Below are 144,179 nucleotides of genomic sequence, written 5' to 3' on the forward strand. Positions count from 1 at the left end.
CTATTTTTAAATTACTTTTTAATTTGGTTCATGCATCTCCTCACATAGAAAGGTACTTGCTATTATTTAAAGTGAGCTAGCTAGACAGAGCATTAAACACACACACACACACATACACACACACACCGTTCAACTCAATCAAATAGGTATTTTCTTGTATGTCTCCAGACAATTAGTTATTTTATACAAATTTGACAGATTTGATACTTTGCTAGCCCACAAAAATGTAAGATAAACAGCCTAATAGCAAATATCCAATAAATCTATTAACTATGCCATGGACATGTTTTTTATCCTGTGAATGAGACCATCTGCCAGAAACTTTAGAGCAAGAGGAAAGGTCATGCATTGCCTTTCAGCTCAAGAAGCAAAAGTCACTGTAAAGTTTTGGGTGATTCTGTGGCAGGAATAATAGTCTAGGGAGGCAGAGCCCAGGCACTGACCAGAGTAAAACTAAGGGAAAATGTTGACCTATGAAATCTTTTGAAAAATTCCTCTGTGTGTGTGTGTGTGTGTGTGTGTGTGTGCATCACTATGTGACTCTAGTGCTTTCCTAGTAGCTCAGCTGGCTAAGAATCTGCCTGGAATGCAGGAGACCCTGGTTCAATTCCTATCCCCGGAGAAGGGATAGGTTTCCCATTCCAGTGTTCTTGGGCTTCCCTGGTAGCTCAGATGGTAAAGAATTCGCCTGCAGTTTGGGAGACCTGAGTTCTATCCCTCGGTTGGGAAAATCCCCTGAAGGAGGGCATGGCAACCCACTCCAGTATTCTGCCTAGATAATTCCCATGGACAGAGAGGCCTGGTGGGCTATAGTTCATGGGGTCGCAAATAGTCGGACATGACTAAGTGACTAAGCACAGCACAGGACATGTGACCCTAGGTTTGAATAAAACAAATAAATTGCAACCCCCAACTTGAATGAGTGAGGAAGACAGATACTATTTGAGTACTCTCTTCACAGTACAGATGTCGATATCTTTTTCAGTCTAAAACTTAAGTTGTAGCATATTACATAAGTATTGCAATAATTTTTTTAAAGTGCTATTTAAAAAAAAAAAGCTTTTTTTTTTTTAAAAAGAATCAGGGCTATTTTCTGAAATGATTCAGAAACTATAGTTAGTCACACAGTTATGTCCAACTCTTTGTGATCCCATGGACTGTATCCTGCCCAGCTCCTCTGTTTATGGAATTCTTCAGGCAAGAGAGTACTGGAGTGGGTTGCCATTTCTTTTTCCAGGGGATTTTCCTGACCCAGGGATTGAACCTGGGTCTCCTGCATTACAGGCAGATTCTTTACCAACGGAGCCACCAGGGAAGATTCAGACACTATATCATTCTGTAATTACAACCCAACTGGTGAATCATCTGTCTTAATCTTGATATTTCTGTCAATACTGCCCAGTTTCAGTCATGACTGAAACTGGTGGCCATAGTCAGCATTAACAGGTTCTTGAACCTCTGTCAAATCAATCCCTAGGAATCAATTTTGCTTATTTTTTAAGAAAATAGAATATTTTTTGGCTAAGATATTTAAATAATTTATAATAAACAAATAAAAAAGGCAAGGAAAATGCAAAAAAATCTAGATTTACATCTTTTGGATTTCATAGAAAACAATTTAGTAAATGCTATTTGTTCTGTCATATTTATAGCTATATGATAGTTAGTTGCAACATCAGGTTATATTTTTTACAAATGGATAGCACTAAGTAAATCTAGACAGCATATTAAAAAACAGAGACATTATTTTGCCAACAAAGGTCTGTCTAGTCAAGGCTATGGTTTTTCCAGTAGTCATGTATGGATGTGAGAATTGGACTGTGAAGAAAGCTGAGCGCCAAAGAATTGATGCTTTTGAACTGTGGTGTTGGAGAAGACTCTTGAGAGTCCCTTGGACTGCAAGGAGATCCAACCAGTCCATCCTAAAGGAGACCAGTCCTGGGTGTTCATTGGAAGGACTGATGTTGAAGTTGAAATTCTGATACTTTGGCCACCTGGTACAAAGAGCTGATTCATTTGAAAAGACCCTGATGGGCTGGAAAAAGATTTCCCATGCAAATAGGGACCAAAAGAAAGCAGGAGTAGCAATACTCATATCAGATAAAATAGACTTTAAAACAAAGGCTGTGAAAAGAGACAAAGAAGGTCACTACATAATGATCAAAGGATCAATCCAGGAAGAAGATATAACAATTATAAATATATATGCACCCAACACGGGAGCACCGCAGTATGTAAGACAAATGCTAACAAGTATGAAAGGAGAAATTAACAATAACACAATAATAGTGGGAGACTTTAATACCCCACTCACACCTTTGGATAGATCAACTAAACAGAAAATTAACAAGAAAACACAAACTTTAAATGATACAATAGACCAGTTAGACCTAATTGATATCTATAGGACATTTCATCCCAAAACAATGAATTTCACCTTTTTCTCAAGCGTACATGGAACCTTCTCCAGGATAGATCACATCCTGGGCCATAAAGCTAGCCTTGGTAAATTCAAAAAACCTGAAATCATTCCAAGCATCTTTTCTGACCACAATGCAGTAAGATTAGCTCTCAATTACAGGAGAAAAACTATTAAGAGTTCCAACATATGGAGGCTGAACAACATGCTACCGAATAACCAACAAATCACAGAGGAAATCAAAAAAGAAATCAAAATTTGCATAGAAACAAATGAAAATGAAAACACAACAACCCAAAACCTGTGGGACACGGTAAAAGCAGTCCTAAAGGGAAAGTTCATAGCAATACAGGCACACCTCAAGAAACAAGAAAAAAGTCAAATAAATAACCTAACTCTACACCTAAAGCAACTAGAAAAGGAAGAAATGAAGAACCCCAGGGTTAGTAGAAGGAAAGAAATCTTAAAAATTAGAGCAGAAATAAATGCAAAAGAAACAAAAGAGACCATAGCAAAAATCAACAAAACCAAAAGCTGGTTCTTTGAAAGGATAAATAAAATTGACAAACCATTAGCCAGACTCATCAAGAAACAAAGGGAGAAAAATCAAATCAATAAAATTAGAAATGAAAATGGAGATCACAACAGACAACACAGAAATACAAAGGATCATAAGAGACTACTATCAACAATTATATGCCAATAAAATGGACAACGTGGAAGAAATGGACAAATCCTTAGAAAAGTACAACTTTCCAAAACTCAACCAGGAAGAAATAGAAAATTTAACAGACCCATCACAAACATGGAAATTGAAACTGTAATCAAAAATCTTCCAGCAAACAAAAACCCAGGTCCAGACGGCTTCACAGCTGAATTCTACCAAAAATTTAGAGAAGAGCTATCACCTATCCTGCTCAAACTCTTCCAGAAAATTGCAGAGGAAGGTAAACTTCCAAACTCATTCTATGAGGCCACCATCACCCTAATACCAAAACCTGACAAAGATCCCACAAAAAAAGAAAACTACAGGCCAATATCACTGATGAACATAGACGCAAAAATCCTTAACAAAATTCTAGCAATCAGAATCCAACAACACATTAAAAAGATCATACACCATGACCAAGTGGGCTTTATCCCAGGGATGCAAGGATTCTTCAATATCCACAAATCAATCAATGTAATACACCACATTAACAAATTGAAAAATAAAAACCATATGATTATCTCAATAGATGCAGAGAAAGCCTTTGACAAAATTCAACATCCATTTATGATAAAAACTCTCCAGAAAGCAGGAATAGAAGGAACATACCTCAACATAATAAAAGCTATATATGACAAACCCACAGCAAACATTATCCTCAATGGTGAAAAATTGAAAGCATTTCCTCTAAAGTCAGGAACAAGACAAGGGTGCTCACTTTCACCATTACTATTCAACATAGTTTTGGAAGTTTTGGCCACAGCAATCAGAGCAGAAAAAGAAATAAAAGGAATCCAAATTGGAAAAGAAGAAGTAAAACTCTCACTGTTTGCAGATGACATGATCCTCTACATAGAAAACCCTAAAGACTCCACCAGAAAATTACTAGAACTAATCAATGAATATAGTAAAGTTGCAGGATATAAAATCAACACACAGAAATCCCTTGCATTCCTATACACTAATAATGAGAAAACAGAAAGAGAAATTAAGGAAACAATTCCATTCACCATTGCAACGGAAAGAATAAAATACTTAGGAATATATCTACCTAAAGAAACTAAAGACCTATACATAGAAAACTATAAAACACTAGTGAAAGAAATCAAAGAGGACACTAATAGATGGAGAAATATACCATGTTCATGGATTGGAAGAATCAATATAGTGAAAATGAGTATACTACCCAAAGCAATTTATAGATTCAATGCAATCCCTATCAAGCTACCAACGGTATTCTTCACAGAGCTAGAACAAATAATTTCACAATTTGTATGGAAATACAAAAACCTCGAATAGCCAAAGCGATCTTGAGAAAGAAGAATGGAACTGGAGGAATCAACCTACCTGACTTCAGGCTCTACTACAAAGCCACAGTTATCAAGACAGTATGGTACTGGCACAAAGACAGAAATATAGATCAATGGAACAAAATAGAAAGCCCAGAGATAAATCCATGCACATATGGACACCTTACCTTTGACAAAGGAGGCAAGAATATACAATAGATTAAAGACAATCTCTTTAACAAGTGGTGCTGGGAAATCTGGTCAACCACTTATAAAAGAATGAAACTAGAACACTTTCTAACACCATACACAAAAATAAACTCAAAATGGATTAAAGATCTCAACGTAAGACCAGAAACTATAAAACTCCTAGAGGAGAACATAGGCAAAACACTCTCTGACATACATCACAGCAGGATCCTCTATGACCCACCTCCCAGAATATTGGAAATAAAAGCAAAAATAAACAAATGGGACCTAAATAACCTTAAAGCTTCTGCACATCAAAGGAAACTATTAGCAAAGTGAAAAGACAGCCTTCAGAATGGGAGAAAATAATAGCAAATGAAGCAACTGACAAACAACTAATCTCAAAAATATACAAGCAACTCCTACAGCTCAACTCCAGAAAAATAAATGACCCAATCAAAAAATGGGCCAGTCCAGCTTCGATGCACGATACTGGATGCTTGGGGCTAGTGCACTGGGACGACCCAGAGCGGTGGTATGGGGAGGGAGGAGGGAGGAGGGTTCAGGATGGGGAACACATGTATACCTGTGGCGGATTCATTTCAGTATTTGGCAAAACTAATACAATTATGTAAAGTTTAAAAATAAAATAAAATTAGAAAAAAAAAAATGGGCCAAAGAACTAGATAGACATTTCTCCAAAGAAGACATACAGATGGCTAACAAACACATGAAAAGATCCTCAACATCACTCATTATCAGAGAAATGCAAATCAAAACCACTATGAGGTACCATTTCACACCAGTCAGAATGGCTGCGATTCAAAAGTCTACAAATAATAAATGCTGGAGAGGGTGTGGAGAAAAGGGAACCCTCTTACACTGTTGGTGGGAATGCAAACTAGTACAGCCACTATGGAGAACAGTGTGGAGATTCCTTAAAAAACTGGAAATAGAACTGCCTTATGATCCAGCAATCCCACTGCTGAGCATACACACTGAGGAAACCGGAAGGGAAAGAGACACGTGTACCCCAATGTTCATCGCAGCAATGTTTATAATAGCCAGGACTTGGAAGCAACCTAGATGTCCATCAGCAGATGAATGGATAAGAAAGCCACGGTACATATACACAATGGAGTATTACTCAGCCATTAAAAAGAATAGATTTGAATCAGTTCTAATGAGGTGGATGAAACTGGAGCCTATTATACAGAGTGAAGTAAGCCAGAAAGAAAAACACCAATACAGTATACTAATGCATATATATGGAATTTAGAAAGATGGTAACAATAACCCTGTGTATGAGACAGCAAAAGAGACACTGATGTATAGAACAGAACAGTCTTATGGACTCTGTGGGAGAGCGAGAGGGTGGGAAGACTTGTGAGAATGGCATTGAAACATGTAAAATATCATGTATGAAACGAGTTGCTGGTCCAGGTTCGATGCACGATACTGGATGCTTGGGGTTAGTGCACTGGGACGACCCAGAGGGATGGTATGGGGAGGGAGGAGGGAGGAGGGTTCAGGATGGGGAACACATGTATACCTGTGGTGGATTCATTTTGATATTTGGCAAAACTAATACAAATATGTAAAGTTTAAAAATAAAATAAAATTAAAAAAAAAAGACCCTGATGCTGGGAAAGATTAGGGCAGGAGGAGAAGGGGACGACAGAGGATGAGATGGTTAGATGGCCTCACCAACTCAATGGAGATGAGATTGTGTAAACTCCAGGAGTTAGTGATGGACAGGGAGGCATGGCGTGCTGCAGTCCATGGGGTCACAAAGAATCAAACATGACTGTGCAACTGAACTGAACTGATCTGAAATAAACCTACTATTGCATTTTTCCTTGCATATAAAGTTATAGCACTAAAGTATATCATCAGTTTTTCTAAAGAAACTGTAAATAAACTTCTCCATGCAAGGTGCAAGACAAGGCTTTTAAGGGCAGAGGAGCATAATATGCAGGAATTAAAAAAATCATGCCTTGGTCTTACCCTCAGTTATTCTACATGAAAAAAATGTTCATCACACAGAGTTACAGAAGTGCAATAGAAACAAAATGAGAAGATTGGGTCCTGTTAACACAGGAGGTGCTTTATAATAATGATTTGGTAATGATGTATATAATAAAGTTAATTGTACTCAAAGGTAACTGTTTTAACACTGACAGAATTTTTGTACCAATGCCACCAAAATCCTTTAATAACTTTTTAGAAAGTGAATCACTTTTACAAAAATGTAATAGTCATGAAGAAGCAAATAGGGAATGGTTCTCAAATTTTAATTTTAAATAATGTGAAACAGCCATGCTATCAAATTCCTTTGACACTTCAAACATCCCTGCTTAGATTAAGTTCAAGGTTAGCCTACCTTGTACTGAAATTCTTAGCTAAAAACAATAGCCACAGTAGCTAAAAATTTGAGGACAAAACAATTTAAATTTTAAAAGACCAGGTCTCTGTTTATGTCTGATTGCATGTATTTAGTAATTATGCTAAAAAATCCTATGGATTTTTAGTATATAATAACAACATGATTTTGAAGTTAAGAGGAGGATAATAAAAACACAAAAACGGATTTTTTTCAAAATAAATCAATTTCGTAAAACTGTTCACATGTGAAGACTGAGCTTCACAGAAGTTAGCAACCTGCCTTTAATCACATTATTAGGAAACGATTAACCAGGATTTTGACCCATGTCTGTCTGATTCCATTTTCATGCTCCTAACCACCTTGCTGTATTGTTCTAAATATAAGAAAACAAGCTAAAGCAAAACTTTTCTGTGATATTTCATGGCATTTGTTCATTGGAGAGGTCCCACATTGTGGCTGCTTATTGTGCCAAATTGTGCCCAGGGTATATTCTATTTGGCTGGCAAATTACCCCTTTCCCACTTCATTCATCCCTGAGTCTGAAGGTATTTGAGTTGCAACCTCTGAGATAGTGTGGGCTTTCTTGATGGCTCAGTGGTAAAGAAATCCCCTACAATGTGGGAGACGTAGGAGCCTGGATTTAATTTCTGGTTCTGAAAGTTTCCCTGGAAGAGGAAATGGCAACCCACTCCAGTATTCTCTCCTGGAAAATCCTATCGACAGAGGAGCCTAGAGGGCTACAGTCTATAAATTTTCAGAGTTGGACACGACTGAGTGCACATGCATACTCTGAAATAGTGTGGTCTATATTTCAAATTATTTTTGAAGTATTTCGCCTATTGTACTTGCTACTCAGCATAAACCAAAAAGGTTAACAGGACATGCAGTGCTATGCCCTGCATATAGCACAGAAACACAGAAAATTTAAATAACTCACCAAGGAACACATGTGAAATAGTTGAAAGAGCACTAGCTCTGACATGGATTCTCATTCAACTTTGGAAAGGTTTCTGAAATGGTCTGTGCCTTCGTTTCATCACCTATAGAATGGAGTCTGTATTACCTTTCTCACAGCATGTGGTGAGACTTAAATGAGATTTCACAGATAAACCCTCCAACAGAATGTCTATCATCTAAAAGACTCTCAATAAAAACTTTTTCTGCTGTTAATGATTTAGGACCAAGTTAAAATGTGTGAAGAAATGAGGTCAGTAGATAAGATAATAAAGCTCCCTTCTGCTCTCTCTCCTGGGTATGATCCTACTCACCACTGTGAATACAGATTAGAAGCTTAATTAAAATGGAAGAGTAAGATCAATATATTCTTGGACTAAATGAAAAGAGAATCAATGTTTAACTAGATTTTTAATTATAAAAATGAATATATGCTTATGGCAAAATGAAATCCAAAGATTAATAGGAATAAATCTACAAGTCATCTGACTCAAATCTCCAACAACACACCATAAATAATTACTGCTGATAACATTTGTACTCCTGTACTTTCCATGTTCTTTCTAAGCATTTTTGTAAAGTAACAATAATGTATGCTAGCATTTATATGAAGCTATTTACATAAAACAGATTATAAATACATAATTACATATATATACACATACATATTTAGACAATTGCTTTATGTTAGATAAAGTAATTCTTTATACCACCTGTGTACTACTCCATAATTCAGAATTATTTGGCCATCTTTAAACCATTTGAGGTATTATAAACAATACTGCAATAAACACAAATCTTTGCATATGTCTAAAGCTCAATCTGCAGAATACATTCTAAAGGTAAGTCTCAGACATGTCATTCTTAACTTTGACAGGTTTTGCCAACTGTACTCAAAAATTGGCTTAGCCCCCCAACAGTGTATGAGTGCCTATTCATTCACACCTCTCCATTATTGTTTAATATTGCACAGTATGAAAAAAAAATATTATCTTGTTGCATTGCCTCAATCATTTGTGAGGCTGAAAATACTTTTTTGGCCTGTGTAAATCTTTTTCTGTGAACCACGATTAACTCATTTTCATATATTTTCTTAATTTGTGAGAAATTTTGTAAATAAAGAAAATAACCTTTCTAAAGCATGGCTAATAAAATTAATCTTTTAAAGCACTGCAATATTTTCTTATATTGTTCTTTGTCCTTTGATTGTGTTTCCTTAACAATTCCTAAGTACTTTTAAACTAATTTTATTTGTCATTTTACTCATGATTCGCTTGCTCCTTGGAAGAAAACCTACGACCAACCTAGAGAGCATATTAAAAAGCAGAGACATTACTTTGCTGACAAAGATCCATCTAGTCAAATCTGTGGTTTTTCCAGTAGTCATGTATGGATGTGAGAGTTGGATGATAAAGAAACCTGAGCGCTGAAGAATTGATGCTTTCGTACTGTGGTGTTGGAGAAGACTCTTGAAAGTACCTTAGACACCCAGGAGATCAAACTAGTCAATCCTAAACAAAATCAGTTCTGAATATTCATTGGAAAGACTGATGCTGAAGCTGAAACTCCAGTACTTTGGCCACCTGATGCAAAGAACACTCATTTGAAAAGACCCTGATGCTGGGAAAGATTGAAGGCGGGAGGAGAAGGGGACAACAGAGAATGAGATGGTTGGATTGCATCACCGACTCAATGGACATGAGTTTGGGTAAACTCTGGGAGTTGGTGATGGACAGGGAGGCCTGGCGTGCTGTGGTTCATGGGGTCGCAAAGAGTCAGACACGACAGAGCAATTGAACGGAACTGAACTTACTCATGATTTGAGATACTGGTTCATTTGCAGAAAGACCTTTCCCACTCAAGATTAGTTTTTAATCCATTCATATATATATATATATGAACTCCATCTGCGATTTCATTTTGGAGAATCTAATGATACAGAAACGCAGTAGTTTAATTTTTTCCCACATGATATACAGTTCTCTCAACACAAATTGAAGATTTTCCCATTGATTTGCAATTGTTCATGTTCTAAACTCTTATACACAATGTGCTTATTTTTGAACTCTATTCTGTTCATTAATTTTCCTTTGTGTTTTTGGACCTTTATTATATATGTTAGCTTTAAATGTATCAAATGCACTTAATTACTCCTATTTCATGAAATTTTCTTAGCTAATCTCATATTCTATCATATTCTAAAGGAATTTTGTTGAATGCAAATAAAGTTTGATTGATAATTTTGAGAGACTGTGTGGCATATTTAGGTTCCCTGGGTTGTAATTAGCTGTGTGAATATGAGAAAGTTATTTAAATGCCCTGTGCTGCAGTTTCCTCATCATACGATGGCCATAATGCTTAGATTTTTTTATAACATTTTTATGAAGATCATGGGGAAACAAAAGTAAAACACTTAATATTATGCCTAGCATATGGTAAACATTATAAATTTTGGTGATTCTATCATTGTTTATAATTCATAGAATGGTTTAAGGAAATTGGCATATCTACAATATTAGGCTTTCTACAATTGAATGGGTTTTAGCTTTCCATTAATTCAAAGCAGGTTTCTTTTAAATCATTTTCTAGGGCTTTAAATTTTTATTTAAAACTACTTTCTTATTTAATCCATCACTGAGTTTTCTGTCCCTCTCAGACAAGTTTAAAGCTAACTATTTCAAGACCACAATTATGCCATAATACTAATACATTTATAAGCATTTGATTTTTATTATAGAATTTAAAAAAATATTATTTTAAAAATAAAAAATTTTCATTTAAATAGGATCTCAAAGGTTATGTTCAGCTCATTTTGAAAGTTTTTCTCTTCTATTAGACATTATATTTTCTAATATATTAATTTTATTGATCGCTGCTTAAATTTTCTTACAATGTACAACAATCCCTGGGTTTATTCTTCTGTGTGTCCTAGATATAATCATGTCATTAAGAGTAATGATAAATTATTGATAAAATAACAATTAGCTTATATTTAAAGTTTTTATACTTATATATTTCTTCTAATTACTTGACTAAAATTTAAACATATCATTTATCATTAAAGACACCTTCTCTTTTCTAGTACTCATATTTATATTCTGACTAGTCTAATTACATTCACTAGTTTTTTAGGAAAGAATCAGAAACTTTTATACTTTCATAGATTTTATATTGCAAGTATGATAACTGAAATCCTTCTATAGAGATTGTCTTTAATGGCATTGCTTTCAATATTTCACCATTTAACACAATAGGAATTTTTATATGTATTTCACCATTTAACACAATAGGATTTGTAATGTAATATGTATTTTATAATATTTAGCATATATCTATTATAAACTAATGAATTTTTCTTCTAAATAAACACCAAAATTTATTCAGTTCAGTTCAGTTCAATCACTCAGTCGTGTCCGACTCTTTGCGACCCCTTGAATCGCAGCACGCCAGGCCTCCCTGTCCATCACCAACTCCCGGAGTTCACTCAGACTCACGTCCATCGAGTCCATGATGCCATCCAGTCATCTCATCCTCTGTCGTCCCCTTCTCCTCCTGCCCCCAGTCCCTCCCAGCATCAGAGTCTTTTCCAGTGAATCAACTCTTTGCATGATGTGGCCAAAGTACTGGAGTTTTAGCTTTAGTATCATTCGTTCCAAAGAACACCCAGGGCTGATCTCCTTCAGAATGGACTGGTTGGATCTCCTTGCAGTCCAAGGGACTCTCAAGAGTCTTCTCCAACACCACAGTTCAAAAGCATCAATTCTTTGGCACTCAGCTTTCTTCACAGTCCAACTCTCACATCCATAAATGACCACAGGAAAAACCATAGCCTTGACTAGACAGACCTTGTTGGCAAAGTAATGTCTCTGCTTTTAACCTATCTAGGTTGGTCATAACTTTCCTTCCAAGGAGTAAGCGTCTTTTAATTTCATGGCTGCAGTCACCATCTGCAGTGATTTTGGAGCCCAGAAAAATAAAGTCTGACACTGTTTCCACTGTTTCCCCATCTATTTCCCATGAAGTGATGGGACCGGATGCCATGGTCTTCATTTTCTGAATGTTGAGCTTTATGCCAACTTTTTCACTCTCCACTTTCACTTTCATCAAGAGGCTTTTGAGTTCCTCTTCACTTTCTGCCATAAGGGTGGTGTCATCTGCATATCTGAGGTTATTGATATTTCTCCCAGTAATCTCGATTCCAGCTTGTGTTTCTTCCAGTCCAGCATTTCTCATGATGTACTCTGCATATAAGTTAAATAAGCAGGGTGACAATATACAGCCTTGACATACTCCTTTTCCTATTTGGAACCAGTCTGTTGTTCCATGTCCAGTTCTAACTGTTGCTTCCTGACCTGCATACAGATTTCTCAAGAGGCAGGTCAGGTGGCCCAGTATTCCCATCTCTTTCAGAATTTTCCACAGTTTATTGTGATCCACACAGTCAAAGGCATTGGCATAGTCAAGAAAGCAGAAATAGATGTTTTTATGGAACTCTCTTGCTTTTTCCATGATCCAGCAAATGTTGGCAATGAGATCTCTGGTTCCTCTGCTTTTTCTAAAACCAGCTTGAACATCAGGAAGTTCACGGTTCACATATTGCTAAAGTCTGGCTTAGAGAATTTTGAGCATTACTTTACTAGCGTGTGAGATGAGTGCAATTGTGCGGTAGTTTAAGCATGCTTTGGCATTGCCTTTCTTTGGGATTAGAATGAAAACTGCCCTTTTCCAGTCCTGTGGCCACTGCTGCGTTTTCCAAATTTGCTGGCATATTGAGTGCATCATCTTCACTTCACTTCACTTTCACAGCATCATCTTTCAGGATTTGAAATAGCTTAACTGGAATTTCATCACCTCCACTAGCTTTGTTCGTAGCGATGCTTTCTAAGGCCCACTTGACTTCACATTCCAGGATGTCTGGCTCTAGGTCAGTGATCACACCATCGTGATTAACTGGGTTGTGAAGATCTTTTTGTACAGTTCTTCTCTGTATTCTTGCCACCGTTTCTTAATATCTTCTGCTTCTCTTAGGTCCATACCATTTCTGTCCTTTATCGAGCCCATCTTTGCATGAAATGTTCCCTTGGTATCTCTAATTTTCTTGAAGAGATCTCTAATCTTTCCCATTCTGTTGTTTTCCTCTATTTCTTTGCATTGATCGCTGAGGAAGGCTTTCTTATCTCTTCTTGCTATTCTTTGGAACTCTGCATTCAGGTGCTTATATCTTTCCTTTTCTCCTTTGCTTTTCGCTTCTCTTCTTTTCACAGCTATTTGTAAGGCCTCCCCAGGCAGCCATTTTGCTTTTTGGCATTTCTTTTCCATGGGGATGGTCTTGATCCCTGTCTCCTGTACAATGTCACGAACCTCATTCCGTAGTTTATCAGGCACTCTGTCTATCAGATCTAGTCCCTTAAATCTATTTCTCACTTCCACTGTATAATCATAAGGAATTTGATTTAGGTCATACCTGAATGGTCTAGTGGTTTTCCCTACTTTCTTCAATTTAAGTCTGAATTTGGTAATAAGGAGTTCATGATCTGAGCCACAGTCAGCTCCTGGTCTTGTTTTTGTTGACTGTATAGAGCTTCTCCATTTTAGCTGCAAAGAATATAATCAGTCTGATTTTGGTGTTGACCATCTGGTGATGTCCATGTGTAGAGTCTTCTCTTGTGTTGTTGGAAGAGGCTGTTTGCTATGACCAGTGCATTTCCTGACAAAACTCTATTAGTCTTTACCCTGCTTCATTCCGTATTCCAAGGCAAAATTTGCCTGTTACTCCAGGTGTTTCTTGACTTCCTGCTTTTGCATAGCCCCAAAATTTATTAAGTATGCTTATATAGATTGTTGTATAAATTTTAATATTTTCTCCTCCTCTGATCTGTCAGATCTATATGTCAGATTTTTAAATATTAAACATTTATAACTCCTTTTTATGTAATTCTACCTTCTTTAGTGAGAGAAACAAAAAGGAAAGTGAAAAAGAGAGACAAAGAGCATGATTAGGAGGAAGAAATATTTTATACATGACTATCCTTCTATTAGGACTTCCCTGGTGGCTCAGATGGTAAAGCATCTGCGTACAATGCGGGAGACCCAAGTTTGATCCCTGGGTTGGAAAGATCCTCTGGAGAAGGAAATGGCAACCCACTCCAGTATTCTTGCCTGGAAAATCCCATGGATGGAGGAGCACTGTAGGCTACAGTCCATGGGTTCGCAAAGAGTCAGACGTGACTGAGCAACTTCACTTTCATCCTTCTATTAAACACATCTGGTCACTAATCTAGATTGCTGGGAGAAATATCAATAACCTAAGATATGCAGGGGAGAAGGAAATGGCTACCCACTCCAGTTCTTGCCTGGAGAATCACTTGGACAGAGGATCCTGGCGGGCTGCTGTCCATGGGGTTGCACAGAGTCAGACATGACTGAAGCAACTTAGCAAAAACAACAACAACATGTATGCAGATGACACCACCCTTATGGCAAAGTGAAGAAGAACTAAAGAGCCTCTTGATGAAAGTGAAAGAGGAGAGTGAAAAAGTTGGCCTAAAACTCATCATTCAGAAAACTAAGATCATGACATCTGGTCCCATCACTTCATGGAAAATAGATGGGGAAACAGTGACAGACTTTATTTTGGGGGGCTCCAAAATCACTGCAGATGGTGACTGCAGCCATGAAATTAAAAGACACTTGCTCCTTGGAAGAAAAGTTATGACCAACCTAGACAGCATATTAAAAAGCAGAGACATTACTTTGCCAACAAAAGTCCCTCTAATCAACGTTATGGTTTTTCCAGTAGTCATGTATGGATGTGAGAATTGGACTATAAAGGAAACTGAGAGCTGAAAAATTGATGCTTTTGAACTGTGGTGTTGGAGAAGACTCTTGAGAGTCCTCTGGACTGAAAGGAGATCCAACCAGTCCATCCTAAAGGAAATCAGTCCTGAATATTCATTGGAAGGACAGATGCTGAAGCTGAAGCTCCAATATTTTGGCCACCTGATGTGAAGAACTGACTCATTGGAAAAGACCCTGATGTTGGGAATTATTGAAGGAAGGAGGAGAAGGGGATGACAAAGGATGAGATTTTTGGATGGTATCTCTGACTTGATGGACATCAGTTTGAGTAAGCTCCGGGAGTTGGTGATGGACAGGGAAGCCTGGTGTGCTGCAGTCCGTGTGGTTGCAAAGAGTCGGACGTGACTGAGTGACTAAACTGAACTGAGTCACTAATCTGTGCAACATGGTAATGCAATTAAGTTGGAATTTTAAAATCTATATATTTTTTCTAATGACTCCAAAATATACTATGAATGCTCATCATTATATTTAGTAATAGGTATTACAAAAAATATTAAATCAATATATTTTTCACCTAGAAATTTTTATTTAAGATTAGTCAAAGGAGAAAATTACAACAATTTATAGAGCAGCCAACAGTGAAAATCACTCGAATCTAATAGAAAAGATCTTCTGCAACAAAGATAAAAATGAGAAACCACAAGACAGGTAGGAGGGGCAAAGTTACAGTATAGTGAAGACCACAGGTGGGTGACCCATAAGTGGACAAATTAGTACAATTGCAGAAGTTCTCCCCAAGGAGAGTTCTGAAGTTCACACCTGGATCCCCAGTCTAGCAGGCAGGGGAGCCCTGTGCTGGGAAGATGAACTTTGGCTTTAAATGTTTGGCTTTGAAGGCCAGTGAGGGTCACTTTCAGGAGACCCAGAGTTCTGTGGGAAATACAGACTTCTTTTTTTTTTTTTTTTAAGAGCACACCCATATCTCACATGCTCTGGGACGCAGGGCAAAAGCTGTAATTTTAAAGAAGCTTGGAACAGATGGGGAAACCCCAGCCCTGGAATATCCTGGACCCTGACTCCACCCCCAGACCCAGCACTAAACCCAGGACCCACCAGGGTTCTACAGTCAGCCACCTTGTGACCTGACCCTCAAATCAGCGGCCAGCAGCCTTCACACAAGATAAGGTCTGGCAATCAACCAGACAGGCTTAGCCAAGAATACCAGATTGCCCACAGTAGTCATCCCACCATAGCAGAAGGACCCACACAGCCCACATAGGGGGCATCCCAATAGCACAGAGCTCTAATGATGAGAAGAGAGTGTGCTGCTAAGATGTTTGGTACACAAAGCCACTTCTTCATGGTTATGAAACATAAGCAAAGTACCAGACACATAGAAATAAAAACAACAAGCTAGGCAAAATTAGGTGATGGAAGAACATATTCCAAATGAAGGAATAATATAAAACTCCAGAAGAAGAATTAAGTGAAAAGGAGATAGGCAATCTACTTGAGAAAGATTTCAAGGCAATGATGGTAAAGATAATCAAAGAACTTAAGAGAAAAGCAGGTGCACAGAGCAACAAAAGCAAATACAAGCAAATGGGGCTATGATAAAATTTAAAAGTTTGTACACAGCAAAAGAAAACATAAACAAAAAAGCAGCCTACTGAATGAGAGAAAAATATTTGCAAATTATATATCTGAAAAGGATCTAATATCCAACATCTATAAAGAACTCATACAATTCAACAACAACAACAAAAATCTGATTTTTAAATGGGCAAAACTTGAACAGACAGTTTTTCAAAGAAGAGATACAGATGGCCAATGGGTACATTAAAATATGTACAAAATTATTAATCCACAGAGAAATGCAAATCAAAACCACAATGAGATATCACCTCATACCTGTTTGAATGATTATTATCCAAAAAAAAAAAAAAACCCCAAGAGATGAGTATCGGGGAAGTTGTGAATAAAAGAGAATCCTTGTGCACTATTAGTGGGAATTAAATCATGCAGCTATTACAGAAAACAATATAAAGTTTCCTCTAAGAAAAATACAATCTGATATTAGAAAAAGACAAACACTAGAAATAATAAATCAACAGGAAATGAAATGCAAATATGAAAAGATGCTCAACTTCATTAACAGTTCAGAAATGCAAATTTGAACAATAGGGAAGTATGAATTGTTACCATTTTAGTAAAATGTAACAAATAGCCTGTATTGGTGATGATGCAAGGAAACAGGTACTCGCATAAATTCTTGGTAGTAATGTGATCAGCATATTGGCAATTTCAGTGTTTCAATCTCAATGGGAAGAACCAATAAAAATTTTTTGTTTTTACTTGGGCATTAAGTTTCATTTCCTGGATTTGACCCTACAAAAACACTGGCACATATGTATAAAAGTATATTATTTATAATGGTAAAAATCTAGAGCAAATTTAAATACTTATTAATAAATCAGGACATGAGCTTATCATGAAATACTTTGTCAAAGAGAATGATGTAGTAATATCTATTGAGACATGTGAGAGAGATGTGAAGTAATATCCAAGACGTTATTTTAAAATCAAAGAGCAAGTTGTAGAAGAATAGCTTGCTATGATGCCATTTATGATATTAAAAAAGATCCCTAAGTTTAAATGTGTGTGTCCCTATTAAAAATAACTGGATAAATACATACCAAACTATTAGCAGTAATTACTTTTGAGGAACTAGGCTAAGAGAAGCAGCAGAAGTTAGCAATAACTCGATTTTAAATTTATTTGACTTGTTTATATCTATCTGGTATTTCATATATTAATTTATAATTTTAAAAACTACTTACAGTTAGAAAAGTATAATTTATCAATGATTAATAATAGAAAAGAATGCTAACATGCCAAGTTTGGTTGACCACAGCTTTGGTAACATCTATAGTCTTTGAAAAATGGAACAGGCAACATTTTTGAGACATTCTTCATCATGTATATCTTAAAAATACGCTGATCTGAAGGGAACAAGAGGTGGAAGTGAATAAGAGGCTGAGAGTAAGTGGAAGTAGGGGACATGAGGTCTTTTTTAAACCCCTTGTAGCTAATGAAAGACCAAGAAAGGTAAGAGCAAAGAGAATGCATCTATACCTAGAAAATCAGGCGCTTTTGACAGGAGGAGGAAAGGTTCCACATGCATAGTCTACCAAATACAGGAATTTGGATCCCCAGCTCCAAGCCATACAGAAGCCATTTATGGAGTAGTTACAAACCGACTTCAGGTACTAAAGTCCCAGATTTACTTTATCACCACACCTCTCCCCTGCCTCTTTTCTCCTGCAGTTAGAACTCCCTAACTGTAAGCATCTCCTTCACTTTGCACACTTTTGCCCACTAGTAGCAAAAGAGTTCGGAGAAGGCAATGGCACCTCACTCCAGTACTCTTGCCTGGAAAATCCCGTGGATGGAGGACCCTGGTGGGCTGCAGTCTGTGGGGTCGCTAAGAGTCGGACACGACTCAGTGACTTCACTTTCACTTTTCACTTTCATGCCTTGGAGAAGGAAATGGCAACCCTCTCCAGTGTTCTTGCCTGGAGAATCCCAGGGATGGGGGAGCCTGGTGAACTGCCGTCTGTGGGGTCGCACAGAGCTGGACACGACTGACCCAACTTAGCAGCAGCAGCAAATGAGTTGGCAAGAGAATGTACTGGTACAAAACAACAAGAACAGAAGAAAGGTGGCGTACATTTCTAGCTAAGCACTGCTTAAATCTCATAGTCTCTGTCCCCAGTGTGATGTTCTTACAATGAAAAATCCAGTGAGCCAAGTCTCAAATAATGGCAGGCTGGCCATAATTGAAAACTATCAATTATCCTAACAACATTTACAAGAATTCCCTGTGACATCCCCAAGAAGTCTTCCTAGATGCTTGCTATGGTAAACAGTAAATAGTAAACTGAGCTGAAAAGCAAAACAGCCTATTCTTCAAGCTATTTCTGACATTTAACAATTAATTAGAAATATAAAAAAGATGAAATTTAATTTCAAATATTATATAAATCAAGAATCTAAAAAATTTATTTTATTACATATACACATTATATTTGACCAATAGCCATGACATTTGATTGTTCCCCAGTTGAGACAACTAAATGAAAAATTCACCTTCCTGTGACCATCTTTGAAAACCAGCAACAGCTAATGTAATCCTCCATGTGATATCTTCATGAGCAAGGCCATTTTAATTCCCAAATTTGATCCTGAGTAACATATATTTCTGCACCAACCACGACTCCTCAGATACTTTTTAATTATCATAGTTAATTATAATCACTATGACCATCATCAATATCACCTGCAGTTCACAGCATTACATCAGTAGATGAGAAATCCAAGCTATCATGGAGGCCATTCTTCAGACTTTAGTAAGTAAGAAGTATGGGCTTTCCCAGTGGCTTAGTGGTAAAGAATCCACCTGCAATGCAGGAGACTTAAAGAGACCTGGGTTCGATCCCTGGGTTGGGAAGATCCCCTGGAAATGGTAACCTACTCTAGTATTCTTGCCTGGAGAATCCCATGGACAGAGGAGCCCGGTGGGCTACAATCCATAGGGTCTCAAAGAGTAGGACAGGACTGAAGCAACTGAGCACTCAAATAAGAAGAATAAGGTAAACAGTATTATATAGGAGACAATTTAATTAAAACCATAAAGACAACTCTAGGGAAAGGATAAAGAAGCAGCCCTTAATTTTTACCTAGTACCATTTAAATCTGTTATTTTTACCTCATATAATCTAATCTCCTTCTTTTTTTTTTTTTAATTTGTTCAGTCTTTGTGTCTCTACAATTTAAACTGCATTTAGAACCAAAGCAAAGAAAACTGTCTAAGAGGTAGATACTATATACAGTAGGTCAGAGTTTGGGCACTAAAATCAAAATGCCTATTTTTTAAAACATTTTATTGGAGTATAGTTGATTTACAATGTGGTATTAGTTGCAGGTGTACAGCAAAAGAATAAGTTATATTTATATGTGTGTGTGTGTGTGTCAGTTGCTCAGTTGTATCTGACTCTTTGAGACCCAATGGATTGGGACTCTCCAGGCTCTTCCATCTGTAGGATTTTCCAGGCAACAATACTGGAGTGGGTTGCCATTGCCTTCTCCAGGATATATATATATATATTCTCCACTCTTTTTTGTTTTAGATTCTTTTCCCATATAAGCCATTACAGAGTATTGAATAGAGTTCCCTGTGCTATACAGCATGTTCTTATTAGTCAAACTCCCTATTTTTGATCTCAGCTCTACCACTTGCTAGTGCAGAATCTTAAGAAAAGTACTAAAATTCTAAACAGCATCTAGAATACAGGGTTAATTCTGGAATTAAGAGAGCTGACTTGCAGTGAGAATTCAGTTTAATGCCTGGCATTAGATTATTACTCCATGGGAATAGAAGTTCCGTCTGGCTCAGCACAATATTTTCAGTATTTAACATATCTTACAAGAGCAGTTACTCAGAAAGTATATCACAGGTTGGAATGTTTCTATGGAAACCCAGTTTGCCACATGTGCAGATTACTACATGTGGACTACGGTTTACTTGCATCAGGAGTGGAAAATCAGCTTTCAAAACCAAATTCTAGATCTCAATAACTGGGCCTTTTGAAACAATCACGTGAATAAACAAGGTCTTCCATCCCTAGATGCCCACACTCTAGTTTAATTAGCCTAAGGCTCCTAAATAACCCTGTCTCTCTGATTTATAGTTACATTTTGGGGCTGTAAGTCTAAGTAGGGGAACAAACTTGGCTTGGAGAAGTACCTTTTTCAAACTTGATCAAATATCTCAAATCAATATTCCAGTTGAAAATCTCACATACATTTCATCAAAGCACTGCTATCGTGTGTTCTCAAACAGATATCAGGAAAATAATACCAGTCATAGATTTCAATATTTCATATAATTAAAATTTGTGTCTGGGCCACTATGAGATAATCAGGATTATTCTGGATCCCAGTGACCTTTCAAAATTAGGTGCAAAGAGGAATATCCAACCTCAGGACAGTGTGCTATGCTCTACTCTGAAAATCCAGGTGGGCCTTCTTGGGAAGCATGAGAGCATGTTTCAAAGAGAAGGCCCAGCACGTCCGTGTTCTGGTTGAGGACAAATGAACAATCCCTTGAGTAGAAGATACTATGGTATTACATTGGGATGCTTGCTAATGTGATTCTTGAAGTTTTCAATTAGTCCCTTTGAAGAATTACTTCTGACCAACTTGTGAGTACCACTGTTGTTCACCCATCTCAGATATTTGTTAGCCAGACTACTCCAGCCACATAGCACTCTTCCTGTAAATCATAAAGGTGGAATCTCAAGTGCCAGCTAGTGGCCTAAACAGTTGCCAGGATGCTGCGTCCCCGGCCTTGCTGAGTTTCAGCTGACCTGGATCCTGAACTGAGCTCTGATGTGTCATCACCTCTGCCCCTCTCCACTCAATGTGGCATTCATCAGTACTCTCCTCAGGCACCCGGAGCATACTCTGCAGCTAACCACTCTTTCTCCTGGGTTGTGCTCTAAGGTAGAGACCCAAATCCATGGAATGAAACCCTTCCCCTCAAGGCAAACAAGCCAAAACGTGATCCTACATAAAAAGAGGAAACATTTTCAAAGCAGAATATTTCAAACTTGAGCACTAAATGTACCCTATTAAAGGAAAATATTTATTTTTTTGAATCAGTTCAGTTCAGTTCAGTCACTCAGTCGTGTCCGACTCTTTGCGACACCTTGAATCACAGCACGCCAGGCCTCCCTGTCCATCACCAACTCCCAGAGTTCACTCAGACTCACGTCCATCGAGTCAGTGATGCCATCCAGCCATCCCATCCTCTGTCGTCCCCTTCTCCTCCTGCCCCCAATCCTCCCAGCATCAGAGTCTTTTCCAATGAGTCAACTCTTCGCATGAGGTGGCCAAAGTACTGGAGTTTCAGCTTTAGCATCATTCCTTCCAAAGAAATCCCAAGGCTGATCTCCTTCAGAATGGACTGGTTGGATCTCCTTGCAGTCCAAGGACTCGCAAGAGTCTTCTCCAACACCACAGTTCAAAAGCATCAATTCTTCGGCGCTCAGCCTTCTTCACAGTCCAACTCTCACATCCATACCTGACCACAGGAAAAACCATAGCCTTGACTAGATGGACCTTTGTTGGCAAAGTAATGTCTCTGCTTTTGAACATGCTATCTAGGTTGGTCATAACTTTCCTTCCAAGGAGTAAGCGTCTTTTAATTTCATGGCTGCAGTCACCATCTGCAGTGATTTTGGAGCCCCAAAAAATAAAGTCTAGTAACAAATTATTTTTAGATAGAATGTGGCTTTAAAAAGTACAGATGTGAAATTCAGTAATGCTTTTTTTATACTTTTTTGTGACTTTTCTTCCCCATGAGTGCATGCTCAGTTGTGCCTGACTCTGTGACTGTAACTATGCTTAAATATCTATAAAACCAAATTAAGTAGAAACTATGAAACAAATACAATTCAGATTAACAAAATTGATATGACCATTAATACTGTTTCTCTAAAAATAAATTGTTGCTTTTGGTGTGAATATAACACTGCTTCGAGAATGTTTCACTTGGGATCTTTCACAATTCTAATGCCATGTGATGATTCATTTCTACCATCCCCTCTTCAGATTAAGTTATTGTGAAACCTTGTGCATAGAGCACCATATGACATTTGGCCTTTATTTCATACAAATGTATCATTTACCTTTAAGTTTTCATATATTCTTTTTATGTTAATCCATAGCATTTAAAGTAGTTTGGGAATAATAGGTTAGTATTAAAGGCATCATCTAGATAATTTCATAGAACAATCAGTTCAGTTGCTCAGTTGTGTCCGACTCTTTGCGACCCCATTAACCACAGCACACCAGGCCTCCCTGTCCATCACCAACTCCCAGAGTTCACCCAAACCCATGTCCATAGAGTCAGTAATGCCATCCAACCATCTCATCATCTGTCGTCCCCTTCTCCTCCTGCCCTCAATCTTTCCCAGCATCAGGGTCTTTTCAAATGAGTCAGCTCTTCGCATCAGGTGGCCAAAATATTGGAGTTTCAGCTTCAACATCAGACCTGCCAGTGAACACCCAGGACTGATCTCTTTTAGGATGAACTGGTTGGATCTCCTTGCAGATAGAACAATAGCTCAATTGATAAATAATCACTGAACTAAAAGAAAATAAATTAAGCTCCTGCCACAGGTTGAATGTTTGTATCCTCCAAAATTTATATGTTGAAACCTTACTTCCAATGTGAAGATACTGAGAGGTGGGGCCTTTGGGAGGTGATTAGGTCATGAGGGCAGAAGCCTCACGAATGGGATTAGTGATCCAAGAAAGATTCCTTGCTTCTTATGAGGATACAGTGAGACAATGGCTGTCAATGAAAATGCAAGCCAGACATTGAATCTGTTGGTGCCTTGAACTTGAACTTCCCAAGGCTCTAGGACTGTGAAAAATAGGCTTTTTTTTTTTTTGTCACTCAGTTTTTAGTATTCTGATATACTATATGCTCTGCCTGAAGAGACTAAAACAGTTCCCATCATCAATTCATATACCACTGAGAAAAAATCCAAGGGCACTAAATGGGTCTACAGACTCCCATTTGAGATCCTGTGAACTCCCCTTTAGAGACAGAGTTTTGGTAAGAGTCCTACACAGACTGGAATACTTAAAGAAATCGGAAATATAACACAAGTATAATTAGCTCAGAAGTCATCCTAAGGGATGTGTGCTCTATCACAAACTACAGAGACAAAGACTTGCCTAAAGAAGAAATTTCCACTCACTACCAGAACATGGTGGTCATGTAAGAACCACCATGCCATCTTTAATTTTGCATGGATTTCAATATTTTTAAGGAGAAATGGAAATTAAGATTTTTATGTGAAACCTTCTACTTCTAAATCTTGTAATTTTAAAATGTTAAGCACTCTATGGGCCAAGCAAATTTATATTTGTAGGCCAAATGTTCCTTGAGAGCCACAGTTTCTAATTCAGTTAATGGGCTTCCCCAGTGGCTCAGCAGTAAAGACTCTGCCTGCAATGCAGGAGATGCAGGAGATTTGACTTTTATCTCTGGGTTGGAAAGATTCCCTTAGAGGAGGAAATGGCCACCCATTCCAGTATTGTTGCCTGGAGAATACCATGGACAGAGGAGCCTGGTGGGTTACAGTCCAAAGGGTCATAAAGGGTTGGACACAACTGGGTAACTGGGCACACACATTGATAGTTAGGATTAGTGCCAACTTTATATCACTACTGTATAGCTTTGTTCCCTCTCCCATCTGTGTTGTGGTCACACAGTTTACATCTTTATAAACCCATCCACATATATTTGCGCACTATGCAGAACTGTTTTGCAGGTCAAAAACATGGCCTTGTAGGAGTCATAAAGGAAAGATTTTAAGATGCAGCTACTTTAGAGACACACAACTGATGCTAGCCAGCAGGAGAGACCACTGGGACCTGTGGCATTACACTGCTAAGAACCTGGAGAAGAGTTTCTGGAAGCCATTGGTTCAGAGTGAGCCTCCTGGACAGAGAATAGCTAGTCAGTGCTGCCAAGAAAGAAGATCTGCTCTTGGGAGTAGCAGATAAGAGGGTTAAGTGGGGGGACCACATTCCAAGTATTGAGAGTCTTACAACAACCCTCTCATGTGCTATTCCGAAAACTATCTCCAGTTTCTCAGATGAGTTACCACTGATAGCTAAAGGCTGTAAGCTTTGCCATTTTTCCAATATACAACTCACTGTAGAGATGAAAGAACTCTTTTAATGAGAAAACAAGTAGAATAAGATCCTGTGGAAGTATGGAGAAGCCTTAAAAGATACAGACTTTCATTGTGGTTGATGTGGCCCAAGAGAAAAGGGTTATATATAAAATGAGCAAATTCACTTTATTAGAATTTCTACCCAGGTAGTAATAGAAATGAAACACTCTCACTTAGGTACAATGTGACCAATGACAATTAAAAACTCTAAGCAGCCTCTGAGGTTTTTAAACAGAGAATCTGTGGTTTTAAAATAGCTTGTTTTATTCAGATCTGAATTTAGGGATTAGGTTTGTGCCCTTGCAACGCACATTCTGTGCTATGAATGAAGTATCACTTCCTCTGTCTTTACCACAGCTTATTTTACTAATATCTATTAATTCTTGAAAATATCAAAGCATGCATTTGTGTTGTATTGAAATTGATTAAAAAAAAAAACAGGTGCTGAAGTTGGAATGAAAGGTTAATATTATTCTGACATTTTTCCTGAGTATTGACAAGGGTCAGTGCATGTTTTAGCATTTCTTTTTCCAGCAGTTGAAAACCACCACTCAGCACAATGGAAAACATCAATAGCTGGGCATATGCAAACAGGGGAAGAGATCTTTTCTAAAAGTCAGGTCCTCGAAGATCACAAGTACAGCTGCTGAAACCAATCTAATTTAACCCTTTACTAATCATTCCCTTGCTAGCGGGACCTCTGCATAAAGAAGAGGTAAATTGTCTTGTCTTCCTCATCAAGGAAAACTATGTGTTGTTTTGAAGTTCAGGACAATAATATCCAGAAATAAAATTTGCTGTGTCTATATTTCTAAATAATCCTTTATGAACTATTTCTTTGTGATTCCTTCAGTACGAGAAAAATTCTGAAAAAAATAATAGAAGTAATAGCTGAGAGTTTATGTGTTTGTATCATTTATTTCATAGGATAAAGGAACTCTGTTTGGGCAACTGAAAAATATCTACCCTATTTTTAGTGTATATGTTTAGGCTACAGTCTTAGCAGTGTACTCTGATGTTTCTTTTTAAAAATTTATATAAATTCTACGATTAAGCTGTTCTGTTTTCCTCTCATGAATAAGATGCATATGCCATACAGAATCTTAAAAGAACATGACTTAATGGCTGAGTTAATATTCTGTTGTGCACACTGCGGGGGAAGGAGATATGGATGAATTGAGAGAGTAGCATTGACAATATATACACTACCACATATATATTGTACCTATCTGTACAAATAGGTAGCAGGAAGCTGCTTTAAAACACAGGGACCTCAGCTTGGTGTCTGTGATGACCTAGAGGGGTGGAATGGGAGGGTAGGAGGGAGGTTCAAGAAGGAGGGGATGTATGTATACATATGGTTGATTCATGATGCTATACAGCAGAAACTAACAGAGCACTGTAAAACAGTTATATTCCAATTAAAAAATTAGAAAATAAATTAAAAAGGAGGGGACTTCACCATGTCCAAATGAGAACCCTATTCCATACTAACAGCACTATCACATCAATTTGCCATCTGCAAACTCTTCTCTGAAAAGGAGATGTGAAAAACCAAGGAAGATGTGAACTCTCTATGCCCTAGAGCCAATATCCTCTATTTTTTTAACTGAGTTCAAATTTCAAAATTCTCATTTAAAACCTTCAGAGGATTGGTTTGGAGTGGGAGAAGAAACCTAATGCGTCTGCTGGCACTGTTCCAGCCTCTGTATCATCAGCCTCCATTCCTGGGAGTGTCTCCATTAGCTGGAGGTGAAAAAGCTAAAGTGCAGTTTAAACCAAAGACAGATATTGGAGAAGAAGGAAAATGCCTAACATGCAAAGCAGTGGAAGAACATTCATCAATCTCTCCAGCCAGCCACAGGTTAGGACGATCAAGAAAAGCATCAAGAATTTCTATGCCCAGATCTAAAAGAAATCTGAATGAGCCTAAAGGAAATCAGACAAGAAGATTTTACAAGCTAAGGCTTTCCTTAGATAATTTAATAAGGTTTCTAGTTTATCGTGTAGATTTCTTGGTAATGTATATATGGGAAAACTCTCCCAATCCAATTCCTGGAAATTGGATGCCTGTGTTCTTGCTTTCTAAGTCTAGAATCAAAGAAGAAAATTGAAGAGGGTAGTGAAGAGGATGTGAGCGTGGCCTGCCACCTCGCTAGCGGGAAGATGGATGTGGATTCTTAATTTTGAAAATATTCCAAGATGTGTTTGCATCTGTCTAAATCATAAGTTGTAATCATTCTAGGAGAAGGTTTCTTTACTGCAGTCCTGAGTATCAGACTGGCCTCTACCAGCCACTGTGAGGAACAGAAAAGAAGTTAGTTATGACATTGCAATGAATTATTTGGCTTTGTCTGTATCACAGCTAATAAGATTGTGGCTTTGTGCCATTATTAAGTCAACTTCAGCTTCAGGCAGAGGCTGATTTAAGGCAGCAAGATATATCTTCATCACAAGAGGAGTTGCTTTAAAATGGTATAGAGTGCAGGAAGATATTCATCATTGTTGTATGGAAAGGTAAAATTTTTCTCTAAGTCATAATAGTTTTATATTTCTGAGCATGTCAGATTGATTAACTTAAAAGAAAGTCATATGCAAGCTTCTTTATTCACTCACAAGGAAATTTTTAAAAGAGTCATAATAAGAGCCATCCTTCCCCAAATTCCTCTAAAGACCTTGATTAATCTCTAGCCTCAAAATTACATTAATCTTTCAGTTCAGTCACTCTTTAGCACAAAGAAATGAATTATCAGGCCTGACAATTTACTGTTTAAGTCTATCCCTCCCACCCCCCATAACCACCCAGCATGTACTCTGAGGCTTCTAGAGAAGAACTTATGAATTTATTTGATCAGATATTTAATTCCTCTATCAAATTTCTTGAGTAGAGAGTCCACAGCTTTCTAATATCATCAAACACCTGGAATATACTTTAATGGGTATTTGGGTACCAAGGAACTGAGTGTGTGTGTGTGTGTGTGTGTGTGTGTGTGTGTGTGTGTATCAGTGAAACTCCATTAAGGAAAGAGTTTAGCCAGTGTTCGCTGCTCCCTTACCATTTAAGACTGGCTTCTTCTTCTGCTATGCTATAAAACTGCTATAGTACATTCCTCCATCAAACACCATGGCAACTTGTGAAATAGAGAAGAGATTTAAAGACTTCCCAAGGAATTTAATTGCCAACTATTTTCTAGACAGATAGAAATGTGGATGTATTCTTTCCTGACTGACCATTTACTGAACGCATGCTTTGTAGACTGCTATCAACTCATCAGAAGAAAGCATATTTACCAGTCTAGAAATACTATTCATACTTGTAATAAAAGGAACAACTAAAAATGAGTGATGAAATTAAGCATATCCTGTATGGACCCAGTCAACCAAAGATTGTTTTCAGGAAATAGAATTGGTTTTGCTTGAAAAATGATAGATGATTTCTGCAGATTAGTCTGCAATTTACTTGCATTTTACAAAAGGCTGCTGATTAACCACTACATAAAGAATTCACCCAGAAGGTTAATAAATATGGACTCAAGAATAAGATCCTTTGGCATGATAGGAGGCAGCCTGGCTAAGGTACAGAGGGTAAGGAAGAAGTTTAGCCTAGAGATAAGTGACCAGCCAAATGTCACAAGCTTTAGTATTAGAACCAGTTTGCTTATTTACTTGAAAGATTAAAGTCTTGAAGAAGAAAGGTGAGGGAGTGATGACATTTCTGATATAAAACTGGAGAACTCTCAAACTTCCTTTCATGGAGAAGATGAAGAAGGAAGAAAAAGCTGTGCTTTAAAGTGCATGCACCATTCACGCCGGAGAACTAGATCTGGTAGAAAAAGCAAGACCAGAAAGAACCATACCCTTGCAGAATGTACTCAGAGAAAGCAGTGGGTAGAATGAAAAATAAACAAAACAAAATGTCAGTTCACACTCATCTCAGAGAGTCTTTGGAGCCCAGTTCCCTGTTTTTTAGTGAAAACAAAGTTGGCAAAGTAGTTTTCTGCCTCAGACCACTGGATTTGTATACAAGGTAATTAATTACCAGTCATTTCTACATTCTTACCATGCATCCTTACAATACCAGCTGGAATCAAGATTGCCAGGAGAAATATCACAACCTCAGACATGCAGATGATACCAATCTAATGGCAGAAAGTGAAGAGGAACTAAAAATCCTCTTGATGAGGGTGAAAAAGAAGAGTAAAAAAGCTGGCATAAAACTCAACATTCAAAGGACTAAGATCATGGCATCTGGTCCCATCACTTCATGGCAAATAGAAAGGGAAACAGTAGAAGCAGTGATGGATTTTATTTTCTTGGGCTCCAAAATCACTGTGAATGGTGAGTTCAGTCATGAAATTAAAAGATGTTTGCTTCTTGGAAGGAAAACTATGACAAACCTAGACAGTGTGTTAAAAAGCAGAGATAATCACCTTGGTGACAAAGGTCTATATAGTCAAAGCTATGGCTTTTCCAGTAGTCATTTGGATGTGAGAGTTGGACCACAAAGAAAGCTGAGCCTTGAAGAACTGATGCTTTTGAATTGTGGTGCTGCAGAAGACTCTTCAGAGTCCTTGGACAACAAAGAGCTCAAACCAGTCAATCCTAAAGGAAATCAACCTTAAATATTCATTGGAAGGACTGATGCTGAAGCTCCAATATTTTGGCTGTCTAATGCGAAGAGCCAACTCATTGGAAAGACTCTGATGCTGGGAAAGATTGAAAGCAAATGGAGAAGGGGTGGCAGAGGATGCGATGATTAGATAGCATCACCAACTCAATGAACATGATTTTGAGAAAACTCCAGGAGATAGTGGAGGACAGAAGAGCCTAGCGTGCTGCAGTCCGTGGGTTCACAAAGAGTTGGACACAACTTTAGCAACTGAACAATAAAAACAACCGTCTCCTACTGAGAAGTTCCTGGTACTGATCAAAGAATTTAATTTTTCTGCCTAAACTCAGAGAACTTAGAGATGGAATAAAATAAGTGTAAGTTTATGTTAGAATTGAAAGATCATAAAAATGAATGTAATTGTGTTTTATCTATATCCTGGTATTATCTCCATTCATGGAGATACTGAAAATAATTAAATGCAGGCATTTTCAATATTAAAAAAAAAACTAATCTATTCCCCTGACATAGGAGAGTAATAGAATTTCAAAATTAGAAAAGATCTAAGATATCTTTTTGATCCTCTCATTTTATAAATCATATAACTATAGTCCTACAGTGTCACTTACTCAGGACCAGGCAGGATTTTAATAACCAGAGCACAGAATTCAGAATTTATGACCCTTATCCTAGATATACATCAACCACACATGTGCTTCAATTGGGTTTTCTTTTTGCTTTGTGTCCTTCAACAACTCTAGGTACAGAATCTTAAAATTCAGTATTCTGTGTTTCATTACTGAGAGCTTTGTTAGGTATTATACCAACTCACATCCAGGTCCAATTGGTAAGAAACAGAGCAACTTGAGTCTGTCAAAAACTTTGCCATTCTGACAGCTGCCCTTAATTATGCTTAAACTGTGAATAGAAATAATGAATTTTAAATTTCTCAGACTCTGAATTTACTCCACATTAGCCAAAAGAATGTGCATATTTACTCTAGGATTCACTAGTAATTTCATCAAAGCATCATTTGTAGGAAAATGGATCATCCAGCAATTTTTCATTATCTTGTTTCAGCTAAAATCCCCACAAAGTCAGGACTATCTTTTGAAGATAGTCAAAATCCTTTGAATCCTATTGGATTCCTAGAAAAACTAGAATATGAGTACACCATCTAAAGAGGCAGCCAACTATATATTAAGTTATGAGAAGAAGTTAAAGGCTTTGAAGTACAGATTTAGTTATTGTATTTAAGTAGGGTTGGAGAAACTTAAACTTTTAAAAATAGTGATGGAATTAAACCACATCAGCTTTTACCCGTGCATGTGTGCTCAGTCGCTCAGTCGTGTCTGACCTTTGCAACCGAATGGGCTATAGACCTGGAGAAGGCAATGGCACCCCACTCCAGTACCCTTGCCTGGAAAATCCCATGGACGGAGGAGCCTGGTAGGCTGCAGTCCATGGGGTCACTGAGGGTCGGACACGACTGAGCGACTTCACTTTCACTTTTCACTTTCATGCATTGGAGAAGGAAATGGCAACCCACTCCAATGTTCTTGCCTGGAGAATCCCAGGGACGGGGAAGCCTGGTGGGCTGCCGTCTATGGGGTCGCACAGAGTCAGACACGACTGAAGTGACTTAGCAGCATAGCAGCAGGGCTATAGCCCACCAGACTCCTCTGTCCATTGAATTTTCCAGGTAAGAATACTGGAGTAGGTTGCCATTTCCTACTCCAGGGAATCTTTCTGACCCAGGGATCAAACCCACATCTCCTGCATCTCCTTCATTGACAAGCAGATTCTTTACACTGAACCATTTGGAAACTCATCAACTTTCACCCACATTAATATAATTTTATGTCAACTCCTGACATCACCATAGGCAGTGACAGCAATCATGTGATCGATTCATTCAAGCCCTATGGTTCTTTTACCTCATCAACTCTAATAATGGTCTTCATTCCCACTCCAACTACAATGACTGATCATCTAAAAAATTCTGTCACAAGCAATCTCACCATCCTTACCCTCTCTCCTCCTACTGCATTGGCCCTAAAAATTCCCATCCTATTCTCCTGCTCTGTACACATATTCATCTACCTGGGTGTCCTAGAAAATACCAAACAATCACTTGAGTCAATGCTATGACAGATTTGAAAATTATAATTTTAGCGACCCACTCAAATCCCTTTTGTCCTCACCTGGCAAATTTCATTCTCATTCCTTTGGTGTCTTTTCTAAAACTTTATCAGTTTATTCAGTTATCTTTCTCATCAAATGATATGATCTCCTACTTTACAAAGACAGTATAGATGAATGAGGGTAATCAGGCTTGAACTGTTCCCATGCCCCTCCTTAAGAAAGAAGGCAGACTTATATCGGTGCTGGTAGGGTCCTCCAGTTTCAGTGGATGAAGTAGCCATATTCCTGCTCAAAACCAGCCCCAGTCCCAAGATTTTTTATTCTCCCCCTTCCTCATTCTCTTCTGGGACCTTCCTACATGAGTTATCTCTTGCTCTCCTATGTCTTCAGCCACTCCCAGTCAACTGATCCTTTCCTTCAGTTTATAAAACTGCCTATATTCTCTTGTACTTTTTAAAAACAAAGCCATTCTTTGACTCTGTGTCATTTAAGCTTCTCTTGTCTCTTCTTCCCATAAAGGACAGACCTCTTAAGCTTGTCTTCACTTACTGTCTTCATTTCCTTCATCTCTTTATACCCATTCCCTTAACTAGCTTCTGGTTCTGCTCCCTCTGCGCTTGAAGACAAATGTCACAAACCACTTCTTTAATGCTGTCACCTGAAACTGCCCTTTTTGAGGTTACCAAAGACATAATATCCAAATCCAATGGGTATTTTTCAATCTTAATCTTATTAGCCTCCCCTACTCTGAACTTCTATTATTGACAATCAACTTGTTCTCAAAATTCCCTCTTCTCTTGATTTCTATATGGAGGCATCTGTTTTCCCTTAATCTCTCAGACCATTTACTTAGTCTTCATAATAGACCCTACCAGTTTAAATGTCTTTCCTTCTTTCATTTTTTATTGTGATAAAATATATGTAATATAAAATTTACCATCTTAATCATTTTAAGGGCTTCCCTGGTGGCTCAGATGATAGAGAATCTGCCTGCAATGCAGAAGACCTGGATTTGATCCCCAGGTTGGGGGCATCCCCTGGAGGAGGGTATGGCAACCCACTCCAGTATTCTTGCCTGGCGAATCCTCATGGACAGAGGAGCCTAGCAGGCTATAGTCCATGGGGTCGCAAAGAGTTGGACATGACTGAGCAACAAAGTACACAGAACAATCATTTTAAAAATACAGTCAATGGTATTGAGTACATTCATATTGCTGTGTAAACATCACCACATCTCCCTGAACTCTTCTCATCTTGAAAAGGCTAAAAGTCTGTATCCATTAAACGATATACGTTCCATTTCTTCCCTTTTTCCAACTCCTGGCAAACACCATTCTACTTTCTTTCTCTATGGTTTTGATTATTCTAGATACCTGTACAATCATATAGTATCTGTCTTTTTGTGACTGGCTTATTTCACTTAGCATAATGTTCTCAAAGCTTATCTATGTTGTAGCTTATGCCATAATTCCCTTCCTTTTTAAGGCTGAATAATATTCCATTATATTTATATACCATATTTTGCTTATTTATTCATCTGTCAATAGGCACTTGGGTTGCTTCCTCATTTATCTACTGTGAATAATGCTGCTAACAACATGGGTGTATCAATAGCTCTTTAAGGCCTTGCTTTTAATTCTTTTGGATATATAGTCAGAAGTGGAATTTCTGGATCATATGATAAGTCTATATTTTATTTTTTGAGAAGCCATCATACTGTTTTCCATAGCAGCTTGACCATTTTACATTCCCATGAATGGTGCATAAGGGTTTCAGATTGTCTTCATCCATACCAACACTTGTTTTGTTTTTATGGTTGTTGTTTTTGATAGCAGTGATCCTATTGGGTGTGAGGTGGTAGGTCACGATTTTGACTTGCATTTCCCTAATGAGTAGTGATATTGAGCATCTTTGCATGTGTTTATTGACCATTTGTAGATCTTCTTTGGAGAATTAGCTATTCAAATCCTTTGCCAATTTTTAAAAAAAATTGTATTGGAGTGTAGTTGATTTATAGTGTTCTATTAGTTTTAGGTGTACAGCAAACTGAATAAGTTATCCATATACATACATTTACTGTTTTTTAGATTCTTTTCCCATATAGGCCTTTACAGAGAATTCAGTGGGCTTCCCTGTGCTACACAGTAGGTCCTTGTTGATTATCTATTTTATATATAGTAGTGTATATATCAATCCCAACCTCCCAATTTATCCCTCCATGATCCCATAGCTTTCCCCACTGGTAACCGTAAGTTTGTTTCTATATCTGTGACTCTATTTCTATTTTGTAAATAAGTTTATTTATACCACATTTTTAGATTCCACATAAAAGCAATATCATATAGCATTTGTTTTCCTCTGTCTGACTTACTTCACTCCATTCATGCAAATGACATTATTTCACTCTTTTTTGTGGCTGAGTAATTATTCCATTGTATATATACCACATCTTCCTTATTCATTCCTCTGTCAATGGACATTTTGGTTGCTTCCATGTCCTGGTTGTCGTAATAGGCACTTTTTAATCTGTTTCTTCTTTATATGTTGCTCCTCCCCTGGAGCCTGTCATCTCTCCACTCATTTTCTCATTGTGCCTTTATCCCCAAAGGCTCATGACTTTTCTGTGCTTTACATGCCTATGACTGCTACTCCTCACTTAGATTTCCTGTCTACCTGTGTCTTTCCGTTTCCCTAAAGTGAAAGCTTAGGTTATTAATTTTAAGTCTTTCTTCTAGCATACCTATTTAATACTATAAATTTCACTCAGAGCTCTGCTTTCATGGTATGTCACAAATTTTGATAAGTTTTATATTTACTTAAATTTAGTTTTTAATTTTTTTAATTTAAGAAAATATTTTTTAATTTGAGAACTCTTTTTTGATCCATGTGTTCTTAAAAATGTTTTGGTTAACTTCCAGAGATCTGGGGATTTTCCAGCTTTCTTAATATTATTGATTTCCAGTTTAATTCTCTTAAGGTTTTCTATGATTTCTATTCTTTTAGGTTTTTATGGTGTATATGGTATAATTTATGCTCAGAATGTGTTATATACTGGTGAATATTCTGTGTGAATCTGAAAAGAATTTGTATTGTTATTGTTAGGTTGAATATTCTTTACTGTCAATTAGGTAAAGTTGATTGATAGTGAAGTTCAGGTCTTCCATATCCTTGCTGCTGCTAAGTTGCTTCAGTCGTGTCCAACTCTGTGCGACCCCATAGACGGCAGCCCACCAGGCTCCCCCGTTCCTGAGATTCTCCAGGCAAGAACACTGGAGTGGGTTGCCATTTCCTTCTCCAATGCGTGAAAGTGAAAGTGAAGTTGCGCATTCATGTCCGAATCTTCGTGACCCCATGGACTGCAGCCTACCAGGCTCCTCCATCCATGGGATTTTCCAGGCATAATATCTATAATGTTTGTTAATGTTTTTCATTTATCCTTTTTTCCCTCCCTCATTTGTTTTAAATTGTTTCCTTCTCTATTGCATCTCTTCTTTTAGCCTATCAAGAATGTGTGTGCGTGTATGCATGCTAAGTCACTTCAGTGTCTGACTCTTTGTGACCTCATGGCCTGTATCTTGACAGACCCCTCTGTCCATGGGACTCTCCATGCAAGAATACTGGAGTGGGTTGCCAGGCTCTCCAGGGGATCTTCCCCATTCAGGGACTGAACCTGCATATCTTCCATCTCCTGTGTTGGCAGGCAGGTTCTTTACCACTACCACATCCTGGGAAGACCCCTATCAGGTACATGTCTCTTTAAAATTACCTTATAGTCATTATCCTAGAGTTAAAAATATACATTTTAAACTAGTCTGGTTCACTGTCAAATAATGTTATACTGCCTCATGTAGCTCAGGTACCTTACAATAGGATATTCCCAATTTCTCCCTTTGATCTCTTATGACATAACTGACATTGCTTTCTCTTATTCAATTGTAAACTCACCAATACACTACCATCAATGTTGCTTTAAATAGTTATTTTTTACCTTAAGAATGAAAAAAAATTATTTAATAGTCACTCATTACTTCTCTAATGCAAACTTTTTTCTATGTATATTCATGTTTCTGACCCATATTATTTTCCTTATGCCCGAAGAATTTCTTTTAACATTTCTTATAGGAAAAATCTGCTGTTGACAAGTTCCCTAATTTTTCATTTGTCTGAGAAAGCCTTTATTTCTACTTTGCTTCTGAAGAATAATTTCACTGGATGTTGAATGCTAGGATAGTGATCTTTCTCTTTTAACACTTAACATATTTCACTCCTCTGCCTTCTTACTTCCATGAGTTCTGATTAGAAGTCTGCTTTAAGGGTATAAAGTCAATATACAGAAATTCCTTGAATTCTTATATACTAATAATGAAAAAATCAGAAAGAGAAATTAAGGAAACAGTCTCATTCACCATTGCAACAAAAAAAGAAAATACCAAGGAATCAGATCAGATCAGATCAGATCAGTCGTTCAGTCGTGTCCGACTCTTTGCGACCCCATGAATCGCAGCACGCCAGGCCTCCCTGTCCATCACCAACTCCCGGAGTTCACTCAGACTCACGTCCATCGAGTCAGTGATGCCATCCAGCCATCTCATCCTCTGTCATCCCCTTCTCCTCCTGCCCCCAATCCCTCCCAGCATCACAGTCTTTTCCAGTGAGTCAACTCTTCGCATGAGGTGGCCAAAGTACTGGAGTTTCAGCTTTAGCATCATTCCTTCCAAAGAAATCCCAGGGCTGATCTCCTTTAGAATGGACTGGTTGGATCTCCTTGCAGTCCAAGGGATTCTCAAGAGTCTTCTCCAACACCACAGTTTAAAAGCATCAATTCTTTGGTGCTCAGCCTTCTTCACAGTCCAACTCTCGCATCCATACATGATGCTGATAAAAGAAATCAAAGATGACATATGCAGATGGAAAAATATACCATGTTCCTGGCTTGGAAGAATCAATATTGTAAAATGACTATTCTACCCAAAGCAATCTACAGATTTATTGCAATCTCTATCAAACTACCAAGAGTATTTTTCACAAAAGAAGAAAAATTTTTTCATAATTTGTGTGGAAACACAAAAGTCCCTGAACAACCAAAGCAATCTTGAGAAAGAGGAATGGAGCTAGAGGGATCAACCTACTTGCATTCAGACTATATACAAAACAACAGTCATCAAGACAGTATGGTGCTGGGACAAAAACAGAAATATAGACCAATGGAACAAGATAGAAAGCTGAGAGATAACCTTGCGCATATATGGGAAAACCTTATCTTTGACAAAGGAGGCAAGAATATACAATGGAGAGAGACAGTCTCTTCAATAAGTGGTGCTGGGAAAACTGGACAGCTATGTGTAAAAGAATGAAATTAGAACACTTCTTAACACCATACACAAAATAAACTCAAAATAGATTAAAGTCCTAAATGTAAGACAAGAAACTATAAAACTCTTAGAGGAAAACATAGGCAGAACACTTTCTGACATAAATCACATCAAGATCCTCTATGACACACCTCCTGGAGTAATGAAAATAAAAACAAAAAATAAACCAAATGGGACCTAATTAAACTTAAAAGCTTTTGCACAGCAGAGGAAACTATAAACAAGGTTAAAAGACAATTCTTTGATTGGGAGAAATAATAGCAAACAAAGTAACTGACAAAAGATTAATCTCCAAAATATATAATATACAATATAGTATATTGTATACAATATAGTATACAATATATACTATATACAATATAGCTAATTCAGCTCAATATCAGATAAACAAACAACCCAATCAAAAAGTGGTCAGAAGTCCTAAACAGACTTTTCTCCAAAGAAGACGTACAGATGGCTAATAAATACATGAAAAGATACTCAACATCACTCATTATTAGAGGAATACAAATCAAAACTACAATAACATATCACTGCACACCAGTCAGAATGGCCATCATCAAAAAATCTACAAACAATAAATGCTGGAGAGGGTATGGAGAAAAGGGAAACCTCTTGCATTGTTCATAGGAATGCAAATTGATACAACTTCAAGGGAGAATAGTATGGAAATTCAACTAGGAATAAAACTACCAGAAGATCCAACAATCCTACTACCGTGAGTATACCCTGAAGAAACCATAATGGAAAAAGACACATGCACCACAATGTTTATTGCAACACTGCTTGCAATAGCTAGGACGTGGAAGCGACCTAGATGTCCACTGACAGAGAAATGCATAAGGAAGTTGTGGTACATATATATAATAGAGTATTATTCAGCCATAAAAAAAATACATTTGACTCAATTCTAATAAGGTGGATGAAACTAGAGCCTGTTATATACAAAGTGAAGTAAATCAGAAAGAGAAAAAAAATATTGTATATTAATGCATATATATGGAATTTAGATGGAAGGCAATCGCACCCCACTCCAGTACTTTTGCCTAGAAAATCCCATGGAGGGAGGAGCCCGGCAGGCTGCAGTCCATGGGGTCGCTAGAGTCGGACACGACTGAGTGACTTCACTTTCACTTTTCACTTTTCACTTTCCTTCATTGGAGAAGGAAATGGCAACCCACTCCAGTGTTCTTGCCTGGAGAATCCCAGGGATGGGAATCCTGGTGGGCTGCCGTCTATGGGGTTGCACAGAGTAGGACATGACTGAAGCGACTTAGCAGCAGCAGCAGCATGGAATTTAGAAAGATGGTACTGAGGAATCTATTTCCAGAGCAGCAGTGGAGATGCAGACATAGAGAACAGACTGTGGATGCAAGGTGGGAAGGAGAGGGTGGGATGAATTGAGAGAGTAGCACTGAAACATACATATTACCATATGTCAAATTAGATAGCAGGTGGAAATTTGCTACATGACACAGGGAACTCAAATCTGGAGCTCTGTGACAACACAGAGGTGTGGGATGGGGTGGGAGGTGGGAGGGGTTGAATTGGGAGTGGGCATACGTGTACCTATAGCAGAATCATGCTGATACACGCCAGAAACCAAGACAGTATTATAAAGCAATTGTTCTCCAATTAAAAATAAATAAATTTAAGTTAAAGAAAGAAGTCTGCTTTAATTCTTATTCTTGCGCCTCTATAAATAAAATATATTTCCCCCTCTCCCCTCTGCCTTCTTTCAAGGTTTTTATTTTGTCTTTAGTTTTCTACAGTTTGAACATGAGATAGCTAGGTGTATTTGATTTGGTTTGGTATTTGTCATGCTTGGAGTTCTCTGATCTCCTTGAATCTATGGTTTTCTGTCTCATTAATTTTGGAAACCTCTAATCTATTATTACTTCAAATATTTCTTCTTCTATTTCTGGTTTTCCAATTACACATATGTTACAACTTTTGATACTGTCTCTGAATTCGTAGATGTTCTGTTTGTTTTTATTCTTTTTTCTCTTTGCATTTAAGTTTGGGAAGTTCCTATTGCCACATCTTCAGACTGACTGAAGATGAGTTATAAGACTGCATCTTATAACTCTTCCAGCTGTAATCCACTCTTTCTATATTAGGGCTTTGTTGGTACAGTGGTAAGGTGTGGGGGAAGTGAGCATTCTATAATCTTTGTATTAAATTTCAGTATTGACTCAGCCCTGTAGCTCTGGGCTATGAATTTCACATGAGTTTCCCCAGTGCCAGCACCCTACTCCCTTCCCTGGTAGTGGTGTTCACAATCCATTTCCTTTTTAAAAAAAATTTATTGAAATATTGAAGTACAGTTGATTTGGGCTTCCCAAGTGGCTCAATGGTAAACAATTCACCTGCAGAGCAGGAGACATGGGCTCAGTCCCTGGGTCAGAAAGATTCCCTGGAGAAGGAAATGGAAACCCACTTCAGTATTCTTGCCTGGGAAATCACATGGACAGAGGTGTTAGAGGGCTACAGTCCAGGGGGTCGCAAAATAATCGGATATGACTTAGCAACTAAATAACAACACACCATGGTTGATTTAAAATGTTTTGTTAATACAATATATATCCTTGAAGACCTAACCCATGTTGACTATTTTCTTCCCTTAGATAAGAGAGGAAAGCTGGAAGGGTCTGGCATTGGAAAAAACTCCTTTCCTCAAGCTGGGTTAAAACTGGCCATCTTTCATTTAGAGCAGATCTTGTTATGGAGAATGCTCTAGATGGGTAGCATATCTACTCATTAGCTCCCCTTGCCAGAGTCATGAAGGGATAATTCTTAAATCTTCACCATGAATTCCTGATGGTAGAACCCAGAAATGTGTGAGAAGTTCCTTAAAACTGTGCCCCAGGAGTTTAAACTGTCTCCCAAAGTAGTTGAAAATGTCTTATAAGATAATGTACCTAAACCACTGAACTTAACTACTGAAACATAATACTCAATAAAGTCAGGTTTTACTGTTATAGTAATTACAGCCTTAGGTTATACACTATATTTGAGGAATATAAGAATAATTAAACTTCCCTCAAGGAGTTAACTACCCAGAAGGAAATTCTAGACATAGATGATTAATATATATTACAATAATTACTAAAAGGTGCTCTAGTTGCATGCGTGCATGCTGAGTCTCTTCAGTCATGTCCAACTCTTAGCAATCCTATGGGCTGAGTTCCTCTGTCCATAGGAACTCTGCCCATCAAGTTCCTCTGTCTATGAGATTCTCCAGGCAAGAATACTGGAGTGGGTTCCTGTGCCCTTCTCCAGGGGATCTTCCCAACACAGGGATTGAATCCATCTTCTTTTGTCTCCTGCATTGGCAGGTGGGTTCTTTACCACTGGCGCCACCTGGGAAGCCATCTAATGGCCTGGGGAGAGCAAGAAAAGGTATATTGGGGATGTATTATATCCTATTTCCTAATAAAGTTACTAATATACTAGCCAACCAATTTTTGTTTAGCACCTACTAAGTGCTAACCTTAAGGATTAATTAATTAATCCTTAATCCTTGGTAGGATTTCTTAATACTCAACAAAATTCCTAATTTGATTTTTGATCTTTAAAAGCAGAAAGACCATGTATTATTTTCATTCAAAAACTGGAAATCAAAGAAGACAAGTGACTTCCCCAAGTTTTCACAATAAGCTTTTGTTATAATAAAGACATGATTTCAGGGCACATAAACTTTAGAGCAGATCCTATCAATTATACCAGAATAAATACATTTACTCCTGTATAAAAGAAATGAGTCATTCTGTATTTTTTTTCCTCTCAGATTAAGCACTCAGTTTAGAGCACTTTCAAAAAGAAAAGGGTGAAATTTTTCCATATCAATATATAGTTTGAAACAGATTTGTTATCTAGTGCTTTCTACATCAGCTAAAAAGTTTCAGTTAAAAATGATCATATTGCAATAACTGGTTGTTCTAGTATATTTTTCCCAGTCTTCAACTGAATCATACCTAAAGTAGATACTAGACTGTACACTGTAAAATGAATGGGAAACTTGATCTCACTGGAGTCAAAATACCAAAACAGTATAAAGTGGGCATAAAATTGGAAAATTGGTACTCACTTAGCTCAGCACTTAAATCACCTACAGTGCAGAAAGGCAGCTCTAAAATCCTTGAGACAGCTGCTCTGCTGAGAAACAATTAAATCACCTGTTGGTTTCTTTATACTGAAGATAATAATACCCTAAATATTACACAACAGAGAAATGGCTTATAGATCTGCCATGAAGTGAGTAAGAAAAATAGTTTGGACTTCAAAATGGACGTTTCCCGTTTTCTGCCATTGAACCAGAGCATATTCAGCTCACAGAGAGATTACCAAAAACATTTTCTTCAAACTTATTTTATAAGTTTCCATTTGTGCTCAGTAATAACAATTGCTATCATCTCAGAGCCCTAGCTTCCTGCTGGTTTCTTGAAGAAGATTCAGAGGTAATGACTGAATGAGTAAATGATAAATTCTTTATTGGATTGGATGCTTTGGGACACAGTCTATTAATTATCCTATTAGGTGGTCATCCTAGAAGGAGACTCTGAGATTAAATCTGATTGAAAGTGCAACAATTCTGTGGTATGTACACATAAGCTAAAATTAAGGCATGTTTCTGCTTGGAATGTAGAGAACTGTAAAGAAGCCACTTTCTTCCTCTTACAGCAACAGCAACAAACACAAAAGCCAAAGAAACTGCACATTTTTTGCTTTTTTGAACCTATCAGAGAGTTCAACCCATCTAGTCCAAAATCTAAGGAGATAAAATACAGAACGCCAGCCCTTTTTTACCAGGAGCGGATGTTGCTGGAAAACTGTGAGAATAATTTGGTCAGAATTGTTAACATGTTGGTAGAAGTCAAGTGTGGATTGGGCAAAGTGTGGGATCTCTGGACACTGGAGATACAGATTCCACATATACTTGTAAGCTCTTCTCCATGGACCTCACAGAATAAAAGGGAAAAAAAGAAGAAGAAAACTTGGTGATTCCAAAGAGGGCATCCCTTGTGGTACAGCCTTGAAGAGGGGAACATCAGCCACCATGGGAAGAGAATGAAGCCCCACTCAGATCCTTCTTCCTGGCTTTCCTTATCACCACTAAGGAACCAGAGTCTTGGGATGGGAGGGAGGACCCATTGCCCTTAGCATACTGGTGAAAACCTTTTCTGTCTGGGGAAGAAAATAGGGAAAAGTTCTTAAGAGAGAAGGTCTTAAATGTTATTACTACGCAAAAAGGAGATAATTACATGAGAGGATGGTGTTGTTAACTATCTTTATTGTGTTAATCATTTTTTAATATATGCATGTATCTAACCATCAGGTTCTGTATGTTATATGTCAATAACAATAAAACTGGGGAAGGAAATAATAGGAAATTCTGCTCAATATTCTATAACAACTTCATTGGGAAAGGAATTTGAAAAAGAATAGATTAATTGTATATGCATAACTGAATCATTTTGTTGTATACCTGAAACTAACACAATATTGTTAATTAACTGTTCAGTATAGTTCAGTCGCTCAGTCGTGTCCAACTCTTTGTGACCCCATGAATCGCAGCATGCCAGGCCTCCCTGTCTATCACCAACTCCTGGAGTTCACTCAGACTCACGTCCATCGAGTCAGTGATGCCATCCAGCCATCTCATCCTCTGTCGCCCCCTTCTCCTCCTGCCCCCAGTCCCTCCCAGCATCACAGTCTTTTCCAATGAGTCAACTCTTTGCATGAGGTGGCCAAAGTACTGGAGTTTCAGCTTCAGCATCATTCCCTCCAAAGAAATCCCAGGGCTGATCTCCTTCAGAATGGACTGGTTGGAGCTCCTTGCAGTCCAAGGGACTCTCAAGAGTCTTCTCCAACACCACAGTTCAAAAGCATCAATTCTTCGGCGCTCAGCCTTCTTCACAGTCCAACTCTCACATCCATACATGACTACTGGAAAAACCATAGCCTTGACTAGATGGACCTTTGTTGGCAAAGTACTGTCTCTGCTTTTGAATATGCTATCTAGGTTGGACATAACTTTCCTTCCAAGGAGTAAGTGTCTTTTAATTTCATGGCTGCAGTCACCATCTGCAGTGATTTTGGAGCCCCCAAAAATAAAGTCTGACACTATTTCCACTGTTTCCCCATCTATTTCCCATGAAGTGATGGGACCGGATGCCATGACCTTCGTTTTCTGAATGTTGAGCTTTAAGCCAACTTTTTCACTCTCCACTTTCACTTTCATCAAGAGGCTTTTGAGTTCCTCTTCACTTTCTGCCATAAGGGTGGTGTCATCTGCATATCTGAGTTTATTGATATTTCTCCCAGCAATCTTGATTCCAGCTTGTGTTTCTTCCAGTCCAGCGTTTCTCATGATGTACTCTACATATAATAACTGTAGGCCAACATAAATTTAAAAGTTTAAAAGAATTAAGTCTTCATCATTGATACATACACACTACTATATATAATATAGATAACTAATAAGGACCTACTGTAAAGCATAGGGAATTCTACTCAACAGTCTGTAATGGCCCACAAGGGAAAAGAATCCAAAAAAAGAGTGAATATATGTATACGTATAACTGCTTCACTTTGCTGTACACTGGAAACTAACACAATATTGTAAGTCACCTATATCCCAATAAAATTTTGTAATAATTTTAAAAAAGGAATAAAATAATAACATTATTGAATTAGAATTGCAGAAAAAAATAAATGGATCAATGAAACAGAACAGATTTAAGAATATATCTACATGGCAACTTATATAGTGGCAAATAACCCACACAGGAGATGCAAGAGATGCAGGTCAATCCCTGGGTTGGGAAGATCCAGTGGAGGATGTCATGGCAAGTCACTCCAGTATTCTTGCCTGGAGAATCTCATGCACAGAGGAGCCTGGTGGGCTATAGTCCATGCGGTCGCTGAGCATCAGACATGACTGAAGCAACTTAACACACATGCATGCATGGATCTGAGTCAAAAGTACAGAAAGTAGTTGGATGGATAAAGACAGTCTTTTCAACAAATGATGTTGAACAATTTGATATTTATATGCAAAATATTTTAAAAATTTGAGCCTTCTTCACTTTATATACAAAAATTAACTAAAATTATATATTTAAATGTAAAGCCTAAAACTATAAGATGTCTGTAAGAAAAGATAACAGAGTAATTATTGTGACAGTGGACCAGGCAAAATTTATTTTGATATTTCATCAAAATATTACTCCTAGAAGAAAACATTAAACTATATAAAAATGAAAGGCTTTCATATATAAAAAAAGCCATAGACTAGTAAAAAATATTTACAAATCACTAGCCTGACTAGAGATTTGTATCTAGGAATCTATATATAGAAAACTACCTCTGTCTATATATGGAGAACTCTAAAGCACAACAATTAGGCAACATTCCAATATAAAAATGGTTAAACTAGGACACTTTCTAACACCATACACAAAAATAAACTCAAAATGGATTAAAGATCTAAACATAAGACCAGAAACCCATGGTAGATTCATGTTGATGTATGGCAAAACCAATACAATATTGTAAAGTAATTCAGTTCAGTTCAGTTCAGTTGCTCAGTCGTGTCTGACTCTTTGCGACCCCAAGAATCGCAGCACACCAGGCCTCCCTGTCCATCACCAACTCCCGGAGTTCGCTCAGACTCATGTCCATCGAGTCAGTGATGCCATCCAGCGATCTCATCCTCTGGCGTCCCCTTCTCCTCCTGCCCCCAATCCCTCCCAGCATCAGAGTCTTTTCCAATGAGTCAACTCTTCCCATGAGGTGGCCAAAGTACTTGAGTTTCAGCTTCAGCATCATACCTTCCAAACAACACCCAGGGCTGATCTCCTTCAGAATGGACTGGTTGAATCTCCTTGCAGTCCAAGGGACTCTCAAGAGTCTTCTCCAACACCACAGTTCAAAACCATCAATTCTTTGGTGCTCAGCCTTCTTCACAGTCCAACTCTCACATCCATACATGACCACTGGAAAAACCATAGCCTTGACTAGATGGACCTTTGTTGGCAAAGTACTGTCTCTGCTTTTGAATATGCTATCTAGGTTGGTCATAACTTTCCTTCCAAGGAGTAAGCATCTTTTAATTTCATGGCTGCAGTCACCATCTGCAGTGATTTTGGAGCCCCCCAAAATAAAGTCTGACACTGTTTCCCCTGTTTCCCCATCTATTTGCCATGAAGTGATGGGACCAGATGCCATGATCTTCATTTTCTGAATGTTGAGCTTTAAGCCAACTTTTTCACTCTCCACTGTCAATTTCATCAAGAGGCTTTTGAGTTCCTCTTCAGTTTCTGCCATAAGGGTGGTGTCATCTGCATTTCTGAGGTTATTGATATTGATATTTAAAGTAACTAGCCTCCAATTAAAATAAATAAATTTTTTTAAAAAAGAAAAAATCTCCTAGAGGAGAACATAGGCAAAATACTCTTCGACATAAATCACAGCAGGATCCTCTATGACACACCTCCCAGAATATTGGAAATAAAAACAAAAATAAACAAAGGGGACCTAATTAACCTTAAAAGCTTCTGTACAACAAAGGAAACTATAAGCAAGGTGAAAAGACAGCCTTCAGAATGGGAGAAAATAATAGCAAATGAAGCAACAGATAAATAATTAATCTAAAAAATATACAAGCAACTCCTGCAGCTCAATTCCAGAAAAATAAGTGACCCAATCAAAAAATGGGCCAAAGAACTAAACAGACATTTCTCCAAAGAAGACATACAGATGGCTAACAAACACATGAAAAGATGTTCAACATCACTCATTATCAGAGAAATGCAAATCAAAATCACAATGAGGTACCATTCCACGTCAGTCAGAATGGCTGCGATCCAAAAGTCTACAAGCAATAAATGCTGGAGAGGGTGTGGAGAACAGGGAACCCTCTTACACTGTTGGTGGGAATGCAAACTAGTACAGCCACTATGGAGAACAGTGTGGAGATTCCTTAAAAAAATGGAAATAGAACTGCCTTATGACCCAGCAATCCCACTGCTGGGCATACACACCGAGGAAACCAGAACTGAAAGAGACACGTGTACCCCAATGTTCATCGCAGCACTGTTTATAATAGCCAGGACATGGAAGCAATCTATATGTCCATCAGCAGATGAATGGATAAGAAAGCTGTGGTACATATACACAATGGAGTATTACTCAGCCATTAAAAAGAATAGATTTGGAAGTTTACCTTCCTCTGCAATTTTCTGGAAGAGTTTGAGCAGGATAGGTGTTAGCTCTTCTCTAAATTTTTGGTAGAATTCAGCTGTGAAGCCGTCTGGACCTGGGCTTTTGTTTGCTGGAAGATTTCTGACTCCAGTTTCAATTTCCGTGCTTGTGATGGGTCTGTTAAGGTTTTCTATTTCTTCCTGGTCGAGTTTTGGAAAGTTGTACTTTTCTAAGAATTTGTCCATTTCTTCCTCGTTGTCCATTTTATTGGAATATAATTGTTGATAATAGTCTCTTATGATCCTTTGTATTTCTGTGTTGTCTGTTGTGATCTCTCCATTTTTGTTTCTAATTTTATTGATTTGATTTTTCTCCCTTTGTTTCTTGATGAGTCTGGCTAATGGTTTATCAATTTTATTTATCCTTTCAAAGAACCAGCTTTTGGCTTTGTTGATTTTTGCTATGGTCTCTTTTGTTTCTTTTGCATTTATTTCTGCTCTAATTTTTAAGATTTCTTTCCTTCTACTAACCCTGGGGTTCTTCATTTCTTCCTTTTCTAGTTGCTTTAGGTGTAGAGTTAGGTTATTTATTTGACTTTTTTCTTGTTTCTTGAGGTGTGCCTGTATTGCTATGAACTTTCCCCTTAGGACTGCTTTTACTGTGTCCCACAGGTTTTGGGTTGTTGTGTTTTCATTTTCATTCGTTTCTATGCAAATTTTGATTTCTTTTTTGATTTCTTCTGTGATTTGTTGGTTATTCAGCACGGTGTTGTTCATCCTGCCCATCACCCTAATACCAAAACCTGACAAAGATCCCACAAAAAAAGAAAACTACAGGCCAATATCACTGATGAACATAGATGCAAAAATCCTAAACAAAATTCTAGCAATCAGAATCCAACAACATATTAAAAAGATCATACACCATGACCAAGTGGGCTTTATCCCAGGGATGCAAGGATTCTTCAATATCCACAAATCAATCAATGTAATACACCACATTAACAAATTGAAAAACAAAAACCATATGATTATCTCAATAGATGCAGAGAAAGCCTTTGACAAAATTCAACATCCATTTATGATAAAAACTCTCCAGAAAGCAGGAATAGAAGGAACATACCTCAACATAATAAAAGCTATATATGACAAACCCACAGCAAACATTATCCTCAATGGTGAAAAATTGAAAGCATTTCCTCTAAAGTCAGGAACAAGACAAGGGTGCTCACTTTCACCATTACTATTCAACATAGTTTTGGAAGTTTTGGCCACAGCAATCAGAGCAGAAAAAGAAATAAAAGGAATCCAAATTGGAAAAGAAGAAGTAAAACTCTCACTGTTTGCAGATGACATGATCCTCTACATAGAAAACCCTAAAGATTCCACCAGAAAATTACTAGAACTAATCAATGACTATAGTAAAGTTGCAGGATATAAAATCAACACACAGAAATCCCTTGCATTCCTATACACTAATAATGAGAAAACAGAAAGAGAAATTAAGGAAACAATTCCATTCACCATTGCAATGAAAAGAATAAAATACTTAGGAATATATCTACCTAAAGAAACTAAAGACCTATATATAGAAAACTATAAAACACTGGTGAAAGAAATCAAAGAGGACACTAATAGATGGAGAAATATACCATGTTCATGGATTGGAAGAATCAATATAGTGAAAATGAGTATACTACCCAAAGCAATTTATAGATTCAATGCAATCCCTATCAAGCTACCAACAGTATTCTTCACAGAGCTAGAACAAATAATTTCACAATTTGTATGGAAATACAAAAAACCTCGAATAGCCAAAGCGATCTTGAGAAAGAAAAATGGAACTGGAGGAATCAACCTACCTGACTTCAGGCTCTACTACAAAGCCACAGTTATCAAGACAGTATGGTACTGGCACAAAGACAGAAATATAGATCAATGGAACAAAATAGAAAGCCCAGAGAGAATTCCACACACATATGGACACCTTATCTTTGACAAAGGAGGCAAGAATATACAATGGATTAAAGACAATCTCTTTAACAAGTGGTGCTGGGAAATCTGGTCAACCACTTGTAAAAGAATGAAACTAGAACACTTTCTAACACCATACACAAAAATAAACTCAAAATGGATTAAAGATCTAAATGTAACACCAGAAACTATAAAACTCCTAGAGGAGAACATAGGCAAAACACTCTCTGACATACATCACAGCAGGATCCTCTATGACCCACCTCCCAGAATATTGGAAATAAAAGCAAAAATAAACAAATGGGACCTAATTAAACTTAAAAGCTTCTGCACATCAAAGGAAACTATTAGCAAGGTGAAAAGACAGCCTTCAGAATGGGAGAAAATAATAGCAAATGAAGCAACCGACAAACAACTAATCTCAAAAATATACAAGCAACTCCTCCAGCTCAACTCCAGAAAAATAAATGACCCAATCAAAAAATGGGCCAAAGATCTAAATAGACATTTCTCCAAAGAAGACATACAGATGGCTAACAAACACATGAAAAGATGCTCAACATCACTCATTATCAGAGAAATGCAAATCAAAACCACTATGAGGTACCATTTCACACCAGTCAGAATGGCTGCGATCCAAAAGTTACAAATAATAAATGCTGGAGAGGGTGTGGAGAAAAGGGAACCCTCTTACACTGTTGGTGGGAATGCAAACTAGTACAGCCACTATGGAGAACAGTGTGGAGATTCCTTAAAAAACTGGAAATAGAACTGCCTTATGATCCAGCAATCCCACTGCTGGGCATACACACCGAGGAAACCAGAACTGAAAGAGACACGTGTACCCCAATGTTCATCGCAGCACTGTTTATAATAGCCAGGACATGGAAGCAACCTAGATGTCCATCAGCAGATGAATGGATAAGAAAGCTGTGGTACATATACACAATGGAGTATTACTCAGCCATTAAAAAGAATACATTTGAATCAGTTCTAATGAGGTGGATGAAACTGGAGCCTATTATACAGAGTGAAGTAAGCCAGAAGGACAAACACCAATACAGTATACTAACGCATATATATGGAATTTAGAAAGATGGTAACGATAACCCTGTATACGAGACAGCAAAAGAGACACTGATGTATAGAACAGGCTTATGGACTCTGTGGGAGAGGGAGAGGGTGGGAAGATTTGGGAGAATGGCATTGAAACATGTGAAATGTCATGTATGAAACGAGATGCCAGTCCAGGTTCAATGTACGATGCTGGATGCTTGGGACTGGTGCACTGGGACGACCCAGAGGGATGGTATGGGGAGGGAGGAGGGAGGAGGGTTCAGGATGGATTTTCTTTTAAAAATTTAGAAAAAAATAATTAAAAAAAAAAAAAGAATAGATTTGAATCAGTTCTAATGAGGTGGATGAAATTGGAGCCTATTATACAGAGTAAGCCAGAAAGAAAAACACCAATACAGTATACTAATGCATATATATGGAATTTAGAAAGATGGTAATGATAACCCTGTATATGAGACAACAAAAGAGACACAGATGTATAGAACAGTCTTTTGGACTCTGTGGGAGAGGGAGAGGGTGAGATGATTTGGGAGAATGGCCCTGAAACATTTATAATATCATATAAGAAACGAATCGCCAGTCCAGATTCGATGCATGATACTGGATGCTTGGGGCTGGTGCACTGGGATGACCCAGAGGGATGGTATGGGGAGGGAGGTGGGAGGGGGTTCAGGATGGGGAACACGTGTATACCTGTAGCGGATTCATGTTGATGTATGGCAAAACCAATACAATATTGTAAAGTAATTAACTGCCAATTAAAATAAATAAATTTATATTAAAAACAAAACAAAATAAATTATACACTAATTTAAACTGAAAAAAAAATGGTTAAACAATTGGACATTTCAATGAAGACATTATACAGATGCTAGAAAAGCACATGAAGAAAATGTTCAACTTCATTAGTAATTAGGGAAATGTAAATTTAAAACACAATGAAATACTACTACACAACTGTTAGAATGGGTAAAGTTTTAAATTAAAAAAAAAAGACAATACCACACACTGATGAGAATACAGAGTAACTGTAGATGTTATATGCAATGATTAGGAATATAAAATGGTATGACTGCTTTGGCAAACAGTTTGAAAGTTTCTTACCAAGGAAGATAAAAACCTACTCTATGACCTAGCAATCTCACTGCTATAGATTTATCCATGAGAAATAAAAATGATGCTCTCACACACACAAAAAAACCCCATATATAAATGTTTATAGCAGCTTTATCCATAGTCACTAAAAACTGATACAACTGGTGAATGGATCAACAAACTGAGGAACATTGATATAATGGAATGTTACTCATCAGCTAAAAAGGAATGAAATACTGATACATGAAATAATATGGGTGAATCTCAATGCAATTTACTAATTGTAAAAAGCCTAGCCAAAACACAGAGTGTACAATCTTATTTATGATGCTCTGGAAAAGGTAGAACACAATGGATGGAAAATATCAGTGGTTGCCAGGGGTTGGGGTAGAAGGAAGTGCTTACTTCAAGGGAGAAGCCTGAAGAAATTTTAAAGGTTGATGGAACTGTTTTGTATCATGATTATTATATAAATACCAATCTCAAAGTATTTATAAAACTCTATGGAATGGAATACCACATACCGTGAGTTCTACTTTTATATACATTTTTAAAAATTTTAAACTATACTGAAATCAAATTAGATAAAGCATGTTTTAAAGGACCAGTGGGCGGAAAAAATGCAGAAAAGACTTATTTCGAATTTTCAGTCTAATGGAAAAACAGGATGTATGACCTTCCCACTGGCTCAGCAGTAAAGAATCTGACTTCAATATGGGAGACACAGGAGAAGCAGGTTTGATTCCTGGGTTGAGAAGATCCCCTGGAGGAGAGCATGGCAACCCACTCCAGTATTCTTGCCTGTATTCTTGCCTGGAGAATCCCACAGAGAGAGGAACCTGGCAGGCTACAGTCTATAGGGTCGCAAAGAATCAGACTCAATGGGAGCAACTAAGCACCAAATAATACTTAAACACATACCAACAGAAAATTAAATGTCAATAAAAACAGACTGAAAGTGTAGTAGAAATAACATTAGAGAAAGCATCAGAAGATCCAGTCTAAAGCCTCAACTTGTACCACCTTCCTCTATGTCCTGGGAAAGGTCACTCACCATCTCAGTTTTATCCATGGTAAAATGTTAATATTTTATAGGGGAACTACATGGACTTTTCTTTTAAACAAACAGGACTCATTTCAAATCCTACTACTTTCAATTTTATGTTACGCAATGTTGAATAAGTTATGAAACTTTATGGAGTTACAGTTTCATCTATAAAATGGCAATAAAATACTAATGAGTAAATTGATTCACATTTAATAAGGTGCTGTATTTGGTGAGGCTGTGTGGAAATAAGTACCTTCTGCATTTGATTGCATTTTTTTTTTTTTAAATCTCCGAGATTTTTACAGTGACTACTTCTGTGGGAGGGTGGAACAATGGGAATCTGGTGAAAAGGAGCAAAGAGCAGGAGGGAGAATTTTCAGAAAACTTTGGTAATAAATCATACAAATGAATTCATTATCCAAAATACAAATATAAAAAATTAAATAGATGAGATGTAAAGAACCTATCTTGAGACTGGGCACACAGAAGACATTTATAAGATATTCCAAAAACAGTGGCGGCAAGAATGGCCATGATAAAACTAGCCTAGAAAGGATTCAGGAGGATGGTGTTCATTCTAACATGTAAACACTTTCACAAAATATAAGCATAGTCTTATTGGTAGATGTTATTTGGGGATTCAATATCATTTAGGTAATTTTCAAGGGTATTTACAAATCACACCTTCTCTAATAAAACATCCTTATTAGTGAAACACTTTACTTTCACTTTTCTAGTATCTCATTTTTCAAATCTAGCAGGCAGATTATCTACTTTAATTGAATGCTTTTCACAAATCAACTAAGTCTTATTCTTAAATGAGCAAACTATGTTATTCTAAATATTAAAATACTAGCCTTCCTTATTGAAAGTTTTGAGAAAATGTTTGAAGTTGCATTTACTTCATATAGTAGCTATTAAATGAGAACATTTCAGCATGGTGGCCTGTCATATAACACAGTACATGGCAGTTTAATGTCACGTGCTGTAATTCCTTGTGACAACGTGCTTCCGTGTGTCTACAGTATACCATCTGCTTTTCATAACAGTTGATTTCACAAAAAGTGGGTAAATTTATGCAATAGGAATTATGATGGTGGAATATCTAGTTTCTTATTGTGCTATGCTCAGTCACTTCAGTCGTGTCTGACCCTGTGCAGTCCCATGGACTACAGCCCACCAGGCTTCTATGTCAGTGGGATTTCCCAGGCAAGAATACTGTAGTGGGTTGTCATTTCCTTCTCCAGGAGATCTTCCTGGAGAAGACCAAACCCAAAGATCGAATCTGAGTCTCTAGTGTCTCTTGCATTGCCGGTAGATTCTTTACCACTGTGCCACTTGAGAAGCCCAAAAGTGGATTGCCATTTCCCTCTCCAGGGCCTGTCAAACTCTCCTTTTCCCATTTCAAGCTGTGACTGAGTCATCATAAAAGTACTCCCATACAGAAGAGCTGCATAGGATGCTGTCTTTCATCAGCTACTGTCATCTTCTTAACAAGGCAGATGTCTCTCTGGTTTAGCTTTGTCAACATAGAATTCATCATTGAAGTCTACTATTGCCCAAGAGTCGAACATTCATGAGTACGATATGCTGTGTATCATTCCACTATCCAGGGCCCTATTCAACATCTTACAGGATTCTTAATCTCTATTTAGGACAAACCCACACTATTTCAAAAAACTTTTACCTGATAGCAATTTTGCATCATGAGACTGAGGATGAACTGTGTTATGTCCAGCATAAGGGCTTATCTTCTTCTCTTTTCATTTATATGGAAAGTACTACTGCTTTTAATGAATACTAGCTCTCACTCCAGTACTCTTGCCTAGAAAATCCCATGGACGGAGGAGCCTGGTGGGCTGCAGTCCATGGGGTCGCTAAGAGTTGTACATGACTGGGCGGCCTCACTTTCACTTTTCACTTTCACGCATTGGAGAAGAAAATGGTAACCCACTCCAGTGTTCTTGTCTTGAGAATCCCAGGGACAGGGGAGCCTGGTGGGCGGCCATCTATGGGGTTGCACAGAGTCGGACACGACTGAAGCGACTTAGCAGAAGCAGCAGTTCTCATTAGCATCTCAGTACTTTCACTGTTGGCCAATAATTGCTCCACAGTTCACTGCAATTTATTTCATTTCATCCTCAAAGAAAGGCCAGAGAATAGATATTGTGTCCATTTTACAGATGAGAAAACTGAGGCTCAGAGAACTAAATAAAACTGACTAAATATCACACAGCTGTAAATAGAAGAAATTGGATTGGAACCTCCATTTGTGTGATCTTCCAAATAACCTCTTTCTAGTATAGTATGTTTTCTTCCCTCAAGACCCATTACCATCATTGGTATCTTCTTCCTTCTCTCATACTGCTTACTGCATCTAGTGTAATAAGTACATAATGCTGAGAGGAAATTCTTCATGGCATTTCTGCACATCTTTAGACAAGCTTTCTAATGACATTCATATAGCAAACAGCCTTGGAAGATAGGGATATGTCTCCTTCTGAGGCAAAGGAAGATTTGTTTCCTCTCAGGGATAATAAAGATCGTAGCTCTCTGTGGGGAAAAAGCAGATTTTGCTAACAAGTCTCTTACAAGAATGAGGGAAGCAGTGTTTCAAAGCTCAGTGTCATTAACTGGGACACAAACCCACTGTGTGTACTTTATCTATCTGGGCCTCTTTCTACACCCCCTGAAAAAATGTGGTCAACTGGAGAGCAGAATGGCTAACCACTTTAGCATTCTTGCCTTGAGAACCCATGAACAGTATGAAAAGGCAAAAAGATAGGACACTGAAAGATGAACCCTCCAGGTCAGTAGGTGTCCTACATGCTGCTGGAGAAGAGCGGAGAAATAGCTCCAGAGGAATGAAAAGACTGAGCCAAAGCAGAAATGACATTCAGTTGTGGATGTGTCTGGTGATGGAAGTAAAGTCCAATGCTGTAAAGAGCAATATTGCATAGGAACCTGGAGTGTTAGGTCCATGAATCAAGGTAAATTGAAAGTGGTCAAACAGGAGATGGCAAGAGTGAACACTGACATTTTAGGAATCAGTGAACTAAAATGGACAGGAATGGACAAATTTAATTCAGATAATCATTGTGTCTACTACTGTGGGCAAGAATCCCTTAGAAGAAGTGAAGTAGTCCTCACAGTCAACAAAAGAGTCCAGAATTCAGTACTTGGGTACAATCTCAAAAACAACAGAACGATCTTCGTTTCCAAGACAAACCATTCAAAATAATAATAATCCAAGTCTAATGCCAAAGAAGATGAAGTTGAACGATTCTATGAAGACCTACAAGACCTTCTAGAACTAACACCAGAAAAGATGCCCCTTTCATCACAGAGGACTGGAAAGCAAAAATAGGAAGTCAAGAGATACCTGGAATAACAGGCAAGTTTTGCCTTGGAGTACAAAATGAAGCAGACCAAACAGCTTTGCCAAGAGAATGCAATGATCATAGCAAACACCCTTTTCCAACAATACAAGAGATGACTCTACACATGGACATCCCAGATGGTCAATGCTGAAATCAGATTGATATTCTTTGCAGCTGAAAATAGAGATGCTCTATACAGTCAGAAAAAAAAACAAGACTGGGAGCTGACTGTGGCTCAGATCATGAGCTCTTTATTGCAAAATTCACACTTAAATTGAAGAAAGTAGGGAACACCACTAGGCAATTCAGGTAAGACCTAAATAAAACCTTTATGATCATACAGTAGAAATGACAAATAGAGTCAAGGGAGTGCCAGAGGAACTATGGACTGCGGTTTGTAACATTGTACAGGAGGCAGTGACCAAAACCATCACCAAGAAAAAGTAATGCAAAAAGGCAAAATGGGTGTCTGCGAAAGCCTCGCAAATAGTTGACAAAAGAAGAGAAGCAAAAGGCAAAGGAGAAAAGGAAAGATACACCCATTTGAATGCGGAGTTCTAAGGAAGAGCAAGGAGAGGTACAAAAGCCTTCTTAAGTGAACAATGGAAAGAAATAGAGGAAAACACTGGAATGGAAAGACTTGTCTTCAAGAAAATAAGATATACCAAGGGAACATTTCATGCAAAGATGAGTACAATAAAGGGCAGAAAAAGTATAGACCTAATAGAAGCAGAAGACATTAAGAAGAGGTGGCAAGAATACACAGAAAACTATACAAAAGGTCTTAATGACCAGTTAACCATGATGGTGTGGTCACTCACCTAGAGCCAGACATCCTGGAGTGCGAAGTCAAGTGGGCATTAGGAAGCACTACTACGAACAAAGCTAGTGGAGGTGATGGAATCCCAGCTGAGTAATTTCAAATCCTAAGAGATAAGCTGTTAAAGTGCTGCACTCAATATGCCAGCAAATTTGGAAAACTCAGCAGTGGCCACACGACTGGAAAAGGTCCGTTTTCATTTCAATCCCAAAGAAGGACAATGCCAAAGAATGTTCAAACTATCACACAATTGCACTCATTTCACATGCTAGCAAGGTAATGCACAAAATCTTTCAAACTATGCTTTAACAGTCCGTGAACCGAGAACTTTCAGATGTACAAGCTAGATTTAGAAAAGACAGAGGAACCAGAGATCAAATTGACAACATCTCTTGGATCAGAGAAAAAGCAAGGGAATTCCAGAAACACATCTATTTCTGCCTCATTGCAGAGAAGGCAATGGCACCCCACTCCAGTACTCTTGCCTGGAAAATCCCATGGATGGAGGAGCTTGTTGGGCTACAGTCCATGGGGTCACTAAGAGTCGGACATGACTGAGCAATTTCACTTTCACTTTCACTTTTTACTTTCATGCATTGGAGAAGGAAATGGCAACCCACTCCAGTGTTCTTACCTTGAGAATTCCAGGGATGGGGGAGCCTGGTGGGCTGGCATCTATGGTCGCACAGAGTCGGACACAACTGAAGCGACATAGCAGCAGCAGCAGCAGCATCTGCTTCACTGACTACGCTAAAGCCTTTGATTGTGTGGATCACAAAAAATGTGGAAAATTCTTAAAGAGATGGGAATACCAAACCACCATACCTGCCTCCTGAGAAACCTGTATGGAGGTCACGAAGCAACAGTTAGAACTGGATATATAACAATGGACAGGTTCTAAATTGGTAAAGGAGTATGTCAAAACTGTATATCGTCATCTACTCCGTTTAACTTACATGCAGAGTACATCATGCGAAATGCCTGGCTGGATGAAGCACAAGCTGGAATCAAGATTACCAGGAGAAATATCAATAACATCAGATATACAGATGACATGTCCTTAATGGCAGAAAGAAATGAGGAACTAAAGTGCCTCTTGATGAAGATGAAAGAGGAGAGTGAAAAGCTGGCTTAAAACTCAACATTCTAAAACTAAGATCATGGCATCTGGTCCCATCTCTTCATGGTAAATGGATGGGGGGAAAACAGAAACAATGACAGACTATTTTCTTGGGCTCCAAAATCACTGCAGGCGGTAACTACAGCCATGAAATTAAAAGACACCTGCTGCTTGGCAGAAAAGGTATGGTAAACCTAGACAGCATATTATAAAACAGAGACATCGCTTTGCTGACAGAGGTCTGTACAGTCAAAGCTATGGTTTTTCCAGTAGTCATGTATGGATGTGAAATTTGGACAATAAAGAAGGCTGAGTGCCAAAATATTGATGTTTTCTAACTGTGAAGCTGGAGAAAACTGAGTCCCTTGTACAGCAAGGTAACCAAACCAGCCAATCCTAAAGGAAATCAACTCTGAATATTCATTGGAAGCACTGATGCTGAAGCTAAAGCTCCAATAATTGGCCACCTGATGCAAAGAGTAGACTCATTGGAAAAGACCCTCATGCTGGGAATGATTGAGGGCTGGAAGAGAAGGGGACGACGGAGGATAAGATGGTTGGATGGCATCACTAACTCAATGGACATGAATTTGAGCAAGTTCTGGGAGAGAGTAAAGAATAGGGAAGTCTGACCTGCTGCTGTATATGGGGTAGCAAAGAGTTGGACATGACTGAGCAGCTGAACAATAACAACTACACCCTCCACTATGGGACTTGTGGCATATGGGACAGAATGGAACCAATGAAAATATGACCTATGGAAACAAACCAATTATAGAAGTTCAGCCTTCCTGATGTGCTAATAATGATGTCCTGGTTGTCTTATGTGGCTGGCTAACTTGTTAGCTTGCAAGCAGGGCAGAATCATTGTCCCCTTACAGTTCTTGACAACTGCAGGTACTCTATGTACACCTGCTGAATTTTTAAAGTATATAAGGCAGTATTCAAATATTTTTCAATTTAGTGAATCATGGATATATAAAAAATCTCCTATGAGTAATGTTTCACTAAAGAATATTTTGCTTAGGCAGATAATTTATTTTCTGATACATAGTAACAGAACTTGATATAACCAACTGAACAATCTTATGATCACCTTACCTCTTTTATAATACTAAAGAATAATTTCTGTAGGAATAAATAAAGCCAATATTTTATTCTGAGCAGCCAGACTGTACTGTAATCTAGTTAAGATTATCAGATTAATACTTATAATAATAAATAAAAAGAATCTTTGAGTCCCACTGTCCAAAGCCAATGAGATTAGGTTCAGATTCTATTTTGCATTATTATGAAAAGACAGAATATAATATTTAACTCTAAAAACAAGTGTTTTTTTTTTTTTTCCTAGCATCGTTTCAAGTGTATTTTTTGCCTAGTGAAGATTCTCACTTCAGCTGAGTCATGAGTTACCTACCATTGTTTTTAGGCATTTTAAACTGCAAATACCAGCAAGAATTATTCAACCTCTATTTCTTTTGTTCTCAGATTATCTTCCTAAATCAGAGGCTTCTGATCTTTAAACTCCTTCGACTTAATTTATGAGCATAATAACACAATGTGCACAATGAGTTGAGCACACTGTTTTTTAGAAGATAATACAGAGTAATAAAAAATAAAATAAAGGGGAATTTGAGAAGGGGGGAAATAAATCAAGAAGGTAGTATTAAAAGATTTTTGTATGATAAATGTTTTCCTTTCTAGGTTAGTTTTGAGCTATTAATATATTTGTAAATTCTACTAGACTGGGCTTCCCTGGTGGCTCAGTGGTAAAGAATCCACCTGGCAATGCAGGAAACTTGGGTTCAATCCCTGGGTCAGGAAGATCCCCTGGAGAAGGAAATGGCAACTCACTCCAGAATTTTTGCCTGGGAAATCCCATGGACAGAGGAGCCTGATGGGTTACAGTCCATAGGGTCTCAAAAGTTGGACACAACTTAGCAACTAAGCAACAACAAATTTTACTAGGCTATTAATTTGAAGAGGATTGGAGAAGGAAGGGCACCTAGAAAGAAAGAAGGTCTATTAAACGCTGGCAAGTTTTTGAATATTCTTAGGCATTTAACAGTTGAATATGCTGGCTGTTAGAAAAAATACAAGATAGGCACAACACCAGATTCCTGAGTATCTAGTTTTGAAACAAATTTCTCTATTCCCTCTGTAAACTCTTATTTTTTTCTCTCAGGGTCACTTTCCACAGATAGCATACATGGGGAAAGCAAGAGAGGCGATATTCTTGAGCGTGTTACCTACTGCGAGTTACCTGTGCCTTTTTCTGTGGTTCAGACTGCAGCTGACAGCACAGTGTATTTTAAATCAATAAAGGGGGACCAACCCTCTTCTTAATGCACATTGTTTAACTCTTACTGATTTCAATCATCTCATACTCTGCCAATCATCTGCTCAGCCAGTGCTCCCAAGCTCTAGTAAACCTCAGAATCATGTGGAAAGCCTGTTAAACCTCAGACACTTGCCCCTGTCCCTTGATTTCGTATGCAAGGTGGGGACATGGATTTGCTTCAGGAACAGCTCCAAGCGATGTTGATGCTGCTGACTCTGCAAGCATCACTGTGGCACACCCCGTCATCAAGAGCACAGAGCAGCAAATGGACCAGACTTTGAGGCTTTTAGCCTCTACATTTTTCTCCTTATGAAGATTAATGTTAAGACTGGGTGAGAGGGGAAACTATGGCTTTTATGCTACCTTATCACTATGATAGCCATGGAGGAAAATGCCACATTAGGGAAGCCTGGCCTGCTACAGTCCATGAGTTGCAGAGTCAGACAAGACTTAACAACAACAAAAAGAATTTTTGTTTGAATTCCAAGGGCTATAGTCAAGCTATCTTTTTAGCTTTAAAATTCCATCAAAGCCAAAATGATTGTATGGTAAATTGCCACATATTGGAGTACTATAAATGTGTCTGGTCTCTGATATGTTCTATGTATAACCATTTTCTGCATAGCCTAAGGTTGAAACTGTGGTAGCTACTAATAGCTCATTGAATTAATAAAAATAATAACAATTAATATTATTATCAGTACCTAAGATCATGGCATCTGGTCCCATCACTCCATGAGAAATAGATGTGGAAACAGTGACTGACTTTATTTTTTTGGGCTCCAAAATCACTGCAGATGATGACTGCAGCCATGAAATTAAAAGACGCTTACTCCTTGGAAGAAAAGTTATGACCAACCTAGATAGCATATTAAAAAGCAGAGACACACAAAAAAAGAAAAAACAAAAAGCAGAGACATTATTTTGCCAACAAAGGTCTGTCTAGTCAAGGCTATGGTTTTTCCTGTGGTCATGTATGGATGTGAGAGTTGGACTGTGAAGAAGGCTGAGCGCCGAAGAATTGATGCTTTTGAACTGTGGTGTTGGAGAAGACTCTTGAGAGTCCCTTGGACTGCAAGGAGATCCAACCAGTCCATTCTGAAGAGATCAGTCCTGGGATTTCTTTGGAAGGAATGATGCTAAAGCTGAAACTCCAGTACTTTGGCCACCTCATGCGAAGAGTTGACTCATTGGAAAAGACTGTGATGCTGGGAGGGATTGGGGGCAGGAGGAGAAGGGGACGACAGAGGATGAGATGGCTGGATGGCATCACCGACTCGATGGATGTGAGTTTGAGTGAACTCCGGGAGATAGTGATGGACAGGGAGGCCTGGCGTGCTGTGATTCATGGGGTCGCAAAGAGTCGGACATGACTGAGCGACTGAAATAAACTGAACTGAACTGAACTGAATATTATTACTGATATTATTATCAGTACCTAATATTTATTAAGACTCTACTAAGGATCAAGGGCAGAATGCTTGAGAATTGCTTTCTCAAATATTATGTAATGTCACTAAATAACACCACAGTAGAAATAGAAGGTCCGATTTTTACTTTGGTCATATGATATGGTATGGTTCTCTGAAAAATGAAAGTGTTACTTGCTCAGTGGTGTCCGACTCCTGTGACTCCCATGGACTGTAACCCACCAGGCTCCTCTGTCCATGAAACTCTCCAGGCAAGAATACGGGAGTTGGGTAGTCATTCCTTTTCCAGGGGATCTTCCTGACCCAGGGACTAAATCCAGGCCTCCTTCATTACAAGCAGTCTCTTTACCCTCTGAGCCACCAGAGAAGCCCATGACTCTCACCATATATAAATTTGCCTATGAAACTTATAGAACCCCATTTAATTGTGTGTAGACATAGCCTTTGAAAAATAATTACACTCCCAACCCATTTTTTTATGTATTCATTATCCTAATACAAAAACTAGACAAAGACTTCACCACAGAAAGATTATAGACTTTGTTCCTGAGCACGGACACAAAAATCCTTAACTAAAATACTTCTGGAAAACAATCATAGAAAAAAAATTTCATAACTCAACACACAAAAAAAATACCACTACAAACCTAAGTTCAGTTCAGTTCAGTCACTCAGTTGTGTCCGACTCTTTGCGACCCCATGAATCGCAGAACGCCAGGCCTCCCTGTCCATCACCAACTCCCGGAGTTCACTCAGACTCACGTCCATAGAGTCAGCGATGCCATCCAGCCATCTCATCCTCTGTTGTCCCCTTCTCCTCCTGTCCCCAATCCCTTCCAAGCATCAGAGTCTTTTCCAATGAGTCAACTCTTTGCATGAGGTGCCCAAAGTACTGGAGTTTCAGCTTCAGCATCAGTTCTTCCAATGAATACCCAGGGCTGATCTCCTTCAGAATGGACTGGTTGGAGCTCCTTGCAGTCCAAGGGACTCTCAAGAGTCTTCTCCAACACCACAGTTCAAAAGCATCAATTCTTCAGTGCTCAGCCTTCTTCACAGTCCAACTCTCACATCCATACATGACCACAGGAAAAACCATAGCCTTGACTAGATGGACCTTTGTTGGCAAAGTAATGTCTCTGCTTTTTAATATGCTATCTAGGTTGGTCATCACTTTCCTTCCAAGGAGTAAGCATCTTTTAATTTCATGGCTGCAGTCACCATCTGCGGTGATTTTGGAGCCCAAAAATCAAGTCTGACACTGTTTCCACTGTTTCCACATCTATTTCCTATGAAGTGATGGGACCGGATGCCATGATCTTTGCTTTCTGAATGTTGAACTTTAAGCCAACTTTTTCACTCTCCACTTTCACTTTCATCAAGAGGCTTTTGAGTTCCTCTTCACTTTCTGCCATAAGGGTGGTGTCATCTGCATATCTGAGGTTATTGATATTTCTCTCAGCAATCTTGATTCTAGCTTGAGTTTCTTCCAGTCCAGCATTTCTCATGATGTACTCTGCATAGAAGTTAAATAAGCAGGGTGACAATATACAGCCTTGATGTACTCCTTTTCCTATTTGGAACCAGTCTGCTGTTCATGTCCAGTTCTAACTGTTGCTTCCTGACCTGCATACAGATTTCTCAAGAGGCAGGTCAGGTGGTCTGGTATTCCCATCTCTTTCAGAATTTTCCACAGTTTCTTGTGATCCACACAGTCAAAGGCTTTGGCATAGTCAATAAAGCAGAAATAGATGTTTTTCTGGAACTCTCTTGCTTTTTCCAAGATCCAGCGGATTTTGGCAATTTGATTTCTGGCTCCTCTGCCTTTTCTAAAACCAGCTGGAACATCTGGAAGTTCACGGTTCACAAATTGCTGAAGCCTGGCTTGGAGAATTTTGAGCATTACTTTACTAGCGTGTGAGATGAGTGCAATTGTGCAGTAGTTTGAGCATTCTTTGGCATTGCCTTTCTTTGAGATCAGAATGAAAACTGACCTTTTCCAGTCCTGTGACCACTGCTGAGTTTTCCAAATTTGCTGGCATGTTGAGTGCACCACTTTCACAGCATCATCTTTCAGGATTTGAAAGAGCTCAACTGGAATTCCATCACCTCCACTAGCTTTGTTCGTAGTGATGCTTTCTAAGGCCCACTTGACTTCACATTCCAGGATGTCTGGCTCTAGGTCAGTGATGACACCATCATGATTATCTGGGTCGTGAAGATCTTTTTGTACAGTTCTTCTGTGTATTCCTGCCACCTCTTCTTGACATCTTCTGCTTCTGTTAGGTCCATACCATTTCTGTCCTTTTTCGAGCCCATCTTTGCATGAAATGTTCCCTTGGTATCTCTAATTTTCTTGAAGAGATCTCTAGTCTTTCCCATTCTGTTGTTTTCCTCTATTTCTTTGCATTGATCGCTGAGGAAGGCTTTCTTATCTCTTCTTGCTATTCTTTGGAACTCTGCATTCAGATGCTTATATCTTTCCTTTTCTCCTTTGCTTTTCGCTTCTCTTCTTTTCACTATAACCTAAACAAGTAATTAAAAAAATTTAAAAGACTATACCAAGTGCTGGCAAGAAGGCAAAGCATAGACCCTTCATATATTTCTGAGGGAAATGCTAAAAAGTACAACCCCTTTGGAAAACAGTTTGACAGATACTTTAAAAATAAATATACATTTATACAACCCACTAATTTCACTCTTAGATATGTACTCAAGAGAAATGAACATTAATTCTCACATAAAGACTCATTCAAATGTTTAGAACAGCTTTATTTATTGTCACCAAAAACTGGGATCTGGTAAAATGCTCACCAGTTAGATAAAGAAGGTACACTGCAATGGAATCTCACTCGGTGGTAAAACAATCTACTGATACATGCAACATCCTGAATGAATCTAAAACACATTATGCTAGGTAAAACGATCCAGACATGAGGGGTGACAAGAATATTCTGCTTCCATATATATATTTTATTTAGATGACCTTTTGGAAAAGACAAAACTGTAGGCACAGAATTTAGATAAGTGGTTGCCATGGACTGGGAATATGAACAAGTAATTGATTGTAAATGAGTATGGGAAAACTTATTAAGACAATGGAAATATTTTATATTTTTTTAGTGCAGTTATTATACAACTCTGTACGATTATTACCGTCATTGACATATACATTAAAATATGTGCTAAATGAAACTTGTCACATTTTTATTATTTTTTCTTTTGGAGGGAAAAAGTTTGTATTAAGAAGTGTTTGTGGGTGGGATAGGGTGGGAGGTGGGATGGCTGCTCAAGAGTGAGGGGACATATGTATACCTATGGCTGATCCACGTTGGGGCTTCCCTGGCTAATCCATGTTGATGTATGACAGAAACCAATACAATATTTTAATCATTATTCAATTAGAAATACATTTAAAGAAAAAAAAAAGAAGTGTTTTTGGGCAGCCCAGATGTTAGGAGCTGGGAAAATCTCCCCATCTCTTCTGATCCTCTGAGAAATCCACATTTTAGTTGTCAAGAGCCTAGTCATGGTCAAATGATGCATTAACTTTAGTCACAAAAATCTAGTATCGCAAAGAAATTGTTATGGTCTAAAATTTAACAACAAAGGATTAATTTTCCTCAACCTAGCCTCAAGTATTTTTAGATTACAGGGAGAAAGTATTTTCTCTAGCAGGATTATATAACTGCACTGTTATCTTCCTTATGCCTTTTCATCAGGGAAATCTAGAACAAAATGATCTCCTTGGGGATTGTATGTTTCCTAAAGCTCTAAAGAATAATCAGCACAGGGTGCTATCCTCCCATTTTGCTAACACAGCCCACAGAACTTTACCCTCTCCTGGTTTGGCTTTGTCACTGCTGACTTCTCAGTCACAATTGGCTTCTTAATCAGGCCTGGCTTAATCCATTCAGCCAGTTCCACGGACTGTCTGTGATTTGCAAACGCACCTTTAGTTATTAATTTATTTTCCAGTTGTATAAACATCCAAGGCTCACAGAGTCTAGCTCATGTAAGTGAGAAGGCCAGGAATTGTAATTTTTAAAATCTTTTCGTTTTCTTTTTTCACACCCTTAACTCATTTCTCCCACCCTGCAACTCTACCTCTGGCACGCACCAATCTGTTCTTTGTATCTGAGCTCGGTTTGTTTGTTTGCATTTTGGATTCCACATATAAAAGAGACCATGGGGAATTTATCTGTCTCTGTCTGATACGTTTCACATAGCATAATGTCCTAGAGGACCATGCGTGTTGTTACAAGTGGGAAGATTTTATTCTTTTTTAAAGCTAAATATTATTCCATTGTGTGTGTGTGTATATATCAAAATTTTCTTATGTTTTTCTTCTTTTAGCCACACCAGGCAGCTTGTGGGATCTCAGTTTCCCAACCAGGGATTGAACCTGGACTACAGCAGTGAAACCTTGGAATCCTAACCACTGTATTACAAGGGAACTCTCAATATACATTAAAATTTCTTTATCCATTTACCCATCAATGGTCACTTAAGCTGTTTCTATGTCTTGTCTTGAAAGAGGAGAGTGAAAAACTCACTTAAAACTCAACATTCAAAAAGCTAAGATCATGGCATCCAGTCACTCAGTTCAGTTCAGTCACTCAGTCGAGTCCAGCTCTTTGTGAACCCATGAACTGCAGCACACCAGGCCTCCCTGTCTATCACCAACTCACGGAGTTTAATCAAACTCATGTCCATTGAGTCAGTGATGCCATCCAACCATCTCATTCTCTGTCATCCCCTTCTCCTCCCACCTTCAATCTTTCCCAAAATCAGGGTCTTTTCAAATGAGTCAGTTCTTCACATTAGGTGGCCAAAGTACTGGAGTTTCAGCTTCAACATCAGTCTTTCCAGTTTACACTCAGGACTGATCTCCTTTAGGATGGACTGGTTGGATCTCCTTGCATTCCAAGGGACTCTCACGAGTCTTTTCCAACACCACAGTTTAAAAGCATCAATTCTTCGGTGCTCAGCTTTTTTTTTTTTTTTTTTAACTTTACAATATTGTTTTGGTTTTGCCATATACCAACATGAATCCACCACAGGTATACATGTGTTCCCCATCCTGAACCCTCCTCCCTCCTCCCTCCCCATACAATCCCTCTGGGTCGTCTATTTAGTTCTTTGGCCCATTTTTTGATTGGGTCATTTATTTTTCTGGAGTTGAGCTGTAGGAGTTGCTTGTATATATTTGAGATTAGTTGTTTGTCAGTTGCTTCATTTGCTATTATTTTCTCCCATTCTGAAGGCTGTCTTTTCACCTTGCTTATAATTTCCTTTGGTGTGCAGAAGCTTTTAAGTTTAATTAGCTCCCATTTGTTTATTTTTGCTTTTATTTCCAATATTCTGGGGATCCTGCTGTGATGTATGTCGGAGACTGTTTTGCCTATGTTCTCCTCTAGGAGTTTTATAGTTTCTGGTCTTACGTTGAGATCTTTAATCCATTTTGAGTTTGTGTATGGTGTTAGAAAGTGCTCTAGTTTCATTCTTTTACAAGTGGTTGACCAGTTTTCCCAGCACCACTTGTTAAAGAGATTGTCTTTAATCCATTGTATATTTTTGCCTCCTTTGTCAAAGATAAGGTGTCCATATGTGTGTGGATTTATCTATAGGCTTTCTATTTTGTTCCATTGATCTATATTTCTGTCTTTGTGCCAGTACCATACTGTCTTGATAACTGTGGCTTTGTAGTAGAGCCTGACGTCAGGCAGGTTGATTCCTCCAGTTCCATTCTTCTTTCTCAAGATCGCTTTGGCTATACGAGGTTTTTTGTATTTCCATACAAATTGTGAAATTATTTGTTCTAGCTCTGTGAAGAATACTGTTGGTAGCTTGATAGGGATTGCATTGAATCTATAAATTGCTTTGGGTAGTACACTCATTTTCACTATAATGATTCTTTCAATCCATGAACATGGTATATTTCTCCATCTATTAGTGTCCTCTTTGATTTCTTTCACCAGTGTTTTATAGTTTTCTATATATAGGTCTTTAGTTTCGTTAGGTAGATATATTCCTAAGTATTTTATTCTTTCCGTTGCAATAGTGAATGGAATTGTTTCCTTAATTTCTCTTTCTATTTTGTCATTATTAGTGTATAGGAATGCAAGGGATTTCTGTGTGTTGATTTTATATCCTGCGACTTTACTATATTCATTGATTAGTTCTAGTAATTTTCTGGTGGAGTCTTTAGGGTTTTCTATGTAGAGGATCATGTCATCTGCAAACAGTGAGAGTTTTACTTCTTCTTTTCCAATTTGGATTCCTTTTATTTCTTTTTCTGCTCTGATTGCTGTGGCCAAAACTTCCAAAACTATGTTGAATAGTAATGGTGAAAGTGGGCACCCTTGTCTTGTTCCTGACTTTAGAGGATATGCTTTCAATTTTTCACCATCGAGGATAATGTTTGCTGTGGGTTTGTCATATATAGCTTTTATTATGTTGAGGTATGTTCCTTCTATTCCTGCTTTCTGGAGAGTTTTTATCATAAATGGATGTTGAATTTTGTCAAAGGCTTTCTCTGCATCTATTGAGATAATCATATGGTTTTTATTTTTCAATTTGTTAATGTGGTGTGTTACATTGATTGATTTGCGGATATTGAAGAATCCTTGCATCCCTGGGATAAAGCCCACTTGGTCATGGTGTATGATCTTTTTAATGTGTTGTTGGATTCTGGTTGCTAGAATTTTGTTAAGGATTTTTGCATCTATGTTCATCAGTGATATTGGCCTGTAGTTTTCTTTTTTTGTGGGATCTTTGTCAGGTTTTGGTATTAGGGTGATGGTGGCCTCATAGAATGAGTTTGGAAGTTTACCTTCCTCTGCAATTTTCTGGATTGAGTTTGAGTAGGATAGGTGTTAGCTCTTCTCTAAATTTTTGGTAGAATTCAGCTGTGAAGCCATCTGGACCTGGGCTTTTGTTTGCTGGAAGATTTCTGACTCCAGTTTCAATGTCTGTGCTTGTGATGCGTCTGTTAAGATTTTCTATTTCTTCCTGGTCGAGTTTTGGAAAGTTGTACTTTTCTAAGAATTTGTCCATTTCTTCCACGTTGTCCATTTTATTGCCATATAATTGTTGATAGTAGTCTCTTATGATCCTTTGTATTTCTGTGTTGTCTGTTGTGATCTCTCCAGTTTCATTTTATTGATTTGATTTTTATCCCTTTGTTTCTTGATGAGTCTGGCTAATGGTTTGTCAATTTTATTTATCCTTTCAAAGAACCAGCTTTTGGTTTTGTTGATTTTTGCTATGGTCTCTTTTGTTTCTTTTGCATTTATTTCTGCCCTAATTTTTAAGATTTCTTTCCTTCTACTAACCCTGGGGTTCTTCATTTCTTTCTTTTCTAGTTGCTTTAGGTATAGAGTTAGGTTATTTATTTGACTTTTTTCTTGTTTCTTGAGGTATGCCTGTATTGCTATGAACTTTCCCCTTAGCACTGCTTCTACAGTGTCCCACAGGTTTTGGGTTGTTGTGTTTTCATTTTCATTCGTTTCTATCCAAATTTTGATTTCTTTTTTTATATCTTCTGTGATTTGTTGGTTATTCAGCAGCGTGTTGTTCAGCCTCCATATGTTGGAATTTTTAATAGTTTTTCTCCTGTAATTGAGATCTAATCTTACTGCATTGTGGTCAGAAAAGATGCTTGGAATGATTTCAGGTTTTTTGAATTTACCAAGGCTAGATTTATGGCCCAGGATGTGATCCATCCTGGAGAAGGTTCCATGTGCGCTTGAGAAAAAGATGAAATTCACTGTTTTGGGATGAAATGTCCTATAGATATGAATTAGGTCTAACTGGTCTATTGTATCATTTAAAGTCTGTGTTTCCTTGTTAATTTTCTGTTTAGTTGATCTATCCATAGGTGTGAGTGGGTATTAAAGTCTCCCACTATTATTGTGTTATTGTTAATTTCTCCTTTCATACTTGTTAGCATTTGTCTTACATATTGCGGTGCTCCTATGTTGGGTTCAAATATGTTTATAATTGTTATATCTTCTTGGATTGATCCTTTGATCATTATGTAGTGACCTTCTTTGTCTCTTTTCACAGCCTTTGTTTTAAAGTCTATTTTATCTGATATGAGTATTGCTACTCCTGCCTTCTTTTGGTCCCTATTTGCATGGAAAATCTTTTTCCAGCCCTTCACTTTCCGTCTGTATGTGTCCCCTGTTTTGAGGTGGGTCTCTTGTAGACAACATATGTAGGGATCTTGTTTTTGTATCCATTCAGCCAGTCTTTGTCTTTTGGTTGGGGCATTCAACCCATTTACGTTTAAGGTAATTATGATAAGTATGATCCCGTTGCCATTTGCTTTATTGTTTTGGGTTCGAATTTATACACCCTTTTTGTGTTTCCTGTCTAGAGAATATCCTTTAGTATTTGTTGGAGAGCTGATTTGGTGGTGCTGAATTCTCTCAGCTTTTGCTTGTCTGTAAAGCTTTTGATTTCTCCTTCATATTTGAATGAGATCCTTGCTGGGTACAATAATCTGGGCTGTAGGTTATTTTCTTTCATCACTTTAAGTGTGTCTTGCCATTCCCTTCCAGTTTGAAGAGTTTCTTTTGAAAGATCAGCTGTTATCCTTATGGGAATTCCCGTGTGTGTTATTTGTTGTTTTTCCCTTGCTGCTTTTAATATTTGTTCTTTGTGTTTGATCTTTGTTAATTTGATTAATATGTGTCTTAGGGTGTTTCGCCTTGGGTTTATCCTGTTTGGGACTCTCTGGGTTTCTTGGACTTGGGTGATTATTTCCTTCTCCATTTTAGGGAAGTTTTCAACTATTATCTTTTCAAGTATTTTCTCATGGTCTTTCTTTTTGTCTTCTTCTTCTGGGACTCCTATGATTCAAATGCTGTAGCGTTTAATATTGTCCTGGAGGTCTCTGAGATTGTCCTCATTTCTTTTAACTCGTTTTTCTTTTTTCCTCTCTGATTCATTTATGTATACCATTCTATCTTCTAATTCACTAATCCTATCTTCTGCCTCTGTTATTCTACTATTTGTTGCCTCCAGAGTGTTTTTGATCTCATTTATTGCATTATTCATTATATATTGACTCTTTTTTATTTCTTCTAGGCCCTTGTTAAACCATTCTTGCATCTTCTAAATCCTTGTCTCCAGGCTATTTATCTGTGATTCCATTTTGATTTCAAGATTTTGGATCAATTTCACTATCATTATTCGGAATTCTTTATCAGGTAGATTCCCTATCTCTTCCTCTTTTGTTTGGTTTGCTGGGCATTTATCCTGTTCCTTTACCTGCTGGGTATTCCTCTGTCTCTTCATCTTGTTTAAATTGCTGAGTTTGGGGTGTCCTTTCTGTATTCTGGCAGTTTGTGGAGTTCTCTTTATTGTGGCGTTTCCTCGCTGTGTGTGGGTTTGTACAGGTGGCTTGTCAAGGTTTCTTGGTTAGGGAAGCTTGTGTCGGTGTTCTGGTGGGTGGAGCTGTATTTCTTCTCTCTGGAGTGCAATGAAGTGTCCAGTAATGAGTTATGAGATGTCTATGGTTTTGGAGTGACTTTGGGCAGCATGTATATTGGAGCTCAGGGCTGTGTTCCTGTGTTGCTGGAGAATTTGCTTGGTATGTCTTTCCCTGGAACTTGTTGGCCCTTGTGTGGTGCTTGGTTTCAGTGTCGGTATGGAGGCATTTGATGAGCTCCTGTCAATTAGTGTTCCCTGGAGTCAGGAGTTCCCTGGAGGCAGGGTTTGGACTTAAGCCTCCTGCTTCCAGTTATCGGTCTTATTTTTACAGTAGTCCCAAAACTTCTCCTTCTATACAGCACCATTGATAAAACATCTAGGTTAAAGATGAAAAGTTTCTCCAGTGTGAGGGTCACCCAGAGAGGTTCACAGCATTACATGGAGAAGAGAAGAGAGAGGAAGGAGTTAGAGGTGACCCAAATGAGATGAGGTGGAATCAATAGAGGAGAGAGCGGGCTAGCCAGTAATCACTTCTTTATGTGCACTCCACAACTGGACCGCTCAGAGATGTTCACGGAGTTATACAGAGAAGAGAAGAGGGAGGAAGGAGACAGAGGTGGCCAGAAGGATAAAAGGGGAGAATGAAAAGGAGGGAGACAGATCCAGCCAGTAATCAGTTCCCTAAGTGTTCTCCACCATCTGGAACACACAGAAATTCACAGAGTTGGGTAGAGTAGAGAGGCATTAGGGAGTAGACATAGGCGACCTGGTGGAGAAAAAGGAGAGTCCAAAGGGAGAGACAGCAGTCAAGCCAGTAATCTCATGCTATAGTAAAAAATGGGTACTGATGATTGGGTTCTTAAAGGTACAAAATTGGTAACAAATATCTAGAAGCAAAAATTAAAAATCTACAGTAGAGTTTGGAATTTCAAAAATACAATGTTAAAGAAAAGAAGAAGGAAAAAAAAGTGCGAAAAAAAGAGTCACAAAAATTATAAAGAAAATGTAGGTACAAAATTGATAACAAATACCTAAAAGCTAAAATTAAAAATCTAGAGTAGAGTTTGGAGTTTCAGAAATATAATGTTAAAGAAAAGAAGAAAAAGAAAGAAAGAAAGAAAAAAAAGAAAGAGGAAAAAAAAAACAAGGTCACAAAAATTATAAAAAATACATATATAGAGTTTGTTTTTTAAAAAAATAAGGTCTTTTTTTTTGTTTGCAAAGTAATAGTAGGTTATAAAAGTGAAAATTAAAGGAGTATTAGAGGACTTAAAATTTTTTTTTAATTTAAAAAAAAAAAGAAAGAAAGAATGGTCATAAAAATATATCTAGGACTTTCTCTGGTGTTGTGGGTATTGTGGGGTCAGTTCATTTTCGGCTAGTTCCTTGGTCCGGCTTATATTTTTCAAGATCTATAGGCCCCTTCCTACGAAGTCGGTAGTAACCACAGGGTTTTAATCTATTGCCTGTAGGTTCCACGGCAGTTCCCTCTGTTATAGCTTCTTCTGTTTGCTGGTCTCTTCAGTGTCTGGTTTCCGCCCTGGCACAAAGGGGACGGTGGTGGACACTTTTTTCTTTTTTTTTTAGGCTCACTTGTTCAGTCGCGCTGTGGGGAGGGAGGGACGCTGCAAACAAATAACACTGGCGTGTGCTCGCAGTGCCTCAGCCACACTGGGCCTGCTCCCACTCATAGCGCGTGTAGCCTCCCTGCCCACACTGCTCAGGCTCTAGGTTGCTCTGCTGGGAACCATCCACGGCCAGCCCTGGGCTGCTTGCACCTCCGAGGTCTAAGCTGCTCAGGTTCAGGCACTTGGGTAGTCCTCAGAGGTGCAGACTCGGTTGGGCCTGCGTTTTGTGCCCTTCCTAGGTCCAAACAGCTCAGGTGATAAGGTGTTTGGCGAGCACGGTTGCTGCGACTTATCGCCTCCCTGCCACTCAGTTATCTGGGTGTACAACCGGCACACGTCTCAGGCGGATGTTGACTGTCCAGAACCCCAAGAAGTCTTAGTTAGCAAAGAAGCCTGCTTACAGTTTTGTAGATAATGTCTCTCTGGGGCTGCGATTGCCCCCTTCCAGCTCTGGCTGCCTGTCACCAGAAGGGAATGGTGTGCAGCCGGCTATCTCTGTTCAGGTCTTTGTTTCGTGCGCGGGCCTGGCAGTGTCTTAGGTTAGGGCTGGCTTTTCGCGTGGTAGATATCCCACAGTCTGGTTTGCTATCCCAAATTAGGTCGCTCAGATAGCCCTCGGGGCACTCAGGCCAGATCCTTACTCTAAGCGATGCAGCCCGCGCTGCGCCTCCCTGCCCAGCCCCCGCTTGCTAGTGGCGGGTGCAGGCGTCTGTGCTGCTTCTCCGCTGGGGGAATTACCGTAGGGCTCGTAATCTGTGGGTTTTAATTGTTTATTTATTTTTCCTCCCTGTTATGTTGCCCTCTGTGCTTCCAAGGCTCATCACAGACTCGGCAGTGAGAATGTTTCCTGGTGTTTGGAAACTTCTCTCTTTTTAAGACTTCCTTCCCAGGATGGAGCTCCGCCCCTCCCTCTTTTGTCTCTTTTTTTGTCTTTTATATTTTTTCCTACCTCCTTTCAAAGACAATGGGTTGCTTTTCTGGGTGCCTGGTGTCCTCTGCTGGCATTCGGAAGTTGTTTTGTGGAATTTACTCGGCGTTTAAATGTTCTTTTGATGAATTTGTGGGGGAGAAAGTGTTCTCCCCATCCTATTCCTCCACCATCTTAGGTCCTCCCTCAGCTTTCTTTATAGTTGAACTCTCACATCCATACATGAATACACGAAAAACAATAGCCTTGACTAGATGGACTTTTGTTGGCAAAGTAATGTCTCTGCTTTTTAATATACTGTCTAGGTTGATCATAACTTTCTTTCCAAGGAGTAAGCCTCTTTTAATTTCATGGCTGAAGTCACCACCTGCAGAGACTTTGGAGCCCCCAAAAATAAAGTCTGTCACTGTTTCCACTGTTTCCCCATCTACTTCCCATGAAGTGATGGGACTGGATGCCATGATCTTTGTTTTCTGAATGTTGAGCTTTAAGCCAACTTGTTCACTCTCCTCTTTCACTTTCATCAAGAGGTTCTTTAGTTCTTCTTCACTTTCTACCATAAGGGTGGTGTCATCTGCATGTCTGAGGTTATTGATATTTGTCCCGGCAATCTTGATTCCAGCTTGTGCTTCCTCCAGCCCAGCATGTCTCATGATGTACTCTGCATATAAGTTAAATAAGCAGGGTGACAATATACAGCCTTGACGTACTCCTTTTCCTATTTGGAACAAGTCTGTTGTTCCATGGCCAGTTCTAACTGTTGCTTCCTGACCTGCACACAGATTTCTCAAGAGGCAGATCAGGTGGTCTGGTATTCCCATCTCTTAAAGAATTTTCCACAGTTTATTGTGATCCACATAGTCAAAGGCTTTGGCATAGTCAATAAAGCAGAAATAGATATTTTTCTAGAATTCTCTTTCTTTTTTGATGATCCATCGGATATTGGCAATATGATCTCTGGTTCCTCTGCCTTTTCTAAAACCATCTTGAACGTCTAGAAGTTCACAGTTCACATATTGTTGAAGACTGGTTTGGAGAATTTTGAACATTACTAGTGTGTGAGATGGAGAAGGCAATGGCACCCCACTCCAGTCCTCTAGCCTGAAAAATCCCATGGACGGAGGAGCCTGGTAGGCTGCAGTCCGTGGGGTCGCTAAGAGTCGGATATGACTGAGCGACTTCACTTTCACTTTTCACTTTCATGCATTGGAGAAGGAAATGGCAACTCACTCCAGTGTTCTTGCCTGGAGAATCCCAGGGACGGGAGAGCCTGATGGGCTGCCCTCTATGGGGTCGCACAGAGTCGGACATGACTGAAGCAACTTAGCAGCAGCAGCAGCATGTGAGATGAGTGCAATTGTGTGGTAGTTTGAGCATTCTTTGGCATTGCCTTTCTTTGGGATTGAAATCAAAACTTACCTTTTCCAGTCCTGTGGCCACTGCTGAGTTTTCCAAATTTGTTGGCATATTGAGTGCAGCACTTTCATAGCATCATCTTTTAGGATTTGAAATAGCTCAAATGGAATCACTTCATGGCAAACAGATGGGGAAACAATGGAAAGAGTGACAGATTTTATTTTCTTGGGCTCCAAAATTACTGTGGATGGTGACTGTAGCCATGAAATTAAAAGACACTTGCTCCTTGGAAGAAAAGCTATGACAAACCTAAACAGCATATTGAAAAGCAGGGACATTACTTTGTCAATGTCTCTAGGTCTATTTAGTCAAAGCTATGGTTTTTCTAGTTGTCATGTATGGATGTAAGAGTTGTACCATAAAGAAAGCTGAGTGCCAAAGAATTGATATTTTTGAACTGTGTTGTTGGAGAAGACTCTTGAGAGTCCCTTGGACTGCAAGGAGATCAAACCAATCAATCCTAAAGGAAATCAATCCTGAATATTGTTTGGAAGGACTGATGCTGAAGCTGAAGCTCCAATACTTTAGTCACCTGATGCAAAGAACTGACTTATTGGGAAAGACCCTGTTGCTGGGAAAGATTGAAGGCAGGAGGAGAGGGGGACGACAGAGGATGAGATGTTTTGGATGACACCATCAACTCAATGGACATAAGTTTGAACAAGCTTCAGGAGTTGGTGATGGATAAGGAAGCCTGGTGTGCTGCAGTCCACGGGGTTGCAAAGAGTCAGACATGACTGAGTGACTGAAGTGAACTGAACTGAATGTCTTTTCTACTGTAAATAATGCTGCAATAAACATGAGAGTGCTTTTGAAAGGAATTGAAAACAATTTTTTTAAAACAATTTTCTTTTTTATTTGCCTGCAGCCTTTATAATTCAGGAAAAGTTGTAGGTATTCCTTCGTTGAGAGGATGTGCTTGCTTAGTGTTTTAGTCATTTGATAGAAGCAAAACATTCTCCAGAGTTTTAACAGGAGCATGAATTTTGAGGGAGGAGGAGAGTTGTGCATTTTCTTATCTAAGATATACAAGTTGTACACAATCCTTGCTTAATAATTAATATTTATTGCTGCCAAATACCTGAATGATGCATCAAAAGATAATAAAGGTAACATTCAGAACAAATTTTTATTTTAACATCATTAAGGATAATAATGCTAATTAATAATACATCTCAAAAATTAAATTAGTGTTTATAATAATACAAATAATCAATCACCATGGGAGGATACCTATAAACCAAATCATCATTTTTAACTGAGTAAATAAATAAAACGTATTCTGTTTTTCCTATATGAACAGTACCACTGGATAATTCAAAGGTAGATGAGAGGAACTTTCTCTTAACAGAACACTACAGTTGATAAATCAAGAGGAAATGATAGAATTAAAGTATCACTACTTAGAAATAGGTTATGAATCCAGAGATTAATCATCAATGGCTGTTAAGATCACAAAGAAAGTTAGACAATCAGACATTATGTGTTCTGAAGGAAGAAAGAAACGTATATTAAAAATAAACACACATACACAATCGGAAGATGATTCAAATGCTTTAGTCATGACAAGAGACAGAGGAGTATGTAAAACATAGCATGGAACAGCAGTCATCACTATCCAGGTTGTGGGAAATAATTTTCAGAACAAAGGTATTCCATTTCTTTGACAAATTAGTCATAATGGAAAAAAGGGAGTAAGAATGGTCTACAGATTGAGAAAGCCTTAAGAAGCATATCATTCATGTTCAATGTGAAAAGCTTATCTGGTTCATGCTTCAAACTATAAGTGAAATATGACATCTGTGAAAGAATAATGTAAAGAGTAGCTACTAAGTATTCTTAATAATGTCTGACAATTATACTGAATTCATGATTATGAGAAGAGTCTTAGTCTTCTAAAGATGCATACCAAAATGTATAAGAAGTGAAGGAAAGAGTTAAGAGCTGGGACTACAGATAAAATAGGATTGGTCATCAGTCTGTAATTATTGAATCTGGACAACGGGTACAATGGAGGTTCATTAAAATTTTGATTAAACTTTTAAGTTAATTAAACTTAAGTTTTTTTAAGTGCTTATAATTTTCCATAATAAAAAAATTAAGGAGATACAGAAATAAATATAAATACAGAACACAAAAATAAAATGTATCCTGAGCTTATTTTAGGTGGCTCTAACAATCATATCACAATTCCAAACCTTAATACAGTCAGTACTTCAAGGTACGAAGAGGCTTGATCTTTATTATTTTCTCCTTTAAGATATAAATTTCATTTGCCCTTTCTAATCTTGTAACTAATGAGCTCTTCAGTTATACTTCTCATTCAATATTTTAAAACTGGAGTTCCTTTCAAGATGACCCTTCAAAATGCCCTTTATCATCATCCATTTGTTTCTCAGCCTTACACTAGCATTGCTAGTATAGAGAATTAAACAGTCTTATACAACTGTTTGCAAAAATGTCTTATACAATTCCTTGTAAAAATGTAAAAAGTGGATGGAAACTTAACTCTGTTTATGAGAACAACTCTTCAAATTCCTTTATAAATTATTCCAAATGTTGTCTTCTTATTATGATAGCATGTTCTATACTTTTGGCTCTGCTCACTGAAAGCAATACTAGTTTCTATGAATGAAGAGTCTACTGTACTTTCTTTTGTCCTTTCCTTAGTCAATAGCATTTCCATGAGAATACATATTTTTTTCCATCCCTTTATTCAGCAAGTATTAAGGACCTACTAAGGGTTCTGAGGAGGATATGAAGAGGAAGGCAATCATTGCTTTAAATTTGATCAGATAGCAGAATAGAAAAATATTTTTAAAACTAGGAAAGACAAGTAAGTTAATAATAATTCAGTCTGAAGTATATGTAAATTTATTAGTCCTAAAAGTTCTGGGTGAGGATGAAAGGAGAAAGTGAAAAAGCTGGCTTAAAACTCAACATTCAAAAAACTAAGATCATGGCATCCAGTCCTATCATGTCATGGCAAATAGATGGGGGGAAAAGTGGAAACAGTGACAGATTTTATTTTCTTGGGCTCTAAAATCACTGTGGATGGTGACTGCTGTCACAAAATTACAAGACACTTGATTCTTGGAAGGAAAGTTATGACAAACCTAAACAGCATATTAAAAAGCAGAGACATCACTTTGCCACCAAAGGTCCATATAGTCAAAGCAATGGTTTTTCCAGTTGTCATATATGAATGTGAGAGTTGAACCATAAAGAAACCTGAGTACTGAAGAATTGATGCTTTTAAATTGTGGTATTGGAGAAGACTCTTGAGAGTCCTTTGGACAGCAAAGAGATCAAACCAGTCAATCCTAAAGGAAATCAACCCTGACTATTCATTGGAAGGACTGATGCTAAAGCTGACACTCCAATACGTGGGCCACCTGATGCAAAGAACTGACTTATTGTTGCTGAGAAAGATTGAGAGCAGGAGGAGAAGGGGGTGACAGAGGATGAGATAGTTGGATGGCATCACGGACTCAATGGATGTGAATTTGAGCAAAGTCAGGGATATAGTGAAGGACAGAGAAGCCCGGTGTGCTGCAATTCATGTTGTCACAAAGAGTCACATGTGACTGAACAACTGAACAACAAAGGTTCTGGACAACTTTTGGAAGAAAACCAGTCCTCCTTGGAGTTTTAAAATTAAATTATTTCAATTGGTGAAGATGAAGCAGAACAACTTTCAAAGTGAAACAGTACTAGATTTAAAAGATCAATAAAGTGTATGAATTAACTCTGGTTGTGCAAAAGTGCTGGATAAGCCTTATTGGAATGAAATAGAATGAAAAAGTCTTTACTGCATTGGATCCATTGGATTGATTGGATTGACTGGGTTGCTGGAGTTGAATTGATTATGTTTAATTAAAAAAGAGATGAGCCGTTTCTGGGTTGCCATTTCCTTCTTCAGGGGCTCTTCCTGACCCAGGGATCAAACCCTGGTCTCCTGCACTGCAGGTAGATTCTTTACTGACTGAGCTACCAGGAAAATCTTAATTAAAAAAGAGAAGAGCCATTTCTGGGAAATAATAACAGGATAGGTAGATACAAGAACAAGGAGCTTGAGTCTGACTGGTTAGATCATTGGAAAGAGCTGTGCTTTCTTAAACTATGATTCACACAATTAAAACTCTAATTCAAATTTAAATTAAACAAATAGTTATTGAACACATTCTAGCAGATACTATTCACTTTATAACTCTAACTAAGAAAAATATTATCTCAAAAATTATCCACTTTTTAGGATGAACTTGAAGAGGAATAGATTGAAGTGACAGAGTTCAACAAGAATGTCATTGAGTCTCTCTGGGATAAGAAAGATGTGATCAAGCAGTGAAAAGCAGACTGCCAGGATTTCAGTAACTTGACTCCCTTGGTTGAGAACCAAGTACAGCTAAATTTATATCAAATTCTGTTGGACTTCTCAGGTGGCACAGTGGTAAAGAATACACCTGCCAATGCAGGAGACTCGAGTTCAATCTCTGGGTCGGGAAGATTCCCTACAGTAGGAAATGGCAACTCATTCCAAAATTCTCATCTGGAAAATTCCATGGGCAGAGGAGCCTGGCAGGCTACAGTCCACAGAGTCACAAAGACTCAGACATGACTAAGCGACTGAGCATGCATCAAGAAGTTATAGTAAATGTCTAATGCATTAATATTAATCTTTTGTCAGTTTGCTTGGTAAGTATTTTATACTTCACCCTTTATCATGAGCTATCAATAGTATAAAATAAAATAAATCACCCATGTTTTCCCTTACTGGTCAACAAGCAATATTACTCAGTAGAGAACATTTTTCAATAGTGTAGTGAGTTCCCAAATGGATCATATCCCAGAATGCCTAGACCATTGATTTTCCTGCTTCAGACACCCTTCCTATTTGCATCCATTAATCTACAAAGGGTACTGAAGCCTTCAAAGAAAAGAACTCAACATAGTTAGCATTTGTAGTTAAAGTATAAAGAAGAAGGAAGATCTAAGAGTCCTAACAAGGAGTGCTCTAAAGTTCCTGGGAGACAATTCATTTTGGAAGAAAAAGGCCTTAGGCATAGCAAGTTGGACTGAAGCCTATGTGAAGACATTTATAGTGCAGCCTGGTAGTTGTTACTGACCTTAACTCAAAACCAGCCATCCTTGGGTATATGTATTAGAAAAATCAGCACACAGGACCAAAAGAGTATTTGGCTAAGTTCTGCAATACTGTGGTGTCCAGCATCTCTCCTTAGAATCAGTGGTGGGGACTGACTTCCTCGACTTTAAAATACTTAAAATCGAGGAAGTTAAGGCAGGCACCCCTGTGGAGGAAAGAGAAAACAGCAACCAAAGGAGGCATCAAGCACTGATCCAGGGTTAAGGGACAATAAAGCCAACAGCGGTTTCAGGGAGCCTCAAGTATTTGCCAGATAATCTTGGGGATCTCCTCAAGTTAAAAGTTAGGGAAGGAAACCTCCAATAGAAATCTGAGGGTGTATAGTTATGCATATCAACATCAAGGACTGTCAAAGAGCAAGGTTGATTGACACAGAGCTGTCAATAAAGGGAACACCTGGTAAATAAATTGCAGTTGTACCATAGAATCCTTCATCTCTGAGGGAAGACAAAGCCCTGGGCAGCAAAATCGCGGTTCTCCACCCCAGCAGGAGACAAACACCTTCCTCTCTGGTTGCTCCAGGACGAAGTACTACTTTGCAGCCAAGCAGGTGCTCTATCACCCGGCCAGTTGAGAGTCCCAGAGGGTGGTTGCATGGAGCTGCTAGAGGTGTGTTCTAGGAACCAGGATGGAAACCTGAACCAAGGCATGGAGCAGTTCAAAGGTAAGATGGAGATTGAGAATGTGGAATAGGACCTAAGTCTGGTAAGCACAGGTCCATGCAAATAGCAGGTATCTCTCTTTAACTGGATAGGTTAATGCTCTGTGTGCTGATGTAACCCTTATGAGTGATATCCAAGACGGTGGCAGGGTGACTGCCCAACCATGTGTGCACGTTTTATAAGTGAGAGCATCATCAACACTTCAGAATGCTGAATATGAAAAAATCTGTTGCATTCACAATCTGTTCACATTATCCTAAGAAATTTCCATATTTCACTTGCTAATAAAAGAAAGAGTTCTAACTTTGTTTAAAAATAATTCCAAATCTTGTGCATTCTTGCATAGTTGTGAAAAAATTTTTTATCACTGTCTGTTGGAACAGTCTAGATGATGGGGAAAATTTTAATTACTTTACTCAACACATATTTACTGAACATCTATTATACTCCAAGCACTGCTCTGGGTGCTGGGAATTCAGTAGTGAAGAAAAGAAACAAAAGTTTATGTTTTCTTGGGATAGGTCAGTAACGAACAATTATGGTCTATATGTTTTGCATAATGAATACTGCTAAATGAGAAAAACAAACCAGGAAAGTTGATGGGCTTTTCACTTTAAAGTGGGATTACCAGGCAAGGCGTTACAAATCCAAACCTGGGTCCAGATCTAATAAAAAATGTCAGGCCTTCTTCAAATGTTAAAAAATTATTTAATTTAAAAAGCTATTTTCAAGTAAACAAGCTCAAGTTTTTACTTTTGAGGAAAGATCTTATTAGAAAACGTTATACCAGTGCTGCATTTAATATCTTTCCTAAATCTTTGGTTGTTCTTATAATAATATCATATAAGGAAACTCAAAAGACATACTGGCAAATGTCCTCTAAGACTGAGTTTCCACAGTGAAGTAGAGAACACAGATATCACCTGGATATTTCTAACTGCTGCCATTCTTTGATTATAAAGATGCTTGTTTTATTTTTTTGCTTTTTTAAAAGATTTTTTTGAGGTGGACCATTTTTAAAGTCTTTATTGAATTTGTTACAATATTGCTTCTGTTTTATGTGTTGGGTTTTTGGCCACTAAGCATGTGAGATCTTGGCTCCCTGACCAGGAATGGAACATGCATCCCCTGCATTGGAAGGCAAAGCCCTAACCACTTAACTGCCAGGGAAGTCCCTAAAGAAGCTTATTTTTATAAGACTGTCATGATTTATGTTTTTTTTAATTTTTAATCAAAGGATAATTGCTTTACAATATTGTGTTGGTTTCCGCCATATATGAACATGAATTGGCCACAAGTGTATGCATGTCCCCTCCCTCCTGGACCTTCTTCCCACCTCCCACTCCATCCCACCCCTCTAGGTTGTTATAGAGCACTGGATTTAAGCTCCCTGCATCATAAGGCAAATTTCCACAGGCTATCTAATTTTACACATGGTAATGTATATATTTCACTGCTACTCTCTCAATTTTAAAAAGTGATTTTCATTTGTTTTGTAGCCCAAATTTCTCCTGTAACTATTATTGTCTGCTGTTATCCCTGGAATCAGAAAGGACTGAGTTCACAGAATCATATAATATAGCTCTTTTCTCTGCTGAACTGCCCACTCCTTAAGGGCAGATGTTGTGTCTTATATTTGTCTTTATGTTCCCACACCTGGCCACCTCTTACATGTGGGAGCCATTAATCAGAATTTATCTATGAGTTAACTGTTTTAAATATTCTCCCCTTCTTCTAAAAGTAATGCATGTTCATTGTAGGCGTCCACAGAAAAACTTAAAGAAGGAAAATTGCCCACTAGTGACATTCAGCAGAGGAAGGCCCAGGACACCAGCTGTAGGTCAAATGCCAGGCGGAATCCCTCTGGAGCAGAGCAAGCACAAATATCTCCCATTCCAGCCTCCAGAAAAGAAAACTCAGCCAAAGAAAAGAAGAAAGAGAAGTCTGCCTGTTCCATTGCCTGTCCCTCCAGTTTATGCCTCAAGGTTCCCTGTAGCCTGCTCTCTGTGGACACAGCTCTATGCAGCCATCCACCCATCGTTGCAGACCAACCCCATCTTTGCAGGTCTCCTTTCCAAGCTGTAGCTGATTCAATGAGACCAAAGTGCCCCCTCCTGGGATTTCTCTGGTGGTCCCGTGGCTAGGACTCCATGCTCCCAGTACAGGGGGCAGAGGTTCAATCCCTGACTAGGGAACTAGATCCCAAGTGCCATAACTAAGAGTTTGCATGCTGCCACAGCTAAAAGATCCTGCCTGCTGCAATGAAGATCAAAGATTCTATGTGCCACAGTTAAGACCCTCTGCAGCCAAATAAATTATTTTTTAAATACTATGTTTAAACACACACACACACCAAAAAAAACAAAGTACCCACTTTGTCCAAGTCCGTAAGTTAAGCCCCCAAGCCCTCCATCTCATTCCTTCCTCCCTGGGCATATCATTAAATATAAAATTATTCCTGTCTTCTATCTACTCACAGTACTCTCATCACACACAGACAGCCCTGCACTTGCTCTCCCCTGGCCCAGCTTCCTGCCCATCTCTTCTCGTTCAGACATTGCTTAGACAAGGAACAGCATGGTAATAGACATACTCTTCTGTATCTTCTACCTTGACTGAGTGTTGTCTGGCCTCCTGAAACCTGAATCTCCCCTGAGGACAAGCCTCTCAACATATAGCCAATCATGCCAATCATACCATGTACCACAGAGACTCGAAAAGGAGTCTCACCTATTTAATTCTCCAGTGTCACTTTCAAACAATTACACTGTCCCACTCCCCATATATCCGTCTCTTTATTGCTGTCGCCCAACATTCACAGGTCTCTCAACCATTTATGAAAAATTGGATTACTAGACTCATGGTCTTCCTTTCCAATCCAAGGCTGCCACTATCCTGACTGAATCCAATGCTCAGTATGAGGGGAATTCAGCCAGTATTCCAGCCTCTCATCTCCTTGACCATGTTATCTTTAATGACCTTCAGTTCTACTCCATTGGTTTCATTACTTTCCCTATTCCCACAGATATGCTGTTGAAATGTGTCATAACTAGAAAATAAAACTGCTAATTCAGATGTCCCAGTCATTTATCCAATCGCCTATCCTTCCAGTGAGCTTGCCAATGACTCTCATAATTGATCTACACCATAAGTAGAGCCAGTCCAGAATTTCAACATTCTCTTTCAATATCTGGAACTCTTTTGTCCCATGCTCCTTTCATCCCTCCCATCTGGCAAAACCTCAGCCTAGAACTAATCCATCCTTCCCTAATCCTGCACCCAATGAAGCACAAATATTGGACTGACCAAAAAATATTTACAGGAGACTGATGAGGCAAGTTTGTAGAGTACAGGTACAGGGTTATTCATAGGACAGTGGCATTACAGGAGAGAATGGGGAATAAATAAGCTTCAAAGCTTTTCCTAATGAATTTATTGGCTAAAGAATAAAATTAAAAAGGACTCATTCAGTCCCTCCACATTCATTACAGAATTTGGATAATTGTAACTAATACCAGCTAAAATTTCACTTTGCTCCATCCAAAACAGCTGATTAGGAAATTTTTAAAAGTGATTAGCCTGATTAAAGTTGAAGGCCAAAAAATTCTTTTCAGATAATTATAAAACCACTTTATGAGTAAAAACTGCTAAACATGAATAAGATAATTACCAAAAATACATTTATACAATTTTAAAGACATAACCTACTTCTCCCTTTCCTGCCCCTATCAGCAATGTATTAGAGGCACTTAAAAATAATAAAACTGCATTTTTAAAATTAATGTTCTAAGTCAACTTGTCACTAGAGCGGATAACACTTTCTCCCAATTAGGATAATGTAGCCTTGTTTTACTGCATTTAAAAGGAGTTTTAGAGATTCCACACTTCATTTGTTTTTCTTTTATGCAGGCTTGTTGTTGTTGTTCTGTCCCTAAGCCATGTCCAGCTCTTTGGGACCCCATGGACTGCAGCACACCAGGCTTCCCTGTCCTTCACTATCTCCCAGAGTCTGCTCAAACTCATGTTCATTGAGTTGGTGATGCAATCCAATCATCTAATTCTCTGTCATCCCCTTCTCTTTTCCTCAGTCTTTCCCAATATCAGGGTCTTTTCCAATGAGTCTACTCTTCATATCAGGTGGCCAAAGTATGGTAGGTTCAGCTTCAGCATCAATCCTCCCAATGAATATTCAGGGTTGATTTTCTTTAGGATTGATTGGTTTGATCTCTTTGCTGTCCAAGGGACTCTCAAGAGTCCATCACCACAATTCAAGAGCATCAATTATTTAGCACTCAGCCTTCATTATGATCCAACTCTCACACCCATACATGACTACTGGAAAAACCATAGCTTTGACTATAGAGACCTTTGTCAGCAAAGTGATATCTCTGCTTTTTAATATGCTGTCTAGGTTTGTCATAGCTTTCCATCCAAGGAGCAAGCATCTTTTAATTTTGTGGCTGCAGTCACCATCCACAGTGATTTTGGAGCCAAAAAGAGTCAACCACAATGAATTTAGATTTTAAAAGTTAGGGAGAAGACTACTCATTTGAGTAAACCTAAACATTAGAAAATAAGTTAAAAATTCTTCAGTTTCATTGTTCTTAAGTGAAATTGTAATTCTAAAGTTAGGAAGCTGAAATTTGTTTTTACCCAGATGTAGAATAATGTCTTGTCAACAAGATATTTGCAACCACTGTTGTATGAAATCTTATCTGAAATACCCTGTTGGAAAAAAAAACCTCTAGCTTTTCCAGTTTCTGAGCCATTCAAAAAAAATAAAAAATCCATCCATAGTACTTTTAATGTAACCAAAAACAGTATTCTTGATTTTATTCTCCAGCCTTGACTACTAAAGAAAATTGACTATTTCTACAAAAAAAAAAAAAAGAAAGAAAAGAAAAGAAATCCCTTTCAAAGGATATAACTTATAATTATTAAAAATATTCAAGAGTATGCTCTGAGGAATACTTCTAACAGATGCTTCAAATGTATTTTGAACAATGAGTATCATTTAAATAAATATGTGTCATCCCAGTGAAGCTGCCTAAGGAAATAATACCCACCCAGAGGTCGAAGTTCTAATGTATTTATTAAAAGATGATATTGCTGGATAGTCACATTTTTTATTTGGTCAACAAATACTTACTGAGAACCTATTTTATTCCAGCACTGTGTGAGGTGCTAAGTACACAGTGGTAAACTGAGATAGTTTCTACACTCCTGGAGCTTACAGAGTAGTGGGGCAAACAGAGATAGGTCAGTAAGTAAAAAAATATAGAATATAAAAGGTATGTGCCACAAAGCGAAGGAACAGAATCAAGGGGTAGAAGACTTCAATGAAGTTGTCTCAAGGCAGATTGGTCAAGGAGGTCTTCTTAAAGGGGGTTCCATGTGAGCTGAGATCTAAAGGCTAAGATGGAGCCAGTCATTTGGTGAAGGGGAAGCTTAGTCCAGCCTGAGTGAAGACCCAAATGAAGGAAAGAGTGGTTGATTCCAAGGAACTGAGAAATCATGACTGTGGCTACAGTATAGACAGACAAGAGGACAGAGGAGAGATATGGGCCAGTGAAGCAGGGGTGGCCAGCAGTGCAGAGAGGACCTGCTGAGACCTGGTCTAGAAGTCACTGCCACCGTGATGCAGGCTAGTTAAAAACAAGGAATAGGCAAAACACTCTCCAACATAAATCACAGCAGGATCCTCTGTGACCCACCTCCCAAAATATTGGAAATAAAAGCAAAAATAGACAAATGGGACCTGATTAAACTTAAAAGCTTTTGCACAACAAAGGAAACTAGAACCAAGGTGAAAAGAGAGCTTTCAGAATGGGAGAAAATAATAGCAAATGAAGCAACTGACAAACAACTCATCTCAAAAATGTACAAGCAACTCCTGCAGCTCAATTCCAGAAAAATAAACGACTCAATCAAAAAATGGGCCAAAGAACTAAACAGACATTTCTCCAAAGAAGACATACAGATGGCTAACAAACACATGAAAAGATGTTCAACATCACTCATTATCAGAGAAATGCAAATCAAAACCACTATGAGGTACCATTCCACACCAGTCAGAATGGCTGCTATCCAAAAGTCTACAAGCAATAAATGCTGGAGAGGGTGTGGAGAACAGGGAACCCTCTTACACTGTTGGTGGGAATGCAAACTAGTACAGCCACCACTATGGAGAACAGTGTGGAGATTCCTTAAAAAACTGGAAATAGAACTGCCTTATGACCCAGCAATCCCACTGCTGGGCATACACACCGAGGAAACCAGAATTGAAAGAGACACGTGTACCCCAGTGTTCATCACAGCACTGTTTATAATAGCTAGGACATGGAAGCAACCTTGATGTCCATCCACAGACGAATGGATAAGAAATCTGTGGTACATATACACAATGGAATATTCAGTACAGTCCAGTTCAGTTGCTCAGTTGTGTCCGACTCTTTGCGACCCCATGAATCGCGGCACACCAGGCCTCCCTGTCCATCACCAACTCCGGGAGTTCACTCAGACTCATGTCCATCGAGTCAGTGATGCCATCCAGCCATCTTATCCTCTGGCGTCCCCTTCTCCTCCTGTCCCCAATCCCTCCCAGCATCACAGTCTTTTCCAATGAGTCAACTCTTCGCATGAGGTGGCCAAAGTACTGGAGTTTCAGCTTCAGCATCATTCCTTCCAAAGAAATCCCAGGGCTGATCTCCTTCAGAATGGACTGGTTGGATCTCCTTGCAGTCCAAGGGACTCTCAAGAGTCTTCTCCAACACCACAGTTCAAAAGCATTAATTCTTCAGTGCTCAGCCTTCTTCACAGTCCAACTCTCACATCCATACATGACCACAGGAAAAACCATAGCCTTGACTAGATGGACCTTTGTTGGCAAAGTAATGTCTCTGCTTTTTAATATGCTATCTAGGTTGGTCATAACTTTTCTTCCAAGGAGAAAGCATCTTTTAATTTTATGGCTGCAGTCACCATCTGCAGTGATTTTGGAGCCCCCAAAAATAAAGTCTGACACTGTTTCCACTGTTTCCCCATCTATTTCCCATGAAGTGATGGGACCAGATGCCATGATCTTCGTTTTCTGAATGTTGAGCTTTAAGCCAACTTTTTCACTCTCTTCTTTCACCTGCATCAAGAGGCTCTTTAGTTCCTCTTCACTTTCTGCCGTAAGGGTGGTGTCATCTGCATATCTGAGGTTATTGACATTTCTCCAGGCAAATACTCAGCCATTAAAAAGAATACATTTGAATCAGTTCTAATGAGGTGGATGAAACTGGAGCCTCTTACACAGAGTGAAGTAAGCCAGAAAGAAAAACACCAATACAGTATACTAACGCATATATGTGCAATTTAGAAAGATGGTAATGATAACCCTGTATGCGAGACAGCAAAAGAGACACAGATGTACAGAACAGTCTTTTGGACTCTGTGGGAGAAGGCAAGGATGGGATGATCTGAGAGAATAGCATTGAAACATGTGTATTATCATATATGAAACAGATCACTAGTCTAGGTTCAATGCATGAGACAGATGCTCAGGGCTGGTGCACTGGAATGACCCAGAAGGATGGGATGGGGAGGGAGGGGAGAAGGGGGTTCAGGATGGGGAACACATGTACACCCATGGCTGATTCATGTCAATGTATGGCAAAAACCATTACAATATTGTAATTAGCCTCCAATTAAAATAAATAAATTAAAAAAAATAAAAACAAGGACTATAAAATGGTCTGTGCACATTGATTAAAGATATGTAAAATGTTGTGCAGTGATAAAGAGATCACAGAAATATTCAAACCATTTGTGTTTGAAGATGAAATTTTGTAGAATTTTCTTTTGGAATTGGTTAACCAAATAATAATATGATTACGTTTAGTAAAGCAATGGTTTGCTGTAATGTACTTGAAAAGCTCTTTCTCTTAACTAGAGATTCACTTTAAAATCTTGGCTGCACTGATTTCTAGCTGTAGTAAATCCTGTTGGCATTTCACTTAGATTCTATCAATCCCTCATACCAGCACTGGGCGTCAAGCTCCCTGCCTCTGCATACTTTGCTGCTAACTGCTCACTATGGAAACCTTAGGATTGCCCTTGGACTTTGGAGCAACCTACAGATGAGAGCCGGAGGTACCCAGGAGTGTGTTGTCCTTCACAACTTATGCTGAGTAGAAACATCTAATTATTTTCCCTGGAAAGACAACTCTGTGATGTGCAATGAGTACTTCGGGGCCTCAGGGGCATTAAGCTGAGACCAGGACTTTACTGGAAAGCAAACCTTTGTTTGGCTTCTTCCCCTAGTTCTTTCCTGGATTCTCTTGGGGATATTCCAGTGCATCAACTGAACTCAAATTCTCAGTTCAAAATCTTTTAAGGAATAACTAGATATAACCATTTCTTAATTTATATATACAAGCTTTTACTTATTCACCTACACATTCTTTCACCTATCTAATTGAGCCCTTAACATGTAGCGTGCACTATACAGGGGAGTTAGTGTATAACGAAAAAATATATGTTAGTCTACCAATACATCTAAGGATAATACATCCTAATAAAGTTAAATATTTTATTAATCAAATAATTTATTTTTATATAGTTAATCAAGTTAATTAAATAAAGTTATTTGTACTTGATTATAGCTTCCCTGGGAGAAGGAAATAGCAACCCACTCCAGTATTCTTGCTTGGAGAATCCTGTGGACAGAGGAGCCTGGAGAGTTGCTGTCCATGGGGTCGAACAGAGTTGGACATGACTGAAATGACTTAGCATGTATGCATGCAATGGAGAAGGAAATGGCAACCCATTCCAGTATTCTTGCCTGAAGAATTTCAGGGACGGAGGAGCCTATGGGCTGCCATCTATGGGGTTGCACAGAGTCCAACATGACTAAAGCGACTTAGCAGCAGCAGCATAGCTTCCCTGGTGACTCAGATGGTCAAGAATCTGCCTGCAATGTGGAAGACCTGGGTTCGATCCCTGGGTTGGGAAGATCCTCTGGAGAAGGGCATGGCAACCCAGTCCAGTATTCTTGCCTGGAGAATCCCAGGGACAGGGGAACCTTGCAGGCTACAGTCCACAGGGTCACAAAGAGTCGGACACGACTGATTGACTAAGTACACATGTATTTAATCAACTAACCAAATGAAGAAAGTACAGCTAAAGATGTAATACTTCCAGAAATATCCATACTCTAAATTGTTCCTGAAATAGATGTATTTTGAACTAAAGCAAAATATATGTGGTATATTTAAAGCTTTTACAGACATAAAATCACTACATAAGTTTAAAATAAAAATGGACCATGTGTGAGCATATATTACTCATAATTATCATGTGTTTTACAAGTAGCTATACTTAAAAGTACATTTATTACATTTGTCTCTGCATGTGGTTTGCAGAACACATTTCCCCACATTAGTTCTAGGTTAACTACAGTGTTACGTGAGCTGTTTCACCAGTGATGTGCCTGAACTATTACACATTTTCTTTGGAAAAATACTAAATGTGCAGGTAAGGGCAGTATTGTTATTTGATAAAGCAAGTAAGCAAACAAAACCCAACAGAAATAGGAAGAAAGTTGCTTTTACTCTTTGCTCAGTCCTAGCACAGTACTTGGAGAAGGCAATGGCACCCCACTCCAGTACTCTTGCCTGGAGAATCCCAGGGACGGGGGAGCCTGGTGGGCTGCTGTCTATGGGGTCACAGAGTCGGACATGACTGAAGTGACTTAGCAGCAGCACAGTACTGCATGACCTTCTCATGGGAATATCATTTCTTCTCCTGGCCCATGTCAGCCTGACACGTTTGTTCTTCTGATTCTACCACCCCACCTTCAACACAATCACCTCTTGTTCAGTATCTGTCGTTCCCACACAAGACTGCAGCAATACTTCACTTGAGCCCCTCAAATTCCAGTAATAGGAATAATCCTATTCCTATAATAAATCCCCCTCGACCAATGCCCTTTTGGAAAGAAACTCATTAAGAGACCTAATTTACCTGTGTCTTCCCTGGAGAGGATGGGTCACACATGATCCTTCTATTCTGAGATGAAGAGCCTAAAGTGCACAGCAGCAGCTGACAAGAATCCTGACAGGTGAGGATCACAGTGGTAAGTAATCTTCCTACTGCTAACTACACACAGTTCACTGTCATTAACTCCATTTTTAATTAATTATATAATTTTTAAATGTAAGTGTTTTATGCAGCTTTTTCTTGTGACTACGTATTGAATGAGTGGGAGTCTCTTTCTCATGGGTTGTGTGTTGTATTTTAAAGTTAGGAAAATGAGACATGTCAACTCAAATAAATACATGAGCATCTTTCTGATAAAGTAGTCTCTGATTTTCCCAACCTGTTGGGAAATTCTCATTTTTTGAATGATCATAGGAATATATTTTGGTGTGTATCCTGGTCAGTCCCCTAGAATATTTGCCTCTGTAGTTGTTTGTGTTGCAGTGGGGCTTCTTGGGTGGCTCAGTGGTAAAGAATCCATCTGCCAATGCAGGAAATGCAGGAGATGCAGGTCAACCCCAGGGTCAGGAAGATCCCTTAGAGAAGGAAATGGCAAGCACTCCAGTATTCTTTCCTAGAAAATTCCATGGACAGAGGAGCCTGACAGGCTACAGTCCACGCGGTCAAAAAGAGCTGGACACAACTGAGCAACTGAGGGCACACACACACTGTTCCAATATAGGGGAAATCTCCTTCCTCACTAACTTCATAGGCCCTAAAAGCACTGCATCATAAAAATAATAGGCACCAGAAAAGTCTGCTGGAGATATAAAAGGGATGGATGTTTTTTATCAAAACAAAATGTTCTTTGCTCACTAGAATTTGATCTGGGTCTTATTTTTAAAGTTGGGTTGTGTGCTCAGTTGCTCAGTTGTGTCTGACTCTGCAATCCCCTGGTCTGTAGCCTGCCAGGCTCCTCTGTCCATGGAATTTTCCAGACAAGAATACTGGAGTGGGTTTCCAGTTCCTCCTCCAGAGGATCTTCCTGACCCAGGGATCAAACTCATGTCTCCTGCATTGGCAGGTGGTTTCTTTACCACTGCGCCACCTGGGAAGTCCCAAAAGTTGGGTTAGTTTAGGACAAATAAGTGGAGATCTGTTGCTCTTCTATGTACTTGGAACTGAAACAATGACAGAGATGAGTCTCATATTTGGGAATTCTGGGCTTCTGTTCCACCATTTGTAGCATAGATGCAGCCATTCAAGTTCATCATACTCCTTTGAGATGCACTTAATATTAGTTCAAATTGTTGCAAGTTTAATACCCTCCCTGGAGACAATCACAAATTCCATCAGTGTACTTGGACACTGATGATTACCCCTGGATTTCCTTTCTTAACTGAATTTCTATTCTCTACTCTGGGTCTTAAAGTATTTATTTCCATATGGACATCAGTCCAAATGTGGAAAGTAATTATTACCCATTGATTCCCACCCAAAACAATTCTATATAAAACATAATTGTATGTAGTAGCAGAACTATTATTGAAGATCTGTAAACCTCAGAGAAGTTAAAGACATTACATCACTCAATAAACAAAATAGCCTTTTAGATAGATAATCCTGTTTTTTATTGTATTTATTAAATATAAAAATATGTCATGCTCTTATAAAAGATTTATACCATACACAAAGATATATAGTAAGAACTAAAATTCATACCACATATCTTCATACTTTCTTGCTTATCTTTCCCAAAAGGTGTCCTGAATATTGTGGCACATTCTATTCATTGCCAACCCAAAAGCCATGCCCTCCCTCTACAAAACATCTTTGGCTCAGGGCAGCTCTACTCTCAACTCCAGGGTGCAATCATGATGCATTTCAGCTACTCATGTCAATTGCTTTTTTCTGTGTTAGATATTCATTTTCTGGACATCCTTTACAGTGAGTGGTGAACTATTTGACATCAATCAGAGCAATGAATCAGCTATGGTGTGTAATAGCATGCTGTGCAGGGCATAGGACTGGCCTCTAACCCAGGAAAATGCATGTGCCTAATTAGTGAACATACATACACATTCACACAAAGATTCATTCACATTTATATACTCTTCCATTCACACTTGTTCTCAATCTTTTTCTCACCCTCTCAGGTTCACAATATATCAAACCCTTCCTTCCACATTCCCTCTCTCTGCTTCTCTCTCTCTCTCCCCTTCCATATTCTCTGGTGTATCCACGCTTTATCTCTCACACATACTCTTTGTTGAACACTCACCTATACTTTCTCCCTTTTGCACTCTTTCTTATATATCCTTTCTCTGCGTGCACCCTCTTCCTCTTACACTCTCACACTCTACAAACATATTTTCACAAAGTCTCACACCCACTCTCATACACTTAACACTCTCTTAAGTACTGTTTTACACACCCAACTCTCATATACAATCTTTTACTGTCTTATACTTTTCCCATATACACAGGTGCTACATATCGTGGTCGATTTTCCTACTTTTACATAAATGTTTTGTGAAATAGTTAAACAGAAAAAAGGAAATCACGAGAGTAACATGTCTGGAAGTGGATTTGACCAGGTTTAAATTACATTCTGATTCTAAAACATACATAAACTACATTCTGATTTTAAAACATAACCAGGAGTTAAGTGATACTGAGTGTTACAGAAATTTTCTAGAAGGAATGTAATCTCCAATCTCTCATACAATTATGAAACAGAAAGAGCCTAAAAAAAATCACCACTTTGACAAATCCTCTTACAATAAATGAAGAATCTGAGAAACAGCCAGGTTAAGTGATTTCTCATGATTTAAATGGTTAGTTAAACAAGGCACTATGGAAATTGGTCTTGGGCCACTGTTCAAGTTGATTATATATCACAGTGATTAAGAGTTTGGCTCATGGAATCAAACTGCATTGGAACCCCTGCCCTGTCACCCATAAACCTATTGCCTATAGGCAAAATCACTTTCCTAAACTTTAATTTGTCCATCTCTAAGAATAGTATAAGTATCTATACGTAAGTTTGCTGTAAAGAAGAAACTAGGTAATCCATGGAATGTCCTTAGTCTAGTTCTTGGTTCATAAAAAATGTTCAGGAAATATTAACTATTTGCCTACAAAATTTGTGTACCTATTTTCAGAATGCTGCTTTAAATTATATCACTCTTAGTTTATAACAGTCAGGAAAGTAAGGGGGAAGGGAATGTATTCTATCTAAAGTTTCTGTTCCCAGAAATTGCACAAGACTAATAAAACCTATCCTTCCAGGAAAAAAAAAAATACAAATCTCTCTGGGCGGGGAATGAGAGCCACTGGGACCATTTCAGGTTCTTCAAGGTACCATCTATAGTAATCTACACTATAAATACTGAACATTCTAGAAATGAATACATGACCCCACCTTCTTGAAGACAGACATGTAACATCCTTCCTGACTTTTGAATCAGACTCAGAAGGTCTGATTTAGGAGGGTGCACCAAAAGGCATGTCAGATCAGATTTTTGGAGAACTTGGAAGAAATGAGGAGGTAAGAGAAGAGGGAGGTCAATATTGGCCCACTAAGTTAAAGCAATAGAAAATAAAATTCTTGATTGTGAGATAAAAGCAAGTAGAGAAAGGATAATATATATACCTTAGAATTTCATTATAGGACTTCCCTGGTGGCTCAGACGGTTAAGTGTCTGTTTACAATGTGGGAGATCGGGGTTCGATCCCTGGGTCAGGAAGTTCCCTGGAGAAGGAAATGGCAATCCACTCCAGTACTATTGCCGGAAAATCCCACGGACAGAGGAACCTGGTACGCTACAGTCCATGGGGTCGCAAAGAGTCAGACACGACTGAGTGATCTTCACCGTAATCACCATAAATTGCTAAATAGAAGTCTCTTGATAATATGCATCTTTCACTTTGAATGAACAATTAGAAAACAAAAAATAGAAAGTTTTTTAAAAAAATCTTGTCATTCCCTCCACTCTGACTAAAGTAATCCTCATAAAGAAAGTAGGCAGAGAAAAGGTCACCCCATGGAATCCCAATATTTGTAATGACTTGTCTGTTTTGAGTGATGTGAAGAAAATGGAGACTTAGGCCTGAAGATTCAGCTACTTCTATCTTGTGAGCCACGAACTGCATCCCAATAGGAAGAGTCATTCAGTAAATGGGTGATGTCACAGCAGTCTTAGTAGGGCAAGAACATGATGGTGACCAGAGCCCATCTTGTGCAGAGTACACTATTCTGTGAAATCACATAGAAATAATGGGCTACATTTCACTGTGCAATTTAGAATAAAACCTCACATTTTGTGTTTTAAAATAAATTGAGTCCATGTAGATGGACTAAAAGAGAGTTGGTTCAAGATAAAGGGCTACAGAGTCAGCATGTGCCTTGCCTGCCATGTAAAGTCACCTTTGAAAAACAAAAGAATATCCTAAAAAGTGTCCTCAAAAAGTCTTTGCTTAGAAGCCTCTACTAAATCAACCTAAAAGCCCAACCAGTATCTGTGTACTCAGTTGCTCAGTTGTATCCAACTCTTTGTGACCCCATGAACCGAACTGTAGCCCATCAGGCTCCTCTGTCCACAGGATTAGCCCAGCAGGAATATTGGAGCGGGTTGCCATTTCCTCCTCCAGGGGATCTTCCCACCCAAAGACTGAACCTGCGTCTCCTGCAGCTCCTGCATTGGCAGGCGGATTCTTTATCCCTGAGCCACCTGGGAAGCCCATAACCAATATAATCCCACCCATAATTACCAACAGTAAAGAAGTAGGTGTGTGTGGAGGAAAGATATTAGGATACAGGTAAATTTACTTTTCAGCCTTCCTTTCCCTGCAGTTCTGTCTTTCAGACACATTGTCAGAATAGACAAGCAGCCACCCTTCCACCTCCATTCCATAGGAAATAAGTACTTAAGATAATTCAAACTGACAACAGATCCACCAAGCTGCACAATCCAAGGTGAGGTCTCCTGTGCCACAGCACCAGCCATAGCAAGCTCTTCAGAGAGCAAGATTATTCCCACTTCAGGGACACATATGGGGACAGGCAGATGCAGGACCAGATGGAGTTGTGCGATTCTGTCTTAACAGAATTAGGAAAACAGGGGAATTTCAGGGGAAATTACTAATGAGAAAAGATCTGTTCAGTCTCCAGCAGGAACATAAGGAAGACTATAATGGAAAGTTGTAATTAACTTTTGCGTCTTGAGCCACGAAAAGAAATGTGATCTCACTAACAGTATGATCACCCCCCAGTAAGCCTCTGGATTCAATTCTGTTTTTGTGGAGATGGGTCCTCTCAGAATAAATAAAATCCTATCCCAACTTCCCTACAAGACCGCTCCTTGTGCTGATCTGTCTCCTTTATGACCCTACAATCCAATCTGACTACATCTACTAACATTTATTTTTACAATTAAATGGAAGGAAACATTCTCGTGAAAACGTAAAACAACTTTGCTAAATCTGGCATCTGAGTTTTTCCAGTCCTCAAAATTATAAAACTTTGTCCTTTGAATGTTTTTATTGCCATTAAACAAGCATTTCCAGAGCTTTTGCTGTATTTTAGGAGATAGATTCTGAAATTCCAATGATAAATAAGTTAGTTTCTGCCTTCAAGAAGAACACAGTCTTAATTTCCATGTTCAGTTGATTGATAATGGTTTTTCTAAGGTACCACTTCTCCACTGTACTTGTTCCCTATTTAAAGGGGTTTCCATAGAGCATAATAGCCACTAATGGTCTATGCTGAACTGTGCAAATTCATCACATTGCCCCAGCCTATTTCCAATTCTCCTGACCACTAACTTTATTATTAGTTCTTACATTCCAAGCCCTACCTCCATCAGGTCTTTGAACAAACTGCTGTGATTATGGTATTATTCTTCTCAATTACAAGTATTGTCCTCCACGCTGGCATCACTGCATTCTCAGCTTGTCTTAGGTATGCCCTTGCTAGTTCAGAATAGAACTGGCAGAGTTCTAATATACCTGACTTCAACCTCAAGGATACAACCCAGAGACTAGGAAATCAACCATCAACTCCAAAGTCGTCTTTGTTTTTCTCAGTCCAGGCTGTCTCTAGAGTATGTGAGTCCTCCTATTTATGCTAAGCAATTTTAAACAGATTATAAAATCCTTGAGTCCATGTGAAGTATGATATTTATCAAAAAAATATTTTGAAACATGGGTAAAGAAATCCTTAAATATTTGTTTATTGCCCAGAGATGATTCTTCTGGCAACATCTATTCTTATTCAGGTCTAGGAACCACCTTGTCATGTTCTTTACTATCAAATGTGTCATTCCTGTCCAATTTCACATCTCCCACTGTGAGACAAAGGTAATAGTGCTGTCATTACCTACAAGACTATGGTCTTCAGAACATGTTTGGAAACAACATAGATCTTGTTGCCTCTACGGTGCGCTGATAACTATTTATTTAGTTCTTAGGAACCCATTCCAGACCAGAGGACCCTTGGGATAATGCTGGAGGATCAAATCCAAGAACATTTCTGAGCATCTGGTCTATAGTCTATATAACCTTAAAGGAGGACTGAGAGTGTCCCAAAGAGGAAAAATAGGGACCAGGACTGGGCATCTTATCTGGAAAATGCTCATTGGCAGCCTTGTTCAGAGGCTCTGAAAGAGAACTTAGAAAATTTTATATAAAGGTTCTACTCAAAGTCTAGGGTCTCTGGTCTATTCCTAAGGGATAGAGACCATACTTGCTTAAAAGGCAGTACTGTTCAATGGGATCAGAGCACGCAAATAAAATTATTAATGATTTACTTCATCATCCCAAGGTTTCTGAGGGAGGCAAAATCTACAATCACTATAGCCTCACTTTATTACCCTCAATCTAGCAAAGAACAATGGGCCTGAGGAACTAAAAAGTTAAGAAGGCAAAAAGGGGAGCCAGGTAATGGGAACTTGATAATAAGCTGTGAATCTATGAACAAACAATGGAAAAGGAAGAGATCAGTAACTTTTTTTTTAATTTATTTATTTTAATTAGAGGCTACTTTACAATATTGTGTTGGTTTTGCCATACATCAACATGCATCCACCACAGGTGTACACGTGTTCTTCATCTTGAACCCCCCTCCCACCTCCCTCCCTATACCATCCCTCTGGGTCATCCCAGTGCACCAGCCCCAAGCATCCTGTATCTTGCATCAAACCTGGACTGGCGATTCATTTCTTATATGATATTATACATGTTTCAATGCCATTCTCCCAAATCATCCCCCTCCTCCCTCTCCCACAGAGTCCAAAAGACTGTTCTATACATCTGTGTCTCTTTTGCTGTCTCGTATACAGGGTTGTCGTTACCATCTTTCTAAATTCCATATATATGCATTAGTATACTGTGTCGGTGTTTTTCTTTCTGGTTTACTTCACTCTGTATAATCGGCTCCAGTTTCATCTACCTCATTAGAACTGATTCAAATGTATTCTTTTTAATGGCTGAGTAATACTCCATTGTGTATATGTACCACAGCTTTCTTATGAGATCAGTAACTTATAAACATGATAGAGATAACAAATACTACACTAGAAAAAGATATCCCCCCCATAACCCAATATCTTTTTTCATTGTTCCAGTTCCTTTCCACTTCCTAAGCAAATTTATTATTTTAAAAGTATTATGTCGAATTTTGAGAGACACAAACATTCATTCCCTAACAAACCATAAGTTGTAAAAGACATTTACAAAAATACTGGGATGACCCTGAGGGATGGGATGGGGAGGGAGGTGGGAGGGGTGTTCAGGATGGGGAACCCATGTATTCCCATGGCTGATTCATGTCAATGTATGGCAAAAAAAAACCCCACTACAATATTGTAAAGTAATTAGCCTCCAATTAAAATAAATTAATAATTTAAAAAATAAAAATAAAATGATAAAAAAACCCCACAGGCAATAACTTGAAGTCTTGGGTATATTTGAAGAACTTATTATCAATTATGTCATGAGTGTGGGACCTTCATGAATAGGATTAGTGTCCTTATCAAAGAGACCTTTTCTTGTCCTTTCCACTATGTGAGAACACAGCAAGAAGTCTGCAGCTCAGAAGAGGGTTCTCACCCTGGTCTTAGACTTTCAGCCTCCAGAACTGAGAAACATTTCTGCTGCTCAAATAAATTAATTAGCTATTACTTTGAAAGTTAACTTTAGATATAGTGTTGCCTTGAATAGATATTTTTTTTAGTCATACCAAAAGGAAAATCTTCTGGAGTTGGACAGAGTTGGACATACCTACTTCAAGCAGTTGTTACCATCATCTATGCATCTTTCATGGAGAGAGAATTGCATTTTGAATATTGAAAAACAATTTTTTTAATTTCTCTTATTATACTAAAAATTTAACTCATTTAAGAATATTACTTAATCTGCCCTTGAAATTACTTAAATATCATTATTATTTAATGTTTTCAATTTTAAATGTTATAAGTGTATTAAAGTTCTATACTTACCACTGCAGTCAGACTACCTAATAATACCATCATCTTTATATTATAAAAGATCATTCAAATGCCCACAAAAAGAGGTAAAATTACAGTTTCTCAAAATTTAAAGTAAAATATCATACGTTAAATTTACATTTCTAGATCAGTGTGAAGAAATTACTATTTTATGACTGAGCAACAAGCAAATTGCAAAATTAATATGTGAAGAAACAGCAATATTCCTACAATTTTCCTCCTTATCTGTAATCAATATTTCAACAAAAGTTTCTGGATTTATCTTAGATATTATGATTTTAGCCACTGAGATGGATATGACATTGTCTCTTTTAATAAATGTATAAAATGTATACCTGCACAAGACAGTAGAGATCATACAGCCCAAATCCACTCTGTCCAAGGGAAAACCAAAGGTCCAAGAGATTTCTTGCCTTTCTCTTCCCAGGAGAAAGAAATTGAATAGAGATCCTGATTCCAAGACTAGCATGCTTCTTTTTAATCTACCAAATAAGAGACAGACATGTTGTGGATATAGAAATGTCAAAAGTATCTACAAACTAAAAAAGGTAGCAAATGAATTTAATATGAGTGCCAACTTAAAATTTACATGAAAATTGATTTATTTCTCCAAGATGGAATTTTGACTGAGATTGTGTTGAATCAATAGAGTAATTTGAGAAAAACAGATATATACATAAAAACTACTGAGTCTTGCAATCAAAATACATGATGTATCACTCCTTTTATTTAGGTCTTTGATTTCTTTGAACAGTGTTTTGTAGTTTTTAAGTATAGATCTTATATATCTCTTATTTTATTTATTCCTAAGCATCCAGAAAATGAAGATCATGGCATCTGGTCCCATCACTTCATGGGAAATAGATGGGGAAACAGTGGAAACAGTGTCAGACTTTATTTTTGGGGGGCTCCAAAATCACTGCAGATGGTGACTGCAGCCATGAAATTAAAAGATGCTTACTCCTTGGGAGAAACGTTATGACCAAACTAGATAGCATATTGAAAAGCAGAGACATTACTTTGCCAAGAAAGGTCCGTCTAGTCAAGGCTATGGTTTTTCCAGAGGTCATGTATGGATGTGAGAGTTGGACTGTGAAGAAAGCTGAGAGCCGAAGACTTGATGCTTTTGAACTGTGGTGTTGGAGAAGACTCTTGAGAGTCCCTTGGACTGCAAGGAGATCCAACCAGTCCATTCTGAAAGAGATCAGCCCTGGGATTTCTTTGGAAGGAATGATGCTAAAGCTGAAACTCCAGTACTTTGGCCACCTCATGCGAAGAGTTGACTCATTGGAAAAGACTCTGATGCTGGGAGGGATTGAGGGCAGAAGGAAAAGGGGACGACAAAGGATGAGATGGCTGGATGGCATCACTGACTTGATGGACGTGAATCTGAGTGAACTCTGGCAGTTGGTGAAGGACAGGGAGGCCTGGCATGCTGAGATTCATGGGGTCTCAAAGAGTCGGACACGACTGAGTGACTGAACTGAACTGAACTGAAGCATTTGATATTTTCTGATCTTGTGTTAAATATTTCAAAAGTTTTATTTTTCATTGCCTTCTGTTAGCATATAGAAATACTTAACTTTTGAATGTTGATTTGTATACAGCATATTTGCTAAATTCTGTTGCTAATTATTTCAGTTTGTTGCAGATAGTTTTGGATTCTTTTATATTTACAATAGTACCACCTACATTTCATGGCAGTTTTGCTCCCTCTTTCCAATTTTTATTAATTTCCAATTTTTCTTACTGCAATGACTAAAATATCTAAGATACTATAATTATAAACAGTCATGATGAACATCATTTTATTCCCAACTTCAGGAAGAAAATTTTACTATTTCACCACTAAATATGCGTTCTATGTAGATTTTTTGGTACATACTTCTTTTTTTTTTTTTATCACCCTTTTCACTGATCTCTTCAAAGCCATTTTTGTAAGTCAATCTATACCTAAGCTCCTTTGGAAAGTTCCATTCTTTTTTCTCTGCTGCCCTATTAGCTTCATTACAAACATCTTAATGTTTTTGTTTTTTTTTTTTAATTTTTTATTCCTTTATTTCTCATGTGTTCCCCATCCTGAACCCTCCTCCCTCCTCCCTCCCCATACCATCCCTCTGGGTCGTCCCGGTGCACATACATACTTCTTTATAAAATTAAGAAAGTTTTCTTTTATTATTATTTTGCTGTTTAAAACAATGAATGACAATTTAGCAAATGCTTTTTATACATCAGTTGTGTTATTATGGTGAATTACACTGATTTGGTTTCAAATATTAATCTCTCATTTCTGGAATAAACTCTACTTGGTCACAATTTATTTTTCTTTCTTCATATATTGCTAAATTTGATTTGTTAATCTTTCATTTAGCATTTTTGTATATAAGTTTACAGATATTGACATAATTTTCTTTTCTTGTAATGTACGTATAGAGTTGAGGATGAGATGGTTGGATAGCATCAATGATTCAATGGACATAAACTTGGGCAAACTCTAGGAGATAATGAGGGACAGGGAGGCCTGGTATGCTGCAATCCACAGGGTCACAAAGAGTTGGACATAACGACTGAAAAACAACAACATACAGAATTTGGGGATCAGGATATTTTGTCCAAAAAACTAATAGGGAAATGTCCTTTTTTCTGTATTTTCAAATGTTTGTGTGAGATTGCTGTTATTTTTTCCTCTTTAAACATCTGAAAGATTTCAGCAGTGATATCATATAAGTCAAGAAATTTTCTTTTGTAGGAATGTTGTTTAAATTCAGATTCAATTTATTTAACAGAAATAACACCATTCATAATATAAACTTATTTTTTACATCCCTGTAGGATCTATAGTAGTAGTGTCTTCTTTCTTGCTATTGAACAGTTTTATTTTCTTAGCCCATTTTTATAGAGGTCTGTCTATTTTATTAATATTTTCAAAGAACTCATTGCTAGCATTTACAATTTTTCTCTGTTTCATTGAGGTTTTCTCTTTATCATTTCTTCCCTTCTTCTTTCTTTGTATTTTATTTGCATTTCTTTTTCTAGTTTCTGGATATGGAAGCTTAGATAACTGATTCTTAATCTTTATTCTTTTCTATTTACACTTTAAAGCTATAAACTTTCCCCAAGTCCTGCTTTAGCAGCATCCCACAGGTTTTAACATGTCATATATTCATTATTAATGAGTCCAATATTTTTTCTAATTTTTTTTTCAATATTTATGCTTTTGTGTTTCTTATCTTACCACATGGTACAAGATCGAATAGAATCAGGGTAAGTACACATGCTTAACTTGTCTTTAATATTGCTATAACTTGAATATAATTTCTGCTTACATCTCTCAGGGTCAATGCCATCTGCCTAAGACCCTCCCTTTATCACTTCCACAAAGGCAAAACATCACGGTCATGGGCAGTGGGGCCTCTGGCCATTTCATGTAGACTCTTGACTTTAGGGCCAGCACCTAGGTCAGGGATCAAACCAAACTTCTCAGGCCCTAACTGTTCATCAACAGGGTCCAGAGCCACATCGTGGGGTCCTAGGTAGATGGAGGAGAAACATGGAAGTCAAGAAGCTATCTGGTATCTCTCAAGCCCTCTGACCAGAGTCAGTTTCCTTGCACATCTATCTGTGAGTCTACCCTAGAAAGAAATGTTTCATCTTTACCTGGTTCTTGATGGTATCTTTTTCCTTTTTTGAAGTATACAGACCACTGGACCAACGTTGGTGGTGGTTTAGTCACTAAGTCGTGTCCAGCTCTTACAACCCCACAGACTGTAGCCCGCCAGGCTTCTCTCTCCATGGGATTTTCCAAGCAAGAATACTGGAGTGGGTTGCCATTTCCTTCTACAGGGGATCTTCCCAACCCAGGAATTGAACCTGGGTCTCCTGCACTGAAGGCAGATTCCTTACCAACTGAGCTAATGAGGGAAGCCTTTTTGAAGTAATATTGTTTACAATATTGTGTTAGTTTCAGGTACACAATAAAAAGATTCAGATGTGTGTGTGTCTGTGTGTGTGTATCTGTGTGCATTTTTTAGATTCTTTTCCATTACAGTATAATAAGATAATATAATTTCTTGTACTATAGAGTAAATCCTTGTTTATACATAGTGATGTGTTTCTGTTAATCTCCTATAAGTGAAAATCGCAGTTGTGTCCAACTATTTGCAACCCCATGGACTGGAATTTTCCAGGCCAGAATACTGGAGTGGACAGTCTTTCCCTTCTCCAAGGCATCTTCCCAACCCAGGGATTGAACCCCGGTCACCCACATTCTAGGCAGATTCTTTACCAGCTGAGTCACAAGGGAAGCCCACTTTCTCCTTTGCTAACTATAAATTTGCTTTCTATGTTTGTGAGTCAGTTTCTGTTTTGTAAATAAAATCATTTTTATCAGCTTTTTTAGACTTCACATATTAGTGATAGCATATAATATTTGTATTTCTCTGTCTTCATTCCGTATGATAATCTCTAGGTCCTTCAATGTTGCTACAAAAGGCATTATTTCATTCTTTTTAATTGCTGAATAATAGCCCATTGTTTATATATACCATATTTTTTCCTAATTTTAATTGTTATTTATTTTCCAAGATTATTTAGAAACCTGATACTTAGTTTTTGATCATTTATAAATGTCCTAGTTATTGTTCTGTTGTTGGTTTCTTGATTAATTCCACTGAAGTTAGAGGCTATATTTGTATGATTGCAAACCTTTGAAATTTGTTGACACATCCTGTGCTGTTTAGCATGAGGTTTGATTTGGACTTAGAGTTGATGCTGAAATAAGACTTTGGAGAATGTTGGGATGGTTTGAATGTACTTTGCATGTGGGAAAGACATGTTTTTTGGAGGACCAGAGAGTTGACTGTTGTGTGTTCAATTGTGCTCCCCCACAAAAGAATATTACACAGAGGTAATAAATTAAATTGAGGTCATTAGGGTGGGATCAATCCAATATAATTACTTTCCTTATAAAAAGAGAAAACTAGTACACAGAGGGAGGCACTATGTAAAGGCAGCCATGGGATGACACAGGCAGAGATTGGATTGATGCAGTTGCAGTCCAGGGAATGTCAAGAAGTGCTAGCAACAACCAATAACTAGGAAGAGGCAAGGAAGAGCTCTCTGCAGAGTTTCAGAGGGAACAGGGCCCTGCCAATACCTTGATTTCAGTTTTCTAGCTTCATAAGAGACAATAAATTTTATTCCTTTTTTTCAGCCATTCATTTTACTGTATTGAGACTTTGTTATGATAGCCCTAACATACTTGTACTATAGTCCAGTTAATTGTTCATCCCAATGGAGTTATTTGCCCACTCAAGTCAAAATCATGTACTGAAATTACAAAGTAGAAAACTGACTCAAAATCAGAGACTGATTCAACTAGAAAAATTAACATTCTGATATCTTAAGCCCATTCCAACTAGACCAAATTCCCATCTCTAGTAAGTGGGAGCAAAGATTCCACCTCAGCTGCTTCCTGATAAACAGTTTCCTTTTCCACTCAGCTCCTACGTTGAGGCCTTTTCTATAGATAAACATATTAGGTAAGCATTTCTGTGAAAACAAAGGCTTTCCAGGTGGCGCTAGTGGTAAAAATCCTGCCTATCAATGTAGGAGACATAAGAGACACAGGTTCGATTCCTGGGTCAGGAAGATCCCCTGGAGGAGGGCACAGCAACCCATTCTAGTATTCTTGCCTGGAGAATCCTACAGACAGAGGAGCCTGGAAGACTACATTCCATAGGGTTGCACAGTAACAAACATGACTGAAGCAAATAAGCATGCAAGCACACATGTGAATACAGATGAGGTTTTAATGTTTGGGTCTGGGATGTCAAGAAAGTTGAAGAACATTTTCTTCATGATGGAGGGATGAAACACCTAGGAAGGATTCAACTACCCTTGAGGTTTCCTCTCCTCTCATATTCCCTGGGCTATCCCAACTCCCCAGAGCCGGCCAAGTTGATCTCCCCACCTCAAGGCTCTGTCCCCCTCCCACATCCTATACAAACTATCACTTGATTTCATCAGACTCAGACAAATGCATTGTGATGTCAAGTCATTCTCATTTCTGGGCTCAACCAGGACAGAGCATTACAAGGGGCAATCATCGCTCTGATTGCTAACTCTCAGTCCCCCCCAGAGTAACCAGTCTTCTGCCTGGGTTAATGCACCATGCAGGCAGTGTGCCCCATCTACTCTGGCCTTCAGAAGAGAAAAGCATAATCTTATGACTCATGTCAAAGTCATCTACTAGTCTGGTCTGTGTTTGGTACTTTGTAGATGTGACTTGAAATGCTCACAGGAGCCCTCGTATACAATTTATTATCCCTGTTCTTTACAGGAGTCAACTAAAGCTCACAAGGCTTAAATTGTCTTAGCCATGCAGTTAGCAAATCAAGGACTGTCTGTAAGGTTCAGAGAAGCGTAAAGAAAATATGCAATCCTTGGTTTTAATAGCCTCTTTGGGATGCTTAGTCTTTCAGATCTCCTCACCTTCTCCCTTGTCTTCCCAAGGTGTCATCTGGGAATGGCTCACTGAATCCTTTGTTAGCATAAGAAGAGAGTATCGTATTGTACAATACTCAGTGCCCTGTGCAGTTCTATTTGCTCTTAATCAACTCGTATTTCCTTGGCTGCCTTGTCACTAGTGACCCCACTGGCACCCATTACTGATAACTAGACTAGAAAATAAACTCATAACCTGTTCTCCTTTTAGGGCTCAATGGTTCTCTCTACTGGCTTGAATTCAGCTCTCAGTGGTGTTGCAAACACACTTTGGGCTGGCTGTGACTCCTAGGTAGTTTGACAAAAAGTCCTTAGGTACTGCATTCACTACCCTTTTGTACTTACAGTCACTACTTTTACTGGCAAGCTCCTCACCCAAATTCTTGGCTAACTTTCTGTCTTTTTACCTAGGAGGAATCCTGGGATTTAGAATCCCTAGTTCTACTACATGAAAAACAAAGGTGGTTCAGAGGAGCTACACTAAGGCTCTCCCTCTGACAGGACCGCTCCTCTAATACAGACACAATCACCCACCTGTTGAGTCTAGGCTCTCTACAAAACAGTTTAGGCTAGAATATCTAATATCAATCAGTGCAAAAAAATGCTCTGCTTTGCAGTTTCTATATGTCCAGGGCTTCAGTTAATCAACAGTGGTTCAGGCTTCATCTTTGCTCCTCTATTCCCATAATTCCTTGCACTAGAATCGTATGTTTCCCCCTCCTTTTTCAAATAAATTCCCTGCATGTTATACCCTCCTTATTCCTGTATGAACTTTTTCTACATCTCCTTAATGGTAGAAGAGCTATATTCTCTATATTATAGACATAATTGTTACCTAGACGGTCAGGCCTGGCTTTTGATGGCCAATTATCAGCCAGAATGCCTTCAGCTGCAGTTAACAGACAATGTCAACTCAATTTGACTTAGACAGTAATGGAATAGCATTATCTAACATAATTATACCCAAGGTAGGTCTGTTCCAGGTTGGTTAATTTAGTGCACGACCATGTAATCAAAGACAAGTTCCCTGCATTTTTCTGCTCTGCCATCTTGAGCCAGTTGACAGCCACCACTATTTAAGTGTCACTGGAAAGTACAAAACCATCCAGCAGCTGAAGATAACTGCTTTTTCCTCTGTCAGATTCTTTCATTTATTGTTTGTAAATTTTTTTTTAATTTAAGTATAAAATACATCAGCAGCACATAAGAGTTGCTGTTGCCAAACGTTCTTGTCAATAGTTGTATTGTCACTTATTTTTAATTACCCATTCTAGTGAGTAACTTACTGTGGGCTGTGTTTTATTCTTGGCATACTGAATAATAATTAGTTATTTATTGCTAATTAAATTAATGCACAGTGCTTCCTCTAGAATTATTTCATATACTACATACCTATTCAAACTTACTCTCACTAACAACCACATGATATAACCATTAAGCCAATTCAAGCATTCAATTAGCTGCCAAAACAACATTAGTATAACAAGGAAAATCTTGATTGGAAATATCCTCAACATCTCACTTCTCAGAAGTGCATCATGTGCCTAGACCTAAAACTACTCTTTGGCAAAGGAAAGGAGAACAGCATGATTGGCTCAGACCAGTAATGATTCAGCCCTGGGCTGGTGCAGGCAGCCTTCCCTAAGACTCGTGACCCAGTGCAGTAATTGAACCAAATTAGTTTCTGTCAGAGCAGAAAAGGAAAAGGTACTGGTTATTGACTAGGCAAACAAAAGTGTACACTAAAATGCTAAAGGAATTATTATAATCATTTTATCTCTTGAAAAATTCTAGGTTTCATAATTATTTTCTCTACTTAAAACCTTATTTTGTTACACTAAAGCTAAATGACTGCTTTATTAGACAAATGGATGAATCAGACTAACTAGTCAGAAGATTGTGTACATGAAAATCCAAGAGAGAAAAAAATATTAATATATCTCAAGCACAGTTTCCCCACTGACTGAAAATCAGCCTGTCACCAAAATGTTATGAGCTATAGTCTGAATTTCAAATGAGGTAACATTTGTTAGATAATGTTGACTTCAGTCCTTGTTGCAGTTGGCTAATGACCAACATATATTTGGAAGTCAGACTGTCTGTGTTTAGCTATCTAATGCAACATTTGGCTGGTAGCAGTGTTATTCAACTTACAATGAGAGGTTTTTTTTTGTTTTTTTTTTTTCTGTATGACATTTTGATTCTTAGCCAGCTGTGTAAGTTAAATAGCTGTGTAATTTTGCTATTGAGTATCAAAAATCACCAGTTCCAGATTTTGACTGTAACACATATGTTTACACAACCATGTATTTTTCTTTTTATGACTACCAGAAGTTCAAAGAATTACAAAATCCCTCAAGTCAGAGATTGAATCTTCATTCCCCAATAAATAATAAAGTCATAGAATCCCAATAAGATATGATTTTCTTCTGACAATACTTTTCCATTAAAAAAAATAACTAACTCAAAAATCTTTTTGATATATTATTTATTAAAGTAATACCTTCAGGATTTAAAAAGATTAGATTTGAAATTTAAAGAACACATTAGTTTTATTCTATCATTTCTGTTTTTTATGAAAAAGATCCTAATTTAGCCTTGTTGTAATGATGTAGTCTTCTAAGAATTTAATCACCATTTCCTTAAATCTTCAAAGTAAATTTGATAGGATTTTACAAATTAAATAACAATTGTAATTACCCTTACTAGCTAATTAAATTGGTTTTACTTAAACATTAAAATTAGTTGGAAACAAATACGCTATTCAAATCTAATTTTGGATAAGGGCATTCACACAATTTTTTTTCTAGATGTGAAAAAGTAGAACTACACATGCTGATGGGGTCAAGGACCAGATCTTTCCAAATTTCTCTTTGCACATATGTCAGCAAACAGCTGGATGCTAACAATAGTAGAGGTTACGCTTTTGACCCCTTTAAAAATTTTTTAAAAAAAGGTTATACTTTGAGAAGGCAAAGAAAGTAATGCATTAAGATTTAAACACTTGATCTGTTTCAGGTTCCTCCCGAGCAGTTGGTAATAGTCTCTTCCTCTTGGGAATTCAGTCCCAGCCAAGTCCTGGTCCAATGCAGTTAGGTTGGTGCTTCTTTCTGTGTCTTGCTTTACCACATGGAAGCATACCTCCATGAACAGTGTCCTGGGTCCCCAAATGATCAGGGAGCTACATCCCTCCTAATCAACCCCCACCACACACAGAGGACCCCAGAGCCTGTTTTGGCTTAACTTTCTACCCTGGACAGTTATGGTCCTGACCCTTCCTCCTATATCCTGTAGATACCTTTTCTCCAGGGCTGGACCATGCTTTCAGATCCTTCACCTCATTTTAGTCAGGCATTCCTTCCACCCTCACACTCTAGATACAACACCCACAAGAATCATGGCCATCCTAAAGCCTCTCATTGACTACATGAGCAGAAACCTCTCAAACTGTAATCTCACTTAGACATAATCTGATTTTGACACTCTACTTTAGATTATATTTTAGACTGTTTGCCTTCCACTAATGGCCAATTTTCCTCAGCCTCCACCAATTAATTACTAATTCTGTCCTGTCCTCAGCTCAAGTTTGTTGCCCTAGAAGGAAACTGTATTATACATGGGCTGGGCTAATCACAAATGGGGAGAGTGCATATCAGAACACTTGGAGTTAGTTAAATAGCTGGTGCAAGGAAAGCTAATAATTATATCTTCCTTCATTAACATAACTGGATTTTTTTTTTTAACTACAGTTCTAACTTTGTTGCTAGAGAGCAAACAGCTTGTAGGGGGACTATAATAAGAAAGGAGGCTTAAAGAAAGCTGTGATTTTTACAGCTTCTAATGAATGTGTGATATAGCCAATCTGGAAGCACAGGAAAAGAACTGAGCGTGAATGAAATGCTATACTTAGGGGGTACTGAGGTCTCCACTACAATAACACGGTCTGAAGTTTTTCACTGTGGAGCACCAGTGATAATAATGAGTTAGGTCAGGTTTATTAAGTAGGCACTTCACATGTACTAGCTAATTCTCATAATATAATTCTCACAATCATTGGAGGTAAGTATTTTTTATACTTATTAGAATAAAAGTACTTATAGTATAAGTATTTTTATACTTTTTAGTATAAAAGTATTTTAGAAATGTGATATAGAATAGAAAGTGTGATATACTAAAATAGTATAAGTATTTTTATACTTATTAGTATAAAAATATTTTATACTTATAGTATTTTAATGAGGAAACCAAATCACAGAAAATGTAAGAATGTTACTCAAGGTCACACAGGCAATTAAAGGACAGAGTAAAAATTCAAACCAAGGTAGTCTGATTCCAGGGTGATCTTAGTCAATAGAAGTCGAAGTTAAGTCTCATGGAGAAATGAATGCACAAATTCCTACATGCCCTGTTTCACATTCAAATATTTCCAAAGGAATTTAGAAATAGTCTCCATTCTGTGGCTAGATAAAAAACAAATTTTGGAAATTTCCTGTCCCTCATTAAATGATCAACTTAAGGTAGCATTTGAGTGAAACATAGCCTCTTGCTTTCTTCTACCATTCTATCCTTAAATATTTGAGTACTATCAGCACTGTTCATTGGGCCTCCAAAGATAGAGATTCTAGAAACCTGAAAGTCCCTAAATCTTTGACCAACCACTTAGCATGGCTAATTCTTGAAGGGTCAAAGTATAATAGATATTCTAAGAAAAAGAAACACTCTTTACTATCAGTTGGAACTTGGTTTCCCACCCTGGTGACATTGGCTTTACCACTTATGACTTGGGAACCCCTTATTCCATGTTAGAGACAGGCCAAATGTCCTCTTTGGTCCTTTGCTGCTGAAACCCATCCTGACCTTGCTTTTGAAATCTTTCCTCTACAAAGGAAAGGAGGAACATGCAAAAACTAGCTCATAGAAGGAGACTCTTCTAGGGGCTTGAGCAGGGCACTTCATCTGTCCTTCCCCTTGAACTCTGTCCTAACCCTCAGAAGTCTTTCCAGATCAGAGTCCCAAGAATACCCAGCTCACACTATTCCACTGCATCAGACTCTGTTCATAGAAGACACAGAAGCAGAGCAATATGTGAAGTAATCATCAAAGGAAGAAAATACAATGAGGGAAGTATCTGAGAATCTGCCACTTGAAAGACATTTTTAAAACTCTACACAGCAGTTTGACCCAGTTACGTCTGACATAATTATTATCCTCAGAAAGACAAGGTTATGCTTTAGTGATCTAAAATCTCAATGACTTATAAGAATAAATGTTTATTTTTTCTGTTGGCTTAAATAGTAAAGAATCTGCAAGCAATGTAGGAGACCTGAGTTCAATCCCTGGGTCAGGAAGATCTGGAGAAGGGAATGGCTACCCACTCCAGTATTCTCGCCTGGAGAATTCCATGGAGGAACCTCGCAGGCTACAGTCCATGGGGTTGCAAAAAGTCAGATGCAACTGAGCAACTAACACTTTCATATGTTCAATGTAGGTCAGACATAGGTAAAGAAAGGAGAAAGAGACATAGCCAACCTCAAGCTGGTTCCCAAAGTTTCTGCTTCCAACCACATTCTGTAAGCCAAAGATAATCAGATTGTCACTCCTGAGGTTCAAAGGGCAGGAATGTATTCTTTCTGCTGGGATGGGTATACATACCACACGATGCCAATGGAACAGGGAAGTATAATTTGCCCCACAGAAGCAAAATTTGAGCAAAATTACAATATACCACAGGTTGTGTTTTTTTTGCCTATTGATATGTTATTTTCTATGCTGCATAATGAATTACCACAACTTTAGCACCTTGAGACAATATACATTTGACTCTCATAGTTTATGTGAGTCAGGAGTCTGGGCACAACTTACCTAAATTTTCTGCTTTTGAGTTTCCTAGGCTGAAATCAAGGTGTCAATCAGAGCTTTAGTCTTCAGAGCCTTGGGGTTCTAATCAAGCTCACGTGGTTGCTGGTAGAATTCAGTTTCTTGTCACTCACTGTCAGTCTGAGGCCCTCAGCCTCCCCAGACCATGATCAGTTCCTTGCCAGGTGAGTCCCCTCATAAAGACAGCCCACAGTGGGGCAATTTGCCTCTTGTAAGAGAGTCTTGAGAGCAAGTCTGCAAGGAAGACAGTCCTGCAGAGCATAATGTCATCACGGGAATGGCATACCATCACCTCTGCCATCTTCTACTGCTCAGAAGTAAGCCACCAATTCCATGCACAAGTAGGGGACAGGAACTGCACAGCGGTGTGGGTAGCAGGGGATGGAGGTAAGGTCAGCTGAAAAATCTGCTCACCACAGGAGGTGGGGTGAGAAGTGAGTGGGAAGTCTTAAGACTCCCTTTGGAAGATAGAGGACCCTTGTTAATGTGTACTTCAAAGACCTGACCAAGAATATTCCAAGTATTACCAAAAACATACCCATACATGTAAAATTACTTTATTTAGACATTGATAGCACCAGTTTTATTTTAATCCCAGCATATTTCCCCTGCCCTGAGGCTGCTATTTTTTTATTTAAGAACATAGCTGATCATGATATTGATGAAAACCATCTTTCATTCTTCACTTCCAGCTCTCTTTCTAGAAGAGGATTATATTTCTCTTAATATGTACTGACCTAAATAAAGCCACATGGTAAGGTCTTCTTCATCTGTTCCCTGTGAACTGTCGATTAGCATTTCCACATCAGTCACAGACGATGTGTGTCACTAGAATAGCTAATAAATACAACCGATGCAATGCTGCTTCTATCAAAATAAGAGAGAATGCCAAGCTCCTGCTTTCCACAATTATCGTACATTATGTGTTTATAAGCCAAGCAGCTCAAATAAAAGGCACTGCCAGAAAACAGACTGAATGAAAATGTTTGCTTACCAAAAAGAAATTTCTACATGTTAATTATGACCAAAGTGCTTTTTCCTAAGACCAAAATAATTCTGCAAAAGACTTTCAAATATAAGTTGGCAACACTAAATCTGGCCATTTGTAGCAGTTTATGGTATATATATTGTGAGGAATGTTTTGACTAAAATTCATTTCAAAGGAAAATGCAAACATTTTATAGAGCATAGACTGTTTTATTATAGTATTAATCAAATGCCTGTTAGATGAGAAGTATAATGCTCCTCTCACACTATAATAATAAAAGTACTCTTGCCTTTCAACAGTTTCATAACAAAATATTACTATATTTATACACCGGAGAAGGCAATGGCACCCCACTCCAGTACTCTTGCCTGGAAAATCCCATGGACGGAGGAGCCTGGTAAGCTGTAGTCCATGGGGTCGCGAAGAGTCATATACGACTGCGCGACTTCACTTTCACTTTTCACTTTCATGCATTGGAGAAGGAAATGGCAACCCACTCCAGTGTTCTTGCCTGGAGAATCCCAAGGACGGGGGAGCCTGGTGGGCTGCCGTCTCTGGGGTTGCACAGAGTCGGACACGACTGAAGCGACTTAGCAGCCGCAGCAGCATATTTATACACAGGTGCTAGATATCACTGACAACACAAATGACAATATGGTTCATGACCCCAAAGGGTGCATGATGTTCTTGTTTTCAAAGACACTAGAAAGTAGCATGACAATTCCAACAAAAACTAGGCTTATAAGCAGATCAGCAGATCCTCCACTTGACTCATAACTAAGGACTAACCCAAACCCTGGGACAACTTTTCATCTAATATAGGGTCAAAGATCAAAGTGTTTGAAAGTACTGTGTGGGCCATGGTATAGAGGAACAGGTATTCTTATATTTGGTTAATGAGACTAGAAATTGGGCCATCCTTTGGCAGGCAAATTGGTGACAGCCATCAAAAAATTAAAATACATACAAGCATTGACCTAGGAGTTCTGCCTAGCTTTATGTTTACATAATAACATGAAGACATTTTCTCAAGGATAACGTACAAAAAATATTACATTGTTTAAAAAAACAAAAACAAAGCACAGATGTGCGTATATAACATGGTCCCACTTATTTAAAGAAAGCAGAGAGAAGACATATACATATGTTTGTTTATATATACTTTTTTTTCCTGGAAGGATAAACAAGGACCTGTTAGAACTGGTTATCTCTGGCAAAGGAAGATGAATTACGAGGTAGAATTGTATATTACTTTTTTATTGTATAACTTCTAGCCCTACTTGAAATTTTACCATTTTACTGTTTCAAAGGCAAATAGAATAAATAACAAAATGAAACCTACTTCCTCTGAGTGAATCAGGTATACCGGAAGTGATTTCCAATTAAAAGTATGGAGTTATATTTTGGTTTCTTGGCCTGCCCATATTTTAAATGTCCTTAAGTGGCAAAATGAAAGCCAGGATAGTTGCCACTCAGAATGCTAATTCCTTTCTCTGGCATTGTGAGTGGTATTGATGCTTCATAGACTTATTCCAGGCTAGCATGACCTCAAAAAAATTCGTCTTGTTAGTTTCAGGGTCATCCTCTAAAGGTGAAAAAGGTTGAGGTTCTGAGATTGAGAGCATGGTCACCAGTGCACCTATCACATCACTGCAGAGGTTAAGAAGTCATTTGTTGAGGAAGGAGTCAAGAACCCTCTTAAAATATGACTAGGAAACACTGATTAGAGAAGTTTCTTTATGCCCAAAGGATAAGACAGTCCCAAAATTGAATTCTCAGAGTATGAAATCCACAACCACCACCCCGCTCCGCCTGCACCCCCCTGCCCCCCAAACCCCGCAACGCAAATTCTCAAACCCACCTCAGTTTGGTCTTCCCGCTTACTCTTAAATCAGATTCAGACTGCCCCCTGGTGGTTAACTTGAGAAGAGACATTCCTTTCTGTTCAACTCTGTGGTCCTTGATTCAGAAAAGCAGGACTTGATTTCCTACGAAGACCATCAAATTTCCAAGAAATGAAAAACACAATTATCTACCAGGTAGGGAACAATATCCCTGTATGGCGGTATGAGTGGAGGATGAGATGGATAAGATAATAATTGGCAGGAAATATTTATGGTTTAGATAAAATGTTTTTAATGTTTCCCTGCTTTACGAAGGCCCTTTTTTCTAGTCTCATTCCCTTTTCATATGCCACGATTTTTATTCTACTCAGTGCTGTATGCTCCAGCTTCTCTGAACTGCAGCTGATTCACTGGCCCAATTTGTACTCACGAGGGTTGATAACATGACACCTTGGTGTTCTCTAAGTCACCAAAGATACATAAGCACTACCTCATCTTCTAAATGGAGAAGGCAATGGCACCCCACTCCAGTACTCTTGCTTGGAAAATCCCGTGGACGGAGGAGCCTGGTGGGCTACAGTCCATGGGGTTGCTGAGGGTCGGACACGACTGAGCGACTTCACTTTCACTTTTCACTTTCATGCATTGGAGAAGGAAATGGCAACCCACTCCAGTGTTCTTGCCTGGAGAATCCCAGGGACAGGGAAGCCTGGTGGGCTGCTGTCTATAGGGTCACACAGAGTAGGACACGACTGAAGCAACTTGGCAGCAGCAGCAGCATCTTCTAAATTACCCGACACCCTTAGGAAGAATTTGAATCTGTGGGGAGGACCAATCCACTTTTTGTCTCAGCAGAGTTGATGTCCTCTGAATTGAATGTTAGTATAAGCATTGGTGTCTGAACACTGTTACTGGAATACATATCAAGATATCTATGGCCTTCTAAGTAGCATGTGTTAATAGAAGGATGAAGAAATATATGTTTGCAGATTCTTCCAAATGTTCAACTATTTGTTCTGCTTTTACTATGTTTTAGTGAACCTGTGACACTACCTAAAGGCCAGACTTCTTGAAGTTGCTTTTCCTCATGTGATGCTGGAATGAGAAATACGTTTTGACATCATTGGAAAATCCCTACGGAGTTAGAAGGTGAAGGAGGGAATCTCCCACGTTTTCAGGATTTAAGATAAGCTCCTCAGAACCTCCTCCTTTGTCCTAGTGCTTCCCTATCCTCATTTAAAAATATTAAAATGTAGTTATAATTTTTTATATTTTTATTGAAGTAGTATAACTAGTTTCAGGTATAAAACATAGTGATTTGATATTTTTATACACTATGAAATGATCACCATAATGTCTAGATACTGTCTGTCATACAAAGTCATTACAGTATTATTGACTGCATTAATTATGCTCTACATTATACCCTGGTAACTGATTTATTTTATAACTGGAAGCCTGTTTATCAATTCCCTTCACCTATTTTCCCCATATCTTGACCTTTTCCCCCTCTGGCAACCAGTTTGTTCTCTGTATCTATGAGTCTGTTCCTGTTTTGCTTGTTCATTGCTTTGCTTATTTTTTTAGATTCCACACATAAGTGAATCTTTGTCTTTCTCTGCCTGACTTATTTAATTTAGCATAATACACTCTGGGTCCATGTTATTACAAATGGTAGGATGTCTTTTTTATGGCTGAGTAACAGCCCATCGTGTTATCCATTTATCCATTCATCTATCAGTGAACTCTTAATTGATTCCATATCTTGGTTATTATAAAATAATGCTGTAGTAAACTTTGGGGTGCATATATATTTTAAAATTGGCATTTTCTTTTCTCCCAGATAAAATCCAGAAATGTAATTGCTGCATTATATATTAGTTCTATTTTTAATTTTTGAGGAAAATTCATACTGTTTTCTACAGGGTCTGCATGATTTACTTTCCCATCAATAGTGCACAAGGGTTCCCTTTTCTCCACATCTTTACCAACACTTGACTGTCTTTTTTGATAAAAGCATTCTAACAGGTATAAGGTGATATCTCACTGTGGTTTTGATTTGCATTTTCATGATATTAATGGTTTTGAACATTTTTTTTCATGTACTTGTCAACCATCTGTATGTTTTCTTTGGAAAATTGTCTGTTCTTTTGCCCATTTTTTAATCAAACAGGGTTAGGGTTTTTTTTGTTTGTTTGTTTTGTTTTGTTTTGTTTTTTTCCTGTTAAACTGTATGAGTTTTTATAGTAAATCTTTTGGATATAAGATCTTCACCAGATATTTGATTTGTGAATATTTTCTTCTATTTGGTAGGTTGTCTTTTTGTTTTATTGATGTTTTCTTATGCTGTGCAGAAGCTTTTTTGCTGCTGCTGCTGCTGCTAAGTCGCCTCAGTCGTGTCTGACTCTGTGCGACCCCATAGACGGCAGCCCACCAGGCTCCCCCGTCCCTGGGATTCTCCAGGCAAGAACACTGGAGTGCGTTGCCATTTCTAGACTGATAAAAGAAACTGTAGACAGCATAATTAAATGAAAAGATATACTGTACTTGTAGATTGGAAGAATTAATATTGTTAAAATGACCATACTGCACAAGGCAATCTACAACTACAATGTAATCCCTATCAAAATGTCAGGGGCATTATTCACAGAATTAGAACAAATATTTCTAAAGTGAAAGTGAAGTCGCTCAGTCGTGTCTGACTCTTTGCGACCCTGTGGACTGTAGCCCACCAGGCTCCTCAGTCCATGGGATTCTCCAGGCAAGAATACTGGAGTGGGTCACCATTTCCTTCTCCAGGGGATCTTCCCGACCCAGGGATCGAACCCAGGTCTCCAGCATTGCAGGCAGACACTTCAACCTCTGAGCCGCCAGGGAAGCTCAATAATTCTAAAATTTGTATGGAAATAAAACAAAACCCTGAATAGCCAAAACAGTCTTGAAAAAGAACAAAGCTGGAGGTACATGCTCCCTGATTTCAAATCATACTACAAAGCTGTAGTAACCAAACCAGATTAAGATGAAGATGACGTAGATTAAGAGGTACAAACCTCCAGTTATAAAATACATAAGCCACTAAGATGTAAAATGAGGAGGGCATAGCAACCCTCTCCAGTACCCTTTCCTGGAGAATCCCAGGACAGAGGAGCCTGGCAGGCCAAAGTCCATAGGGTCACAAAGAGTCAGACATGACTGAAGTGACTTAGAATACATGCAACGATGTAAAATATAGCATAAGGAATATGGCCAATAATATTGTAATAACTTTGTATGGGGACAGATAATTACTAGACTTTTATGGTGACTGTTTCATATTAATAAGATATAAAGGTCAATTCACTATATAGTATACCTGAAAATAACATAATATTGTATGTCAACTATATTTCACTAAAAAGTATGGGTATATGAAAAAAAAAAAAAGAACTATGGTTCAGTTCAGCTCAGTCGCTCAGTCATGTCTGACTCTTTTTGACCCCATGGAATGCAGCATGCCAGGCTTCCCTGTCCATCACCAACTCCCGAAGCTTGCTCAAATTCACATCCATCGAGTCAGTGATGCCTTTCAACCATCTCATCTTCTTTAGTCCCCTTCTCTTCCTGCCTTCAATCTTTCCCAGCATCAGGGTCTTTTTAAATAAGTCAGTTCTTTGCATCAGGTGGCCAAAGTATTGGAGCTTCAGTTTCAGCATCAGTCCTTCCAATGAATATTCAGCACTGATTTCCTTTAGGATTGATTGGTTGGATCTCCTTGCAGTCCAGGGGACTCTCAAGAATCTTCTCCAACATCACAGTTCAAATGCATCAATTCTTTGGTGCTCAGCTTTCTTTATGGTCCAACTCTCACATCCATATGTGACTACTGGAAAAGTCATAGCTTTGGCTAGACAGACCTTCGTCGGTAAAGTAATGTCTCTGCTTTTAAATATGCTGTCTAGGTTGGTCATAACTTTTCTTCCAAGGAACAAGCGTCTTCTTTTAATTTTGTGGCTGTAGTCACCATCAGCAGTGATATTGGAACCCAAGAAAATAAAAGTCTGTCACTGTTTCCATTGTTCCCCATCTACTTTCCATGAAGTGATGGGGCCTGATGACTTGATCTTAGTTTTTTGAATGTTAAGTTTTAAATCAGCTTTTTCACTCTCCTTTTTCATCTTCATCAAGAGGCTCTTTGGTTCCTCTTTACTTTCCGACATAAGGGTGATGTCATCTGCATATCTGAGGTTATTGATATTTCTCCCGTCAATCTTGATTCCAGCTTGTGCTTTGTCAATGAAATAGAATACAGAGCTGAGAAACAAACCTACGCTTATAGTCAACTAATCTATGACAAAGGAGACAAGAATATACAATAGGAAAAAGACAGCCTTTTCAATAAATGGTGCTGGGAAGACTGAAGCTATATGATAAAGGATCAAGCTAGTCTACTTTCTTATACCATTTATTAAAATAAACTCAAAATGGATTAAAGACTTATATAACAATAATAATCCTAGAAAAAAACCTAGGCAGTAAGCTCTTTGACACTGGTCTTGGCAATATTTTCTTGGATCTATCTTCCTGGGTAGTTGTGATTTTTTTAATAATAAAATAGATTAAAATATAACATAAAAAGGCTTGACAGAAAAACAGCAAAATTCTGTAAAGCAATTATCCTTCAATAAAAAATAAATTAATTAAAAATAGATATAACATTATAAAAATGGATGGAAAATTTTAAAACTAAGAGCTAAAATTAAAACTATTCATAGTAAAATAATTTAAAGAATAACGCTTGACTAAGTGATGACTTTTTGATGTATTTAGATAGCTAAAAGGTGATTTGCATTAGTCTGCACTGTGAATGTAGGATATTCTGATTGACAGAGTCTCTTGTGGAGCTCCTGGTCTGGGAGCTTCTGCATCATCTCCCTTCACCTCATGCAAAAGGTTCATGCCTACAGAAAAAGGGTACATTCATACATTCAGATGGCACAACCAACCACAAACCAATAATCAAACACTAATAATCAACCTCAGCATTCTTCAGGCCAGTCATCAACTTATGGAAAACACAAATCCTCTTTCCTACTACAACTCTTTCCATCTTCTTAGAAAATCGAAAACTGTTAACTGACCCTTATTAGGCATTGAAACAAGTTGAACTGATGACTGGTTGCATACTGTCACCATCCATAGCCACAGCAAGTACAGGAAGTGAAAAGTCTTACTAAGACCTACAAAACTCTACAAAATCTGAACTGAACAAAGTCCCTCTCTCCCCTCATTTCTTGTTAATCCTTCCCTCTTGCTCTGTTCCCATTAAACTTCCCTTCTTGCTTATCTTCTCACACATCAGACACACTCTTGTCTTAGCATCTCCACATGCTTTCTCTGCTTGGAATTTCCTTTTGAAGTATCCTCTTGGCTATGCTTTCTCCTTTAAATCTGGCTCAAATGCCACCTTAGCATCACCATCCCCTCTGTTAGCACTCCCGAGCCCTCATCTTAATCTGTTCTTACTTAATACTTACCAGCTTCTCAAATACTATATAGTTTGGCTGTTATGTTTATATAGCCCAATATACCCCAATTCCCCCATCCCCTCTCACATATTTTATAATGTAATTTTCACAAGGGCAAGAGTTTCATCTGTTTTCTTCACTGATGTATTCTAAGTGTCTAGAAGAGTGTCTGACATACAAGAAATACTCAGTAAAGAGTGTCTGACGTGATAAATACTCAGTTAATTCAATGTTGTTGAAAGAATGAATGAAGACATTAACATCATTCAGCAGATGGGTTCCTTTACTATGCAGTGCAAGAGCAAGTCAAGGGAAAGGTGACACAGCCCTAGGTCCAGAGCTGCCAAGCGCCGCAAAGATGATATACAGAGTGGCGGAAGTGAACCGGGTCAAAAAGCCAGTGTAGCAGAACTTTCTGGAGTTTTGTGTACTATTTTTTAGAATAAGTCTAAGATAGGTGTCATTTGTCTACTGTTGTCTGAAGGATTTTATGGTTTTTAAATCCAGAATATCACTAGTCTACCTGCTAGTCTAGTCACCCCATCCTACACAAACGCTGCCTCTGGCTTAAAGAGCTTTCAGTCATTCTCTGAGTATAATCCCTCATTTTCCATTTCTCCAGGAAGTAATAATGCCTTCTCTGAAAGAATAGAGGACCCTGAGGGTAAATCTAAATAACCCGCTAACTTGATAGTTGGTTCCATTCATTCTCATCAGCACTTCCGACCTCAGAGGACACCACTCTGATATTAGCCAGAGGACCTGCGTCATTTATATTTAGTTGATGAGGTCGGGAAACAGTCTTAACTGCTCTTTTCCATCCTCTCAGAATTACTCTGGTACATATCTAGAATGTCTACCTTTGTAGTGACTTTTCTGCTATGGATATCTGCCTCCCTCTCTTGTTTACACACAAGGTAAAAGAATAAATCTGTGTTGTCACCTTTTCCTTGCATCACTCATAGGTTCCTGACTTGGATTCAACTGGTAATCAAAAACAGTTTGCTTGAATGCTAAATTTTCTTGGCAGCTGAGCATAATGAAGTATTCTGTACATGAAGATAGAAAACAAAAGGGAAGACTAATGTTTACTGAGCAAATACAGTGTGTTACATACTTTATAGCTGTTACTTTATTTCAACTTTACAAGGAATTTTCACAGGAAACGAAGCATGTTTTACCTGATCAGTTAATGAGATTATAAGCTCCTTTGAATCAGTGACCATGCTGATCTTGCACATCACTCATCACTGTATCCATACATTGAAGATGTCTGTCTCTTAACAGGTGCTTAGTAAATAGTTTTGAATAAATGAATGAATAAAATTATATCCTGGCAGTCTCTCTTACCTATAAATCGGGTCAAACCCCAGTTATATATCCTACTTCAGTAGCTGTATTTTACTTACAAAGCTGAGCTTCACAAGATGGTATGTTCTTTTCACAACCCAAGACCATTTCTTAATGTAAACACAGTGATCACAAGAAACTCAGTTAATATACAGGACTATCAGGCTGTCTCCATGGGATTTAATTTGATTCTGACATAGAATCTTTAGTAAAACATCCATTATTTCAAATACCATATTGGCCTGTTTTTGGACAGCTCACTGAAGCGGCCTAGGATGAAATAAAATTTCATACAACAAAGTATTTTCATAAATATATCATGTTCTTAAACCATGAGCTTTCTTCAAGACACCTTCTGTCAAGTTATAAGTCCTGGAAACAGCAAAGAAGTTTATGGATTCATTTTCATTCCCCAGCACTCCGTTAAGTGTGAATTAGACAACAGATTTGAATCTGTTTCTCAGCTTGAATCTTTTTGTAAGATGTTATTGACACAGAGTTAAGCAGCTAGGAAAAGACTAATTTTTTATAGTTTGCTTGACTATTTATGGATGATCATTTTTCCGCTGCTTCACTATTTTTAGCTATAATAAATATTTTATTGGCCATATTTATTATGGTCAATAGACTCTATTCATAGACTCACTCAGAGATGACTTAAAACCAGAAAAATAATTTCAACTTCAATTTCATTATTTTATTATTGAAACTAACTGATGCCACTTCACAACTTTAAAAGTTTTTATAGTAAAATAATTAAAAAAATAAAATAAAATCCAATAACCATTATTTTGTAGCAAACATACCAGACCCCTGTTCTCATAAAATCCTATGAATAAAACTTTAAGGGTAGTTTGACTTCAGTTCAGTTCAGTTCAGTTCAGTCGCTCAGTCGTGTCCGACTCTCTGCGACCCCACGAATCACAGCACACCAGGCCTCCCTGTCCATCACCAACTCCCAGAGTTCACTCAAACTCACGTCCATCGAGTTGGTGATGCCATTCAGCCATCTCATCCTCTGTCGTCCCCTTCTCCTCCTGCCCCCAATCCCTCCCAGCATCAGAGTCTTTTCCAATGAGTCAACTCTTCACATGAGGTGGCCAAAGTACTGGAGTTTCAGCTTTAGCATCATTCCTTCCAAAGAACACCCAGGGCTAATCTCCTTTAGAATGGACTAGTTGGATCTCCTTGCAGTCCAAGGGACTCTCAAGAGTCTTTGACTTACATAGAAGTAATTCAACCAGGAAAAAAACCATGAAAGATGACACTAATACACTGAGCTAGGAAAAAGTACTGTGTGGACTAACTTTTAAAAAGAGTTGTGAATTGCTATTAAAATAAAGCTTAACTATTCAGAAAAGTATTGCTAGTATCAGCAATCACATAAGTAGATGATTAATGAGCATTTTTCTCTTTGATTTTTCTTTTCTGACATTTTCCATTTTATGAACTTTCTTTTCCAGATAAATTTTAGAACCAGGGTACATAAGGAGTCCCATTGGGATGTTTATTATAATTATTACATTAAATTTGTAAATTCACTCAAAAACTATTTGATGTTTTTACAATATTGAATATGGACTTCCCTGGTGGCTCAGACAGTAAAGCGTCTGCCTACAACACGGGAGATCAGGGTTCAATCCCTGGGTCGTTAAGATCCCCTGGAGAAGGAAATACATTGAATTTATAAATTCACTCAAAAATTATTTGATGTTTTTACAATATTGAATATGGCTTCCCTGATGGCTCAGTCAGTAAATAATCTGCCTGCAATGCAGGAGACTGCCTGTAATGCAGGAGACATGGGTTCAATCTCTGAGTCAAGAAGATCCCCTGGAGAAGGAAATGGCAACCCATTCCAGTATTCCTGCCTGGGACATCCCATGGACAGAGGAGCCTGACAGGCTATATAGTTCATGGGGTTGCAAGAGTGGTAAACATCAAAGTATTTGATGCTTTTACAACATTGAATAATCTGTATCAGTGAAGTGAGTGAAATGTCTGACTCTTTGTGACCCCATGGACTGTGGTCCACCAGGGTACTCTATCCATGGAATTCTTAAGGCAAAACTACTGGAGTAGGTTGCCCTTTCCTTCTCCAGGGTATCTTCCCAATCCAGGGATTGAACCTATGTCTCTTGCATTGTAGGCAGATTCTTTACTGTCTGAGCCACCAGGGAAGCCCATCTATATCAGGCCCATGTTATACTTCTCTGTTTTCAGTATTTTCTGTATCTTCCAGTACAAGTTCATATTCTTTGGAAAGTAGGTACCTTGAACATTTTTTGTTGAATATATTTGTAGGTATGTAAAAGGTTTTGGTGTTTTAGTGAAAGAGCTCTTCCTGCAAATACATAGAGATATAAGACACTGAGCAAATTGCATTTGAACTCTAATGTTCTTAGACCTGATTATCAATGTGACTCATCAGGTCAAGTCACAATCCAGGAGTAGTTTCTCAAGCTCATCATTTTAACTGCATTAGAACATGATGATCCCAAGAAAATAGTCAAGGACTTCCTGATCAGAAACATATGTGCAATCTAATAATGTTTATATTTATCTTGAAACAAGCAGTTGTAAGACATAAAAATGAGAAATAACCTGAGATAACTTCATAGAATATCCAATTACACAGAGTCCACTGTAATGCACTAGTTTTCAGAGCCAAGGCAAAAGGATGGAAGGACAGCTTTACTCCAGCAACAGCTGCCAAAAATTTTATGAGGCACATGCAGAGATAGCAGCTTTGAAATTACAGTTTTATTCACCTCCCCAAATCCTGTGCTAAATACCTGTGGACTGGGGAGTTTCATAATTGCAAATGATAAACTGCAATTGTAATCTCAAGAGGATTACTAAAGAAATAAATAGATGACTTTTATTAAAAATAAGGTTTATGGATTTGGAACACAATTGTGTTTATTAAAAAAAAACTATTTGCTGAGCTTTCATAGACACAGAGTCATTTGCTAGACATTTTTTCTCCATATGCTGTATGTTTCTGTTTCTTTCTCATTTAGATTTACAAGTCACATCTTCCACCTATTGAGTTCACTGAGCAGCCCAGTCTTCTCCAACTCTTGTGAGATGAAGCAAGCACTTTATAGAGCTCCAAGAATAGTTTGTTCTATTTAAGAAACACCAGATGGGATAGTTAATACCATGCCTTGCCCTGTCTATACTGTTAATGTGGCACAACTTTTACTTTCTATCAAAATCAGAAAAGTCTTTTCTGTTACACAAAAAGTGAGAAGCATCTTTAGATTTTCATCTTTTAACAGTTGCATCATGCCCTGAACCCTTACCCAGGATCAGTTTCTACAACAATATTGTCAGGATTGGTAATTATTAAATGAGAAAAATTTTAAGCAGGGGTTTGGATAATGGTGTTGGGCTGGTATCGACATTTCAGTACTAAGTTATCTATCAGCTCTAAAAGAAGGGGAATTTGTGTGTGTGCTCAGTCGTGTCTTCCTCTTTGCAGCCCCAAGGACTGTAGCCCACCAGGCTCCTCTGTCCATGGGATTTCCCAGGCGAGAATACTGGAGCAGGTTACCATTTCCTTCTCCAGGGGATCTTCCCAACCCATGGATGGAACCCACGTCTCTCAAGTCTTCTACATTGGCAGTCAGGTTCTTTACCACGAGCGCCACCTGGGAAGCCCTAAAAGAAGGGGAAAGTGACATCAGATCAGATCAGTTGCTCAGTTGTGTCCGACTCTTTGCAACCCCATGAATCACAGCACGCCAGGCCTCCCTGTCCATCACCAACTCCCGGAGTTCACTCAGACTCACGTCCATCGAGTCAGTGATGCCATCCAGCCATCTCATCCTCTGTCATCCCCTTCTCCTCCTGCCCCCAATCCCTCCCAGCATCAGAATCTTTTCCAATGAGTCAACTCTTCGCATGAGGTGGCCAAAGGACTGGAGTTTCAGCTTTAGCATCATTCCTTCCAAAGAAATCCCAGGGCTGATCTCCTTCAGAATGGACTGGTTGGATCTCCTTGCAGTCCAAGGGACTCTCAAGAGTCTTCTCCAACACCACAGTTCAAAAGCATCAATTCTTCGGCGCTCAGCCTTCTTCACAGTCCAACTCTCACATCCATACATGACCATGGGAAAAACCATAGCCTTGACTAGACGAACCTTTGTTGGCAAAGTAATGTCTCTGCTTTTGAATATGCTATCTAGGTTGGTCATAACTTTCCTTCCAAGGAGTAAGCGTCTTTTAATTTCATGGCTGCAGTCACCATCTGCAGTGATTTTGGAGCCCAGAAAAATGAAGTCTGACACCGTTTCCACTGTTTCCCCATCTATTACCCATGTGATGGGACCGGATGCCATGATCTTCGTTTTCTGAATGTTGAGCTTTAAGCCAACTTTTTCACTCTCCACTTTCACTTTCATCAAGAGGCTTTTGAGTTCCTCTTCACTTTCTGCCATAAGGGTGGTGTCATCTGCATATCTGAGGTTATTGATATTTCTCCTGGCAATCTTGATTCCAATTTGTGTTTCTTCCAGTCCAGCGTTTCTCATGATGTACTCTGCATATAAGTTAAATAAACAGGGTGACAATAAACAGCCTTGACGAACTCCTTTTCCTATTTGGAACCAGTCTGTTGTTCCATGGCCACTTCTAACTGTTGCTTCCTGACCTGCATACAAATTTCTCAAGAGGCAGATCAGGTGGTCTGGTATTTCCATCTCTTTCAGAATTTTCCACAGTTTATTGTGATCCACACAGTCAAAGGCTTTGGCATCATCAATACTAATCTATTAACAGAATCAGAAATGCTGAGTTTTCTGATGGCAGCTACCCTTTAGAAGGAAAAGTGAAAAATTGAACCAATAATTGTTGGATTACTCTCAAAATACTAGTTTCCCCTTTTTCTGAATGTATAAATCATATATTTTCATTCAACTTCTACCAGTGTTTGAGGAAGATATGATCAAAGTTTACTTTCACTGGAGATACATGTGCCGAGGGAGGATGTATTTAAAATATATAAATGACTATATGTTAGAGAGAAACCTTGAATAGAGATTATGTTAAACCAGAAGTCCAGTTCTATGTGTTCCTGCTCTAGAGTTGATTAAAAGACAGATGGAATTAATAAAAGAAAGTGCTGAGAATAAAAGCCTTTAATGTAGATTTTCCCTAAGAAATCTTGATATTTTCAGTTGAACTTAATGTTTTATCTGGCCATCTCCAAGTCAGCTACCACTGTCACGTATGCCGTTTATGATGTTTCCCTGGGGAGAAATTGTTCCCCTGAGTCAGTCATTTGCACAATCAGCATTTTATAATCAGGAGGATAGTCATCAAATTACAAGGAAATCAAATGTTATTCTTTATCAGGAAAATTTTGAAGAGTTCCCTATTACAGTCTTCTGTATATCTAACAAGGGCAAAGTGTCAGTTACCGAGGTTTAGTAAAGCTCTCCTCCAGAAACTAGAGTTGATTTCATATGCCTCACCTGTAAAATGAAAATAAATTAGACCTACTCCACTCAGAATACAGCAGTTGGCCAACCTCTTAAATGTGCTTATTAATGGAACAAAAGTACCACAAATTTCTCCTACTAAGGCCATCTTCTGAAATCAAAGGTGTTGAGGAATCAAATGAGTAAAGGAATATAATACTTCAGACTTCCCTTTGAAGTTATTTGAAGTGGAAGAGACTAGTTTAATTCACAGTTTGGGTCTTCATCATAGATATGCTGATTAGAATGAAATTGACAAGAGATCATGGACCATATGGAGACAAAAGGCATCTTGAACCATGAATCCTTTGTAAATTAAATGAGGAGGCCCCTGTACCACCAAATTCAATTATAATCCCAAAGACATTATCTTCAGGCAAAACTGCCGTTCTTGATGCTATTTTTATGCTAGGTGACGGGTTTTAGAAACAATATTTTGTAAAATTTGATTTCTTTTGTCATCTATTAACTCTTCATATGTAGGTATAAGACATGGAGTATACTGTGCTAACAGCTAAAATTTAAAGGAGGTCAGATATCACATAGATGATGAAAAATATTATATTGGTGAAATATAATATCAGATATTATATAGATGGTGAAATATAATATCAGATATCACATAGATGGTGAAATATATTGTCCTGAAATTATATTCAGGACAAGATAGCCTATGCTGTGATAACAATACACCCTAAAACATGGGTAGCTTAACAGAACAGAGATTTATTTGTTGTCTACATCACACACATGTGTGTTGGAAGGCTCACCTTAGTGACTGTCATAAATTGCAACTCAGAATTCTTCTATCTTGAGACACTGATATTTTCAAAACACATGAACTTTTCACTCACAATGGAAGGGGAAGAAAGAAACAGGATAAAGAACAAAGATTATCCTTTTAAAAAAAGTTTTATTGAAGTATAGTTGATTTACAAAGTTGTGCTAATTTCTTCTGTACAGCAAAGTGATTCAGTAATACACATATATATTCTTTTCATATACTTTTCCAATATGGTTTATCATAGGCTATTGAATATAGTTCCCTGTGATGTACCTTGTTGCTTATCCATCTTGTACATTCTAGTTTGCATCTGCTAATCCCAAACTCCCAATCCTTCCCTTCCCCACACCCCTCCCCCTTGGCAACCATAAGTCTGTTCTCTGTGTCTATGAGTCTGTTTCCGTTTCATATTTGTGTCACATTTTAGATTCCACATGTAAGTTATACCATACAGTATTTGTCTTTCTCATTCTGACTTAACTTCACTCAGTATGCCAATCTCTAGGTCCTTCCATGTTGCTGTAAATGGTATTATTTCATTCTTTTCTATGGCTGAGTAACATTCCATTGTATACATATACTGCTGCTACTGCTACTGCTAAGTCACTTCAGTCGTGTCCGACTCTGTGCGACCCCATGGATGGCAGCCCACCAGGCTTCACTGTCCCTGGGATTCTCCAGGCAAGAACACTGGAGTGAGTTGCCATTTCCTTCTCCAATGCATGAAAGTGAAAAGTGAAAGGGAAGTCGCTCAGTCATGTGCGACTCTTAGCGACCCCATGGACTGCAGCCTACCAGGCTCCTCCGTCCGTGGGATTTTCCAGGCAAGAGTACTGGAGTATCCGCCATTGCCTTCTCCAATACATATACTACATCCTGTTTATTCATTCATCTGTCAGGGGACATTTAGGTTGTTTCCATGTTTTGGCTGTTGTAAATAGTACTATTGTGAATATAGCGGTGCATGTATCTTTGCAATTTAGAGTTTCTTCTGGGTATGTACCCAGGATTGGGATTGCTGGATCATATGGCAGCTCTATTTTAAGTTTTTTGAGGAACCTCCATACTGTTTTCCATAGTGGCTGCACTAATTTACATGTCCACTAACAGTGTAAGAGGGTTCCCTATTTTCTCCACACCCTCTCCAACATTATTTGTCAACTTTTTTAATGATGGTCATTCTGATTGGTGTAAGGGGGTACCTCATTGTAGTTTTGATTTGCATTTCTCTAACAATTACCACTGATGAGCATCTTTCCATATTGGCCATCTGTATGATGTCTTCTTTGGAGAAATGTCTATTTAGGCCTTCTTCCCATTTCTTGATTTGGTTGTTTGTTTTATGTATTGAGTTGTATGGGCTGCTTCTATATTTTGGAAATTAAAATTTCCAAATTGTCAGTTGCATCATTTACAAATATTTTCTTCCAGTCTGTAGGTTGTCTTTTCATTATGTTTATGGATTCCTCTGCTGTGCAAGATTTTGTAAGTTTGATAAGGTCCCATTTGTTTATTTTTGCTTTTGTCTCTATTGCCTTGGGAGAATGATCCAAGAAAGCATTATTATGATTTTATGTCAGAAACTGTTTTGCCTATGTTCTTTTCTAGGAGTTTATGGTGCCATGTCTTATACTTAAGTCATGAGGCATTTTGAGCTTATTTTTGTGTACTGTATGAGAGCATGTTCTAATTTCATTGACTTACACATGGCTGTGCAACTTTCCAACACCACTCACTGAAGAGACTGTCGTTTCCCCATTATATGTACTTGCCTCCATTGATGAAGATTAATTGTCCATAGGCATGTGAGTTTATTTCTGGGCTCTCTATTCTGTTCCATTGATCCATATGTCTGTTCAAGGAACAAAAATCCTTAACTGATTCAGGCAGAAGTCACACAAATGACCACTACTCCCAATGCACTGGCCAGAACATAGTCTCATAGCAAAAAGCCTGAGAAATGCAGTTTTCTTGATGCCCAGAAAAAAAGAAAGTACACACAAATCACTGTCTATACCTCAAGAGGCATGGACTTTGGAGTCAAACAGCTGAGGGATTGGTTCCTATAGCATTTGGGACAAGTTGCCTAACTTTCTTCACCTTAGTTTCACCATCAGTCATGTAGGAATAGGAGGAGTTTTCCTTGCAAGACAGTTATGATGGATGATTAAATCACTTATCTGCCTAGATTACCTAATTTAATGCTCAGCACATGACAGCCATTGTTACTATTATTTAAATTTGCTCCTGGTTTTTATAACTGGTCCTAAGATTCTAGCAGATTTCAAGTACAGCACCATCATATCCTAAGACTGTTCTAGCCTGTAAAATCATCCTGTGTAGATCTGAGCTAGTGAACTTTCAAACTTACTTCACCAGATGAAACTCTTCACACAAATATCCACCTTTCATTGACTACAGCCCTGTCCTCTCTGCTTATTAAGAATGTGTGTGTGTTAAGTTAGTCATTCAGTCGTGTCTGATTCTTTGTGACCCCATGGACTGTAGCCCTCTGGCCTCCCCTGTCCATGAAATTCTCCAGGAAAGAATACTGGAGTGGGTTGCCATTTCCTTCTCCAATCTGAAAAATTTCTGAAGCTTTTAACCTGATTGTTAGTGTCTGGAGTTCTGGCATTTGTTTTTTTATTCCCTTTTTTGTGTCTTTCTTTTTTTTTTTTTCTTATTTTGTTGTTGGAACAACAGATTGAAACCCTTAGAGATAACGTTCTGTTGATCAAATGCCTCTTTCTTATTGAAGGTTTACTATGTTTTCAGAAACTAGTCAAAAAAAAAAAAAAGTTCAGAACCCCTGAATGTCTTAATAAGCAATTGGACCTAAATGACTGCATTTTAATTTCTTCCCTTTCTAACTTTGCCTTCCTTCATTAAAGTGCTCTAAATGAGCTCTAAATGCAAGTAAATGAACATGCTTTCCACATTAAGCAGTCTAGATGCAGACACAGAAAAGGGATGTCTATCTTCCATCTTTCTAACTCCTTATTTCGAAACAACTAAATAAGAGTCTTAAAAAAAAAGAACACGGATAAGAGCTCTGGCATTGCTTTTGCTCATTATGCCTTTAAGATTAGATTCATACTACAGAGATCTGTCAGCACAATCATTCAGGTGGTAAGAGAGACAGCAGCTACTGCCTAACTAGGAAACCGACATTATTCCTGGAGTATGTGCCATCCTGCAGAGCTTGGATTAACTCAAGATGGATACCTTCTCTCCGACACTTTGTTACAAATCACTTCTGGTAGTATCAAAGGTACTGCAGAGAAGCATTCAACACCCACAAGGAGTTATTTAAGATGAAATATGAAGCATTCTGATTGCTTCTGGATTATCTTTTCTGTTTCTTTTTTTTTTTTTTTTTTTTTTTATTTATTTATTTTTATTAGCTTTTCTGTTTCTTAATGAATTTTTTAAAAGTAGCAGCTTTTCTTCTATTAGCGTTCCTGAAATGTGCGTGTGCATATATCAACCATGGTCAAGATGAAACTGTTGAAATATTACCTTAGTAAATAGAAATCTATCCACTAGACATAGTTCTTCTTATACATTTAGTATAAGTATTAGTATTGTCTTGTCACAACGCTGAAAATTCTGACTCTAGCATGTTTGACTTCCACAGTGCATCCTGGGGTCCTCCAGTACTTGGTAGAGCACCAAACTCCCAGCTACTGGTACTGCAACAGCATCCCTCTCTTTCCCCTCCCCTCTCCCACCACCTAGGTCCTCACTCACGCACATACATGCACTTGCTCAAGTATACACATGTGCACACACACACACACACACACACACACACACCCCTGGGAATAACAGTTCAAAAAACTCTACATACCCTCTGACAATTGCGGGCAGTGAAGCCAACAAAAATAACTCAAGGACCTGGTTTCCTATAGAGCAAGGGCAGTGAAATTATATCCAAATTCTCCTACAGATCCACTATCTATAGCTTCTCCAATTCCTGAAATCATACTGCATGTTAAATTTTGCCTTTATGTAACGTAACTGCTGAATCTCTAGGAGCTGCTCCTTATTATCATAACTGATCTCAGAACATCTAAGCAAAGGGGCAAAAAAAAAAATCTCATCTCCCTGTGAAGGGACTGTGAGGTGACAATTCTCCAGAAATTATTGAATCTTCTCCTCTCTACTGTTTCCCTCCTTTAGAGCCTCTTTATACTCATGTGAACAATAAGAAAGAAACAAGAAACAGGAATCCTTTAACTTTGCTATGTGTTAAGAAAGCACTTTGAGAATGAATTTAAATCCTGAGTAGATTTTGTAATGCCAGCTGCCCCTCGCTCCTCCGAGCATGGAAAGTTTACATCTAGTTCTGATCACATGCAAACTGATTCTGTCATTTGCCTGTAAATAGTGTTCTATTATGATCAGATTGAGAAGGAAATGACAACCCACTCCAGTATTCTTGCCTGAAGAATCCCACGGATAGAGGAACCTGGCGGACTACAGAGTCAGACACGACTGAGTGACTGAGCACATGATCAGATCCTGAAACTCAAGATAATAAGCATAACAAGCAAGAGCTACCCTCACCATGTACCAGCTATTTTTTTTATGGCCCAGAAAAGAAAGAGGTCTATTTAGCTGTGTGAGACAACTCATTTCTCTCTGAATCTTAGTTCTTTAGCCACAAAATGAGATACTCTGAACTATTTTTCAGAGTAGATTAGGTATGAATTAATGGTTTTCTGTATTATATTCTGCTACCTTGTTTCCAGGATAAAGTGAAAATAGAAAGGAATAAAGGAGGGGAGTGTTAATGAAGTTCATTCCAGATATAAGGTAGAGACAATTACTGGACAAAAGTACAGAAGAAGAACTCCATGAGTTACAACAATTGACAGGCTCCATGTGTTGGCCAGGGATGACCCAACACATGGAACATGAAGAAAAACCATGGAACCAAAATGCCCAAATGCACCTCTTGCATCAGGCTGTCCCTGGTACCTCAATTGAGGTCTTGAGTATTTTAAATATCTAAGCATACCTGAACAAGATAAGTTAGATAGAAATGCCTTGGCTTTAATAAGCTTATCAGAATATCCGACCCTTTCAGAACTCATGAACTGGTTCAAGGAGACTTTACAGTAGAGAAAGCAGGACCCTTGCCCCAGAGGAAATGTGTAGCTCCTAAAGGAACTAATGACAGGGATGTGGTTTTGGTGGGAAGAAGAAATAGGATAAGTTACTGGAAAACTCGATGTAAAGGAGGGACCAGATCACAAAGATACACAACAAAATTCAGATACTATTAACAGAGGAGAAGGACAGGACCTCCAGAGAGATAGAGAGCCATCAATCTACTGGTCTAAGATTCCTAAATACAAGAACTTCTAAGGACACAAGTGATCCTAAAATCTGTTGTTGTTCATTCACTCAGTCGTGTTCGGCTCTTTGTGACCCCATGGGCTGCAGCACACTAGGCTTCCCTGTCCTTCACTATTTCCTGCAGTTTGCTCAGATTCACGTCCATTGAGTCAGTGATGCTATCTAACCATCTCATCCTCTGCCGCTCTTTTCTTCTTTTGCCTTCAATCTTTCCCAGCATCAGGATCTTTTCCAATGAATTGGTTCTTCACATCAGGTGGCCAAAGTATTGGAGCTTCAGCATCAGCATCAGTCCTTCCAATGAATATTTAGGGTTGATTTTCTTTAGGATTGACTGGCTTGATCTCCTTGCAGTCCAAAGAACTCTCAAGAGTCTTCTCCAACACCACAATTCAAAAGCATCGATTCTTTGGCGCTCAGTATTTATGATCCAACTCTCATATCCAATCATGACTGGATAAAAAAATTGTAACTTTGACTGTATGAGCCTTTGTTGGCAAAGTGATGTCTCTACTTTTTTAATACACTGTCTAGGTTCTGACAGGCTCCTCTGTCCATGGAATTATCCAATCATGAATACTGGAGTGGGTAGCCATTCCCTTCTTCAGGGGATCTTCCTGACCCAGGGATCAAACCCGGATCTCCTGATTTCAGACAGATTCTTTACCATCTAAGCCAGTAGAAAAGCCCCTTAAAATCTGCATGAGGCTTAAATGTACAGTTGGTGGTTCAATGGCCCTAGTTATAACAGAGTACTTCAAACTCAGGGAGTTAAATAGGTAATTGCCACCTCTTCACCTAAGGCTTCCTCTATTAGAGAAAACTAGAGCTTGAAAGTAGCTCCCTATGTCACCAGTTATTTTCACCCTCTTTTTTCATTCAACACCTCATCACCTTCTGTGATTCTATAAGGATTTGGGGGCTAGATTTCTGAAAATCAAAGCCCATCTCAGTTGTAGCCTTATCCTTTCATAGCAAAAGGCCAATTGCAGAGAATTAAAGTTAATGTTTAAAACCAATGCTCTGAACATATCAGAATGAGGAACGAAAGGAAAATCACTCCTCAACCAGTCTGTTTTGGATCTTTCTGTATCTGAAATAGTAGTTAAGTACTTTCAGCCAAGATTGTTTTTTAGTTCTTTCATGCACGTGGGAAATGGCCCATGTTGCAAAGCCTTGGGTAAACAGACTTTCAGTGGGTTAGAGCAGTTCTGTCCATAATCAAGACAGCCTCACAGAACTCATCTGAGTTCTGGACTCACTATAGGTCTAATAATAAATAAAGACAGTAGCTAGATTTTGTGATGTGTATTAGTCGCTCAGTTGTGTCCAACTCTTTGCAACCTCATGGACTGTAACCTGCCAGGCTCCTCTGTCTATGGGTTTCTCCAGACAAGAATATTGGAGTGGGTTGCCATTTCCTTCTACAGAGGATCTTCCCAGCCCAGGAATCAAACACAGGTTTCCTGCACTGTAGGCAGATTCTTTACCATTTGAGTTAGCTGGGAAGCCCCTTAATGGGGCACTTATTATATGTTAAGTGATCTTCTAAATGCTTTATATTTACTGATTTAATTCTCATTTAAGCCCTAACTGAAGACTACTGGAGTAGCACTATTTATAACTTCAGATAAAAACTGAGGCACAGATACTTCAAACCTGCCCAAGAACACAGAACTGGTATGTGGTAAAGCTGTGATCTGAAAAGAGACAGACTGACCCCAAAGCTATACCCCTTTGCTGCTCTACCTCCCATGGCTTCCACCTGCTGCTAAGTTGCCTTTAAATGACTTAGAAGGAACTTCTTCTTTGGCCAAAAAAGCTCCAGTGAAAGCTGGAGCTAATGTTGAATATCCTTGGGTACCATTTTCCAAAAAGTATCCTTCAGAACTGTATTCTCAAGGCCATCAATTAGCATGTTATGAAAAAGGAATGCTTGTTGAAATAAGTTTGGAAATGCTGAGTACTATATCCTCTTGCAGAGAGTTCTAATTGATATGAGCATTTAAAAGGTGATGAAAAGCCCTGCAGTAAACAAATCTGATTAACTTTGTTTAATCCAACATGTGTCAGGCATGGGGTTTCCCCAGTGGCTCAGTGGTAAAGAATCCACCTGCACTGCAGGAGACACAGGAGACGTGAGTTCGATTCCTGAGTCAGGAAGATCCCCTGGATGAAAGCATGGCAACCCACTCCAGTATTCTTGCAAGGAAAATCCCATGGACAGAGGAATGTGGTGGGCTACGGTCCATGGGGTTGCAAAGAGTCAGACATGACTAAAGTGACTGACCACGCACATGTCAGGCGTATTTGACATTGGGAGTCATTGCTGTTAACCATGCACCAGTTAACATTCTAGAGAAAGTTTATGGGACATCTGCTTGGGGAAAGCTGTTCTAGAGCCACGATGACATATTCAAACTATTCTAATCATGGCTTATGAGATAAGTGGACCCTGATCCTTGAATGAAAACTGAGAAACTACTCCTTCCTATGTGACTTTAGAGGTGCCCAAAGAGTAGGATGCATGGACTTATAGAAGCGATTCTCATCTGGAGATGACTTGGACCCCAAGAGACATTTGGTAACGTCTGGAATCCATTTGTTGGTACTGCCATCTAGTAAGTAGTAAACAGAAATGCTGGTAAACATCAGATAAAGCAAAGTACAACTCCACACAGCAAAAATTGCAGGGTCCAAAATGTTGATAGGGCCACTACTGAGAAAGTAGGCCAGAAGGAAATAACTTCTTCTATCCGTAATCTATACTTAAGGAAAGGACCTAGCCTTCTCCACTAGACTATAAATCCTATGAGCAAATAGTCAAATTTTTAAGACATAGAACATTTATATAATAAACACTCTGAATATATGTTGATTGTCTTGGCTAAAAGATCCTTTTCTAGCCTCCTCAGGGTCTTTTTTACTAGAATCTCAGAGATAAGGGAACTTCTCACTAAAGGAAACCCCTGAGACAAGGCTCTCTGAATCGGGGAGACTGGTTGAATTGAATCTTGGAGGGCAACTAGAGGAGATGCTAGCTAGATTCAGGGTCAGTGAGCACATTTCTGAGATACATCTCACAGGAGAAATGTTTGAGAATCTGTGCATACTACTGAGTGCAAGGCTGGTCAAAATGGTCAACTAGAATTTCTTTGTTCTGGAAAACAGTGATTTTCTCTCTGACATTAAGGTTCTTAGGGAGAGTTTCTCCAACCAGAATAAATAGGAGAATCTGCCCCCACCCCCTTCGGGTTTGGAAGAAACAGATTAAAACCTGTTAGTAAGGCATTTGGCAAATAAATGAACTGAATGGAAATAAATTGGACTGTGTCCTCAGAGCCCCCAAGAATAAGGTTCCATTCTCTTCGGAAACCAAATAGAGGCCTAGGACAGATAGATTTTGATACTTTGAGGTCATGCTAGTCCACATATCCTCCTTCAGGATTAGGTACACAACACTGCTCTTGGTGGCCAGATCCCCCCAAACTCAGTACACATATGCTCGTAATGGATTAGGTTTCAGCCTCTGAGCATTTAGCTTCTTACACATTCCAAGTTTGGAGTAAGTGCATGGGGAGCCATCTGCCACTAAGCGTCTGGTTGGATCTGGACCTAATCCATCTTTGTCAGGTGCCTGATAGTCACACACACTGAGAACCCCTATACAAAACTACATGTGAATCAAGGACCTGAAGTCCCAAAATGATCCAATTAAGAAATACTTTTATAACTGAGCTTAATTTTTCTAAGGCTTGAACTTTAAGGACTATTATTATTATTACATAAATAGCAATCTTTGAAATGAAATCCAATTGCATGTACTTTTTAAACTAGAGCACTTCTCACCATGGTTTAGTAATTTTGTTAATGTAATTAAAATATAGTTAGCCATGTGCTTAGTTGCTCAGTTATGTTCGGCTCTTTGCAACCCCATGGACTGTAGCCTGTGGGGCTCCTGCTCCTCTGTCCATGGGGATTCTCCAGTCAAGGACTGGATTGCCATGCCCTCCTCCAGAAGATCTTCCCAACCCAGGATCGAACTAAAGTCTCCCACATTGCAGGTGGATTCTTTACCTCTGAGCCATCAGGGAAGCCCAAGAATACTGGAGTGGGTAGCCTATCCCTTCTCCTGGGGAACTTCCCAACCGTCAATCAAACTGGGGTCTCCTGCATTGCAGGTGGATTCTTTACCAGCTGAGCTACCCAGGAAGCCCATGGTTAGCCATACATTTTTCATAATATAATTTTTAAACATATCTTTCATCATAACAGTATTCATAAGTCTTTGGCTAAAATTAGTCAATAATTGGGAAATACTACTTTGTTGTATTTTGTTCCAATGACAAAATACAAGAACTACAGCCTTGAATACGGTGTCTTTTTAAATTGCTATCCAATAACACAAAATCTGCAAGCCCTACACCCAGCAACATAAGAGGTGACCATTTTGTCTCAAATAGGATTTTAAGTTTTTTGAGAAATAAAACAATTCCTTGCACTTCTTTATATGTATACTATGCTATAATAGGAGGAGGCAATGGCACCCCACTCCAGTACTCTTGCCTGGAAAATCCCATGGATGGAGGAGCCTGGAAGGCTGCAGTCTATGAGGTCGCTAAGAATCGGACACGACTAAGCGACTTCACTTTCACTTTCCACTTTCATGCATTGGAGAAGGGAATGGCAACCCACTCCAGTGTTCTTGCCTGGAGAATCCCAGGGACAGGGGAGCTTGGTGGGCTGCTGTCTATGGGGTCACACAGAGTTGGACACGACTGAAGCGACTTAGCAGCAGCAGCATGCTGTAATAAGTATTTATTAAATAATTCATAAATTAAACCTAAATTTCATCACCCTATGACCTTACTAATACAAATGGGAATGATAGCTAATGCACATTGTGAACTTTCCATTTGCCAGACTTTGCATTAAGCACATTTTGCATACATAATTTTCACACTAATCACCTGAGATTAATTTTGACATATCCCCATTTTACAAATAAGGCAACTGAGGCTTAGAGAGGGTAGTAAATTTTCCTAAAGACACAAAGTTAGTAAATGGCAAACTGGAGTCACAAACTCAGATCTGTCTGACTTATTATAAGTACCATATGGCAACCAATTATGCTACTAGAGCTCCTAGATATGTCTGACTTCAGGGCTCATTACCTTAATTATTGTTTTTCCCCATCCATGAATGCATATTTCTGCTGGTCTTCTGTTAGCAATAGGCCTTGTGGTGGAGAATTGCTATACATTCGAGAATTTCAGGAGGGGGCCAAAATGGCAGAGTAGAAAGATGTTGAACTAGTGAGTTCAACATCTTTAGTTGAACAATTTACTGTGTCCTCCCATGGACACACTAAAATTACAACTACTTACAGAGCAACAATCTATGAGGATGCCCTGAAGACTAGCAGAAAATAGTTTCTACATCTAAAGATGTAAAGAAGAAACCATAACTGGAATGATAGAAGAGGCAGAGATGGAGTAGGTCAAGATCCACAGTCCTGGGCTGGGAACCCTTAAATGCGAGGGATATCACAACTATGACAGTCTTTCCCAAGGAGAGAGGAGTTCCAGTCCCATCTCAGGCTCCCCAGTTTGGGAAATCTGTACAAGGAAGACAAGTCCCCAGAACATCAGAATTTGAAAACCAGTAGAGCTTATGTTCTGAAAAGCCAGAGGGCTGCAGGAAACAAACACTTTGCAGTTAAGGGGTACACAAAATTTCACATACTACAAGTCCGAGCCCAGAGCCAGGGTTTGAAAGGATCCTGTTAAGACTCTTGCTGATTCTGGCAAGCTTCCCAGAAAGGCAGGAGGCAACTTGGACCCCCTTGGGACAGAGACAACATTGGTAACCACTTTGGGGATCTTGTTCTACTATGATGACACCTATACTGGCAAATTCTATTTGAGAATCTTCCTTCAAGCCTAAAGCACTGGGAACCTAATTCTACCTGCAAGAAGACCAGCACCGGCTCCAAGCCCCACATTGAGTGATACAGCAGTTGTATTTGGGCCTGTTCTGCCCACCAGCAGGTCATCACCCAGCTTTATACCACTTGAAGCCATGCAGCCAACCACACAACAAGCCCACTCCATGTTCCAGCAGGTCCGTAGCTACCATGTATGGCATGGCCTCATAGCCAAATCGCTGGTGGCCAGCTTAACCTACCGGTGCACTCAAAGTAGTTGACCTTGCTATAGATGGGTACACATAGCCAACACTAGGGGCACCACTACAGCATACAGCTCTGATGACCAGAGGGGAACATACTGCTGGGTCCCATAAGATACCTCCTACATAAGGCCACATCTCCAAGACTTGGAAATGTAACTAATCTACCTAACACATAGAATCAGAGACTTAGGCAAAATGATGATAGAGGGATATATTGAAAACAAAGGAACACGACACAACCTCAAAAGTAGAACTAAATGAAGTGGAGATAAGCAATCTACCCAATAAAGAGTTCAAGGTAATGATCATAAAGAAGTTCACCAAATTTGGAAGAAAATGATTGAACATGGTGAGAATATCAACAGAGTTAGAAAATACAAAGAAGAATCAAAATGAGCTAAAGAATACAATACTTAGAATTAAAAGTACACTAGAAAGAATATATAAGTACACATAGGTTAGATGATACAGAGAAAATAATCAGCAGACTGGAAGACAGTGTAGCAGAAATAATCCAACCTAAACAGAAAAAAAGGGGAAAAAAGAATTTTTAAAAATGAGTATAGTTTAACAGACCTCTTGGACAACATCAACTGCATTAGTATTCTCATTATAGGGGTCAGAGGAGAAGAGAAAGAAAGGGACAGAAAACTTACTTGAAAAAATAATAGCTGAAAACTTTCTTAACCTGAGGAAGGACACATGCAACCTCCAATTAACCCAAAGAGGCCTACATCAAGACACATTATAATTAATATCAGATCAGATCAGATCAGATCAGTCGCTCAGTCGTGTCTGACTCTTTGCGACCCCATAAATCACAGCACGCCAGGCCTCCCTGTCCATCACCAACTCCCAGAGTTCACCCAGACTCATGTCCATCGTGTCCAGACTCAAGTCCCTTCCATGTTTTTTAAAATGAGGAAGTTATCAGGCTTTTCTGACCTCTCTACTACCCTGATTATATTGTTAGTCATAGTTGGCCTGACAGCCTCCTGGAGCATGACCTTCTAGAGAGCAGGGGTCACATCCCTCCATCCTTTTTTTTTAATTTATTTTTAAATTGTGATATATAGTAGGATCTGGAGAAGGCAATAGCAACCCACTCCAGTACTCTTGCCTGGAAAATCCCATGGACGGAGGAGCCTGGGAGGCTTCAGTCCATGGGGTCGCGATGAGTCGGACACAACTGAGCGACTTCACTTACACTTTTCACTTTCATGCACTGGAGAAGGAAATGGCAACCCACTCCAGTGTTCTTGCCTCAAGAATCCCAGGGACGGTAGAGCCTGGTGGGCTTCCATCTATGGGGTCGCACAGAGTCGGACACGACTTAAGTGACTTAGCAGCATGTCCATCGAGTCAGTGATGCCATCCAGCCATCTCATCCTCTGTTGTCCCCTTCTCCTCCTACCCCCAATCCCTCCCAGCATCAGAGTCTTTTCCAATGAGTCAACTCTTCGCATGAGGTGGCCAAAGTATTGGAGTTTCAGCTTCAGCATCATTCCTTCCAAAGAAATCCCAGGGCTGATCTCCTTTAGAATGGACTGGTTGGATCTCCCTGCAGTCCAAGGGACTCTCAAGAGTCTTCTCCAACACCACAGTTCAAAAGCATGAATTCTTAGGCACTCAGCCTTCTTCACAGTCCAACTCTCACAACCATACATGACTACAGGAAAAACCATAGCCTTGACTAGATGAACCTTTGTTGGCAAAGTAATGTCTCTGCTTTTGAATATGCTATCTAGGTTGGTCATAACTTTCCTTCCAAGAAGTAAGCGTCTTTTAATTTCATGGCTGCAGTCACCATCTGCAGTAATTTTGGAGCCCAGAAAAATAAAGTCTGACACCGTTTCCACTGTTTCCCCATCTATTTCCCATGAAGTGGTGGGACCGGATGCCATGATCTTCGTTTTCTGAATGTTGAGCTTTAAGCCAACTTTTTCACTCTCTACTTTCACCTTCATCAAGAGGCTTTTTAGTTCCTCTTCACTTTCTGCCATAAGGGTGGTGTCATCTGCCTATCTGAGGTTATTGATATTTTTCCCAGCAATCTTGATTCCAGCTTGTGTTTCTTCCCGTCCAGCGTTTCTCAAGATGTACTCTGCATAGAAGTTAAATCAAGAGGGTGACAATATACAGCCTTGACGAACTCCTTTTCCTATTTGGAACCAGTCTGCTGTTCCATGTCCAGTTCTAACTGCTGCTTCCTGATCTGCATACAAATTTCTCAAGAGGCAGATCAGGTGGTCTGGTATTCCCATCTCTTTCAGAATTTTCCACAGTTTATTGTGATCCACACAGTCAAAGGCTTTGGCATAGTCAGTAAAGCAGAAATAGAAGTTTTTCTGGAACTCTCTTGCTTTTTCCATGATCCAGTGGATGTTGGCAATTTGATCTCTGGTTCCTCTGCATTTTCTAAAACCAGCTTGAACATTAGGAAGTTCACGGTTCACATATTGCTGAAGCCTGGCTAGGAGAATTTTGAGCATTACTTTACTAGTGTGTGAGATGAGTGCAATTGTGCAGTAGTTTGAGCATTCTTTGGCATTGCCTTTCTTTGAGATTGGAATGAAAACTGACCTTTTCCAGTCCTGTGGCCACTGCTGAGTTTTCCAAATTTGCTGGCATATTGAGTGCACCACTTTCACAGCATCATCTTTCAGGATTTGAAAGAGCTCAACTGGAATTCCATCACCTCCACTAGCTTTGTTCATAGTGATGCTTCCTAAGGCCCACTTGACTTCACATTCTAGGATGTCTGGCTCTAGGTCAATGATCACACCATCATGATTATCTGGGTCATGAAGATCTTTTTTGTACAGTTCTTCTGTGTATTCTTGCCATCTCTTCTTAATATCTTCTGCTTCTGTTAGGTCCATACCATTTCTGTCCTTTATTGAGCCCATCTTTGCATGAAATATTCCTTTGGTATCTCTGATTTTCTTGAAGAGATCCCTAGTCTTTCCCATTCTGTTGTTTTCCTCTATTTCTTTGCATTGATTGCTGAAGAAGGCTTTCTTATCTCTTCTTGCTATTCTTTGGAACTCCGCATTCAGATGTTTATATCTTTCCTTTTCTCCTTTGCACAGCTATTTGTAAGGCCTCCCCAGACAGCCATTTTGCTTTTTTGCATTTCTTTTCCATGGGGATGGTCTTGATCCCTGTTTTCTGTACAATGTCACGAACCTCATTCCATAGCTCATCAGGCACTCTATCTATCAGATCTAGTCCCTTAAATCTATTTCTCACTTCCACTGTATAATCATAAAGGATTTGATTTAGGTCATACCTGAATGGTCTAGTGGTTTTCCCTACTTTCTTCAATTTAAGTCTGAATTTGGCAATCAGGAGTTCATGGTCTGAGCCACAGTCAGCTCCTGGTCTTGTTTTTGCTGACTGTATAGAGCTTCTCCATCTTTGGCTGCAAAGAATATAATCAATCTGATTTCAGTGTTGACCATCTGGTGATGTCCATGTATAGAGTCTTCTCTTATGTTGTTGGAAGAGGGTGTTTATTATGACCAGTGCATTTTCTTGGCAAAACTCCATTAGTCTTTGCCCTGCTTCATTCCGTATTCCAAGGCCAAATTTGCCTGTTACTTCAGGTGTTTCTTGACTTCCTACTTTTGCGTTCCAGTCCCCTGTAATGAAAAGGACATCTTTTTTAGGTGTTAGTTCTAAAAGGTCTTGTAGGTCTTCATAGAACCGTTCAACTTCAGCTTCTTCAGCATTACTGGTTCGAGCATAGACTTAGATTACTGTGATATTAAATGGTTTGCCTTGGAAATGAACAGAGATCATTCTGTTGTTTTTGAGATTGCATCCAAGTACTGCATTTCAGACTGTTTTGTTGCCCATGATGGCTACTCCATTTCTTCTGAGGGATTCCTGCCCGCAGTAGTAGATATAATGGTCATCTGAGTTAAATTCACCCATTCCAGTGCATTTCAGTTCGCTGATTCCTAGAATGTCGACATTCACTCTTACCATCTCTTGTTTGACTACTTCCAATTTGCCTTGATTCATGGACCTGACATTCCAGGTTCCTATGCAATATTGCTCTTTACAGAATCAGACCTTGCTTCTATCACCAGTCACATCCACAGCTGGGTATTGTTTTTGCTTTGGCTCCATCCCTTCATTCTTTCTGGAGTTATTTCTCCACTGATCTCCAGTAGCATATTGGGCACCTACTGACCTGGGGAGTTTCTCTTTCAGTATCCTATCATTTTGCCTTTTCATACTGTTCATAGGGTTCTCAAGGCAAGAATACTGAAGTGGTTTGCCATTCCCTTCTCCAGTGGACCACATCCTGTCAGATCTCTCCACCATGACCCATCCATCTTGGGTTGCCCCTTGGGCATGGCTTAGTTTCATTGAGGTAGACAAGGCTGTGGTCCTAGTGTGATCAGATTGACTAGTTTTCTGTGAGTATGGTTTCAGTGTGTCTGCCCTCTGATGCCCTATTGCAACGCCTACCATCTTACTTGGGTTTCTCTTACCTTGGGCGTGGGGTATCTCTTCATGGCTGCTCCAGCAAAGCGCAGCCAATGCTCCTTACCTTGGACGAGGGGTATCTCCTCACCGCAGCCTTTCCTGACCTTCAACGTGGGATAGCTCCTCTAAGCCCTCCTATGCCCGCGCAGCGATGGCGTGGGCTTGGTCCTCCCGGCCACCGCCCCTGGCCTCGGGGTGGGGTTGCTCCTCCCGGCCACCGCCCCCAGCCTCGGGCGTGGGGGCGTAGGGTAGCTCCTCCCGCCCGCCGCCCCTGACCTCGGACGCGGGGTAACTCCTCTCGTCGCTGCCCCTGACCTCCGACGTCGGGTAGCTCCTCTCAGCCGTTCCTGCGCCATCGCAGTCTGGCACTCCTGGCCACTGCCCCTGACCTCAGACGTGGGGTAACTCCTCTTGGCCTCTGCCTTTCGGGCATGGGGTCCTCCCGGCTTCTGCCCCTGACCTCAGACGTGGGGTAGCTCCTCTCGGCATATAGCAAAAATTAAAAACAAGAGAATCTTAAAAGCAGCAAACAAATGGAAAGATATACTGTGCTCACAGTTTAGAACAATGAATACTGTTAAATGACCATAGTATTCAAGGCCACCTACAGATTCAATGCAATCCTTATCAAAATAACAATGGAATTTTTCACAGAACTAGAAGAAAATTGTAAATTGGTTCAGCCACTATAAAACACAGTACAGAAATTTCCTCAAGAAATTAAAAACGGACTGTCACATGATCCAGTAATTTCATTTCTGGGTATTTATCCAAAGAAAACAAAAACATTAATTCAAAAACATATATGAACACCCACATTCACTGTATTATTTGTGGTAGCCAAAATATGGAAGCAGCCTCAGCGTCCACTGATTGATGAATGGATAGAGAAGGTATATACATATATGTATATATGTGTGTATATTCATGGTATGTATGTATATATATACATACCATGAAACATTACCCAGCCATAAAAAGGAAGTCTTGCCATTTTTGACAACATCAGTGGATCTAGAGAATATTATGCTAAGTGAAATACATTGGAGAGGGAAAGAAAAATATCATATGATCTCACAGGTGGGATCTAAAAAAACAAATGAAAACAGACTCATAGACACAGAAAACAAAGGTGGTTACCAGAGGGGATATGCATGGGAGTGTGGGATAGGTAAAAGAGATTAAGAGCTATTAGCCTCTAGATATACAATAAATCAGGTATGAGGATGTAATACATAGCATAAGGAATATGGTCAATAGTAATACAATAACTCTGTATGGAAATAGATGGCTATAAGACTTATTGTGTTACTTATTTCATAGTGTATATACAAAGGTCAAATCACTATGTAGTACACCTGAAACTAGCACAGTATGTATATCAACATTTCAATTAAAAAAATAATTCTAGGCAATGAGCTAATGTTTTAAACTGTATATTTCAGATGCTTCCTGAGACACCAATTCTTTTATCTATTTTCTGCCTTGGTATGCCACATCAACTTCTCTCCCTTAATGAAAAACTTGAATTATCAAATGTTTAAGTATTCATACCAGGCTCTCTGCATTCTCTACAAAGTCAGAGGAGCCACTTACCTAGTGAAATACTAGGATAGCCCTAAGACACTAAAAGAAAGGAACACAAAGGTAAAAACAAGTGTTCACAGAATATTCAAAAACCGTCTTAAATATCAACTTCAATACTTATTCTGCATATATGTGTTCATGAGGAGAATGGGCTGCTCAGAACTTAAACAGGTAATCAGTGACTGGATTAGACTGGATACCCATTCTACTATCAGGATCTATTTCCATTACATCATCTTCCCTCTCCTTGAATTACTCTAAGACAAACAAATACCAGTATTTTAGGCAGGGTGATCCAAGGATTTTTCCAATGA

Source organism: Bos javanicus, chromosome 2, assembly GCF_032452875.1.
Source record: "Bos javanicus breed banteng chromosome 2, ARS-OSU_banteng_1.0, whole genome shotgun sequence".
Lineage (NCBI taxonomy): Eukaryota > Metazoa > Chordata > Mammalia > Artiodactyla > Bovidae > Bos > Bos javanicus.